This window comes from Helianthus annuus, chromosome 16 (assembly GCF_002127325.2).
Source record: "Helianthus annuus cultivar XRQ/B chromosome 16, HanXRQr2.0-SUNRISE, whole genome shotgun sequence".
NCBI classification, from domain to species: Eukaryota; Viridiplantae; Streptophyta; class Magnoliopsida; order Asterales; family Asteraceae; genus Helianthus; species Helianthus annuus.
The window spans coordinates 153690744-153834448 of NC_035448.2; the positions used below are offsets into that span (position 1 = coordinate 153690744).

At 37.5% G+C, this 143705-nt stretch overlaps 12 protein-coding genes and 1 long non-coding RNA gene across 15 annotated transcripts; 7 read left to right on the top strand and 6 right to left on the bottom strand.

Annotated features, from left to right (window-relative positions):
- The first annotated feature begins 36809 nt into the window (after window positions 1-36809).
- Window positions 36810-43110, top strand: LOC110916021 (RCC1 domain-containing protein RUG3, mitochondrial). Its single transcript, XM_022160777.2, has 6 exons — window positions 36810-37356; window positions 41029-41168; window positions 41285-41479; window positions 41858-41986; window positions 42080-42235; window positions 42623-43110. Exons 1-6 carry the CDS (start codon window positions 36872-36874, stop codon window positions 42817-42819), a joined length of 1302 nt encoding a protein of 433 aa, XP_022016469.1. The 5' UTR covers window positions 36810-36871; the 3' UTR covers window positions 42820-43110.
- Window positions 43111-45213: 2103 nt separating this feature from the next.
- Window positions 45214-49462, top strand: LOC110916733 (sister chromatid cohesion protein DCC1). The gene is made up of 4 exons (XM_022161413.2): window positions 45214-45411; window positions 47088-47279; window positions 47378-48238; window positions 49200-49462. Exons 2-4 carry the CDS (start codon window positions 47116-47118, stop codon window positions 49300-49302), a joined length of 1128 nt encoding a protein of 375 aa, XP_022017105.1. The 5' UTR covers window positions 45214-45411; window positions 47088-47115; the 3' UTR covers window positions 49303-49462.
- Window positions 49463-56146: 6684 nt separating this feature from the next.
- On the top strand, window positions 56147-56921 carry LOC110916556 (zinc finger A20 and AN1 domain-containing stress-associated protein 5). Its single transcript, XM_022161261.2, has one exon. It carries the CDS (start codon window positions 56276-56278, stop codon window positions 56690-56692), a length of 417 nt encoding a protein of 138 aa, XP_022016953.1. The 5' UTR covers window positions 56147-56275; the 3' UTR covers window positions 56693-56921.
- A 12117-nt stretch (window positions 56922-69038) lies between these two features.
- Window positions 69039-72487, bottom strand: LOC110916744 (sm-like protein LSM7). Its single transcript, XM_022161425.2, has 6 exons — window positions 72387-72487; window positions 71793-71844; window positions 70843-70924; window positions 70049-70120; window positions 69544-69596; window positions 69039-69317 (listed from the first exon to the last, which is right to left on the bottom strand). Exons 2-6 carry the CDS (start codon window positions 71793-71795, stop codon window positions 69228-69230), a joined length of 300 nt encoding a protein of 99 aa, XP_022017117.1. The 5' UTR covers window positions 71796-71844; window positions 72387-72487; the 3' UTR covers window positions 69039-69227.
- Window positions 72488-74977: 2490 nt separating this feature from the next.
- LOC110919821 (subtilisin-like protease SBT4.12) lies at window positions 74978-76195 on the bottom strand. The gene is made up of 3 exons (XM_035985542.1): window positions 76020-76195; window positions 75820-75852; window positions 74978-75488 (listed from the first exon to the last, which is right to left on the bottom strand). The coding sequence occupies exons 1-3, from the start codon at window positions 76193-76195 to the stop codon at window positions 74978-74980; spliced, it is 720 nt and encodes a 239-aa protein (XP_035841435.1).
- Window positions 76196-79117: 2922 nt separating this feature from the next.
- LOC118488267 lies at window positions 79118-80221 on the bottom strand. Its single transcript, XM_035985543.1, has 2 exons — window positions 79963-80221; window positions 79118-79767 (listed from the first exon to the last, which is right to left on the bottom strand). Exons 1-2 carry the CDS (start codon window positions 80219-80221, stop codon window positions 79118-79120), a joined length of 909 nt encoding a protein of 302 aa, XP_035841436.1.
- A 1900-nt stretch (window positions 80222-82121) lies between these two features.
- LOC110916558 (protein gamma response 1) lies at window positions 82122-86724 on the top strand. The gene is made up of 3 exons (XM_022161262.2): window positions 82122-82254; window positions 83407-84583; window positions 85960-86724. Exons 2-3 carry the CDS (start codon window positions 83407-83409, stop codon window positions 86619-86621), a joined length of 1839 nt encoding a protein of 612 aa, XP_022016954.1. The 5' UTR covers window positions 82122-82254; the 3' UTR covers window positions 86622-86724.
- A 1206-nt stretch (window positions 86725-87930) lies between these two features.
- On the top strand, window positions 87931-88362 carry LOC110919822 (S-protein homolog 29-like). The gene has a single exon (XM_022164075.1). It carries the CDS (start codon window positions 87931-87933, stop codon window positions 88360-88362), a length of 432 nt encoding a protein of 143 aa, XP_022019767.1.
- A 41-nt stretch (window positions 88363-88403) lies between these two features.
- LOC110915655 (FACT complex subunit SSRP1) lies at window positions 88404-94400 on the bottom strand. 2 transcript variants are annotated; one of them, XM_022160384.2, is made up of 17 exons: window positions 94248-94391; window positions 93595-93693; window positions 93165-93350; window positions 92837-92942; window positions 92544-92680; window positions 92335-92418; window positions 92166-92260; window positions 91331-91439; window positions 91148-91234; window positions 90967-91059; window positions 90541-90738; window positions 90328-90473; window positions 90099-90246; window positions 89222-89320; window positions 88964-89146; window positions 88810-88888; window positions 88404-88736 (listed from the first exon to the last, which is right to left on the bottom strand). In XM_022160384.2, the coding sequence occupies exons 2-17, from the start codon at window positions 93646-93648 to the stop codon at window positions 88618-88620; spliced, it is 1923 nt and encodes a 640-aa protein (XP_022016076.1). In that variant the 5' UTR covers window positions 93649-93693; window positions 94248-94391; the 3' UTR covers window positions 88404-88617. The 2 variants fall into 2 exon arrangements, with proteins under 2 accessions (XP_022016076.1, XP_022016075.1); XM_022160383.2 differs by having other exon boundaries at window positions 88422-88736; window positions 93595-93683; window positions 94248-94400.
- A 2654-nt stretch (window positions 94401-97054) lies between these two features.
- Window positions 97055-97593, bottom strand: LOC110915719. The gene is made up of 2 exons (XR_002579179.2): window positions 97451-97593; window positions 97055-97354 (listed from the first exon to the last, which is right to left on the bottom strand). It is a non-coding gene; the product is annotated as an uncharacterized LOC110915719 (long non-coding RNA).
- Window positions 97594-97717: 124 nt separating this feature from the next.
- On the top strand, window positions 97718-101901 carry LOC110915718 (stress-response A/B barrel domain-containing protein HS1). The gene is made up of 2 exons (XM_022160452.2): window positions 97718-97996; window positions 101536-101901. Exons 1-2 carry the CDS (start codon window positions 97869-97871, stop codon window positions 101723-101725), a joined length of 318 nt encoding a protein of 105 aa, XP_022016144.1. The 5' UTR covers window positions 97718-97868; the 3' UTR covers window positions 101726-101901.
- Window positions 101902-115727: 13826 nt separating this feature from the next.
- LOC110918653 (transcription factor bHLH130) lies at window positions 115728-119241 on the top strand. 2 transcript variants are annotated; one of them, XM_022162929.2, is made up of 7 exons: window positions 115728-116666; window positions 117002-117186; window positions 117287-117463; window positions 117543-117608; window positions 117943-118011; window positions 118090-118165; window positions 118528-118784. In XM_022162929.2, exons 1-6 carry the CDS (start codon window positions 116006-116008, stop codon window positions 118156-118158), a joined length of 1227 nt encoding a protein of 408 aa, XP_022018621.1. In that variant the 5' UTR covers window positions 115728-116005; the 3' UTR covers window positions 118159-118165; window positions 118528-118784. The 2 variants fall into 2 exon arrangements, with proteins under 2 accessions (XP_022018621.1, XP_035841240.1); XM_035985347.1 differs by having other exon boundaries at window positions 118090-119241.
- On the bottom strand, window positions 118808-119502 carry LOC110918654 (protein M7). Its single transcript, XM_022162930.2, has 2 exons — window positions 119147-119502; window positions 118808-119043 (listed from the first exon to the last, which is right to left on the bottom strand). The coding sequence occupies exons 1-2, from the start codon at window positions 119451-119453 to the stop codon at window positions 119018-119020; spliced, it is 333 nt and encodes a 110-aa protein (XP_022018622.1). The 5' UTR covers window positions 119454-119502; the 3' UTR covers window positions 118808-119017.
- Between the last annotated feature and the right edge of the window lie 24203 nt (window positions 119503-143705).

Consider the following 143705-nt stretch of genomic DNA (forward strand, 5'->3'; position numbering starts at 1 on the left):
AATGAAAAAGTTTCGTGTGAGAAATGAAACATACTGACTGTTAAATTTCTTAATGATAATGTTAGAATCTTTGATGTGATGAAACCAACAAAATTGGTGGAAGGATGCGTACGAGTGGAGGCACATTACATGGATGAATGGAATCTAGCCTGGTACGGCTAGTACTCGTGAAGAATGTGGACAGATCTGAATTACGGATCGTTGAAGTATGGAATGAAATCAAGGTAAGTAAAGTGTTTAATTTATGACGGATAAGTATGAAATAGTAAATTGAAATCGCCCAGCAAATTGAATGGTGAAAGGAGTATGGTATAGTATGGAATGGTTGATTCCTTATAGTTAACATAAGGAGAGAACCATGTCATTGAGAATTACGTTTTATAAGTTATGAGCGAAACTTTCGGGTATGAGTTAAACTCTCGTATGAAGAACCTATATCATGCGCTTGTGTAGGCAACTTTAGTGATGCATGAATTGAGAAGAATAGTAATGTAGGACAAATGAGGTAAGTTGAAGGTAAAGTATGAGAAATATGGACTTATTAGTAAAGAATGGTGTTGAGATTATGTCAAATTTCTAGTTTTTGAACATGATTGTCAACTATAATATTTTGTATATGTTAGTATGAGTGAATTGACGATACATGTACATATATGTAATTAGTTGATCATGTACTTATGTATATGTGTGTCTTTCACCATGATTATGAAACGAAAATGGAATCATTGGTATGGCCGACTAGGTTTAGATGAGTATATGATCATATGACGAAAGTATGTAGGTAAGATGGTTGACTTTCTGAAAGTCAACAATGTATGAATAGCACGACTAGGTCTTTGGATGCACTCTCAAGAGTAGAAACGACAGGTATCGTTAAGAAATACTAACCTTGATGCTCGACTTGTTGGCCATGTTCATTTGAACAGGACATTGTAGAAAAGATAAGCATGGCATAAATAACAATAGTAACCATGAAAATAATGCTTAGTCTTCGTGTAAGTATGGATAAGTGAGTTTAAGGGGGGTGATTTTGGTTGTAACAATAAGTCTTTGGATGATTATAATACGCACATAATAATATATCAACCCCTCTTAAGAGCTTAAAGGTAATCAGCAATAATGATAGCAATGGAAATGTTTAGGATGGCTCATATTGAACAAAATGAAAGATAACATATGGTGTATGAGTAGTATGAAATGAATCGAACTATCCCGGTTAGTAAATGTATGAATGTAATATGGTTAAGTAGGAAGCTAGAAACGAGTTGTGACCTTAGGTCTATACGAGTAATAATTGTATACATTTGGAAAAAGGTTCACTGAATGAAATGTTAGTGATAGTATGTACTAGAAACTGGCAATATAAAATGAAAGACACTAATAAGAGCTCTGGATCAGACCCTGACTCTCGTGTGATTATGAAAGTAAATTACTAATCTAAGAAGATCACAATGCATACGATCATAATTATTCATGGTTAAGACTTTTGCAAGGACCCCGAATGAATTATGTTGTAATATGCCCATTAAATGAGTACATTAGTAAGGTAAGAGAAGGAACGAGAAAGGTTTCGGGGACGAAACCTTCTTTAAGGGGGGTAGATTTGTAACATCCCAAAACCCGAATGTTTATAATTGCCATGTGTTCTTATATGACTTAGCACGAAATGAATAACTAGGTTATTTAACCTAGTTAAGTGTGTGTGTGGTTGGAAGTACTAAATGACTAAAGTTGTACCCATTTATGCTTTAGTGGCTAACACAAGGGACTAAAGGTGGGTTAATAAGAAAGTTGAGTTAATATATGTAAAATAAACACATAAATACACACACACGTACGTGTGTTCGAGAAGGAGCCAGGAACTCCTTGAAGGTTCATAAACCCTAATCATGAAGATCACCAAATTGAGGGGTTAATTGTAGCTCAAATTCAAGAAGGAACATGGACTAATGATCACCTAAGTATTTCCTACATCAAGTAAGTCGAATTTTGCAATTTGGTGATGTTTGATTTAGTGGGTTTAGTGTAATTCGTGAATGTAATGATGAATCTAGTATGAATGATGGTTGCCATAGTTGTGTAGACATCAAGATATGTTGAAGTTTGAATATGAACATGGATTTAAGCAAAACCCACTTGCATGTCAAGGAATGACTAGAAATTTTGAGGTTTCTACTTGTTAATTGGTTGTTGTTGATGATCTTGTTATGACTAATTGATGTCACAATCATATGTTCCTAGTTAGGACGAAATTTTGTTATGAACTTGATTGATTGTTAATAAGTTATGTGAAGAATTAGTAGGAATCACGCTTTAAAAGCTTATACATAATGTTTTGTTAGTAGTACACCCGCCAAGTGTTCGATGAAATGCCTAAGAGAGCAAAATTGTGAAATTGTATGAAGGTTGTGGGTAATTATGTATAGAAGGTGCTTATGGTGTAGCCGTTAGCAAAATAATAAGGTAAGTATGCTTAAGGTGGAGTCCATATGAGAATTCGGATTTGAATGTATGGTTTGGTAAAATTATGCATTAGGAACTTGTACCTTATGCTCCAATGATGTGATGCTCGCCATGTACTTTATGCGCTTGATTTATGGTGATTAAGAGCAAATGTGTACGAATGTGAGATGCGTAGTTTATTGATAAGTGATAATATTGGAGTTGTGTCGTGTACATATGTAAGATGATAATTTAATTGTGTGAATGTTGAACAATGCGGTTGTCGAATGTAGAGTTATGAAAGCATAAGTATGTGTAAATCCGTTGTGTATATTGTGTATGTGACTAGGTGATCATGTAGTTGTATGTGTTATACAACATTATGTATGAAATTACTATGATGTCATTAATATGGTCTAAGTGGTTGACAAATCATGTCGTATGCATGTTAGTGAAAGTCAATGTAGATAAGAGTTGGAAAAATGTATGTTAATATGAATGAGTATGAATACTAACATTATTATGGCATGACGGCATGAAAGAATAGGAACCACACTAGCATGGACCAAGCATGGAAGGCTAACGGGTCAAGATGAGGCAAGGAAGCGGTTATGAACACGGATGCACAAGGTAAGTGACTTTCGACTCACTTCTTAGTATACATAAGGACTTTCTTGTTTGTAAATGAAGAGAAGCTATGTACGGTATGAAATGATTGAAAGTATTAAGATAAGTATTGATATAGATAGTCGAAGGTAGTTTGTGGGACCAAACGGGTCGAGTAAATAAGAATAAGTAAGGTATCGGTAATAATACGGGTAATGATTAAGGACCCGGGGAAGGATTCTTAGTCTAATATGTAAGGAATTGTGTTTCGGATGTTTAGGAACAAGTTTCAAGTGAAACGGATGCAAAACGAGCAAGTTATGTAAATTTTAGTTTTGAAATGGAAGGCTGATCTGGGCGTCACCGTAGCTTACGGTGCCCACCGTAAGCTACGGTGGGAGCTGGGGCTTTATTTCTGCCGTAAGGCAGTATAAGGCTGTCGTATGACTTTTGGGGGCCACCGTAAGCTACGGTGGTCACCGTAGCTTACGGTGGAGGTCAGGTGCAAATGTAAAGTTTGTGGATTTCTTTGTTTTTCTTTCGAATTCGGACCCCGTGGAACCATTCCAAGCCTTGTTAAGTTTTTATAATGTTCCTTAACCCTACCAAATGGCTTGGTAAGTTACGGATGAGTATGAAACTCATTTTTAAGAACCGAAACATACCCGATAGATATTATGAAAGCGCTTAAGATGTGCGAATGAGATCGGGGTATGTAAGCGAGTTTGCGGGGTAATGAATTAAGTACGTGGGTATGTATGTATGTATGTAAGTATGTATGTATGTATTTATGTATAGATTTCACTAGTGAATGTATGTACGTGTATAGTTATGTTTCGTTTTAAGTATGGGTGTAAGTATGTAAATATGTACGTAGGTAGGTATGTATGTAGGTAACGGTGTAGGAGCATATGTAGGTAGACATACATGAGTGTAAGTATTATGTATTTAAGAGTGAAGGTGCATACGCGTGTAGGTGTGAACGTACATATGCGGATGCTAGTATGCATGTATAACCATATGCCAGAAGGTAAGTACGTATGCTCATATGATTTCAATATGATTGTGTATTGATGCAAATAATAGTGTACCTTGAGAATGAAAAATAATGCAGGTACAATGTTGAAGTCTCTCCGGAGAGTGAATAATCAGACAGAAATGCCTAAGTATAAAAGAATAACGGAATAGAAAGTAAAAGTGCATGAATCTTGTTACGTTCATATTGTGTACTAATGCTTGAAATTGTATGGTAAGTGTAGGTCGTACAAGTCACGAGGATCATTGAGGAGAGGAGATCGAAGACGAGTCACAAGTTAGATTGTACGGGAATACTTGATTATGTAAAATGATAGTTATAAGTTATGCTTTTATTTTGTAAATATGTACAAAAGATACTTATATTGTAAGAAGGTATTTTATAATGAACTTGCAAGTAGGTCAAAAACGTTTTTATCGAAAGAAATTTTATAGTACGAATTTCCGCTGCGTCTTTTCAGTTAAAGCGTGTTAGGGTGTTACAGAACAGCAGGTTCTATCGAACGGGCTGTTCGTTCGGCTAACAGTCATGTTCGATCGGCCGGTAGGCTCGATCGGCTGGGCCATTCGAGTGGATTGTTTCTTCCTCTGAGAAAGATGTGTTTGTGTATGATGGTTTGAACTTTTGAAGTTTTCGTTGTAGTATTTGAGAACACTGAAGTGTTCTTACCTTTCAGGTCGATCGATCGAACGGCCTGTTCGATTGGCCGGCTTAACCGATCGGTTAGGAACTTCAGAAGTAGTCCTCAGCAAGATGTCACTCGATCGAACAGCCTGTTCGATCGGCTGGCATTCCATACTACAAACGAGTTGCAAAATCGATTAAGTGTTGAAGCATAGTATCTCATGATCCGAAGAGTAATGTTTACTAATCGAGTAGCATATTCGATCGAACATCACTTCGTCAATAGCATACTTCATGAAGTTTGAAAAGTGTGGGACCATGTGCTAGCCGATCGGCTGGTCCGGTCGATCGGCTGGTATGTACTGCAAAGTACATATGTTTATAGTGTATATTTTGGTTAGTTTTCAGTCGTTTAGAGTCTAGTTTAGGTTAGAATTTTGATACTGCTGATGTTAAGCTTTGATTTCAGGTCTCGTAGCTTAAAGTGATGAAAAACGAGTAAAACGAGCAGTTTGGAAGAAAACCGGGATTCGTACGCGCGTCGGAGAAGCTGGAAATCGAAATGGAATAAAAAATAATAATAAAATCAAACAAGGAGGCGCCGCGTGATGCGACACCCCCTTGGCGTCACGCGAGGGGTCCAATTTCGGGGAAAAGTTGTTGCCTAGCTAGGGTTTTGAGTAGATTTCCAAGAAAAACTTAACACAACTCTAATTACGAATCAAGAAACCCTAGGGCGAATTTTAAAGGAGATTTTGAGTATTTAGGAGTTTTTTAGCTTGCGGGAATCATTCAGTTGAAGCTTGGAGCGTGAAAGTGAAGATTGTTCGGGTTTTATCTCCCGGTGTTCTTTAATTTCATGTTTTCAATATTTTCCGATGAATTCTTGTTTTGAACTTGCTTTGTTTATTTTAGACATCATGTTGCTTGGCTAAACCCTAAATACTACCTAGACAAGATGATAGTTTAATTAATGTTTGGATCTTTTAACGGTTTTTATTGATTGATTATGGAATGACTTCTGAAAGTAAAGTGTTCTAGATTTTCTGATTTGGTGCGTGTGCGTATTTACTTTTGATTATTGATTGTTTACTGTTTCACATAGATTTTGGTGAATGTCTTTCACATAATAAATTTGTGTTGATTATTTGCATCCTTGCGGGTTCGGGTGATCTTTGGGTAAATCGGCCGATAGCCTTAGAAACAGTAATTAAAATATAATTAGAAGTAAATATTCTGCTTAACTTGTCGTTGAGAGGCTCGAGTTAGTTATTAGGTCTCGGTGCAGTATATAGCTAAATTAGATTTTGAGAGAAGTCGACTTTAGTTCCCTAATTGCATTTGTGTCTAGTAAACCAAGTTAGAACCTAGAATTGCCTTAGATTGTCGCGCTGAGAGGTAGATAGTCGTATTAGGGCACTTTTAGAGTCGTTAGAGGACTGAGAGGAAGTCTAACAGTCGGTATACACAACAGCCTTGTAGGGTTTCCTAGGTTTCTTCCTGAGAAGGGTCGGGAAGTCTTAGCATTGAAATACCTTAAGGTTTAGTATTTTACGATCCCGGCTCCATACAGCAATAAAACCGTTAGAAGTCCATTCATAGTTAAACTGGATTCAAGTCTAGGTAGTCGTTAATCTCATCTGAATTAAAACCCTAGTCTTCGTTCGTGTTTTAGTTTAATTTCATTTTAATTGCAATTTTAGGATTTTAGTAAAAACCCCCCTTTAAAACACAACAATTATTTAGTCGTGTCAGTGTCTAGTCTAAATAGAGTCGTTAACGTAATTCATTAGAGTCCTTGTGGGTTCGACATCCGGACTTACTTTTCTGTGCTAGAGTCGACCGGTTCACTTGCTGGTGAGTAGTTTAGTCAAGTTAGAGAGTCTAGATTTTTATTACTTGAGTCTTAATTTAGGGTAATTTTAGTTTATTTAGTTGAACTACTTTTTCCACATCAAGTTTTTGGCGCTGCTGCCGGGGACTCTTGGCAATTGCGTTAACTGCTTTGTTTGGATTTCAACTGATATCGTTACGTGCTTTTTGTGTGTTTGTGAGTCGTAGGAGTCCAAATAATTTTAGTGTCTTTTTCATATTTCTTTGAGTCTTTTGTTGGAGTTGACTTACTTGTTTATTCTTGGTTTTGCAGTTCATGCCCCACACGCGTTCGCAGGGACCAGTGAAGCCGCCAATTGACAAGTCTTCCTTCTCCACACCAAACCCTCAGGTTCGAAAACCCCCAACTTCATCTTCAGCCCTTTCTGACTCTACACTACACTCTAAACCACCGAACTACGACTTCACCCCGAAGTCATCACCCCATAATTCCCCACCACCCTCCCGTCACCCTAGTCCACCACCAGTTCACCAAATGGCCGAAAACCAAACCGTCCACCAGCGTTCCACCGCGGGTTTTACCGCAAACTCACCCATCACCCTTCCTGAAATCACCAATGATAAGTCTTGGCAAATTCGTTCATACATCATGACTGCCATTAACAACTCTTGTCAGTTTCATGGTCGTGATGATGAGGACGCGCCAGCACATATCAACCGTCTCACCCGTCTGTGTAGCACCTTCGGCATCGAAGGTGTTAATCTTGATGCCCGCTATCTCCAAGTCTTCCCCTTTTCGCTTGCTGGCCGCGCAGCCACATGGCTCGACTCGCAGCCAGCAGGTACTTACACTACTTGGGCTGGACTTAGAGATGCATTCCTTGCTAAGTATTTTCCACCTGCGAAGGCCTCTCACCTTCGAGATCAGATCCATTCCTTCAGAATGGAGCCTGACGAACCTTATCACTTAGCATGGGAGAGGTTTCAAACATTGCTTTCGCGTTGCTCCCAACATGGACTGTCGAATTGGGCCTTAGTAGAAAAAATTTATAATGGTCTTACCCCTGAGTGCAAGGCCCGATTCGACACATCCGCGGGAGGCCACCTAATGGGAAAGAAAACTGTGGCTGACTGCAATGACCTCTTTGAGAGCTTCGCTCATGCTGATATAGATCATAGTGCGACCGGCAGGAATTCCAATCCTGTGATTACTTCCTCATCTTCTCGAGGAGTGAACCAAGTCGTTTCAGACTCAAAGGTAGTTTCTCAGCTTGATTATATCACCAAAGAGTTGTTAGAAATTAAGAAGAAGATAGATAGATGCGAAGTTTGTAGAGGTGGACATGACACCATAGAATGCCCAACACTTACCCTAGAACAGGTCGAGTATATAGCAGGTCAAAATAGGGGTCCAACTAACCCATTCAACAATAGTAACCCTAGTTGGCGTGCTAACACTTATCGCTCATCAGGAAACCCCCCTGGTTTTTCATCAGGTCAATATCAAAGCAGGGGGCCAGGTTTTTATTCTAGTGGGGGGTCGGGTCAAACAGGTCCATTTGCTAGTTCAGGTTCAGGTGGGCAGTTCAGAGGTGAGGGGTCAAACCAAGAGGTTCAACCTAAGAATGAGGGGTCAAATGGTAGTTTGTCTAGGATAGAGGACCTTCTTTCCCAATTATTGGTTAAGGATCAGGCTACCCAACGTACCTTAGAGGACCATGCTACGCTCCTAAAGAATAATCATTCAAGTTTCTTAGACCTTCAGAGGCAAGTTGGGGATATTGCACGCCAGTTGCAAGAACGACCTCCCGGTCAATTCTCGGGCAACACAAAGCCCAACCCATCTGGCTCTTTGAAGGCAATTTCGACCCATAGTGGTAGGACCTTAGGAGAGGTAGTGAGACCCGAGAGTGTTGAGATAGAAGATGAGGACCCCGTAGATGAGGAGATTGAAATGGAGACGCCCGGTAAAGTGCAACCTAGGTTAATCCCAGAAAGTACCGCACACACCGGGGGTACTTCAAGTGAGAAGAGTTTAGGAAAGAGACCCGTTCAAGTTGTCCCATCACCCAATGTTGATATTTCCCGTGCTCTGTTTCCTTCCCGACTTAAAAATCAAACTTATTCCAAAGAGTACGGGAAATTTTTAGAAATCTTAAAGCAGCTTAGAATCAACCTTCCTTTTATAGAAGCCCTTCAATCAATGCCGAAATATGCAAAATTTTGAAAAGATCTTCTAAAACAAAAGGATAGGTTAGGAGAGGTTTCTAACATCCCCCTTAGTGGAGGGTGTTCCGCTGTAGTGTTGAACAAGGTCCTGGAAAAAATGACGGATCCGGGCCTTTTTACCATCCCGTGCTTGTTTGGGAGTGATACCGAGTGTAGGGCCCTAGCCGATCTAGGAGCGAGTATAAACTTAATGCCATATTCCTTGTATAAGAGGTTAGGTTTAGGAGAGTTGTCCCCTACACGCATGTCTTTGTCTCTAGCCGATAGATCCGTTAAGTATCCACGTGGTATAATCGAAAACCTTCTAGTCAAAGTGGATAAATTTGTCTTTCCCCTAGACTTTGTCGTTCTTGATATCGAAGCCGACGAAAAGGTTCCTATCATTCTAGGACGCCCGTTCTTGTGTACCGCCAAGGCCATCATTGATGTCTTTGACGGGAAAATCACACTTCAAGTCGGTGAGGAGAGAGTTACTTTCGAGATAGCACGCTCCATGGAACACCCTAGTGGTTTCGATGACCTTAGTAGTCCTTGTCATTCGGTCTATTTCATAGAGTCTTTCTTATCTTGTGTTGACCATTGCTTTGACTATATTAGTGGAGCCGACCTAGTGGAGAGTAGGATAGATGAGGTAGTTGAGAAGGTAGAGGAAGTTGTGAGTGAGAGCAAGGGAGTAGAAGAGGACGAGTGGGTCCCCGAAGTGCTAGAATTGAGTGAGATCAAAAGTGAGAGTGAGAGTACACCTATAGAGAAACCCGCCCCATTAGAACTCAAAGTCCTCCCGTCCCACTTAGAGTACGCTTTCTTAGGTGAGGGTTCCGAGTTTCCCATCATTATTTCATCTAAGTTAGAGGAGGGAGAGAAGGGTAGGTTGTTAGAGGTGTTGAGAGAAAATAGGGAAGCCATTGCATGGCGTCTTTCGGATATCAAGGGCATAAGCCCCGCCTATTGTACCCACCGAATACTCATGGAAGATGACTATAAGCCGGTGGTGCAACCTCAACGGCGGCTCAATCCGAACATGCAAGAGGTCGTTAAGAAAGAAGTGCTTAAGCTGTTAGATGCCGGGATTTCCGATTCACCATGGGTTAGCCCGACCCAAGTTGTCCCAAAGAAGGGTGGGATGACGGTGATCATGAACGAAAAGAACAAGTTAATCCCTTCCCGTACCGTTACCGGTTGGCGTGTGTGCATAGACTATCGAAAGTTAAACGACGCCACCTGGAAAGACCACTTCCCCTTACCATTCATTGACCAAATGTTGGAGCGTCTAGCGGGTCAACAATTTTATTGTTTTCTCGATGGATTTTCGGGTTATTTTCAGATCCCCATCGCCCCGAGGGATCAAGATAAAACGACGTTCACATGCCCTTACGGCACTTATGCGTATCGCCGCATGCCGTTCGGGTTATGCAACGCTCCGGCTACTTTCCAAAGATGCATGGTTGCTATATTCCAAGACATGCTTGAGACTTCCATGGAGGTTTTCATGGATGACTTCTCGGTTTATGGCACCACTTTCGAACAATGTCTTTTAAATCTTGATAGGATGCTTAAGAGGTACATAGAGACAAATCTTATGTTGAATTGGGAGAAGTGTCACTTTATGGTGACGGAGGGGATAGTTTTAGGACACAAGGTGTCGAGAGAGGGTATAGAGGTGGATAGGGCCAAGATAGATACCATAAGTAGATTGCCTCCACCTACTAGTGTCAAGTCCGTTAGGAGCTTCCTAGGTCATGCGGGCTTTTATAGGCGTTTCATAAAGGATTTTTCCAAAATCACAGGCCCCATGACCCGACTTTTAGAGAAGGATGTACATTTCGTCTTCGACGAGGAGTGCATCAAGACGTTCGACTTCTTGAAAGAAAAACTCGTGAGTGCCCCGATACTTGTTTCGCCTAATTGGAGCTTGCCTTTTGAGCTCATGTGTGACGCAAGCGATTATGCCGTAGGTGCGGTCTTAGGTCAAAGAGTCGATAAACACTTTCATCCAATCTACTACGCGAGCAAAACTTTAAATGATGCTCAAGAGAACTATACCACCACGGAAAAGGAACTCTTAGCCGTAGTGTTTGCGTTTGATAAGTTTCGCTCATATCTCGTGCTTTCCAAAACCACCATGTTCACCGATCACGCCGCTTTACGATTTCTATTCCAAAAGAAAGACGCGAATCCGCGTCTCATTAGATGGATTCTTTTGCTCTCCGAGTTTGATATAGAAATTAAGGATAAAAAGGGAGCGGAAAACGTGGCCGCCGACCACTTGTCACGTTTAGAGGATCCAAAGAGAGAAGAGGTTCGTGAGGATTCCATAGGAGACACTTTTCCCCACGAAACCATAGATTTTGTTAGTGCCGAGGTAGAGGGTTTGCCATGGTTCTCGGATTTGGCAAACTATTTAGCGACCGAAGATCTTGTGAGGGGTATGTCTTTTCAACAAAAGAAAAAGCTTTTTAGGGAGGCTAGGAAGTATATTTGGGATGACCCGTACCTATTTAGGATAGGTTGAGATAGAGTGCTTAGGAGATGTGTTTCGAAGGAGGATGGTTTAGACATCCTTAGACATGTGCACGAGGGTTTAACGGGAGGCCATCACGGAGCGAATGTGACGGCACAAAAGGTATTTGATAGTGGGTTTTATTGGCCAACGGTAGTTAAGGATGCCGTAGAGTTTGTTAGGACATGTGACCGTTGCCAACGTACCGGCAACATCTCATCCAAGGATGAAATGCCCCAAAATCCCATCCAAGTCTTGGAAATCTTTGACGTGTGGGGCATTGACTTCATGGGACATTTTCCATCTTCAAGTGGAAATAGGTACATCCTCGTGGCCATTGATTACGTTTCAAAGTGGGTCGAAGCTCAAGCTTTGCCCACTAATGATGCCCCAGTGGTGGTGAGATTCCTTAAAAAGTTATTCACGCGTTTCGGAGTCCCTAAAACTATCATAAGTGACCGTGGTACGCATTTTTGCAAGTCCGCCATGGAAAAGGCACTTGCACGCTACGGTGTCACTCACCGTCTTTCCACCGCGTACCACCCGCAAACTAGTGGCCAGGTAGAGAATGCTAACCGAGGGGTGAAGAGAATCCTAGAGAAAACGGTAGGAAAAAGTAGAAAGGATTGGTCGGAAAAGCTCGACGACGCTTTGTGGGCTTTCCGCACCGCCTATAAGACACCGTTAGGAACGACACCCTTTATGATTGTGTATGGCAAAGCTTGCCATCTTCCGGTAGAGTTAGAACATAGAGCTTTGTGGGCATTAAAAACCGTTAATCTTGACCTTACCGAGGCCGCTAGAAGGAGGTTCTTCCAAATTCACGAGTTGGAAGCATTGAGGGATGCCGCCTATGAACGATCTTGGAGTATCAAGGAAAAAACTAAGGCGTTGCATGATAGGGGGTTGCGAGGCTTGAAAGAGTTTAAGGTAGGTGATAAAGTGCTTTTGTTCAATTCGAGGTTGAAATTGATAGCAGCGAAGCTAAAATCGAGATGGAGTGGACCGTATATGGTGAAAGAAGTGTTTCCATACGGCACGGTTGAATTATACGACGAAGTCGACAAAGGAGTATGGAAGGTAAATGGTCATAGATTGAAACATTACTTGGGAGGTCCCATTGATACCACCGAAGAGGAAGAAATTCCTCTAGAGGACCCACCCACCTTCACCGATCAGTGAGTGCGAAAAGCTTCGTGTGTAGAGTATGTACCGTTTGTAAATTTCTTAATTTATCGTATTTTTCGTAGTTTTTCGGTGTTTGTTTTGTGTCGTTGAGAATTTTGCAGGTTTCATCATCGCTACGGAACGGAAAAAGCATGAGAAAAGAGGTCCCAGGTATGTGTGTCACACCCCGATTTCCACGTGTTTCACCGGTGGGCCCGGTGGGGGATTATCGTGACGTAGTTGGCAACAATATAGTCAAACCACAATATATAAATGCACAGCGGAAGCATAAAGATAAATATAATTCAACCTTTTACTGTAATATCAAATGTATCACAAGTAGTTGAATAGTATCCACAGGAGGGATCAAAATAAATAAAAATGTTGTTCAACAGATAAGACATCAAGCTTGCGAGACTTCTTAAGATGCTAAGGAGTTATTGCCAGCCGATTTCGTGTAGTACCTGCACTTAATCTTTTTGGGAAAATACGTCAGTTTACACTGGTAAATAAATTCAACCGACACTTTTGAAAAATGTTTAATAAAATTGATTTGAATGCACGAGGCACAAATTCTTTTATAACTTGGGAGAATTATTTAAAATTATATCTTGTGAATGAATTACATGTTCCTTCTTTGCGTTCAGTAGCCCGGATCCTGTCCGGGTTAAAGATCAATAGACACACCACATTTGCGTAAAACCGAGGCGGGTAAACCATCGGCTACGTCTTTTAATAGTATAGACATCAACCGGGTGTACGCCTACACCCGGGTGTCGAGGTCGTGGCCATTTCGTAAAATGATGCCAAGGATATCCGGGACATGGTCATTAACCCCCCAAAGGCTTTTAAGTAACAAGACTGTTTAAATGAGCCGATCAAATTATTCAATTAACCACCTAAGCGATGGAAGATTTGATGCTCAATCAAGCGGTATTTTATATACCGTAACCCAAGCCCGTATAAGGGAAAATAAGTTAAAAGTATTTACCTTTGCAAGTATTGTCCTTAATCAGTTAAATCACATGTATCTTTTACTGGGGCTCCTATTCTGGAACGAAGGTTTTAAAATAACCTATTAGAATCTTAACGGGTCTTTATATTAGCCGTAGCCTAGACCGGTTAGTTTCGAGGGATAGATACGGTTTAATCGCGTGAAAGGCGAAAACCAAGAATGGAATGTGATTCTGACCCAACAAGTTCGGAGACTTGTTTTATATGGGTTTAATATTCACACTCTGGATTTTGGGGTCAAAATGATATGGTTTGACCCGTATCGGCTAATTTATGTAAACTAGTTACATAAGCCGAACCGTGCGCGCAATAGGCGCAACGGGTAACCGTAGGAGTCCTACACTGTTTTCCTAGGTCAATATACTTTAAAGAGGTTGTGGTATCAGTAGGATACCTTCCATAATGCCCGTAACGAGTTTTAGTTCATTATACGCCCCGTAGGGGTTTTCCGGTCATTTTAAAGACTTTTAAAAGGATTTCTGAGTTCTACAGGAAACCTGAGGTTCCCGATCAGTTTAATAAGTCTAAAATATCTTATTTATTATTTAAAATCCGTAGCAACTGGAATCGGGTCAAAAGACCTTGTAGAACTCAAGTTTTAGCCGAAAAGGGCATATTCGGTATTTACCGAACCGTAGCCATAACCGCAGGTTATGAGCAGGTTAAAATTAATTAAAAATCTTTAAAAATCCCAAAATATTATTTAACTACAGTGGGTAAAAGTTTTGGTGACGAAATCTTGGTTTAGGTAGGCGTTATGCTAATTGCGCCATTTATTACAAAAGTTTCTTATAAATGCGCTATTTAGCATAACTCCCATTCTAGACCTCGGATTGGCGTGAAACTTTAGGGACATGCTTAGAATTTAGTAAGCAAGGTTATGGTCCCTTCACGTGTCCGAAATACTCATTTTATTTTAAAAAGGGCGTTACGGTCAACTTTTAAGTAATTAACGGAAATGCGTAAAAGACTCGGACAAACAACGAACCGGTCACAGAGGGTGATACCATCACGTGACCTGGTCCTAAGAGAGTCCTAAGGCATATCTACATTGCACTAAAACGGGTCAGAACTGAAGTCAAAGCAAAAGTCAAACTTTTGCGACATTCGGTTCCGAACCGGGTCAATATAGCAAATGGCCGAATCAAACGAGCGTAGACAAGTTTATATACTTTATATCATGTTTTATGAGTTTCTAAATAGATTGCATATCATTTATATTACAGATTATGCAAGAATCGCAAAAATAGCTTTCTGTTGACTTTTTAAGTACGCGTTTGACTCGACATTTGCACTAGTTAGAGTGGTGATCATGGGGAACCCTTTCAGAGGTTTATTACCCACACAAATACCAACACATAGCTATTTTTGATTCGACATAAGACTGAGCCATTAAGGATTTATCTCGAAGTCAAACCGTAGTTACGACGGTTTGATTTTTAGCTATATTACTAAGTAAAACTAAACCACAAAGGATTTAAACGACTTACAGAAGCTTGAACACGAAATAGGATGCTAGAATAAAGCTTGGAAGCTCCAGAGATGATCAAGAGAATGTGTTTGAGGTGTGGTGAAACTTATGCATACAATGGGTCTATTTATAGTACAAGACTTGCCCTTAGATCATTACAACACACTCTACAAATGAGTATGGATGAATGGCAAGTGTCCTAAGGTGCTATGGGTCGAGTAGGGGGCGCCCATACCCCTGGAAAACCCATACATAAGTGTTTTGCCGCTTAAAACAGCCAACAGCCAATTTTTCGTCGCTGGGCATCGCTTACGGACCGTATGGCTTAGGCCTTGCGATCCGTAAGCCTGTGGCGGAATCTGATTTAATCATTCACCCCCTTACGGTCCGTAAGGCAGACCCTTTGCGGTCCGTAAGGGTTTGTTTTTAAATCTTTTTGAAATGATTACTAAATCTTAATAATTAATAACGAATCTTTGGTAATTAATAACCTGACCTTTCGGGTTTGAAGGGGTAACTTTGCGATTTGGCCCTTGATTATTTACAACTAAGGGCCTCGTTTTATTTACCCGTACTATTAAGTCCCCGGTTATCTCATTAATTATTCGTAAAGCCTTAACTTTCATTGTTGACGCTTTTGACCCTTCTCGTACGAATTTGATCATAACTTTCTCGTTTCAAAACGGAACTTCGTGGGATTTATACTGTATATTTTAGTGAGCGTATTTTACTGTTACCAAGCCTCGGGTACGTCAAAGGGTCACTCAGAGGTATAATTAAACATGTGACACAGTTAACCCCCGCAACTTGTAATCTCTCACTTTCTTCCGCGTTTCGCTTCCGTACGATCCATGATTTATTCGTTTGAAGGTACGAGCATCGTTTAGGGTTACTATACAGTATACTTACCCTTGTTTAACATTTATAACCCTCGAATTTACATACTTTCAAGGTTTGTCAACATTAGTCCTTTATTAAATATTAAATGCCACGTGTAAACTCAAGACACGTGTCAATACTTTATTGGACACAAAATTTCGAGGTGTTACATCCTCACCCCCTTAAAATAAATCTCGACCCGAGATTTACTCAAATAAATAGGGATATTTTTCCTTCATCGTGGATTCAACTTCCCACGTGAATTCGGGACCTCTCCGGGCATCCCATTTAACCTTTACTATCGGCACATGTCTTCTTCGGAGCTTTTTCACCTGTCGGTCCTCAATCAACAAGGGCTTCTCCACAAACTTCAAGCTCTCATCTATATGCACATCTGTGTGTGGGATCACCAATGATTCATCGGCGAAGCACTTCTTTAGATTGCAGATGTGGAACACGTTATGAATTCCATTGAGCTCTTCTGGTAAGTTCAACTTATAGGCAACTGACCCGACACGTTCGATAACCTCGAAAGGTCCTATGTATCGCGGGCTCAGTTTACCCTTCTTACTGAAACGCATCACCCCCTTCCAGGGTGATACCTTTAGTAACACTTTTTCACCTACCTCGAAGTGAAAATCTTTACGCTTCGGATCAGCGTAACTTTTCTGCCTATCACGGGCAGCCTTTAGACGTTCCCGAATCTGGACAATCTTGTCCGTTGTCTCGAAAACTATCTTCGGTCCTGATAATTGGACCTCTCCCACTTCCGCCCAACAAACAGGCGATCTACACTTCCTACCGTATAATGCCTCGAAAGGCGCAGCCTTTATGCTGGTATGGTAGCTATTGTTGTAGGAGAATTCGATTAGGGGTAGGTTCTTATCCCAACTACCACCTAAATCGATAGCACATGCCCGCAGCATGTCTTCTAACGTTTGAATAGTACGCTCACTCTGGCCGTCTGTCTGGGGATGGTAAGCCGTACTGAAGTTCAAACGTGTGCCCAAAGATTGTTGGAAACTTTTCCAGAAATGTGACGTGTATCTAGTATCTCGATCAGAGATAATAGACACAGGTATACCATGTAAGGCGACAATCTTATCAACATATAGCTGGGCCAAGGTATCGGAGCTATAAGTCTCCTTGATGGGTAAGAAATGAGCTGACTTAGTTAGTCGGTCGACTATAACCCATATTGTGTCGTTTCCTCTGCTCGTTTTTGGTAACTTGGTGATAAAATCCATAGTTACACACTCCCATTTCCATTCAGGAAGTTCAGGCTGTTGTAGCAAGCCAGATGGCTTTTGATGCTCAGCTTTGACTTGCGCACAAGTCAAACATTTGGCTACATAAGCGGCTACAGACTTTTTCAAGCCTATCCACCAATAGTTTGCCTTTAAATCCTGATACATTTTATCTGCTCCGGGATGACATAATATTTGGAACTATGGGCTTCCTGGAGGATAACATCTCGTAGTCCTCCATAAATAGGAACCCATATTCGCCCATTCAATCTCAAAAGTCCATCCTTGTGAAGAGTTAACTGCTCCTCAGTTACTCCTAATTTTTCCTTAGGATAATTAGCTTCCAACACAGCCCCTCGCTGTGCAGCTAATATCCTTTCAATCAAGTTATTCTTTACTTCCATCCTCCTAGCATTGATTCGGATGGGTTTCATCCTTTCTTTCCGGCTTAGGGCATCGGCGACTACATTCGCCTTGCCGGGATGGTACCTGATCTCACAATCATAATCATTCAAGGTTTCCATCCAACGGCGTTGCCTCATGTTTAGCTCCTTCTGATTGAATAAATGCTGAAGGCTTTTGTGATCTGAATAGATCACAAACTTGATTCCATATAAATAATGCCTCCACGGTTTTAGTGCGAATACAACGGCACCCAGCTCCAAGTCATGGGTGGTGTAATTCTTTTCGTGCACCTTTAACTGTCGTGAAGCATAGGCAATCACTTTGCCTTTCTGCATGAGCACACACCCCATGCCTATGTGTGACGCGTCGCAGTAAACTACGAACTCTTCGGTACCTTCCGGTAGCGTCAACACAGGAGCGTTGCTCAGCCTTTGTTTCAAAATATCAAAGGATTCTTGCTGCTTAGGGCCCCAAATAAACTTTTCTTTCTTCTTGGTTAGAGAAGTTAAGGGCGCAGCAATCCTTGAGAAATTCTCAATGAATCTCCTGTAGTATCCTGCCAATCCCAGGAAACTACGGATCTCTGTGGGCGTCTTTGGCTCTTGCCAATTCATGACCGCCTCTACCTTAGCGGGATCCACCTGGATACCACGCTGACTTATGACATGTCCAAGAAATTGGACTTCTCGTAGCCAGAATTCACATTTAGAGAATTTGGCATAGAGTTTCTCGCGATGCAGCAATTCGAGAATACATCGTAGGTGTTTCTCATGGTCGGCTTTATTCCTTGAATAGATAAGGATGTCGTCGATGAATACGATGACAAATTTGTCCAAGTACGGCTTACAGACGCGATTCATGAGATCCATGAACGCAGCCGGTGCATTTGTGAGCCCAAAAGGCATCACTAGGAACTCGTAGTGACCGTAGCGAGTCCTAAATGCTGTTTTGTGTACGTCTTCATCTCTGACCTTCAACTGATGGTAGCCCGACCTTAAGTCGATCTTCGAGAAATAGCTAGCCCCTTGCAACTGATCAAACAAATCGTCGATCCTTGGCAATGGGTATCTATTCTTTATCGTGACCTTATTAAGTTCACGATAATCGATGCACAGACGCATCGATCCATCCTTTTTCTTCACAAACAGGACAGGTGCTCCCCAGGGAGATGAACTAGGCTTGATGAAACCTTTTGCTAATAGTTCATCCAGCTGGGTCCTTAATTCCTTCATTTCAGTCGGTGCTAGCCTGTAGGGTGCTCTAGCAATGGGAGCTGCTCCAGGGATGATATCTATTCTGAATTCCACCTGCCTATCTGGTGGCAACCCAGGTAGATCTTCGGGGAAAACTTCTGGATACTCCGAAATGATAGGAATGTCTTCTATCCTTGATTTGGGCTCTTCAATAATCACTTGTGCCATGTAGATGACACAGCCTCTTTTTAAGCATCTTGAAGCTTTGAGCATTGATACGTTCTCGGGCAGTCCATACTGCGTATCTCCTCGAATGGTGAGCGATTCACCAGTCGGGTTCTTTAGCACAATTTGTTTTCTATTGCAGACTATCTGGGCCTGGTTGTGCGCTAACCAGTCCATGCCCAGAACGATGTCAAAACCAGCTAGATTAAAGGGAAGTAGAGATAGAGGAAAAGAATGGTTCTTAATGGATATCATACATCCCTCTAATATAGTGGAGACGGTTTCTACAGTGCCGTCTGCTAGCTCTACTTCGTATTTCACATTTAGGGTTTTGATAGGCATGTTCAACAGTTTGCAAAATTTTTGGTCTACGAAGGATTTGTCAGCGCCTGAATCGAAAAGTACTCTTGCAAATATATTATTCACGAGAAAAGTACCTGTTATTACGTTATCGTCCTGCAACGCTTCCTTCACATCCATTTTGAAGACTCTAGCGTTATTCTTTTTGGTTTCCTCGGTCTTCTTGGCGAGCTTGGGGCAGTTGCTCCTGATGTGCCCCTTCTCACTACAGTTGTAGCAGGTCGCGTCTTTAATCTTTTTACAGTCCACAGTCTTGTGATCTTTGGACTTGCACAGTCCACAAGTATGCGTCTTTGACTGGGACTGTGAGTTTGGCCCAAACCTGCATTTCCCAAAGTGGAATTTTTGGCAGTTTTTGCACTTGGGCTTCTCTCCGGTTTGTTGCCCTTCTTTTCTCGCCTCTGTTCCTCTCTTGCCATCACCGTTCCCACGGTGCTTCTTTCCCGACCTTCGCGAGGTATCATCCTCGCGCTTCCTCTTTTCGGCCTCCTTGTTCCTCTGCGATCTTAGTCGGACCGCGTCCATTGTGAGGGACAAAGAGAGGTCAGTCACAGACCTGAAGGTCGTTGGCCGAGAGGCCTTCACACTAGCCTTTATCGCGGGTTCTAACCCCCCGATAAAACGAGCAATCCTACTTGGTTCCGGGGTGACTAGATGTGGAACCAAGCGAGACATCGTATTGAAGCTCGTCAAGTAGGCCTGGCAGTCCAGATTTGTCATCACCAATGACACAAAATTGGACTCTATCTTCTCCACCTCATGCTGAGGGCAGTAATTTTCTTTGATGAGAGAAACGAATTCCTCCCACGTCATGCTGTAAAGCACAGCTTTTCCCGAGGCCTGAACCAGCGCCCTCCACCAAGCTAGGGCCTCGCCCTTAAACGACTGCGACACAAACTTCACTACATCCCTTTCAGCGCAGCCACTGATGTCCACCACTGTGTCCATCTCATCCAACCATGTCATACATTCGACGGCACCCTTCTCCCCCGTAAAGTCTCGGGGTTTACAAGATACGAAGTACTTGTATGTGCAGCCCCTGGCTCGGGAAGCATCCGTATACTCCCTTTTGCGACGAACACTATTTTCATTCGACGAGTGATTGTCGTCGTCCTTTTTGGGCTTGGACGAGTGGTTATCGTCGTCCTTCTTGGGTTTGGATAGTGGTTTGCTGTGGGTTTTTGAGTGTGTCTTTGGTTTTGATGGTGGTTTGGAAACTGTTCTGCTTCGAGATTCTGTATATTGTCGATCTAGAGCCGCTTGCACAGCGTTGTCGACAAGAGCCTTGAGTTGAGCGCCCGTTAGATTTATTTGGGCATGATCATAATCATCTTCATTTGTATGACTGTTTCCTCCATTTGGATTCGCCATAATAGCTTGTATCTGCTGCAGAAGATAATGAAAATTCTATTTAGGAGTTTATTATTGAATTGTCTTTTATGGCAATTCATTAACCATGGTGACGAAGACCATATCCGGTTAATTTGTTACTCACTTTATATTTAGGATTTGAACACACTTATCCTAATCACAATTAATATTGCTAGCGGCATAAAAGTCTAGTCACGAGGACGTTATTATAATATTAGCCGAGATTACAGAGAATCAAGGTATGAAGGTTTGAACCGTAGTCCTTTTACTCCTTCTGACAGGGAGTCCTAAACCACCACTGTCTTTTGCCTTATTATGACAATATGTATGGCCCGTAGGCACTACATCGCTTATGGATGTTTAACAAGTGATCATCTTTATTGATGATTTAACCCATGATTTATTATATCATTAATTTGGGCTTTGGAATCCTTTAAGGATCCTTGTATAAGAATGGCGTGTGTAATTTTAACGAATCACATCTGCCATGATTGTTAACGTGCTTACAGAGGTTAACAGGGGATTTGAATCTTTTAATCAGGTCTTACCATCTTGGCCGGATCTTAAAAGACACCTGGCTAGGTTTCACTCTGAAGATTCTTTATTTAGGCAGATCAAATTAAAAGGAATGATTTTGATTTATTTCATATATAGTAATAACAAAATGAAATTCATAATATAACATTCCATAATTTTAATACGATTTACACACCGCCCTAAACGGGACTTTTAAATAGTACATACCTACATAGAGGTTTAAAACAAGTGACAAGTCCACGCAGGGACTATGCAAGATAAGTGTCCACGCAGGGACTAAAAGATAAGTCCACGTAGGGACTGAAATACGGTAAACGTCCACGCAGGGACTTATTTAAAATAACCATTACATTAGAACATACATAAGGGCTAATGGTCACGTTTCTTCTTCTTGCCCTTCAGTAGGTTTGCTAAGCCCTTGAGGAATCCTCGGTGGCTCTTACGTTCTTCCTCGAATTCTCTCTCCACACGGCTCAAACGGTGGAGTATTTCTTCTTGTTCGGGAGGAGAGAAACGTGGTTGTGGCGCCTGTTGCGGAACTGGAGGTCTGGGAGGTGCTGGATACCCATGAGCTGAGTAGTCCGGTACTCCCATGTTCCCATGAGCTCCGTCGGGATAGCGTGCATTATACCTAGCCGATACCACATATGGGTCGCGCTCATAGTTGTAGTTGTAATGTGCTTGTGATGACGGTTCGAACGGGTTGTAAGCCGTTGGACCCGTGTACGTAGGTATTGGGTGGTCATACCCAAATGGTGGCGAAGTTGGTGCAGCTGGTGCGGAGTTCGCCTCCTGTACAGGACTTGAAGGTCCTTCTTCTTGTAGTGGCGGGTAGTGGCTACTACTAGAGTGTCGAGGGGTGCTGAAGTGGAATTCCCCTCCTCGTGTGGACATACGAGCATTTGTCCTCCTACGCCTTGGCGGATCAGGCATTACTGGCTGTACCGGTGGCGGAGGTGGTGGCGTAACTGCCACGAAATGTGGATCCTCGGAGGGATCTCGCGGATGTTGCGGCTGTTGTGATGTCTGTGGCGTGTGGTACCACTCGTGTTGATTAAACAACGCCATGAAGCTATCTGGTCCCTGATAGGGTGTACCATGGAAGGATGACCCATCAGAGATTTCTATTGGGTGCGTGGGCGTACCACGAGCAGTTTCTGTCGGATCAGTATCCTCGTCCATATGATCTTCGGAGAAGTGATCTTGTGGCCCTAACGGAACAAAGCCTGAAGGTTCCTGGATGTAGTCAGTTGGGTTGAATTGACCTCTGAAGTATGGAGTAGGGTCGTCAAAATTTCGGTGCGATACCGAACGCTGTAGAGGTATGAAGGAGGGTTGCGGGTTGTTGGGATCATTCTCGGAATTTGGCCCAAATGAGTGCCGGTATGATGGCGTCGAGCTATGCGAGGTGGAATGCCTCGCAGGTTCATAAAGGTCTCTTCGCCTTTGCGGTTCTTCACTCCTTGTGGTCGAAGGAGCTCGCGTATTTGAAGGTCCGGCTTCGTGATCGTGATGAGTGACGATCTCTCCTCTGCCTCTTCTTCCCCTTCCTCTTCCTCGGAATATCACTGGCGGCATATTTCCTGCTTTTTAAAAAACTTTAAATACCATAATAAAAGGAAAAGACAAATTTGGAATAACAATTCGAATTTGTCCTATGTTCTTGTCTAGACTCAAGTATGTGCAATTGTGTCACTGAGATTAAACACATTAGGATAGTGTTTAATTCACTCAATGTTGGCTCTGATACCAACCTGTCACACCCCGATTTCCACGTGTTTCACCGGTGGGCCCGGTGGGGGATTATCGTGACGTAGTTGGCAACAATATAGTCAAACCACAATATATAAATGCACAGCGGAAGCATAAAGATAAATATAATTCAACCTTTTACTGTAATATCAAATGTATCACAAGTAGTTGAATAGTATCCACAGGAGGGATCAAAATAAATAAAAATGTTGTTCAACAGATAAGACATCAAGCTTGCGAGACTTCTTAAGATGCTAAGGAGTTATTGCCAGCTGATTTCGTGTAGTACCTGCACTTAATCTTTTTGGGAAAATACGTCAGTTTACACTGGTAAATAAATTCAACCGACACTTTTGAAAAATGTTTAATAAAATTGATTTGAATGCACGAGGCACAAATTCTTTTATAACTTGGGAGAATTATTTAAAATTATATCTTGTGAATGAATTACATGTTCCTTCTTTGCGTTCAGTAGCCCGGATCCTGTCCGGGTTAAAGATCAATAGACACACCACATTTGCGTAAAACCGAGGCGGGTAAACCATCGGCTACATCTTTTAATAGTATAGACATCAACCGGGTGTACGCCTACACCCGGGTGTCGAGGTCGTGGCCATTTCGTAAAATGATGCCAAGGATATCCGGGACATGGTCATTAACCCCCCAAAGGCTTTTAAGTAACAAGACTGTTTAAATGAGCCGATCAAATTATTCAATTAACCACCTAAGCGATGGAAGATTTGATGCTCAATCAAGCGGTATTTTATATACCGTAACCCAAGCCCGTATAAGGGAAAATAAGTTAAAAGTATTTACCTTTGCAAGTATTGTCCTTAATCAGTTAAATCACAGGTATCTTTTACTGGGGCTCCTATTCTGGAATGAAGGTTTTAAAATAACCTATTAGAATCTTAACGGGTCTTTATATTAGCCGTAGCCTAGACCGGTTAGTTTCGAGGGATAGATACGGTTTAATCGCGTGAAAGGCGAAAACCGAGAATGGAATGTGATTCTGACCCAACAAGTTCGGAGACTTGTTTTATATGGGTTTAATATTCACACTCTGGATTTTGGGGTCAAAATGATATGGTTTGACCCGTATCGGCTAATTTATGTAAACTAGTTACATAAGCCGAACCGTGCGCGCAATAGGCGCAACGGGTAACCGTAGGAGTCCTACACTGTTTTCCTAATTCAATATACTTTAAAGAGGTTGTGGTATCAGTAGGATACCTTCCATAATGCCCGTAACGAGTTTTAGTTCATTATACGCCCCGTAGGGGTTTTCCGGTCATTTTAAAGACTTTTAAAAGGATTTCTGAGTTCTACAGGAAACCTGAGGTTCTCGCTCAGTTTAATAAGTCTAAAATATCTTATTTATTATTTAAAATCCGTAGCAACTGGAATCGGGTCAAAAGACCTTGTAGAACTCAAGTTTTGGCCGAAAAGGGCATATTCGGTATTTACCGAACCGTAGCCATAACCGCAGGTTATGAGCAGGTTAAAATTAATTAAAAATCTTTAAAAATCCCAAAATATTATTTAACTACAGTGGGTAAAAGTTTTGGTGACGAAATCTTGGTTTAGGTAGGCGTTATGCTAATTGCGTCGTTTATTACAAAAGTTTCTTATAAATGCGCTATTTAGCATAACTCCCATTCTAGACCTCGGATTGGCGTGAAACTTTAGGGACATGCTTAGAATTTAGTAAGCAAGGTTATGGTCCCTTCACGTGTCCGAAATACTCGTTTTATTTTAAAAAGGGCGTTACGGTCAACTTTTAAGTAATTAACGGAAATGCGTAAAAGACTCGGACAAACAACGAACCGGACACAGAGGGTGATACCATCACGTGACCTGGTCCTAAGAGAGTCCTAAGGCATATCTACATTGCACTAAAACGGGTCAGAACTGAAGTCAAAGCAAAAGTCAAACTTTTGCGACATTCGGTTCCGAACCGGGTCAATATAGCAAATGGCCGAATCAAACGAGCGTAGACAAGTTTATATACTTTATATCATGTTTTATGAGTGTCTAAACAGGTTGCATATCATTTATATTACAGATTATGCAAGAATCGCAAAAATAGCTTTCTGTTGACTTTTTAAGTACGCGTTTGACTCGACATTTGCACTAGTTAGAGTGGTGATCATGGGGAACCCTTTCAGAGGTTTATTACCCACACAAATACCAACACATAGCTATTTTTTATTCGATATAAGACTGAGCCATTAAGGATTTATCTCGAAGTCAAACCGTAGTTACGACGGTTTGATTTTTAGCTATATTACTAAGTAAAACTAAACCACAAAGGATTTAAACGACTTACAGAAGCTTGAACACGAAATAGGATGCTAGAATAAAGCTTGGAAGCTCCAGAGATGATCAAGAGAATGTGTTTGAGGTGTGGTGAAACTTATGCATACAATGGGTCTATTTATAGTACAAGACTTGCCCTTAGATCATTACAACACACTCTACAAATGAGTATGGATGAATGGCAAGTGTCCTAAGGTGCTATGGGTCGAGTAGGGGGCGCCCATACCCCTGGAAAACCCATACATAAGTGTTTTGCCGCTTAAAACAGCCAACAGCCAATTTTTCGTCGCTGGGCATCGCTTACGGACCGTATGGCTTAGGCCTTGCGGTCCGTAAGCCTGTGGCGGAATCTGATTTAACCATTCACCCCCTTACGGTCCGTAAGGCAGACCCTTTGCGGTCCGTAAGGGTTTGTTTTTAAATCTTTTTGAAATGATTACTAAATCTTAATAATTAATAACGAATCTTTGGTAATTAATAACCTGACCTTTCGGGTTTGAAGGGGTAACTTTGCGATTTGGCCCTTGATTATTTACAACTAAGGGCCTCGTTTTATTTACCCGTACTGTTAAGTCCCCGGTTATCTCATTAATTATTCGTAAAGCCTTAACTTTCATTGTTGACGCTTTTGACCCTTCTCGTACGAATTTGATCATAACTTTCTCGTTTCAAAACGGAACTTCGCGGGATTTATACTGTATATTTTAGTGAGCGTATTTTACTGTTACCAAGCCTCGGGTACGTCAAAGGGTCACTCAGAGGTATAATTAAACATGTTGACACAGTTAACCCCCGCAACTTGTAATCTCTCACTTTCTTCCGCGTTTCGCTTCCGTACGATCCATGATTTATTCGTTTGAAGGTACGAGCATCGTTTAGGGTTACTATACAGTATACTTACCCTTGTTTGACATTTATAACCCTCGAATTTACATACTTTCAAGGTTTGTCAACATTAGTCCTTTATTAAATATTAAATGCCACGTGTAAACTCAAGACACGTGTCAATACTTTATTGGACACAAAATTTCGAGGTGTTACAATGTGTCTTGGACACTTAGAAAAAATTTTGTGGGTTTTGGATGGTTTGGGGAAAAAAGTTAAAAAATTTTCTAAGGCATGAAACAACCAATTCCACGAAACCTTCTGTGAAAATCGACCCTTGGCGTGACGCCAAGGGCCTTAGCGTCACGCGTAGCCTAAAGGTTCAAAAAAACAATAAAAAAACACCCGCCGCGTAACGCGAGGCCCCTCACTTGACCCACCGCGTCACGCGATGCCCCTATGGACCTGTTTAAATCGTTTTAAGTGAACCTGTTTGCTGAAACATTTTCCTTTCCCCATTTCCAAACCCTAACTCGCGAATTTCACACAAATCACCATAACTCACTTGTTTTTCCACCAAATCTCTCCGTTCTTCTTCCTAAATCACCACAATCACATTCCCCACAATCTTAACCATCAATTTCACCCGAATTCACGCTCCATTCTCGTGTTTTTGGATAAATTTGTGCACTACAAGTTCAAGACTTCATTTTTCTTGCTAAATCCGAATCCAAGGTATGATTTATGTGATTTCTTGCTAGTAGGTAACTTTATTGCTTAGTTGTAGTGTCGGGTCAGTCATGTCTTAGATTTAGGGTTTTTATAGGTTCATAAAGCTGGGATTTTTGAGCCTTTAGTCATGTTAGTGGTATGCGGGTGGATATGTTTGGGATGTTTACATACAATGGGGCTTGCGGATGGTTAGGGTTGGTTTGCTTGAGGTTGTTTGAGACTTGTGGGGTATGTTTGGACAATTAGACAACATGTTTGAGCTTTACGGGTTTGTTTGGCTATAACTAACGAATTTTTGCTAGAAAAATAGGTTTTTGAACTGATTTTTACAAATGCAATTAGTTTTCTAAACGGATTTTGTTACCACAAACGTTGCATTAAGGTTTAAAAAGTCAAACTCTCACGTGTTTCGCCTCAAGTGTGGGGATATTTTGGCACTTACGCTTAATTGAGGACAATTAAAGTGCCGGGAGGAGATAGTGTATATTGAGTCGTAGGTCGTTCGAGTCATTGAGTCAAGTAGTCTTTAGAGTAGTAGTTTGAGTCGAGTGTCGGGTTTACTTATATGCATGTACAAGTTCACAACATTTTGCCCGTACTCAATCTCCATTCGGGTAGAATGATTTGTAACTTAAGCTTTTGTAAACGGTAACCCATGTTTTTGAAATTAGCCGCGAATGAAATGCTATACGGCTATTTTGCTTAAAAAAATTAAAAAAAATAAAAATACCAAAAATAGCTTGTGATTACTAACAGTCTGCATTATTTTTCTTGTCAAATCTTTCTTGTTTTGCAGAACATGTCGGGTGATAGGTTCGTCGTTAAACCCAAGAAAAAGGAAGATCAAGTATCGCGGGAATGATAGGAGAATGTATTCCCGAATTGAGAGGTTGGTCGATCACCCAGTTTTGGATTTTGAAGAGGATACCGAAGAGAGGGTAAAGCTCAAGAAGTATGTGGTAACTCAGACATTGGAGCATCGTGTAATTGATTGGGAGTGGTTACAAGGTATGGGAGCGAGTGAGCGTGTGGCAAAATTATTGGGGCCGAGGTCGAGAGCGGCAATGGATTATTGTGATGGGTCGCAGTATACTGAACTTACACTTGAGTTCCATTGTACCTTCCGTCATAAAGAGGGTGCTTTTGCTGAAAATAATGCGGTATCGTTCTCATTGGGTAGAAATCTTTATGAAATGAATATGGCTCAGTTTGGAGTAGCCCTGGGTTTTTACACACCGGAAGAAGTGGAGACGGATGAATTTGTGAATGGGTTAAGGGGTGTGTACAATCACCCTCGGCCGAAGTGTTTGAATTCGGCGGATTTGGAAAGATTTTGGGATACAATTGCGTCTCAGCCGTTCACTCAAACGAACCTCATCACATCGGTTCGTGATCCGATATATAGGTATATTTTGAAGGCATTGGCGACTACGGTTGTGGCAAGGAAGTCGGGCGAGAATAAAGCGAATTGGTTGGAGATCTTTGCGTTGATGTGTATGGTTGAAAAGCGAAATTGGAACTTGGCAAGCTTCTTTGCATGGTCGTGCAATAGGCCTGTCGGGGAGGAAAACGGGCCGCAATGGATCTCGGGCCTTACATAGCTCGGTTGGCAAGGAATATTCGGGCCCTTACAAAATACAAGCTTGAGCAGATGCATGAGGGTATGCCAACGGTTCGTTGGGATGTTGCGGATCTACAGTTGGCAGGTATTCTTACACATTCGGACCCGCCAGAGTGGAACTTCGAGGTTGGTGCTCCTCCGCAACGACAGCCGGCACCTCGACAGAGGCGTGCGATCCCAGCGCCACAGCAGCCCGTTAGACAGCCGAGACCCGACCCGTTTACTCCTGAGGCTACTTTTGACTACACGCAGCAGAGGTTTGCTCAGATTGAAGATAGGATGCTGGTTGACCACCAGTGGACGATGCAGAGCCACCACCGACAGGACGACATGCTCAGGTACATGATGTCGGGTTTGTCAGTAGATGCTCAGATACCTCCACCCTTTGCGGGATTATTACCTCCACCAGTTTATGGAGGCGAGCAGCAGACCCCATATGTTTATGGTCAGTATCCGGGGTATGACCAGTGGGGGGGTCAAAGTGGTTATGCGTACAGTGGTCAGTTCGGGTGGCAGCAGGTTGGAGGTTCGGGGACCCAGCAGATGGAGGAAGATTCAGAGGAGGAGTGATGTAGCAGACTGCAGCAGCATATATATCCTTTCATGTTTTATTTTATTTATGCTGTTTCAGTAGTTCGATGTGGTTGTATCCGTAGGACATATATTTTATTTTCTGTTTGAATTTTGGATGATGGTATGTTAGATACGTGGTATTCGTATGTTTGGTATGGTACTTATGTTTAAGGTTGATGATTTGGAGCCGCTTTCCGTTCGTGTGAGAGAGAGTTTTGTATTGTTTGCTGAGTACGTTCGGTATTGGAGGGCTTATGTGGAAATGACTGGCACTTTGACAGTCTCACATATCCGCTAAGTCGTTTCCCTTTTTGTTGTTGTTGTATTTTATTTATTTCGTCGTCTAGTTATTTAGTTAGTTCGTTTTTTATTTAGTAGTTGTTAGTTGCCGAGTCGTGTTTTCGTTCTTGCATTAGGGACAATGCAATCTCTAAGTGTGGGGATGGGAATACATGTAATAATCGAGTCTTTATTATTAAAAAATACAAAAAAAAATAAAAAATTGAAAAAATCCAAAAAAATTGAAAAATCAGAAATGTCTTTCGAATAAAAAAGAAGTTTGCATTTTTGAACGGAAAATGACAGAAAAGGCAAATTTTTGCTCGGGTTCGAATAATAATAATATGAGAGTTAAATAAATCGAGCTTGTGTCTAGTTAGGGATATGTGGATAGGCCCGGGTTTGGTTTTAAGTCCCTTTGAGCTAATATACATTAATTGTCGGTCTGCTAGTGGGTTTTCGCCTGGGAGATATGGGAAACTAAAACCGCCAATAATAGTATAAGGGGCACTGTTATAAGTTAAAACCGTTAGAGTTTGTGATCATGAAAAAAAATAGAATAAAAAAGTGAGCTAGAAACTAAATGAAAGTAATACATTTCTATGTAGTTTGGGTTGGGGATAGCGACTCTACAGCCGAATTACCTCTAGGGTGTGTGAAATCGACCGTGCTAAAAAGAAAAAAAATAAATAAGTACCGAAACCTAAGTAATCTGTGGTTGGGGATAGCGACTCTACAGCCGGATTGCCTCTTGGCTAGGGAAAGCACCGTCTAGACTCACGAAAGAAAGAAAAAAAAAAGAAAAGCGAGAAAAAAATGGAAAAAGAAAAAAAATTTGATTGTAAACTCTCTTGGTTTTGATATAAGACGGTTGGGAATTGGTCAAATGATCGTTCTTTTAGTCCTATAAGCTTGAGGCGGGAGTAGGTGGACTGTTGATTCTAGTGTGAGACCCTAGGTGGATTGACCGCACTTAAATTAAAATCACATGATAAGGGCTTAGGATTGGGTTCGGGTTTAAAGTGGACAAAGTATATTCGCAATCGCAGCTAACGCAAGCTTTGGTTTTAAGTAAGTATATCTATGTTTTCGACCCGAATGATTATTTGTCTATGATTCCGTTGCATAATTCTTTTTCGAGGACGAAAAAAGAGTAAGTGTGGGGATGTTTGATGTACTGCAAAGTACATATGTTTATAGTGTATATTTTGGTCAGTTTTCAGTCGTTTAGAGTCTAGTTTAGGTTAGAATTTTGATACTGCTGACGTTAAGCTTTGATTTCAGGTCCCGTAGCTTAAAGTGATGAAAAACGAGTAAAAACGAGCAGTTTGGAAGAAAACCAGGATTCGTACGCGCGTCGGAGAAGCTGGAAATCGAAACGGAATAAAAAATAATAATAAAATCAGACAAGGAGGCGCCGCGTGACGCGACACCCCCTTGGCGTCACGCGAGGGGTCCAATTTCGGGGAAAAGTTGTTGCCTAGCTAGGGTTTTGAGGAGATTTCCAAGAAAAACTTAACACAACTCTAATTACGAATCAAGAAACCCTAGGGCGAATTTTAAAGGAGATTTTGAGTACTTTGGAGTTTTTTAGCTTGCGGGAATCATTCGGTTGAAGCTTGGAGCGTGAAAGTGAAGATTGTTCGGGTTTTATCTCCCGGTGTTCTTTAATTTCGTGTTTTCAATATTTTCCGATGAATTCTTGTTTTGAACTTGCTTTGTTTATTTTAGACATCATGTTTCTTGGCTAAACCCTAAATACTACCTAGACAAGATGATAGTTTAATTAATGCTTGGATCTTTTAACGGTTTTTATTGATTGATTATGGATTGACTTCTAAAAGTAAAGTGTTCTAGATTTTCTGATTTGGTGCGTGTGCGTATTTACTTTTGATTGTTGATTGTTTACTGTTTCACAAAGATTTTGGTGAATGTCTTTCACATAATAAATTTGTGTTGATTATTTGCATCCTTGCGGGTTCGGGTGATCTTTGGGTAAATCGGCCGATAGCCTTAGAAACAGTAATTAAAATATAATTAGAAGTAAATATTCTGCTTAACTTGTCGCTGAGAGGCTCGAGTTAGTTATTAGGTCTCGGTGTAGTATATAGCTAAATTAGATTTTGAGAGAAGTCGACTTTAGTTCCCTAATTGCATTTGTGTCTAGTAAACCAAGTTAGAACCTAGAATTGCCTTAGATTGTCGCGCTGAGAGGTAGATAGTCGTATTAGGGCACTTTTAGAGTCGTTAGAGGACTGAGAGGAAGTCTAACAGTCGGTATACACAACAGCCTTGTAGGGTTTCCTAGGTTTCTTCCTGAGAAGGGTCGGGAAGTCTTAGCATTGAAATACCTTAAGGTTTAGTATTTTACGATCCCGGCTCCATACAGCAATAAAACCGTTAGAAGTCCATTCATAGTTAAACTGGATTCAAGTCTAGGTAGTCGTTAATCTCATCTGAATTAAAACCCTAGTCTTCGTTCGTGTTTTAGTTTAATTTCATTTTAATTGCAATTTTAGGATTTTAGTAAAAACCCCCTTTAAAACACAACAATTGTTTAGTCGTGTCAGTGTCTAGTCTAAATAGAGTCGTTAACGTAATTCATTAGAGTCCTTGTGGGTTCGACATCCGGACTTACTTTTCTGTGCTAGAGTCGACCGGTTCACTTGCCGGTGAGTAGTTTAGTCAGGTTAGAGAGTCTAGATTTTTATTACTTGAGTCTTAATTTAGGGTAATTTTAGTTTATTTAGTTGAACTACTTTTTCCACATCAGGCTGGTATGTTCGATCGGCTGGGCTGTTCGTTCGAATAGCCTTAGCCGTTCGGCCAGCAAAGTCTGACCTGGTCGGCCTTTCGTCTACCACTTGGCTGTTTTGGGTTGTTTGTTATGATTTTAAAGTATTTTGACAGCGAGTTAAACCGTAGGATGTGGGTTCTTACTTGCTTCACCGGTTCGGACAGGAATCACCCAAGTCCGGCCGGTGAACTGTTCGGAACGGTAGTTTGATGTTTAACCCGAAATCGGTGAACCTTGTAGATAGAATCCGAATCTTGAATCTCTTGACTGTTAGAATGATTAGTTAGTTGGTTCGAGCTCTGTTTTTATCGATTTTTAAGGTTTTGAGTGTAAAAGAGTTGAAAGAAAGTTGGAACTTCTTTCATGAAAATGTTAAGATTCTTACAAATCCTAGCTTGTTTATGTGGAAATCGGTCAGATCTAAGCTATTCACGGTTGAATGATGTCACAACCCCCGATCCCTAAATCCCGGGAACGGCGGCCGCGAGCCAGTTTTGGTGGTATCGCATTATTGTTTAATTTAGCAGCGGAAATTTTCATCAGGACCGTAGTTAGGAAATATTAAATCAGAGTAAACCACCACATTTTATTTTTTTATAATCACATGGGTAAAACCCAAGTTTTCATTACAAACTGATTTACAGGGATAAATCCCACTTTATTGAAATAAACACTTTCTTTTATTTAGGTAACTTTTATAGCCACTTTTCTAAGCCTTCAGTGCTCTCCAGCTGGCTTTTATGTGCTTCATACTAAGTTACCTGAAACACGTGTTTAAAACATTTTATCAGCAAGAAATACTGGTGAGTGAATCCCAGTTTAATTAAGAAACATTAATTCAATTTAAACAGTATTGAGGGTGATTACAATGTTTATATCTACACAATTACTCATTCAGTAGTGTCAAGTCTGACTGAGGGTCATATTACACATTGGCTAACTCTTCGTCCAATGGTAACGTTACTCATATTTTGTATACAAAACCCCAACATACCGGCAGTAATTGTAGAATTACAAAGACTCAATCACTGCTAAATTGCATTGTAAAAAGGTTAAGGTTTTGTAAAAACTGTTAACAAAAAGGAGATTACTCACAAAAAGGTTTACATAAAAAGAAGGATTACTCACATTGCTATTTTAGGTATTTCCTTTATGGCTTCCTGGTTATAATCTAGTTGAATAAACAATGCACACGCGTTAGTATAATAACCCATTTTAACATTAGTAATACCCTCCTCGAGACGGCATTCCAACGACTACGTCGGGCAGAACCACGACAGCCGTTACGGAACCCTAGATCAATCGGGCAGAGTATCTAATACGTATCCAGGGGTTATGATACTTACAACGAGGCAGAGCTTCGCTAATAAGGGGTATTAGATTCGAGTATAATGCCCACTATTTAATTTTGAGAGAGAAAGAAATGATTTTGAACGAAGCAGACTGAAGGCTCGACGATTCAATTTATAGGGCTGATATTGAACTCTCTCGCAGCCCGCGTCAAATAAGAACAGGTCTTACGCGGCCCGCGAGGGCTCAATGGCGGCGAATGAGTTGCTGAGTCATCGACACGTGTCAGCACCGGGTTTCTCCTTATCTCTTATCTGTCGCGGCCCGCGTAAGAGGTAGCCAAAGGCTACGCAGCCCGCGAGCGTTTTTGGAAAAATTGTTTTGATTTAATTTCTAACGTTTTAACATATTTTGGGCTCGGTTTTCGCATACGGGGTGTATTTTAGGTAGTGTAGGGTGTCAGAAAAATATTCAGGAGGGTTGTTATATTTTGGGTACAACTCCTGGATTATTTAATAAAATATATAGTGCACTCACATTAAGTATAGTGACCCAATTCTACTTTATCCCTACGTCACGAGACAGAACCCCAACGAATTTAGGCAGAGCCTTGACATACGTTACGGGGCCCTACGTCAGTCGGACAGGGTATCGGTGGTCAAGGGTTAAAACACTTAAAACGGGGCATGGCTTTATTATGATTATAAATAAAAGAATAATCAATATAGAATTATTTTAGAGACAAAGAAGTTGGCGAGGGACTGAGCACACAAATTGTTGACATGCAGTCTATATTTATACTTCTCCATAACTTGGAGTATACGATTCATCAATCCACGTAACTCTACATCATTAAATTCGAAGATACACGTTGCCTGCTATCTAAATTGATTTCTATTATTATTTTATTCATTTATTTTATTTTTCTTTTGATTTTATGTACACAGAGAAAAAAAACGTCTACTTAATCTCAATTACTTTGATTTATATTTATTATTATAATTAATTTAACTGCTTTACTCATTTGGCGTGTATAACTCTTAAAATATGACGTTTTATAAAATAATGAATATGCCATTAGGACGAGCATATTTTTATCTACATTTTGAACCAAGTTTCATTAAAAATAGAGTAGGTTCAAATATAAAGTATTTTTATAATTTAATTATTTAAACGGTTCCTAGCCCGTCTAGGTACTTCATATTTCTAACAATCAACTTGCCCATGATCTATCCGTTTAATAACATAAGTTTTTATATACTTTATTTATTTTAAATAGAAATTTTGGAACTGTTACAAATGAGGCCAAAGTATGATGTTCTTCAAGAACACCATGATGACATCACCCAAGAACACTTAGATCTTGGTGATTTCACGGTTAGAAGTCAAGTTTTGAAAGATAGAAAGGTGTAGAATCGTGTAATGATTAAAAACGTACAAGAATTAGAGTGAAAACTTACCGGAGTTTAGAGAAATCTGAGAAAAGGTGAAGAACAAGGGCTGGTTCGATCAGAGCTTTCCAAAAGTAGAAAGAGTGACAATGACAGGGCTATTTATAGGCTCCAAAAGAGGAAAGTGGTAGCCGATCGGCCAGGATCTCCGATCGACTGGGCTGCTCGATCGAACAGCATGTTCGATCGGCTAGCCTGTTCGATCAGTGATTCCTGTTCGATCAGGAACCCCTTTTCGAGTGTTTCGCGACGATTTTCGATATTTCGATTTCGATGGACGATGATACGAATACGATAGAGTTCCTAGTCAAATTACTTTCAGTCCCAACTAATATATCTAACATACAATCATCTATAAGTCACGTTTCGATGTCGGTTTCGATTGAGTTTGATTGCATTTCGAGTTTCGATTGATTCGATTGAATACCACACTAAACATAAAGTAAACATGCACAAGTAACACATAAGGCACACACACACATATAGCAATACCGAAATTCGCATAATTCGAGGTTCGAGTTCGATGATTGATTTGATTACTTGATTATCGATTGGTTAACTTTATCGCATTGTTACTTCCTACTATTCACAGTCGTAAATCAGTCGCATTGATTAAACATTTGATCATTTTATTTAGACAACACTTACTCCACATAATACAGAAGCAAAAGAAACATTAATAGTCAAAGAAGTCAAAGTTGACTTGGACTTTGACTTTGACATTTGAAAACACAGGGTGTTACACAAACATAGTAAGAGATGGAATTCAGATTTCAATTCCCTTAAATTCCATTGAATTCCTGCGAACCAACCGCCCCCTTAGTGCACAAGTATATCTTAACCCCTAATTCAAGTGGTCTACCAAACTATCTTGTGTCCGAACAATTCCCACATAAATCACTTTTGAGTCCATATGTTTTAGTGATTTTAACCACTTGAATCCAAAATCAAAAAGTTTAACATCCTGAGTCACCAAGCGCTCATTTTATAACGTTTTGAGTCCAATTTTCAACACTTGTACTTTTGATTTTGGACTCAAGTGGTTAAAACCAATAAAACACATGGGCTCAAAACATTATAAACTGAGCGGTTAGGGGCTCAAAGCGTTAACTTTTTGATTTTAACTCAAGTGGTTAAAACCATTAAAACACAGAGACTAAAAAAGTAATTTATTCCTTTAATATATTTACTAGCCAACATTTGATTGGACTATTGATTACAATATGTTTTATGGTTTATGTTTTATGTGTTATTTTCTATGGTCATAAAGGCTATCCGATTCAGTTATCCGATTATACCAGTTTATTATTTAATTGAATTTTATTCGATAATCCAACAATAATAAAAACTATACCTAGAAAATCTCATGTATAGTAAAGCTATTCTAGGGTCTAGAGAGGGTGGAATGTAAGCCCTGGGTATAGAGAGACTACTTTGAGACAGAACCCCGACTCAAAACAGATAACAAAAGAACGAAATAAACTAAATAAATAGACATTAGAAGAAAAACGGAAGATGAAAGAGTATTATAGTAAAAAGAGGAAAAAGTATAACATTATGCATAAGATGTAGACATGCACAATCACGTATAAAGTCCATCTAAAGTGTAAGACAAGTCTCTAATCCAAAGCTAAGATACAATTCTAACTCCCTTAAAAGTCCTTAACCTTACTCATACTCCTCTATGCCCTCCTATTATGGACCATATTTTCATAGAGGTGCAACTCAAGCAAATCATGTCTAATTCACTCATCCTAAATCAATTATGGTCTACCAGTAAGGGTTTCCATTACTCTAGCTGGCTTTGTCGTCCGTCTTCTCCTCACATATCCAAACCATCTCAATTTCCATCCTTTATCTTATCTGAAATATTGGTCACTTCTAACATTTTTTTCTAAAAACCTAATTTCTTATCTAGTCTAAACCGATAATCCAAATAAGCAAAATCAGTTAAACCGATAATTGATCCGAAATCCAAATTCGCAATCCAGTTAAAAAACCGAATTCACAATTCGAATCGGTTTCTCACAACCCTAAAATAAACCCTTTTAGAAACCCGGTCAAAACCCAAGGCTCAAACCAAACTGGATTCAATGTCGCTCCGTCAACTCCGCCGTACACTAACAACCACCGCCACCACCACCGACAAACTCCCAATCTTATACAACTCCACCACCACCACCTCCTCCACCGTCACGCTCCAGCTACTCGCGTGGGGGAGGGGCTCTTCCGGCCAACTCGGTAACGGCAACGAAGAATCCCAAATATACCCTTCTCCAGTTTCACAACTCCTTGTTCCTCCTCACTCCTTCAACATCTCTTCATCCTCCACTAAATCTCTCAACGAGAACAACGGCCAATTGAAAATTGGCATTGCTTGTGGACTGTTTCATTCTGCTGCGCTAGTTGATGGGAGATTGTGGATTTGGGGTAAAGGTGACGGTGGTCGGCTAGGATTTGGTCATGAGAATAGTGTTTTTCGTCCGACTGTGAACAATAATTTGGATTCAGTTCGGAGTATTGCGCTTGGTGGACTGCATTCGGTTGCGCTTGATTCGCGTGGTCAAGTGTTTTCATGGTCAGTAATTTATTTCATCCTGAAGTCTTTGTATTTGCATCCAATTCTTACTACTGAGCTTATTTATTGGATCTATGCTATGCATACAGTTGAAATATGAGTATATGAATTTTGCAATTGGATCATAGCATTTAACATTTGGCCTATAATCTGGATAGATCAGGTGCACTTAGTCAAAGAGAGGAAAAAATATTATCTGTAGTTGTAATTGAGTTGATAGCATTAGATCTTTCTATTTAAGTTGATACCTTTTCATCAAGCTCGTTATATGAGTAATAATCTGTGTTTATGGGTTATATGAAACATGATAGTTGTTGCTAGAGGGGCCTTATATCATAGTTACTAAAACTTAAAAGCCCTGGCTTCATGTACCTAGGCTCATTTTTCAGGCGAGGCCCGTTAATTGCGCTTCTAGGCACTTGCTTCAGCTCTTCAGACACCACTAAATACCAATTCATTCTTTTTCTTTTATTATTTAATTCAAAATTATTGATTTTCTCCGCAATATAAGCTTCCACAATACTGATTGAAGCAACTTTGATCCAGAACTTTAAAACTTTCAAGTTTTGGGATTACATTTAAATCTTCACTATATAGAACTTTTGGTACTAATTCGATGATATTAAATGTTGTATAATAGCTTTTGTTTATTTTATTTGAAGAATAGTATTATTCAATACATAATATGTTTCTTTTTTTATTTATTTTTTTTCGTGTAAATGCACTTTTTTTTCTCACACGCTCCCTTTTTTGCGCCTAGGCCCCAGGCAAGGCCTATGCATGCGCCTAGCGCCTTTAATAACTATGCCTTATATACCATTTCACAATCTGTTGGCACCATTTCACGTCCCAAATTGTATGTAGAGCGGTTGCCTGGTAACTGGTTGTATACTAATACTACTGACAACATAAAGATAATTCAGATCAATGTTCCATCAGACACATATAAGAAAGTGTTAGATACCGGAAATCAAAAGTTGTAAATTGATAGGATTGACGATTAAGTCGGCCCGATTCGAGAAGGGCAATTCTCTGATTACAAGATAAATTCAGATAAACAAATAACCAGGCAAGAATAAAGATGCAGGAAACTGATTATTTAAAGCTAAACTTTAGGTGGGAACAGTTATGATCTCTTCCTGATTTCTTGGAATGACTGAACTGTTCCCGCTTCCAGCACTAGGTTCATATCAATACTACCGGCCTGGAGAAACGACTTGTCCTCAAGTCGGTATAAGAGAATTTAGCTGTTAATAGCACCTGGCAGGGATATCTCAGAAGCTTCTCCCCTCTATCTTTTTAAAATGTCAAAGAATGATTCATGATCTAGCAGCCTTCTTTCCCAAAAGTGTATTACAAAGAGCCATTTCACTTCCTAGAAGGTCTAACACGTGGAGCCTCAGAGTCTTGCGAAGCTTATAAGAAATAATAAGATTTGGTTGAAACTCCAACACCTGTTCAATTCTGATTCTAAAATGTCCAGGCCCTCCACGTGTAGGAGCACTTATAACTTCCATCGATTCTTTGGCATCCAGTTTTCCATTTGTCTTCTTTAATTTCTTTTCAAACAGTACACTCTTTCCTACGTTCAGCGTTTTCAAAGCATCAAGAGATCTATTGGAATTAATTTCAAATTCCAGATGAAGATCCTTCTGATTATCAGCGTTAACAGACCCGGCTCTTTTGGCTGTCATTAAAGTACTCTCCGAGTCTCCACCACCGTAAAATTCAAATCCTCCTCTGCTTTTTCACAATTTCCACCACCTCCGATCACTTCATCACCCGACGAACTACCCCCACCTTCTTCCATGTTAAGATTGGATCCCCTTTGGTCCCCCTGGTGGAGATGATCACCGTGACCAGTAGTACGTGCTTCAGGTGTTATTGGCAAGATCATCCGATTCTTGATTGCTTCAACATCGTTCTTCAGGGGTACATACATCCGAGCCTTGATTTCTTTAACATCAGCCTTCAAGGGTGTAAGAATGGCATCCAAACGAGCCGAAATGCCAATGGCTTCTAATTGGGCAGTGATAGATCCGTCTACTTCTCCTTGATTACAGCTCCAGATAGAAGTGGCTATCGATTTCCCGGCGATGGAACCAATATTAGATACCGGAAATCGAAAGTTGTGAATTGATAGGATTGACAATTAAGTCGGCCTGATTCGAGAATATTGTTTTTCGTCCAACTGTGAACACTAGTTTGGATTCGGTTCAGAGTATTGCTCTTGGTGGTCTTCATTCTATTGCGCTTGATTCGCGTGGTTTCATGGTCATGAATTTTGTGTGTTTGTTTTTGGTTAGAAGGTTAAATATATATTAAACTCATTGAGATGTTAATATACCATGGAGAGGATCATGAGAAAACTCAAAACTCTTTTTTCGGGAGAAAACTCTATCAAACTCTTGATTTTTGTATTGAATTTTTTCTCGGGTTGATTTTACAGTTTAGGGTTTAGCTTTAGCATTTAGCTTTTATACATTAGCCTTTAGGGTTTAGCGTTTAAGGTTTAGAGTTCAGCTTTTAGGGTTTAGTTTTTTGGGATTTAAGGTTTATACTAATACATAACATTGAAATTTAAGTATATGATTATGAACTGTTCACTTGCTAATGAACAACATCAAATTGCATCCAATTTCCACTACTGAGTTTTTTTTTTTTTATAATTTAAGTTGAAATTTGAGTATATGAATTTACAATTGAATACTGGAGTGCACATTGATAGCATTATACATTTGCCTTATAATATGGGTAGATCAAGTGCACATAATTAACTATACTAAAATCACTGTCTGTGGTCAACTAAAACAGAACAATAGACAATTATTTTAGTCTCGTTGATCTATCCATATCATATGGCATAGTAATCTGTGTTTACAGGTTATATGAAATATGTCAGTTGTTGCTAGAATAGAAGTGCCTTATATAGCATTTCACATTCTATTGACAACGTTTCACATCCCCGTTTTTGTGTATTGTAAGTGTATACTGTTGAATGTTGATAACATAAAGAAAATTCAGATCAATGTTCTACCAAACAGACATCAGAAAGCTAATCCACCAAATGTTCATTCTAGAATAAGAAAAACATTTATCACTTCTCTAGCCTTTAGTCAATGTTATGTGCATTTGACTCATCCGGCATAGCAACATAGTTTTCAAATACTCACACAATCAAAGCACATGCATCGTATCTAATTCAGCCATAGTGATGGTTATAACACAATTTCATACAAATCCCACTTTGTACTCAATATATCCAAATTCTTGGTTAGCCTGTGTAATTAAAAAAAAAAAAAAAACTACCCAACAAGTTTCAATCATCATAGATGATGTTTCCAAGCCCTACAGGATGTCTTAAACATCATAAATTTCCAGAAATTAGCTGTCAGGTTCATATCTCCGCTTAAAACTCTATAAAATGGAGTTGAGCGACGGGCATTTTTATCGATTACTATACAAAATATAATTTTCTCATCACTATACGTCGAAAAGTGGGGTATTACAGAAATCTTAAACATGTTCATGTCGTTGGCGTAAAAGAGTATTAATCAATTGTATTCCGCTATTGATTATCAACTATCGCCTCTAGAATGGAGAAAAATATATGATATGTAAATGTTACCTTCAAATAATGTTATTTTTTGCGGTTTATAATGAAGTTTACAGGGGTTACGGTGGGTTTGGTGCTCTTGGCCATTCCGTTTATACTCGAGAACTCTCTCCTAAAAAAGTAGAAGGCGCATGGGAGGGGAAAATTAGTCAAATTGCAACTAGCGGCACGCATACCGCTGCCATCACTGAAGCAGGTGGGTCCCTCTTTCCAGCTTATTCTATCATCATACATTCTCATACATAAATTGTGGCATAATTTTCTCATTTTTCCCTCTTTCCATATGTATTGTTTTATGCATGGTCAATGAAGGTCAACTATATACTTGGGGAAGAGATGAAGGGGATGGCAGACTAGGGCTTGGGCCTAATCGTGGCCCAAATGAAGCTGGCGGACTTAGTATACCTTCCCAAGTGAAAGCGTTACCGGTTCCTGTTGTTTCTGTTGCTTGTGGTGGTTTTTTTACAACAGTTATTACCAACGACGGCCATTTGTGGAGCTGGGGTGGTAAGAAATTTCTTTTTTAGAGCAAAGTACATGGATGGTCTTTGTGGTTTTCACTTTGTAACGCATTTAGTCCTTAGCTTTCTTCAAAAGTACATGGATGGTCCCTGTGGTTTGCACTTTGTAACGCATTTAGTCCCTAACTTGGACATGCTAAAATCTTTAGATTTGTTGGCTGAGGACTAAATGCCTTAGAAAGTACAAACCACAGTGACCATCCGTGTACTTTTGAAAAACTAGGGACCAAATCCAAAATTTTGGTAAACCACAGGGACTATTCGTGTAGTTTACTCTTTTTTTTTTAATATGTTATCTGCAAGAAAGAACAAAGATGATAATTAAGTAAAATCGATAACCATTACCGTGTTTTTTTTGTGACAGCAAATGCAAACAATGAGCTCGGAAGAGGTAATCGAGTGGGTGGTTGGAAACCACAACTGATTCCTGGTTTGGAGGGTGTTTGTGTCGTTCAAATAGCAAGTGGTGGATATCATTCTCTTGCTCTAACGGGTATGACAAGTGCAAAAGTTATCAGATTTGAGCTAAGGGTAGAATGGTAATTTTGATTATGGAACACTGATTTTTTTATTTATAATTTTAAAGATGAAGGTCGTGTGTTATCTTGGGGTTATGGTGGACATGGACAGTTGGGACACTTTTCTACTCAAAACCAGCCCGTTCCCACAGTTATCGAGTCTATAGCTTCAGAGAAAGTTGTTTATATTGCTTGTGGAGGATCTTCATCAGCTGCTGTAACTGGTAAGATTTGAATTAAATGGTTTAGGCTGACAGGTTGACCTTTGCTTTATATCTATATATATTTTATAATTATGAATGGGTTGACGGGCCTAGCTGTTAGTTAAACAGGCTGGGTTGAAAGCCTAACCTATTTAATTAAGCGGGTTGATATTGTTTATGTAAGAGGCTTAAATAGGTCAACCCGAAAACGACAAGCTTATGAAACGGGTTTGATATGACAACTTACAGCGTCATTGTATTCGTTTAGTTTTTGGGGTAGTGTCAAGAATTGACAGCCCGTGTTGATGTCAACCGGATGCAACTTCCTAAGTTAACATCAAATGATTTAAAAAAAAGTGTTTTTAGCATGTGTAAGGTGACTAAATCCGATGTTGTTGGTATATGCAGACGATGGTAAGCTGTACATGTGGGGAAACGCAAAGGACGGTCAACTAGGTGTTCCGGGTTTGCAAGAGATACAAACATTTCCAATAGAAATAAAGTTTCTCAAGGATGATGACAGTTTGGGGTCCCACAACGTTGTTGCGGTTGCCATTGGTGCATCGCATGCTCTTTGCTTGGTATCAAGGTTAAATGATTCATGATGCAGTTCACAAAATAATCAGAGCTCAACAATGTTGTTTTATATCACCTCATATGTGTTCTGTTTTGTAATGTATGATGCCGCCTTCTATGAGGGACAAGTTCAGTAGAAAATAACCTCTTGTTAGGGGTGTTTATGGTACGGTAAATCTCTCTAATTTCAAGATATGTCGAGCCCAATAATATTCTTTTGTGGTTAACCTCGTTTCGGTTGAGGTTATATTCACGATCAACATTTTTTATGGTTAACTTTGTACACATATATTAAAGTTTTTGAATTCGTATTCAGCTCATGATAGGTGATACTGGGAAATGAATGTGCCGTCAATTAGGTGTGTAAACAAATCAAACCGACACTGATGGGGTTGTAATTTGTTTCAACACTTGAAAGGAAACAAGATACGCTATTTGATTTTTGTTTGTACATTTCATTAGAGGTGTCCATTTAGTACCTTTTTGCCAAACCGGTTCAGGTCATAAACCGGTTTGGGTTGGTCCTAATTGGTCCGAGGCCAAATCGGCTTGGGTCATAAATCGTTTTTAAAGGAAAACTATCCAAATCGATTGGGCTGGGTTGAAACTGGTTTGGGATCAAGCCAGTACCCAAACCTGCGGGTTAGGTCATGTTGGTACTGGTTTTGGGCAAATCAGTTTGGGTCCCAGCCGGTTTAGTTGATGAAACATTGAACCGGAATATAAGCATGTGGGTTGGGTTGACATTGATATGGGTCAAACATGTTTTATGTGGTACCGGGCCGGGTTAGGAACCGATTTGGATGGGGTCTTTTGTACACATCTACCTGCCGTTGATAGGGCCGTTCAAATCGCTCGCCGCTCGTCGCTCGCTCGCCGCTCGTTCGGAAATTGCTCGGAAAATGCTCGTTTGATTTGACGCTCGGTTGTAAACGAGCCGCTCTGCTCGGTTCGGTTTGTAAACGAGCCAAGCATGAGCAAAGGTCCGCTCGGCTCGGTTCGGCTCGGATTATTATTTTAATTAGTATATATATACATATACATATACATATACATATACACATACATCTATAAACATGTATATACACAAATATAAATTATACATATATATACACACACACACACTTACACATACATATATACTTAAATATAAATTAAATTTATAGTTTTATATCTATTATATTTTGGTCAACTATATACAAACTTACAACTATATCTATACGTACTAGCCCAACCACGCCAATAAAAATTAAAATCAAAGCTAAAAGTTAAACGCTAAACTGATAAACGACAGTTTGTTCATCGCCTCAATGTTTCATGTCGTTACCCTAAGTCGATCGTCTCATGCTCTCAGCGTAATTGTTCGTGCAATTTGATCATCGCCTCGTCAACCACAACATTGTTATTCATAAGAAAAATATTATGCCATGAAATGTGCATGTTTTTAAAGACATATAAACTTGAGACCCAACATTGTCACTATCTCTCTCAGCAAATTTAAATTGGGTGACACGGTTGTCCAAATCGCTCGAACTTTGCTCGACGCTCGCTCGGAATTTTTACTGCTCGAAAAATGCTCGCTTGATTTGATGCTCGGTTTTAAATGAGCCGCTCCGCTCGGTTCGGTTTGTAAACGAGCCAAGCACGAGCAAAGGTCCGCTCGGTTCGGCTCGGCTCATGAACAGCCCTAGCCGTTGAAGTGGAGTCACCCTCCACAAGCGCCTTTTGGAGGAGCTAGCCCTTTGGTTGCTTGTCCGTCTACAAAGGCAAAAAAGCTTGTGCTGTTGGTGTAGGACCTATTAGTAAAAGAAAATATTTCCTAACCTCTTTTTATCATTTCCAATGCATTAGTGACTTGTATACCATACACTTTAACGACTTCTACATTACATCAATATTAATTTTAAATTTCAATGTAGCAAGTGTAGTGTTGTAAAAATCGTGACTAGGCCGCGATTAGTCGGTGATTAATCGCTAGTCGGCCAGTGACTGTGTAATTTTTCGTTAATCAGTTCATTAATCGCTAGTTGGGCCTAGTCGGACCTAGTCGGCCAGCCAAAAATCGGCGATTCCGACCAGATTCCGGCAAAAAACCTGTATGTTTCGGCCAGTTTCCAACCAAACCATGTGAATTCCAACAATTAATCTTGTATACTTGAAAAAATGAGTTGAGTAAAAGGTAAAACCTAGCTACTTAAAATATATACCTATAAAAATGTGTATATGTATACCTAAAACTGAAAATTACATATAAAAAAACCCGATCCGATTAATCCCGATTAATCTCAAGTAATTTCCAGTAGTCGTTAGTCTCACCTCACGGGCCGACTAGCGAGTTCTCCAACTTCTGTAAGTGAGTAAAATAAAAATTAAAATGTATGTGACGTAAACCAATTTCAATTTAAAGAAAACTCCAGCCAGACTGTGTTTCCCTCCACTGCGACACTTTCCCGCCTTTTTACTTGCCCTAAACAACCCTAGCTAGCTAGCAACCATCCCTTTCCCCATTCCATTCAGTTCTCATGCCTCTCTTCTCTTTTCGTTGATTTGGCGCTCTCTCTCTCTCCTCCACTTTGGATCTGTTATTTCAGATTCGATTTTAGCACAATCAAGAACACCAGGTAGCTCTAAATTCAGTTTTATGATTATTATTATTGTCTGATTAGTCCTTGTAATGATTATGATTGCATGCCCTAATTTTTAATCCCTGAATTACAAACCCTAAGATATTCATTTCGCATTACTTATGGTGTTCTTATTCAAAAGATTTTTAGTGTAAACTGGAAACTACAACTTGTTGCTTTGAAACTTTTAAACAAGTGTCGTTCAATAGAACAATGAGCTTTGGCTTTGTGGCGACTCACTGTCCAAGATACGAAGAAGGAATCATACCATGTCCATAGTTGTTAATGACGAATAGCGACAAATAGCGATAAGGTACTTGTATGCTACATAGCGAATAGCAATAAATAAAAAAAAAATGGTAATTGCGGGGTACCATTAGCCCCGGGAGGGTTCTCCCTCCCCAGACAGCACTACCGCATAGCCGTCTGGCGGTGAGTCCCCAACACCGAGATCGCAGAGCCTGTGGAGTGGTGTGCTGGCCACAGGATTCGAACCCGGAACCTCAAGGATGAAGTTGGGTGCGGTGGCCACTGGGCTGACACCCAGTGGTTGCGAATAGCAATAAATAGCGGGTGCTATTTTATAAATAGCGATACACCAGGATTTTTTTTAAATTGTATATGTATCTTATATCAAAATACCCTGGTAAATACGCTATTGTACATGTATATTTAACAAAAAACTATTGTACATGTATATTTAACAATTTTTTTATTTTATATGTATATTATATCAAAATTCCCTTGTATATATGCTATTGTACATGTATATTTAATAAAAACCCAAAATATTTTATAGCTATATTTAATAGCTATTTGTATTATAAAAAATAAAATTAAAAAAAAAAAAAACTGAAAATCCCAATATTTATAGCGACCTTCGACCTATTCGCTATAGCGACCGCTATTGACAACTATGGGAATGACTAGTATACCTTATTAATGCTACACGGGTGGAGATGTTATGATTTCAAGTTTCATTGTATAAACGGATCTTTTCTGAAGTTTGGTTGTTATATATGTATGAGAGAGAGAGAGAGGTGATCTTTGTGATACAAATATTATGTCGATAACTGCATGATACAGTTGTACACATCGGTTCATAAGCACTTTATGAAGAGTCACAATGGTTCATTGGTAACCGGCAAGCAAAAGATCATGATCTTGTGAACCATTGTCTTTTGAGTATCACAATCCTCAATAGACTAAGCTGAACTGGTGTGTTCCAAGTAACCAATTAAACTCTTGCGAATCAATTTAATGTCTCTTTTCTATTAGCAAAAACATATTTGTTATAAAGATTCCAAAGATGTTTATGGTGCTATTTGATCAGGCAGGGTATTATATCATCTGGTTTTCCAAACTCTTTGTTTAGCTTTTCTTAGAAAATGTAAAGCATACATTTAACCGAAAATCTTTATTTGATGGGGGACTACATGTCTTTACGATTAGTACTCAATACAGCTCAAGGGATTTTTAGCATCATATGCTGTATAGTTTATGACTAATTGTTAAGTTATCTGATCACAAAAGTATGCCATTGTAGTCTATCCCTAACCACAATTTATAACATTCATTAACTTATATTCTACCTGTCATGCCTGTGTTGTCATATAGTGCAGTTATTTTAGTTTTCTGATTGTTATTGGCCATCTGTGTTTTCTTTGATTCAGGTTTTTTAAATTGAAAATTAAGTCAAAGATGGAAAAGACTGAATTTAGCTGCACAAAAGGAGCCGAAGCAGTCTTAAACGTTCCCCCCAACTCGTCAATCCCGATTCTATATCACCCTCTTTTTGGTCCTCATGATAACCTACTTCTTCTTGAGCTTGATGAAAAGCTTCTTCCTGATGTCATTAACGAAAGGTGATAATTATCTTCAACTTTCTTTGTTATTATTTATTATCATCTTAACTTAACGCTGAATTATTATTAACTATACTTCCCTACCCTACCCTACTCAGAGTAAGCTTAAGAGGAGAGCCAAATGAAGACGCAGTTCTCTGCACAAAATCAAAAACATACGCCGTAAAATTCGTTGGAACCTCAAATTCCGTGTTCCTAGTACCTCCATCTGAACAATTCGTAGTCGACGAGAATCCACCAGTCGCAGCTGTCATTAAGGTGGCTCCGGGAATCATGGAGCTAGTCGAGGTGTCCCCCAAAATCGACAAACTTAAAACACTTCTTTTAGAAAATCCATACAGATACGATGAAGACGATGAGATGCGTGATTCTAATTTGTATCAATGGGATGACCTTGTTAACAAGGTTCAAGCCAGTGATGATGAATTGAAATCCGCTCTTAGGGTTCTTTCAGCCGTAGAGATTAACGGGTATTGGAGAATTGTTGATGATAAATACATGGGTCGAGTATTAAAGACACTTATAAATAACTCAATTTTAAACGACCGGTCTTTGAACTCACTCGATGAAAATGAGGTTGTGGAATCTTTAGTGAACGATGGAATCTCTCGGGTTATTGCACGCCATTGTTTGGAAGTTTACAGTAGCAAAACGAATGGGGGTGTTTGGGAACTGGATAAGAAACGGGTTTGTGTGCATTTTGCACGAGAGATACTATTAGCTAAAGGAAAGATGAATATGGAAAGTTTTATGGAGGAATGGATAAGTAAAGTGCCTGGAGGAATGGTGGCGAGTTTGGATATGTTGGAAGGGGAAATTTTGGTAGAAAAACTTGGAATTCAGTCTTGGGTTTATGCGTTTAGCGTTTCGTCTTTGCCCTCGGATCCTGCGGGTCGGTTTTCGAGGCTGTTTCAAGAACGGGCCAAATGGGAGTGGAAGGATTTACACTCTTACATCAGGTTTAATTTATGTTTATTTGTGTGTTTCTGTTGTTTTTTTTTCTTTATAGATCTTGCTTCCTTACGTTTTGATATTTGAATTAATATTAAAAGTGGCAAATGGGCGGGTTGGATAACCGATCAAAATGGGCTTGTGTGTTTTTTCTTTACTAGATGTTGCTTCCTATCATTTTGATGTAGGGTTGTAAGCTAACCAAACGTTAAGCGAACAGTTGTGAACCATTCGTTTATGTTCGTTCGTTTAATAAATGAACAAACATGAACAAGAAATTTCGTTCGATAGGTTAAACAAACGAACATGAACAGAGGCTTTGTTCGTTCGTTTATGTTTGTAACGTTTGGATTAGGGTTCACTTATGTTCTCGCTCGTTTATGTTCATTTGTGATCATTCATTTAAAGGTTTTTTATTTTGTATTTTTATTTTTCTGCTTTTATTTTTTAAAAATTTGAAACCATAGTAATACTATACGCAACTTCTTTTTTTTTTGTGTTAGTTATGTCAACTATGTTTGGACATATTACGTTCTTTTGTGTTCATTTAGGTCATGAACATTTGTTTGTGTTCGTTTGCGTTCGCTAAGTGTTCATGAACATGTCCATTTCCTTGATGAGTTTGTTAAGCGTTCGTGAACCATTATGAACATGTTCACTCCTTAATGAACGAACACGAACAAGGGCTTGTTCGTGTTTGTTTGGTTCGTTTACAGCCCTATTTTGATGTATATATTTGTATAAAAGGTGGCAAATGAACGGATTGGATAATGGGTCAAAATGAGCTCGTGTTGTTTTTTCTTTCCTAGATCTTGCTTCCAAACATTTTTTTAAATTTGAATTCAAATTAAAGAGGGCAACTGGGTGGGTTGGATAACAGGTCAAAATGGGTTCATGTGCATTTTTTTAAATAATTAATAATATGTCAATTATTATTATAAACATATTGGTGTTTTGTATTTGCTGTAGGGATCTTAGTGTTCCAGGACTGACTTCAGATGGTTTACTTCTTAAATACACTAGAAGAACTCAGCCTACTGCCGATGCTGAGCCTGTTTTTACTGCAAGATGATTTTGTGAGTTTTTGTATCAAGTAACTAGGCTTCTTAATCTCAAGCTACTTGCTTTAATTTCTGTTTTCTTTGTAGTTTAAATTTTTGTTAATATAACTGTTTATACGGTTGGATTGATTAAACATGTAATGATAATTAATGGACGTTAATCCAAAGGAACCTGGCATGGGATTGGACTAAAACCTCGCTTCACGTGGTTGTACTATGGCTAAGAATGACAAAACGGTCAGGTTAGGTAATGGGTTGTAGCATGTTTGAATTAAAAGATTGTCATTTTGGCTCGGGTCAAAACATGTTTGAATTAAAAGGTTGTCATTTTGGCTTAGGTTAAAACTGGTTCCAATCTAAATAGTTAGAATTTAATTTTGATGTGTTATTAATTGTGTTGATATGGTCACATAGAACCCCAACATTGACATCTTAATGGCTACCAATGTGCCATAAATGTATAGCAGAACTTTCTAACCATTGTGCCACAACTAATAGGGTTCTCGCAATATGACTTCAATATACTTTTAAAATACTAATTTCCCTTTATGATTTATTAGCACGAGGTTTAGCTAAATAATCTAGCATATGATGTAAACAATCATGCAATGTGGGTAGAGATGAACATGTTGCTTTTTTAGGGACCAAAACCGGTTCCAAACTAGTTTTTATTTTTGGCCGGTTCTTGGCCAAACCAGTTTCGGTTTAGTTTCGCCCCGGTTTGGCCAGTCTTTAACACCGGTTTCAGTTCGGTTTTGTCTCGGTTTTTAACACCGGTTTTGTTTCGGTTCCAAATCATTTTTTGCACGCACTTTTTTAACCATTATACCCAAAAAAAAAAAAACATAAACTACGAATTTTATTATATTTTTTGAACTATTTTAAGATAAAAATAACCAGTTTGATTCGGTTCAGATTTTAAAAACCGGTTCGGTGTAACTGGTTTGGTGTTAATCATGCGGGTGTCAAATCATACTTTGTGTTTGTGTTACCGAAATGCATATAGCATTGGGCCATTGGCCTTGACCTCTTAAAAACTAATGAATATGGGCCATAGCTCACTCTTCAGGGTCCTATTATCTCCAGAATAAGACATTTTACAAAACAAAATTATTCTTAATAATTGGCTAATCATTTTAGCAGAGGCGGATCCAGGGTTGTTTTAGGTGTTCCCAGGAACCCCATTGGTTTGGAAAAAATAGATTAGAATTATTGAGAATCTACCAGTATGGTTTGGAAAAAAAATATATAGAATTAGTGAGAATCTATCAAAAGGAACCGTGTGGAAAGCATTCCTGAATCCGCCACTGCATTTTAGTAGAACAGTTTGAAGTAGATGGTAATTACATTCACGATTTTTTTCTCGCCCGTACCCTAAGTCATGTCATAAAGAGTTTAACTCAGGAAAAACTCTATTGTAGGAATCGAACTCTAGATCTATTGGTTCCAAAGTCTTATCTCACCTTCAAAATGTCATTAAGCTATAAAACCATGAAGAATTTAACTCTATACTAATAGAAAGTTTTAACACGTCATTAAAAAATATGCTACATAAGTGATTTATTTAACATGACTAGAAAGTACTTTTTATTTTGATTTTTTATATTATTATTATACTAGCTTATACAACCCCGTGTATTACACAGGTTAAATGACAAAAAAATGTAAATTATAAACTTGTATATAATCCTTATTAATAAAATGACTTATTTAGATAAAATAGTAAAACAAAAGAACAGTTATATTTTCGCTATTCAAAATAATTTTCTAAGTTTTCACTTCTCTTTTGAGATACTACAATCCATTTTATTATGTCTTCAAAAGAAGTAACACTAAAAAATAAAAAAATAATGATCATAAAATTGTAAATATTTTTAAAAAGGAAAATTGGTTTTTAATAAACCAGCCTTTGTCCCATTGGTAAATAATAATCTTACCTACGTAATTGGTATAGAATAATTCTACCTATCAACATGTTGGTACTCAATGAACTTTCGTTAAATTTTTTTAACTAAATTTAGTTTTTAAGTTTTATTTATTACACAAACAGTCCATGTAGTTGTAATTTACCAGTTTTAACTATTTTATAAAACAAAAAACTAACTTCGTTACATGGCCCTTGACGTTTTTTTGTTTTACAAAATAGTTAAAACTAGTAAATTATAACTACAGGGACTGTTTGTGTAATAAATAAAACTTAAAAACTAACTTCAGTTAAAAATAATTAACGGAAGTTTATGAAGAACCAACATGTTGATAGGTAAGATTATTGTATACCAATTACGTAGGTAGGATTATAATTTACCAACGGGATAAAGATTGGTTTATTAAAAACCAATTTTCCTTTTAAAAATAATTATAAATTATGTGGTTATGGTAAATGAATTGTAATTAAATTCTACTATGTATATTACACGGCTTAAGTAAATATTGAACACGTGTATTACACGGCTTAAGTAAATATAATGTTATATACTTAATAGCAAAAAAAAAATATGTCTTTTAAAAACCATTTAGTGTTCGCTTTAAAGATAATTTGGTACTTTATTTAGATAATCCGCTTGTAATTTTAGTCTTCTAAGTTATATACTATAAGTACTTGTACATGTGATTTGATACTTTATTAGTAATTATTGTTTATATCCAATATCCAAATAATATATTTTATCTTAACAAATATATATGGTTAGGGTAAAATGAAAATTTCGACAAGTTGTGAGAACTTAGAGAACTTGGGCTTACAAAGGTTTTTTGAATTTTTTTACAGGGGGTGTGAATGAGCAGTTAGAGACTCATGACGTCAAACTTTTTGATTTTGGATTCAAATGGTTAAAACCACTAAAACATAGGGACTCAAAAAGTAATTTACTATTAATTAAATTTGAAATTATATGTTTGATCTCTAAATATATTAAATAATATTATACTTATTATATTATTTGATACATTTATATTTGTTATAGATAATTATTAATTAAATTTGAATTTATACGTTTATCTCTAACTATATTAATTAATATTATATTATATTTTGTATATAAAAATTAATATTTAATATTATTATTAAAAGGGAGGAGGCACCAGAGAGTGACACGTGTACAAAAAGATTTTTGTTTATTAATATAGGAAGATATTCAAACACATGAAGAAATGAAGAGTCGTATATAATATTGTTTCTAGGGTGGCGATACAATAGGAAGTTTATTTGGCTAGGAAGGCTAGGAAGTGATCTTGACCATCCATTTAGTTAATCAAGGGCTAAGATTAAATCAGGAAAATTGAAGGGAAGAAAAGAGGCGCGTGAGTTTGTTTAGGGGCATTCTAGTCAATCCAGGCCAATAGTTTATCTCTCCTCCAATTCTCCCCCCCCCCCCATTTTTTAAACGTTAATAACTCTTTCATACGACATTATTTTTTTTTATAAAAATTGCACCAAAAAAACGAGCGTTTTTTTATCTTTAAAACGAGTATACTATTGCTATATTTAAAAAAAAAATTAAACCCACTTGCGTAAAACACAATAGAAAAACCCCCAGTTACGTAAAACGCAATGAAAAAAAAACCTAAAAAATGACATTTTTCTAAAACGCAATGCACCAAAAACACAAAAAAAAAATGACTTATTTGTAAAACGCAATGGCCAGAAAACACAAAGAAATGTCTTATTTGTAAAACGCAATAGCCTAAAAACACAAAAGAAAGTGTGCTTTCTAAAACGCAATGGACTGAAAACACATAAAAATGTGTTTTGCCTAAAACGCAATGCACCAAAAACACAAAGAAATGTCTTATTTCTAAAACGCAATGGCCAGAAAACACTTAAAATGACTGTTTTCTAAAACGCAATAGACTGAAAAAGCATAAAAATGTGTTTTACCTAAAACGTAATAACTAAAAACACTTCAAAAATGTGTTTATCTAAAACGCAATAGCCAAAAAACACATAAAAATGTCTTATTTCTAAAACGCAATGACCTAAAAACACAAAAGAAAGTGTATTTTTTAAAACGCAATGGACTGAAAACAAATAAAAGTGTGTTTACCTAAAACGCAATGAACTAAAAACACTTCAAAAATGTTTTTTTCTAAAACGCAATGGCCAGAAAACACATAAAACTCTCTTGTTTCTAAAACGCAAAGCTGACCTGTCTGTGAATCTGTCTGAACCAGAGAGTAGCAAATCAAAAAACTGTCTACGAATTACTGTCTTCGAAATGAGGCAATTTCTGGAAAATTAAATTTCTGATGCATTTTTATTAAAGCAATTTAATCAAAAAAAAAATTTCCGACCTGTCTGTGAATCTGTCTGAACCAGAGGGCAGTTCAACCCCAGCCAGGGGCTCTGCCCCTTGGACCCCGCCAGGGGCTGCCGCCCCCAGACCCTCGCCAAGATCGTAAAACGCAATGACTAAATCAAAAACCCAGATAATAAAAATGAAATTAAAGAATTTCTTACATGGATCGAAGTCGGCTTCTTCAACGATTGACGAAATTTGAATGATTGAAACACTTATCAGAGATCGAATCGAACAAATCGAGTGATTATCTTCAAAATCACCAGAAAAAACGAGATTTTGTATGAAATTAAACTGGGTTTTCTTCAAAAAAACTGAAGAACACGTTGATCGAGTGTTTGAATCATTGATTGGTGACGAAAATCGCACTATAATGTAGTAATTATTGAGATAGAAAGTGAAGAAATGGTTGAAGATGGTGGGTTTTGAAAATGGTGAGTTTTGATGTTACTGGAAAGAAGAAGGAAGAAGAAAAGGATATGATTGACTAAAATACCCTTCCTCTTTATTTTAAATTTTGCCACATGTCATAATCCTATTGCTTCCTACACTTCCTAGCCAAAATAAACTTCAAACTTTCAGTTTCACCTTATTTATGTTAAATAAAATAAGCTTTTAACTCATTATTTAATTTAATTTTTCTAATAACTTGTTTTCGTTTATTTTTAAAAATATGTACACGTAGGTGTGTTTATTTTTACTTTTCTAGACGCTCCGGCATAAATTTAAAAAAATGTTTTAATACCATAAGCTTTAACGATTTCCGATATCATGACGAACGGATACTGATATTCAACTTGTGGTCTTCGTAACAACTGTCAGTACTCTATCAATATCGTAATAAATCAAACTTATACCGACCGAAATAAAATTCCCACCACATCGAAAGTTTATTAATTTACATTCATTGGGTGGGGTTATTGTAAAAAAGAGTTTTTTTGCGAGAAAGGTAAGAAGTGATCTAAACCCATAGATCTTTTAGTTAATGATTGAGATAAAAAAATCGCTTAAAATGTAAATTATGTTTTAATGTTTTGACTAATTTGGCTAGATTATGGGTAATAGTGTCTTTTTGTTAAATAAAGTAACTTCCGCCAACCTCAATGCACGTGCAACCCCCCCCCCCCCCACCAACCCACCATATTTTTTAAACGTCAATAAGTAACTTAAAAAAAATACACCACAATAACGAGCATATTACTATACTTATAGAGAGAGGAAATTTATGTTTCAATCGGATGTTTTTGTCTATGTTCATACAATGACATTTTAATTGTATTTTGATTCCGGGCGTGATGTTTTAAACATCTGGAAACATTGTATTGTGATTCAAGTCATGGTATTTTAACATCTGAAATGATGTATTGTTATTCAAGTCATGGTGTTTTAATATCTGGAATAGCAATACAATCATCTCCATATGGTGTTAGAACATCATGAGTTGAATAAAAGTACAATCATTACAGATGTTAATACACCGTGATTGTATTACGATTCAAGTCGTTGTGTATATGAAATATGTATAGTGTTTTATTCATATACAATAACCAAAAAAACATTCTAGATATTAATTAAATTGGTTACAATCTATTTTATATTTAAATTAATTTTTAAAGTTAATTACCTTATTATCTTTAACCCATAAAATTATATAATATCATGTGTAATCTTCATAATATTTCTCAAACCTTCACAAAGTCCACCCTTTCTACACCAAGATGAACCTAGATTCATTTAATATTTAGGGGTTGTTTGTTTACCTCTTAATGAGGCTCTTAATGATTCAGACGCTTGCTTTACTGGTTCAGCATTTACCTCTGAACGGTTAAGCATTATACTGACTCTTAATGGTTCAGACCTCTTACTAGTTCAGCGCTTAATGATTCAGACCTCCTAGTCGTTCAGCACTTGACCATTCAGAAGTTGCCGAATAGCCCCTAAGGGTGATACAACCAATGATCTCTAGATTAAGTGATGGAAGGTTTGCATTTCTCTTGAGAGATGCAAGTTCAATTCCCATTTGGTGCAGAGTGAGGCACTGGTAGGCAATGATAGGAGAACCATGAAAACCTGGGTTGGATCCTTTAGCTAAACGGATTTTTCCCGGTAATTTCACTGTTGTGCCTACAAACGGGTGGGTTACTGGGTTTTTCCAGAATTGGTGGTGGACTCGGGTTATTATTGGAGTACTCCGTTTGTCCAATGAGTGTCCCAAGAATACTTGAGATTGATTCTGTTGGCCGCTAAAAAAAATTAGTTTGTACATAGATATATATGAGTAAAAACACGTGCACCATGATAATCAATGAGGTGATGTTCCATTGACAAAGGCAAAACCTTCACTCACAAGATGGGCACAAACAACAAAAATAAAAAAGAAAACTGCCGAAAAAAAAGTAAAAACACGTCATACTTGTTCCCAAAACCCCATGCTCCTTTCTAGATGATTAAACACCCCCTCGTGGGCACTTCCGTAAATTCCAATGCCATCAACGCACACGCACCATGATAACGCGCTACATAGACCGACCTCCTCCCCCTTTAAAAAACCTCCCCACCCAACAAAAAACAATTCAATCAAATCCCAATTATTCATTTCTTGCACGCCAATATCTTCTTGATTATTCTCTATAATTCCTATAGCGATTGAATTTGTTATTACAGTTTTAATTCAGTCACAATAATAAAAATGGCTCAGAGAACCGAAAAAGAAGAAACCGAATTCAAAACAGTACCGGAAACCCTAACGCTCTGCGTCAACAACAACAACGCCACCACGCATCACACACGTACCAGATCTACCTCGCTGACGTCACCGTCTCGAGGTAACGTAAGGGTAGATCCTACGCTTGTGGTGACAGATGAAGAATTGAAGGATGTTAAGAGGAACGAACCTGTGTTGGTGAAGAAGGAGGTGAACCGGTGCTCTGGATGCCGGAAAAGAGTCGGTTTGAGCGGATTTCGGTGCCGGTGTGGTGATTTGTTTTGCTCCGAACATCGGTACTCTGATCGGCATGATTGCGGTTATGATTATAAGGCGGTTGGACGTGAGGCGATTGCGAGGGAGAATCCGGTGGTTAAAGCGGCGAAAATTCTGAGGATATGAATTGTGGATACGTGTTTGTTTGAATTGAATCAGATGTGTGTTGATTGTCGAAATTAATTTAGCTGAGAAGAATATCTTATTGGCTGATTGAGATTGAGATTACTGAATTGAGTTAATGAATTGAGATTGAAATTAATTTACTGAATTAATTAGAGATTGAATGTTAGTTGTTGTATCATCTGCCTCTTGGAATTGTTTTTGAAATTGAATAAACCTCAAGACTCACAGATATGGTTGTTCGGGTCGGATCAGCTGTTGTGCTAGACGACGGGTTGGACCGAGTTTTTAAGTTGACCAGGTTGGGACTGGGAGGAGGATTACGAGGAGTTTGGTGTTGACCGTATTATTGAGTTTTTTACTCTTTGCTTCTACAATATCATTTAAACACGTTTTTTTATCTTTTATATCTGGAATAATCATATCATTGCTTCATTTAAACACGTTTTTTTATCTTTTATTTCTGAGATAATCATATCATTGCTATTTCTTTCATGCTACAAACTACAAAACATGAATACATAAGTATAGGTGTGCTAGTTATTATATTACCTATACCCATGGAGGGCAGGAGGAGAGGAGGTGGAGACAACGTAACCAAGTTGGGAGATTATAAGCTTTGAGAGGTAATGTGGCAAAGTTCACAGGGGAGATGGGTGAACAGACAGACTTACGAGAGGAGATCCGAAAGAAGCAGCAGACTACCAGATTGTTTGTTCAAGAGAGACCGACGAAAAATAACATCTTCTATCCGGGGGGGGGGGGGGGGGGGGGGGGGGGCAATGTGGAGAGATACTCTTATGAACACCAGAGAACAACAGACGAAGGAAAAAAACATCGAAGTTGCGGGGTAAGTCAAAGCCTTCAAAGATGTTTATGAGAGGGCTCTCATTGGTAGGACGGTAGATTTGGTCACACTAAGGAAGATCGACAGTCTAGCAGGGTAAGTAGGGGTTGTCGGCATGGAAGTGCAGTATCTGGGAGGTTTCTATATCTTGCTCTCCTTTACGTCTGAGGATGAAGCTTTAGAGTTCGAGAATGTCACAACAGCGGGCCAAGGGTGGTTCTCTACATTGGATGTGTGGCAACTGGCAAGGGCAAGCTCTGCCACATGAAAGAATAGCATGGCTAAAAATTTTTGGAGTCCTATTACACCTTGCTGAAAATGAGGTGTTCGATTCCATAGGTAGAAGACTTGGTAAGGTCATCCATGCTTCCCAACTTCAGCAGGAAGTGGTGATCTATCGCAAGATTGTGTGGGTATTCTTATTGGGGATGGAAAGTGGATAAACAAAGAAGTCACTTTAGTATGGGAAAGCAAAACGTACAAGGTGTGGGTTATGGAGGAAGGGGGAGATTGGGTTCCAGATTGCATCAATACGAAATTAAGAATTATGACGGTGGAAGTCCAAAGTACAAGAATAGTAAGGAAGACTTTATCCAGTCATCGGAGATGGAAGTGGACGATGATAATTCCTACCGGAGCTTCTCTCCGACAGCAGATAACAAAAAGTCTAGGGCGGGAATCGAGACGCGACGAGAGAGTTTTCTAAAAAAAGGGAAACGCTTGGTATTACTAGGTCGGCTGAGGAGGTGTCCTTGTAAAAAAGGAATTCGGATATTAGTGATTTGAATCAGACCCACTCCCCTCAACGGATTCCAAATGTAACGATCAGAAAATAATAATAAAGAAAAGGCACATGGGTTTTAGAAGGAAAAATAACCCAACCACCAGGCCCATAACAACAACACGGAGGACTCGGACCAGTCCATTTCTAAAAAGAAGCCCATAATGGATAACTCCTATGATCCTTTTAATCTAAATAATATATTGGGCTTGGAGAAAGAGAACCAAAACAACTGGGATCTCAATATCAGATGCGAAGGGTCGTCCTCAATTTCAATAAGGTCCAGGAATACCAACAATGATATTACCAATCATGAAGGGCAATCAGGGCAACTAGGCACTCAGTCGAATGACGAGGTTGAAGATACGGTTATCTTGGGTTCGGTAGTCGGAGAAGATTAAACAATTTCAGGAACTTGGTGGAGGAGACTATTAGGGAGGAAGGCATCTAAAAGGTAATCAATGAATATTTTGTCGGTTAACAGCAGGGGTTTGGGGAGGGATGACAAGGTGGAATGGATAAGGGAGATAAAGAGGTCTCAAGGGGTGTCATTTATCGCATTACAAGAGACCCAATTTCGGGATCTCTCAGATTTTAACATCGGTAAATATTGGGGGCCAACGGCGTTTAGGGCTAAGTGTGTGGAGGCGAATGGTAGATCGAGAGGCACGTTATGTGTCACACCCCAACCGATGGCGGAAACATCGGGTTGAGGCACTGAGCGATACAGATTGTCCATGAGAAATCCATAACAACTAAATTACCAGATATTTAATATTATGTCCCATACCATAACATACCAAAGTAAACAGTTATTACAGACCAAATATCTCAAAGACAAATAAAAGGTTGTTCCGACAACTCATAAAATTTAATTGTTTTTTTTTTTTGTTTCTAGACTCTCCTACTTGATTCCCACATAGCATGCATTCTAGCATCTCAAACACCTATCACATACGTTAAAATAGAGGTCAATACACATAGTGTACAGGTGAGCATACAAGTTTATTAGAATAATAGATAGCGAAATCGTTTTACGCATAACCAACATGTAACATGTAGCAAAGTGAAGCTAGTAGGTTATCGACAATGAAATATGCACAGACGTGACTGCGAGTTGTAGAATGCGCAACACATATCCCCATTGGGACAAATGAAGTAAAGCCCTTAACAACCCCTGTCCATGACAGGTACTGAGTCCAAACTATAGTACTATCGTTGCTAAGGTGTCAGGCAACCAATCACTGTGTAAACATAACATACAAGCATTCATCGAGTAACACGTATAACATGTAGTAACGGTCAGCGTATAAAAGTGTTTGCCTTGTGTGTCGATTGTGATTTAAATAAGTAACGTATGTAACACCCAAAAGTGCGTAAAGCAAAAAGGATTCGAGTATACTCACAGATAACGTTTAATAAATAAACACCGTCTTGGATTGAAGGGAGCGCTGGAAAGATAGCCTGATTACAGAACGATAGCATAAGCGATGAATGGCGCGTTAAACGGTGAATAGTGACTGAGTGACGAATGGTCATCCGATCGGATGACAATCCGAACGGATGGTCATTCGATCGGATGGCCATTCGGTCGGATTGCCACTCGTTGTGGAGGCGAATGGTAGATCGGGAGGCACGTTATGTGTCACACCCCAACCGATGGCGGAAACATCGGGGTGAGGTACTGAGCGAAACAGATTGTCCATGAGAAACCCATAACAACTAAATTACCAGATATTTAATATTATGTCTCATACCATAACATACCAAAGTAAACAGTTATTACAGACCAAATATCTCAAAGACAAATAAAAGGTTGTTCTGACAACTCATAAAATTTAATTGTTTTTTTTTTTTTTGTTTCTAGACTCTCCTACTTGATTCCCACATAGCATGCATTCTAGCATCTCAAACACCTGTCACATACGTTAAAATAGAGGTCAATACACATAGTGTAAAGGTGAGCATACAAGTTTATTAGAATAATAGATAGCGAAATCGTTTTACGCATAACCAACATGTAACATGTAGCAAAGTGAAGCAAGTAGGTTATCAACAATGAAATATGCACAGACGTGACTGTGAGTTGTAGAATGCGCAACACATATCCCCATTGGGACACGTGAAGTAAAGCCCTTAACAACCCCTGTCCACGACAGGTGCTGAGTCCAAACTATAGTATTATCGTTGCTAAGGTGTCAGGCAACCAATCACTGTGTAAACATAACATACAAGCATTCATCGAGTAACACGTATAACATGCAGTAACGGTCAGCGTATAAAAGTGTTTGCGTTGTGTGTCGATTGTGATTTAAATAAATAACGTATGTAACACCCAAAAGTGCGTAAAGCAAAAAGGGTTCGAGTATACTCACAGATAACGTTTAATAAATAAACACCGTCTTGGATTGAAGGGAGCGCTGGAAAGATAGCCTGATTACAGAACGATAGCATAAGCGATGAACGACGCGTTAAACGGTGAATAGTGACTGAGTGACGAATGGTCATCCGATCGGATGACAATCCGGTCGGATGGTCATCCGGTCGGATGGCCATTCGGTTGGATTGCCACTAGTTTGGGATGGATGTGTTTGTGTATGATGGCTTTGAAGTTTTCGTTGTAGCATTTTAAAATCAGAGAAGTATCTCTACCTTTTAGGTCGTTCGATCGAACGGTCATCCGATCGGATGGTTGTTCGATCGGATGGCGATCCGTCCAGCGAGACATTTCTCAGAAGAACAAGTTCACAGCAGGATGGTCATTCGATCGGATGGTCATCCGATCGGATGACAATCCGGTAGAAACTGATGGTCTTTAAAAATTATGAAAATGGTAAGTGTTGAGGATCTTGGGTCATCCGATCGGATTATCGTTTGATCAGATGGCAATCCGATCGGACGGCAGTCCGTTGGGTGACTTGATCGTTTTGAAACCTGGAAAAATTTGTTAAGTTTGAAAGGTTTGCGGTTTTGATCGAGACGATATGACAACGTGCTAAACAACGGAAACCCCGCCAAGTCCAAGTTATCTGATCAGATGGGAATCACCCCGTTTGACCAGTTAACTGTTCTTGACGGTCTTTCATGTTCAACATGTTAAGTCGGTTATCTCGTTGATAAGAATCAGATCTCAGACCGACACTTCACTAGAAACGAGAAGAAGGCCTGAATGAGTTCCGATTCTATCGGTTTTGAGTGCATTGAGTGTAAAAGAGTTGAAAGAAAGTTATGAAAACATCTTTCAATCTTTTTAATCTTTGAAAACGTTTAGATCTAGATGAAACCAGTGTTAAAACATGTTGAAATCCTTTAGATCTGAGTTGTTCTTGGTGGAATGAAACCAAATCTTGAAGTTCATGAGAACCCCATGATGACATCACCCTAGAACACCTCAAATCGGGCAGATTTCATGGTTAAAAGTGAAGATTCAAAGGTGAAAATGATGAAGAAGTGTGTGTAGATGATAGTTGTACAAGATTTGAGGAAGAAACTTACAAGAATCGCGAGAAATCGAAGGAGAAAGGCCTGAGAAGTTGAAGAGTCGCACCAGAGCTGTCACATCACTATTTGTGATGTGACAGGTGCTATTTATAGATGTCCAAAAGAGGAAAGGTGATGCAGTGCAACGGATCGGATGGCCATCCGATCGAATGGTCATTCGATCGAAGGGTTGTTGCGAGTTGGGTTTTGGTGTTTCGTTTCGCGTGTTGAGCGTTGCGATGCGTTTAATCGAGTGTCGATTAAGCGATGCGATAGATTTAATAATAGTCACATAAATATCATAACTAACATACAACAACATAGTGAAACTTGCGTTTAGCGTTTGCGATTAGATTGCGTTGCGATAGAGTTACGATTTGCATTTCGATTAAACACCACTAACATAAAGTAAACATGCACAAGTAACACATAAACACCACACACACGTAAAACAATATACATAACCTATAATCAAAGCTGCGAATGCGATTGTGATGCGATTAGCGATAAAGCGATAAATAGATTAGCGATTAACATGCGACTAAGCCTCGATTGCTATAGATACTCCACATAATACAACTAAAGCAAACGAATAATAGAATTCGATTACAAGTCAAGGTGTACAATCAATAGTTAAGCAAGGAGTGACAGATTGCAATTAGCAATCTTTTCTTCCTTTGACTTTGACTTTGACTCGTACTTTGACTTTCAGAACGCGAGTTGTTACATTATGTATGTGGGATGAAGAAGTTCTTGACTGTTTGGATATTGTGAAACATCAGCATTTTCTGCTTATTAAAGGTGTTCTGAAAGGGAGCAACAAGGCTATTAATTTGTTGAATGTGTATGATCCCCCAAAAGTGGTGGCCAAGCGCAATTTATGGGGAACAATCGCTGACATAAAAAACGGCACTCCATGTTTATGGGTTATCATGGGCGACTTCAACGCGGTTCGTTTCATGGAAGAAAGGAAGAACTCGAACTTTAATGTCACGAGCGCCATCGATTTGAACGAATTTATCTTTTCGACGGGCCTTAGGGAGTTCCCTATGAAAGGTAGAAAATTCACTTTTTTCGTTAAAAAAGGTAATAAGCTCAGCAAGATAGACAGAACTATAGTTTACCATGAATTTTTTGCTACTTGGTCGGAGACGTGCCTATGGGCACTTCCTCGGCTCCACTCTGATCATTCGCTGCTGCTCCTATCGGTTGAAAACTTCTTTGGTGGAAGAGGTGATTAATAACTTCGGTGGCAGTGGGCTACTAGATGTGGTTTTCTGTTTAAAATTAAAGCACATCAGAAACAGGATAAAGGCTTGGAGAGATAAGGTGATAGCTAAAGAAAAGGAGAATATGGCAATGTTTAAGGATAAGTTAGATATCCTAGCGGAATCAAGGGATCTTACAGAAGAGGAAGTTTGAGTGCACACGGAATGTAAAAAGGGTATAGAGGAAATCGTTTGGCTTAATAATAAAGATCTAAGGCAAAGAGCAAGGATTAAATGGGCAATAAAGGCCGATGAAAATAACGCCTTCTTCCATGGTATGATCAACAACAAAAAGCGAAGAACGCGATTCCTAGGGTTACGATTAAGGAGGAGTGGGTGACTAAACAAAAAATTATTAAAAGAGAGACATTGAGATTCTTCAGAGAAAACTTCAAAGAAAATGTAAAGATCAGACCGATTCTTAGATGCCCAAATATTAAGAAGATCACGGATGAGGCTGCCAGTTTCCTTACTACTCATTTTTCTGGTGAAGAGATCAAAGAAGCCGTGTTCGGGTGCGGCTCGGAACGAGCACCGGGTCCGGATGGAGTCAACTTTGGCTTTATTAAACGGTTCTTGGATTACTTCTGGGAGGATTTCTCAGCAATTATTGATCATTTTTATGAGCACGGATATAAATATTACCAACCAATCAACCTCATCGGTGTCATTAGCAAGGTCATTTCCAAAACTCTTGCTAACAGACTTAAAAAGGTGATTGGCTCGGTTGTCACGGAAACCCAAACGGCTTTCCTTAGTGATAGATGTATCCTCAATAGTCTTTTAATCCTAAACGAGGTGTTATCTTGGTTGAAAAAAGAGAAGAAGAAAGCTTTCTTGTTGAAGATCGATTTCGAGAAAGCATATGATAATGTCAATTGGGATTTTTTTAATTGACATTCTTTCTGAAATTGGGATTCTTTTCCGACGTTATGGTGCAAATGGATTAGGGGGATCCTTATGTCGGCTAGATCCTCCATTCTTGTAAACGGTAGCCCGATGTACAAGTTCCAATGTCAAAAAGGGGATGAGGCAAGGTGACCCATTTTCTCCTTTTCTTTTCTCTTAATGGATTAGGGGGATCCTTATGTCGGCTAGATCCTCCATTCATAGCGGGCCGAATAAGATCAGGTCGGGTCCATTTCAATTCTCAAACAATCAAACCCTAGTTCCTAACTTCCTATCACATTAACAAACAAAAAAATCAAAGTTCAAACCATCCCTACTTTTATTTCTCTTAATCATTCAATAAAAGAACAAAAAAACTTATCTATAACATACCTTGGTATTTAATTAGAATAATCCGGCGAAAAAAAGTGGTTCAACCCCTTTCCTCTTGAGAAATCGCGGCATAACTTCCCTACTCATTGTTCATTCCTAATCCTATCACATACAAAATAAACAAGGATCTTCAAGTGTTCAACTATAGCCCATGTTCCTTAATTTTCAATTTAAAATTTTGAATTTCAAGCCCTAGTAATTATTATTTGCCAATCAACAATCATATAATCAACAAACATGTTTGCCAATCAAAATTTGAATTTCAAGCCCTAGTAATTATTATAAGCCCTAGTAAAAAACATGTACCTGTTAGGGGCAGCCTGAATTAACCAGTTTGCAGCCGAAATTTTACAATCGCCAGCCGGAATTATGCTGTCGCCGGGCGCTGAAGTGAGGCAGAGGGAGGACGGGAGTCGCTGGCAAGTGGCAGCGATTTGGGTTTTTTTATTATGTGGACTGGTTTGTTTAACAAAACTAGTAGTTGGGTTGAGCTTGAATGAGTATTAAGTTATTGGGCTTGATGGATTGAATTTAAGTTTTATTAAAGGGGGTGTAGGCTAACTTGTTTGCATAATTTGATTAGGTTTCAATCCGTGTTCACAATTTTTTACATAAATTCCTAACATATTTTGAGGGGTGCGGACGAAAATTTCCAATGGGTGCGGTCGGAATTTTTCAAGGGGTGCGGACGAAAATTTCCAAGGGGTGCGGTCTGGATTTTTCGCGAAAAATACCACTAAATTTTTTTTTTCAAGGGGTGCGGCCGCCCACCCACCCCATAACTTGGGTCCGCCCCTGCTCCTCTATGCGGATGGCGCTCTTGTTATAGGGGAGTGGTCGGATCGAAACATCAAAAATGTTGCTAGGCTTCTAAGGGTTTTCCACATATGATCGGGTTTAAAAATAAACCTTGTGAAGTCTAGCTTGGTGGGAGTGGGGATTGAGTCGTAGGAAGTGGTGGAGATGGCTCACGTTTTGGGATGTCAAGTGGGAGTGTATCCTTTCAACTATCTTGGAATTACTGTGGGCGCGAATATGAACTAGATCAACAATTGGAGACCAGTTTTTTATATCTTCGAATCTCGTTTGGTTGCAGGAAGGCTTGTAAACTCTCTCCCTATTTATTATCTTTTGCGCTATAAAGCGTCGTGCGGTGTCATTAAAGGGTTGGAAGCAATTATGAGAAGATTCCTTTGGGTCGGGGCTAGCAATATTAAGAAGATTCATTGGGTAGCATGGGAGACGGTGACCACTCCTAAATAATCGGGTGGCTTGGGTATTAGTAAGCTCAAGGAGGTGAATGATGCTTTCCTTGCAAAATGGGTATGGAGATATACGGTGGACGACAATAATCTTGGAAAAGGGTAGTCGACGATAAAAGTAACAAGGGGTGGTCCTTTCTACCCTCGAAAAAGGCTATTGCTGGTTGTTGGAACGCTCTAGCTAGATCTGAAGATAAGAGAAAGATTAGCGGTGTGAGGGTTCATAATTTTATTAAGGGTAAAGTAGGTAATGGGGAGGATATTCGTTTCTGGATTGACCCGTGGTTGTAGGACTTCCCTCTCAAGGACTGTTGGCCAAACATTTTCAGAATTGAGGATGATAAATGTTGCAGAGTTGCTGCCAGTGATGTTTTGATATGGGTTTCGAGGTGGAAAAGACCTCCTGAATCAAGCAAAGAAAGGGATGAATTTTCTGAATGCACGGATGCTCTGGCTTCGGTCACCATATCAGACGCTAAGGATTCTTGGAGTTGGTTGGGCGATTTCGGTTAGCTCTGTTAAGCGTCTTATGATGTCGGATAAAGAGTATAGTCAAAATTTCGTGATGGATTGGTGTAAATGGACGCCGGCTAAATGCAACATTTTTGTTTGGAGAGCGGAGCTTAATCGAAATCCAACCCGTGATGCGCTGAGGAAAAAGAATATTTTTTTAGATACTGAGGTTTGTGCTTTGTGCGAATACGGGATCGAAATGGCTGAGCACCTGCTTACGGCATGTGAGTTCTCCTATACCATCTGGATGGGCATAAGTAGATGGCTTAACTTAGCGCCGGTCATGTGCTTCTCGGTCAGGGATATTTTGGATCTTCAAAAGTATACAAACCTAAGAAAAAGGGAGGCTGAGGTAGTTCGTTGTATCTTCATAACTACATGTTGGTGCATATGGAATGCGAGAAATGAGAAGGTATTTAAAAATGTCGTCGATCGAGTACATTATGGGCGATATAAAAACTCTTGGTTTTCTTTGGCTAAAAAATAGATCTAGATACAAGTTGATCCTTTGGGACGACTAGTGTAATTTCCCCATGTATATGTTGGACTATTAGTTTTGTTTTGTTTTTTTTTTTTTCTTTTAGTTTGTAGTTCTAGTTTATTTGCAGTCTTTTCCTGCTGGTTTGGGCAGGGTTGCTTGCTGTTTGAATGAAATTTTAGTTTCAAAAAAAGGTTATTATATTACCTAATAGAAGTGTTAGTAATTTTTCTTTCGAATCTAAGTTGACAACTTGACGCCCAACACGAACTCTGATAATCACATTGAATACTAGTTTAGTTGTCAACGATCTTCCCAAGTCGTTGAACTACAAGCCTCTTAGACCATGCTTACTCGCTCGTGACCAAGCACCATAACCGGGCATAACGCCCTAGAGCGCCGGGGTACACCACCTCCAGGCGCTATGGGTTTGAAAAATTGAACCTCGTAATGGCTATAACGGCTTGATTTTGTAGGCGGGGGTTGAAATATTACCATTTACGGTAAGAAAATTAAATATTTATGTTTTTTTTTTTTACTTTTTAAACCTTATATAAACCATCTCATCTCTAAAATTTTTATATCATTCTCTCATATCTCATTCTCTTCACTCTATATTTTATAAGAACTCATGATTTCACTCTAAAAAAATATGCATCCCTACAACCCGCATTTCCTCCTCGATTAAGCGACGACCCAAACCAAACGAACGCTCCTAACCAACCGTTTGTTATGGTTCCTAGCTGAACCACCGCCTATGGAACCGGTTTATCAATTATCGAGTATAATCACAACCAAATCGGTTTCATGAACCAACCCCTCTCATAGGATCCAAATCAATGCGGTTGGAATCCGAACTTCAACATGGGTGGCTACGGCTCGTCACAAGGTTACGGGCTGTCACAAGGCGAGCCCAACTTTGTCCCGGAAACACAACCAGAGACCACACCGGAGGAGGAGCCGGAGACACCACCGAACCAGACCAAACCAAATCGACTACACTCGAGTTTACTTTATTCAAGTTGAGAGAAGTTAAAGTTTAAGCTCGATTTTAAGGTCAAAAAACTTGCAAGTAATCTTAGAAGCTCACTTTACTAGTTTATTGTTAATTAGTTTAACGTTTATATACAAAACCATTGTTATGTGTATTTATAACTGTATGTATAACATAAAAAAAAACTTCATTTGTTTTTATTATAATTATATAGTATTTATATTAATAACTTTGACCGTGATCAATCTATTATATAAAGTTGAGGCTCAAATTTGTCTATTAAGCAGGCAAAAAATAAGTTTGGATGCAGATCAGTTCAAACTTCTAGAAGCCAACCTCAACTAGTTAAAAAAATAACTCATATTCGAGTTAAAAAAGAAAAAAACATAAAAAAACCTCATATTCGTTCATTCCATAAGCATATGAAGTGATCTAGTAACGTGAATAAAAATCTGATCAATTAGGGTCAAAAAGGGATAAGCGTATAACTAATTATACTTTTGATAATGGGTTTGACTACATCACTAACCCAGAAGTAGAATCCACTTGTTCCCATCAAATCTGATTTGAAAATCTTTACAATTTTTTAAATACTACAAGATTCATAGACATTTGATGAATCAACTAAATAATAGTATGATATGATGTAGACATCGCAAAAAGTAAATAAGTGTAAATGAGTCGAGTCATTAGACCATTCGTAATGGTCAAGTGAATGTGAAAAAAGGCACTCACACTCAACACGCTTGAAGGGGTGTGGCGGTCATGTGGGTGTGATTCATGTGAAAAGGTTAGGTGAAGATAAATGATTGATTTATTTATAATATTAATCATAAAAAAATACCCACAACTTTGAGGGTGGTGTGCAACAACCCATGGAAGGCGGTGTGCACGCCACCATACTCATGTTGCCCCTCCAACGCCCTATGAAGGGCGGTGTACAACACCCTTGGGATTACTTGGCACTCCCCCAAGCCCACACCCTCTCCCACTACACATGGTCTTAGTGAGCTACTCAAGATTAATTTGATGAAAGCTCAAATTACGTTAAAAGTTCGAACCTAATCTAAGCTTTATATGTTGAGTTTACTGGACTCGTGACCTATATAAAGACTATTATGAACATAAATATAATTGTTTTTCAATAATATATAATTACAAAAATTTATGCATATAATCATGATAAAACAACTAAATAATATATATACACACACATACTTACATATATACATACTTATATCTAAAAATAAACCTAAAAATAATCACATATGTATATATGAAAAAATATAAAAATTAGATAACTAATAAATAATAATAATAATAATAATAATAATAATAATAATAATAATAATAATAATAATAATAATAATAATAATAATAAACTAACCAAGCTTAGAGCATAAATTAAATAATCACATGCTTGGCTAAGTTTACACAGCTAAGAGTTAAGAAAAAAGACATTTTTTTTTGCAAATAGAATGCAGAATACAGAAAAGATTAAATGTCCAAAAGCTTAATAGAGATCGTAATAGTTTCAAATTTCACACACTGAATTTAACTGTATGACTCGAGACATGCAACGGTTTGTTTTTACTTGCTAACAGAGGCTAGAAATTAAGGGCTTAACCGTAGAATTAAGCTCCATCTGGCTGGATAAACGGATTCGCAATCTCCTCTGTACCATCAGTGGGTGAAACAAGCATGACCGCAGTCCCCCTACAAACCTGCAATGTACATATATTTGTATTAATTTGACTTTATTTTTTCAAGTTTTGAGCTGATTCATTAACATATAAATCGTCATCAAAACTGTTCTTGAAAAATTTAAGGGATAAAAAATATGATAATATCCAGCATTTACTTCATCAGACCATTGACAATATTAAATATGATCAATATTTTTATACTTCAATTATATAAATAAATGTAGCTGAGAATAGAAATTCATACTATTAAGCCAAGACGACGACATTGATCGGTGGTCTTCAATGGATCATCGACATCTGTAGCAATTCATACATCAACCTTGTCATACTTGTAATTTCAATATACAAGAATACATCAATGAATACGTATTAAACAACTAAATTAGAAGCAACCTAATGTTCTAAACATACTTCCTTCCATCCCAAAGAGAGCCATGTTTAACCATTAAGAGGCATATTTCTAGTTTGTAACTGATGAGACTTGTCTTAGGTTATAAAAAGAACATAAAACATCATAACTGACAAGACTTGTTTCAGACTTTAGTTATAAAGAAAATTATACATCTTTTATAACAGAAAAGGTTGAATTAAAAATAAGATACAAAAAAACTTTAAAAACATCTTTATTGACTATGAATTTGGCAAGTACTGGATCTGAACATGAATACCAAAGTTGACACTAAATGTGGGGATACATAAACAAGAGTAAGTAATAAGTAGTAATACTTATAACAAGAAGAACTTGTTACCTCTAAGGAACTCCATAGCTTCATCCAAGACAAGGTTTAGCAACTGATCATATCCTTTAAGTGTCCCCGCCACTAAGTAAGAAAAGAATGTTAGTTCATTATAAATTATTGATTACAACCTAAACATTACCCTATCCAAGGTATATGAGACAACGAAGATAGGCATGAGGATCTATACGTGTATTAAGAAGGGAAAAAGGAAACCATAACACAATTTCATTACCACAAGGTAATTCATAAGGATCTAACTGTGGGATCAATGGTAGAGCTAAGCTATGTTCTTTATGTAATATTGTTCTGCTCGGTTGTCACATAACTTCAAGGTAAATATAATTTATGATTGTGCATAAGTTACAAAAGAATATAAAAGAAGGAGAAGATTCTTCAGTTATTATACTGTTGGTTTTCTTATGTAAACAATGCTGCTGTGTTGATGTAGATTCACATCCTTCCTAATCAAGTGTGAAATCCTTCATACATGTACCAGTTGATTTACATATGCCCAGATATGTAGTGACAGTATATTAGTTCTTAACCTAGAAAGCATGTATGCATGGTATTGACATGCCAACTTATCTTTTGAAAAATAAAGAAAATTTTTATACCTGATAGATTGAGATTTCATAAAGCAGTTAAAGTTCATACTCTGTAAGAACAGATGGAACACCTAACGGCTGATACTTAATAACTAATAATCATTTTCAAGCAGTTTCATCCGTTCATCCTACTTCAGTTGCATTCATTTGTAAGTAATATAAAACAAAATAGTAAAAGACAGATATGTATTTGCTAACCTTGTCTTCCCCCAGTGAGCTTGACCTGGACACCCTTGTCAACAAACTTGGCTAAATCCAAAACTGTTTCCTTCCTGCCTGACTGAAAAAAATGTGCATGACAACACGTAAGATAAAAATAACTGATAATTAAGAACGTCTTTTTGCACTAAAAATTGAAAATAAATGCTCAGTGTTTGCATCTAATGAAATGACTTTTAGGATTATAGACGTGAAACTAACTGGATATCTGAATAAGGTACTAGAAGAGCTGAGAAACTAAACATCTTGTCAAAATTCAAGCTTGGTTTAAAAAAACGGGAAGCGCACAAAAGCGATGAGGTCTAAAATTGATTTTTAAAAAGCGAAGCGCAAAAGCGGTGAGCTTTTCGTACGCAAAGCGCAAAGTGATTATATTATTTATTTTATATATCCCATAAGTGTTTAGCATCCAATACCTATGATTTAGCTATAATTAAGCTTTATATATGTTTTAAAATGAAAAAAAAAACATAAATGTACAGCATAAAAAGCCTGTTGTACAACACTCAGAAGCATAGAAACACCCCATGTACAAAAAGCATGCGCCTCAGCTGCGCCTTAGGTCGATTTTCACCCTAAAAAGTGCGCCTCGGCTGCGCTTCTTGTACATCGTGCGCCTTATGTCACACAAGGCGATGGGATTTGCGCCTATATGCACTTTGCGCTTAAGGCGCGCTTTTTTAAACCAAGGATTCAAGAATAAGAGATACGAGTGATCTGATCACAGGCTCGTTCATCCTATAAATAATGTTGACCTTACCACCATAAAGTAATGCACCTAATCATGCTTTTTAAAGACTTTAAGATGATATAAAAATAAATTTACCAATAGTGTTACCCTCTACTGGGACGGAGATGATTTCAAATTATGTTCTAAATCTCATATATAATTGAAAAGGAAGGAAATTGAAAATAAAAAAAAATTGTACCATTGTAAATGCTGCTAGCAACTAATTCCAACTGAAGTGATCCTTGCTGAACCTGAATTTCATCATCAAGAAAATCAAGTCATAAAATTAATCAACATATAAAACATAAATCACCACAAATTGACATCAAATACATAAATCAAACCATATAAACTAATATTACTCATCATTATAAGCCAAAAAAACACCAAACCCTAGCAGTATACAGTAATTATCCAATTTCATGTTCTGAACCTATGATCACCCCTATCCTACTTATCAGGCCATTTAATCTCACAAATCATGTTAAAATAAGAAGCAAACAACATACTCCAATGTCTATATTCCAATTAAACTTCTAATTAGACGAAACATGAAGCCCTAAATTCAAAAATCACTTCAAATTAAGTCCAAATTTTCGTTAGAAACTATGAAATTAGTGATTTATATACTTGAAACAACGTGCCTATAGTTGTATATACAGTAGTAAACATAAAACCTAAACAAAGTGCGGCTCGCATGGTACGAATGAGCATGTGTGTGCGTGTTAACGTTTGCGTTTGCGGTATAAGGAGTTGAAAGTGAGAGTTAGTTTAGGGCACAGAAAGTACTTACGGTTGATCGGAGAAGGAAGGATCTCCGGCGGCCGGAATATGCTTCAAAATGAAGAGCAAAGTGGGAACAGAGAAAGTGGTTCGACTAAAAGAAAGTAATATAGGCACCAAATGTTTCATATATAGTCCCTCAAGTTGATGTTTTTAACTTTTAATTCCTAATGTATCGTTCGTTTCAAATAATAAATTTCTTATGTTGTTCGTTACAACAAAATAAAAAGAGTTAGAATTGAATACAAATTGTCGGTTCATCTCCTTTTCGAATACAAGGTACTAATGTTAGAATATAGGGTGTGCAGGGGCTTGGGTTGGGGACATTGCTCGACACGTGACGAGAGTGGGATCCATAAGCTAATGGTAAAAAATTAGGGGTGTGGTGGAGCGTCCCTTAGCTGGTCGTGGCCGGTTATGTGGATTTTTTTTGTTTAAACTATTTAAAATTTCATTTAATAAAAATAACACACTAATTAAGTTAAAAGATTACATAGAATATTTTAAAAAAACACAAAGAAAATTAAAAAAAAACTACATAAAATTAAAAACTACATAAGAGTTACTCCATGTTATATTTTTTCATTATTTCTTCTTTCATTTCCAACGTCATCGCCAATTGTGGGCCGGTAAAGTGATCGACGGACATGGCAAGAAATTTCATATATTCGCGTTTTTCTTTTAGAGATATCTTTTTATCGAACGACGCTTGGATATTTTTCTTGATCTCGATTCTTTGTTAGAGGAAATTAAATGTATCAATTTTGGTATTAAGATTCTCCAACTGGTCAGAGTACAACCCTTTACCCGAGACCGAACCCGATCTCGATCTTTGAAGCCACTTTTTTGACGTGTCTATATTGGGTGGGCGGGAAGGAGAATCATCCAAATCATCCAAATTAAGATCAAACTCTTGATCACGAGCATCGGACTGACCTTGGGACGAGGGTGTTCTTGCCCTTTTTTATGAGGTTGACTCGCTAGCAGGAGGGACTCTCGCTCATTTCGAAGCGTACCTACATACATCCCAACAATGCATGTACTTGAAGTCGTTCCTCTTGTTCTCTTTATACGCTAGCAAGGCATTGTTGACAAAGTCAACCTCGGTTTCACAGCTTCTTGACGCGTTCTTCACCTTATGGAAACAAGTGTTGAACGCGGTGACGTGTGTATTTATATCCCCCCACTTCGACGAGAAGCTATCATTTTCACGATACACCTCCCTCCCTTTGCATTTGCGCATGAAATGTTTTCGTGATCGAATCCCAAAAATCTTTTTTTGTGTCGTGAATTCCCTATTTCAAAAACACAAATAATATTATTATAAAAAATTATAATAAAACTCAAAACAATAATATTGTAAACATTAAATATGTTATATTAAAAAATACCATGAATCGGATTTTGCAATTCGTCGATCCAACATAATGTCAAAGTAACTTCTTCTTGACCCGTCCATTTTATTTGTGTTTGTTGAGCAGCCGCTAATGCTTTCTCTTCATCGGTTTTTTCTTGTGGCTTTTTTTTGGCCGTTTTTGATGACGAACCACCGTCTTGCGGTTGAGTTTCGGGCACCGATTCGGGTTGGGATAGGGTAACTGGAATAGACGAGTCGTCGTATGAAAAGTTTGTGTATACACGGTTTCCTATATACGATGCGATTATAGCTAGATTAGGATATGGTGAGTATACTAAATTGTGTGGCGGTTGTTGTGGATGGCTGTGTGTATTGAGTATTTGTTAATGAGGCGGTGGGCGGTTTTAGTGGTCGGCTAGTGTTCGCGTTTTCTTGGTATCCAAAGGGGTTGTTTGGGTCGTAGTCGCAATTAAAAGGATGCATTGTAGGATGTTGTGGGTTGATTTTTATAAAAAAAAAAATAGATATGGTAGAAGAAATAGAGAAGTGGTAAAAATTATAAAAAATCAGTGGGTATTTGTATTGGTTTAATATGTAAATAACTTTTTTTAAATAGCCATTTGGCAACAGCTACTTTGAACCAACCAAAGTCAGCCATCTCACCCTGCGCCCCCCCCCCCCTCCCCTCCCGCCCCACACCAGGCTCAATCCACACGCCAAGCGGACAACACCAAGCCCAACGCTTAGCCGGTGTGGTGTAGCCAACGTTAAACCCAACCCACGCCCCACACCTAGGGGTGTTCAAAATTATTCGTATCTGAAAATCCGATACGAAATATCTGATATCCGAATCCGAAATTCGGATATCCGAATTTTTTCAGATTCGGATTCGGATAGTGATTTTCAAAATTTTCGGATATTTCCGTTATCCGAAATATCCGAAAATTTAATTTTCATTTTTTTCGGATATCCGAATATCCGAAAATATCCGAAGTATCCGAAAATATCCGAAAAATATCCGAAAACTTGTATTCGGATATCCGAAACTATCCAAACTATCTGTTTTCGAATATGAAAAAAATAATAAAAAAATAAAATTAAATAAAAATTTGGATTTTCGGATATCCGATTCACTATCCGAATCCGTATCCGAAATTTCAGATACGGATTCGGATAGTGAAATCTGGTATCCGAATTTCGGATATCCGGTTTTGAACACCCCTACTAGAAAGTACGTAGTTATACTAGCTACTCGCCACTAGAGTTGCATCTTTTCCGAGACGGAGCTTGTTGACAATTTTTCTATCAATATCACTTGCTGCCACAGTAAAGATCCATGGAGCATATGAATTGATAGAAGCTCTAAAAGGACCCTTATTTCCTGCAGAATTTACCGTCAGAATGCCCCTCTCGATTGCATGAAATGCTCCAATCGCAATTGGGTCAAAAGTAAGTTCGAGTGGATCGTCAGTTCCAAGTGAGATCGATATGATATCAACCCCGTCAGCAATGGCCTGATCGAAGGCCCTCAGAATGCCTGTATAATCACAACCTGTTGGACCGCATACTTTATAAATAGCTACCCGTGCCGAGGGAACTCCTCCTCTAGCAATTCCATGTGCTAGACCATAATAGCTTGAGTGTCGCACTTGGTTACCGACTAATACTGATGCGACATGAGTCCCATGCCCAACTGTATCCCTAGCAGAAAGTTCCTTACTATCAACGATATACGAGCGAGCGCCAATTATCTTTCTACATGTAAGATGGACAACAATTAAAACTATAATAAGGCTTTATGTTTTTAAAAGTCAAGATAGCAATTGACACACTTAACACTTTTTTAAATGCCAATTAATCCACGAAGAGAGGTTATAATGCCAACAGAGACAAGATAATGCATAAGACAGTTCAAGAAGATTTCCCAAAATAATTTGTTAACCAACTTGACTCTTGAAATAACATAAATGATGCAAAGATTAATCTTGTCTAGATCATGTTGTTTTCCCACTAAATATGCACATTTTCAATCATCATGCTATTAGTTGATTTACAGATTCCGTGCTCTATATTACCTTAATTTTACCTGGATCTTTTCTCTGTTTTTTCTGGATTATATCTACATAACAAAATTCCTCACTATATGTAAGTTATAGTTATCTTTCTAGAACATAACAACTATATATTAACTTTGTACTACCATAGTTTTAGTTGTTAGTTGAAGAAACTAGATGTAAAAAAAAATGAACCACCAAACTAAGTTGATCAAACATTTAACAAACTTACCTGTTACAAACAAAATCTTTGCCGCCGTCACATTCTCCTTTCCATTTTGTGGGAATAGGACCATAGCCTTCATCGTTGAAGCTCTCTGACTCTGGCCAAATTTCGGTATCAATGACACCGATTATTATGTCACTCTCGATGGCAACGCGTTGTTCAATACTTCTTGATAGTCCCATAAAGTCCTAAGACCTTGTCATTTGTAGTAGGGGTGTTCAAAACTATCCGTATCTGAAAATCCGATCCGAAATATCCGATATCCGAATCCGAAATTCGGATATCCGAATTTTTCGGATTCGGATTCGGATAGTGATTTTCAAAATTTTCGGATATTTCGGGTATCCGAAATATCAGAAAATTTAATTTTCATTTTTTTCGGTATCCAAATATCCGAAAATATATGAAGTATCCGAAAATATCCGAAAATATATCCGAAAATATCCAAAAATATATCCGAAAATATCCGAAAACTTATATTCGGATAGCCGAAACTATCCAAAATATCCGTTTCCGAATATGAAAAAAATAATAAAAAATAAAAATTAACTAAAAAGTTGGATTTTCGGATATCCGATTCACTATCCGAATCCGTATGATATCCGAATTCCGGATATCCGAAATTCCGGATACGGATTCGGATAGTGAAATCTGGTATCCGAAAATTTCGGATATCCGGAATTCGGATATCCGAATTTTCGGATATCCGGTTTTGAACACCCCCATCCACACCTCATAATCTTATATTATGTATTGTACATTCTAAACAAAAGTGTTGTTTTAATTAATAAAATACATAGCTGATTAACCACTATAAGGGTTTTTCTATAAAAAGTGTTGCTTTATTTAAAATCTATTTTTCTTGTTAATTAATTAGTTTTATTTAAGCTTTATTTCCTTGTTAATTATTCAGTGAAAATTACTTAACATGTACATGGTTCATGGTTGGTGAAAAAATAAACCCAAAACGAAGGTTAGCAGGAAGTAATCATTAATGAACCAAGATCGAAACTAGTCAACAATGATCATCAATGGCAAGTGAGCTCAATAAGACTAGTGGGTATGGTGAGGTTCATCCCCACGAGTATGGGCCGCAACTTAGACGCCACATCACCGGCTTGTGGGGATGAGCCTCCTTCACTTTTGAGGGGGGTGGAGATGAGGCCCCACCTTAATATTTTATAATTTCCTATGTTTTTTTTGTTAATTTAATAAAAACTTTAAAAACATTAAAAATCTATACTATATAATAAAAGAAACATGTTTGGGGACACTTGTCATTCTCTCATTTAATTGATTAAAATTATTAATAATACTAATAATAATAATATTTAATCTAATTTAATACATATAATAATAATATTTAATCTAATCTAATACAAATTCTTATTATTAATTCAATAACCTATTGTTAAACTAAAAGTTCAATAGAATCTTAAATCCTAGCTAAACAAGTTTCGAAATTCACAATAATATTAATATGTTAGACTAAATATATTATTGATATATCTATACTATATAATAAAAGAAACCAATAAAGAGACACATGCCATTCATTGAAACATCAATTAATAGATAATTATAAAATTAAATTTAATATAAATTTAAACAATTCGTATAAAAGATAATCTAATATTTTAAAATATTTATCAGATTTAATAATAATAATAATAATAATAATAATAATAATAATAATAATAATTTCTCTAAAGGAGTGTGTAATATTATAAAATAATTTAGTAAAATTAAAGATGGTATTTTGGAGATTAAAACGGAGCTATAGACAGAAAAAAGATGGATAAGTTGTTAGGGAAATATCATTAAGAATATAGAGATTAGAAATAACTTAGGTAAAATTAATTAATGTTAACGAGTCAAAAAAATCGTAGGAGGCAAATCATGTGAAAAATGATTACGTACACCAAGAAAGGTAGTCGCCAGATATATTTTTTTATTAAATTCATTTAACCTGTGTAATGAACGTGGTTTTTTAAAGATATAACATTTTTATTTTTTAACATACAAAATTACATTTATGCAACTCGTGTAATACACAGGGTTTTTAAAAATATAACTTTTTTATTATGTAGTATATAAAATTAGATTTATTCAATCCATATAATACATAGAGTTTATAGAGATATAACTTTCTATTATTCGATATATAAAATTACATGTGCTCAACACGTATAACACATGAGATTCTTAAAAATGTAAGTTTTTTCATTATTTAATATATAAAATTAAATTTATTCAACCCGTACAATACACGGGGTTTCTAAAAATACAACATTTTTTTATTATTTAATATATAAAATTACATTTATTCAACCCATATAATAAACGGGATTTTTAATTATATATTGTTTTATTATTTGATAAATAAAATTATATTTATTCAACCCGTATAATAAACAAGATTTTTAAAGATATATATATTTTTATATTATTTATTATATAAAAATACATTTATTCAACCCGTGTAATACACGGGGTTCTAACCTAGTATATATATAAAATATATTATTGATATATATAACTAAAATTATTATCAATAATATTAATAATAGGTTTAGAATCAAATACAAAGATTCAAAAAATAAGAAGTCGTACAAAGGGTATCAAATAGACTCTGATTGACCTCATTCAACCGACATTAGAGCCCTCTTATCGAACTCCACGACATTAATTAATATGTACGAGTTGATGGGTTATATTTATATTAACTCATTTATGTCAATATGGTATGTAAATGTCTCTGTCTTTGTTTTGCATTTACAGAAAATATCTATACTATATAGTTTAAATTGTTCAACCCGTGTAACACACGGGGAACTAACCTAGTTACAACATAAAACAACCTAAATAAATTCATTTCATAACATTAAAAAAATTACATTTCCTAAAAATAAAAATTAGTAATCCTAAAAACGAAAAACATAAAAAACGAAAAAAAAAATTACGATACGATACGATACGATTAAAAAACTAGACAACCTACGACGTCCATTTTTTTTCACCTCTTCTTTCATCCTCCGATAAACCTCGCGTTCATCCTCCGGAACCGACTCGAGATCCAACCTCATAATCCTAAAATCCTCCGCTCAAGCATAGTCGGCCGACACGGTTTTCTTGTGAGTATATTTTTCGGCCGCGAACTCTTTGAACGAACGGAATTCGTTTATCAAGTCGTCCATTTTCGACGATGCCTTCGAGCCCCCACCTCCACTCGAGCCGTCACCTCCACTCGAGCCGGCCCCTTTTCGCTTTCCGACCGCTTCTTTTTTTGCTTTGTCCCTCCCGGTGGGACGTTCCGACTCGTGAACGGGCAACACATCCTCTTCATCTTCCGGGTCGTCGTTTATGTCGATTTGACAACGAGCGGTGGAGCCTCCCGCACTATAACTTCCGGACTCGGAAGTTTTAGTCCGTTTGGCCGTTGCGACCTCATTTGGAACCGGCTTCCATTTTTGTTCTTTCCTTACAACGTTCCATGCTCGGAAGTGCGGGAAAGGCGTTGAATTTTGAGAGTCCCACTTGGCGATAGCAAGGTTAAGAATGTCCTCGTCGTTACTCCCGCTAGGAGGAGAAAGGTAAATTTGGTTATAAATCTGGTTAAAGGCGTTGATGACCTTGATCATTTTACGCCACTTACCCGAGACGGATTCGATATCACGAGCCGGACCATGCTCCATAATCGTGTTAAATCTATCCGTTGTCTTCTTCCAAAAACTACTACCCGTTTGGTTGTTTCCTAAATTTTAAAAAATATTGCATTAGTAAAAAAAAATGTTTTAAAATTTAAATTAAAAGTTTGGTTCATACCGACTATCGGGCAAGTAGAGGACTTAACAAACGCCATTGCTAGCGCCTCCTCCTCTACTTTCGTCCAAGGTCTCCCCTTTGCTCTCGAACCGCTTTTTGGCGCGGTTTCGGGTACGTTTTCAACCTTCTTTCCCTTCCCCTTGTTTTTTTTTGCGCGTGAGCTCTTGCGGTGGCGATTCGGGGACGACTTCTTCATCATCATCGTCAAGTTGAACCGGGGATTGCGGTTGCGATTGGAGTTGTTCAAACGTGTTGCGTTGCATGATTTGTTGGAGTGCTTGGTATTGTTGCATTTGTTGAAGTTGAGACATTTGCGAGAAGGCGTTGGGTGTTTGTTGGAAACCCGAAAACGGAAATTGCGAAGCCCCCCACGAAGGATCCATAGTCGGAGTGTAAGCAGGACTCGAAAAAAAATTAGCTTGGTTCGGATTGGGGTTATTCGGGTTGGGGTTGTTTGGGTTGGAGTTGTTTGGGTTGAATGGATTCATGATTAGAGCAAATTGTATAAAAAATATGGAGTGTTTTTTATAAAAAAGGAAGAGAATTGGAGAAGAATGAGAGAGAATTATATAAAAATGGATGAGATTGTGGTATTTATTTAAATTGAAAAGAATTTTTTTTTTAAAATAATAAAGCCGTTACCAACGGCTATTTTTCAAAAGATGGGACCGGCTACCCCGGCTGTGGGGTGCCGGTTGTGCCGAGCCGCAGGGGCGGACCTACCTCTTTGGTAGGGGTAACCCCCGCTACCCCTTGGTCGGAAAAAATTTGGAAAAATTAGTGTAAATTTTGGAAAATTTTGACGTTTTTTTGATTTCGTTACGGCTTATTTATAACACGTTACCCCTTGGTCGGAATCCTAGATCCGCCACTGCCGAGCCGAGCCCCAGGGGGCGGTGTGGGGGACCGGCGTCCGTCCTAGCCGGGCCTCAGCCGGCCCCCATACCCTTTATTCTAATAGATTACTACTAAGCAATGACAACTTAAATTAGTAGTGAGCTAATAATACTAAAGAACAGAAACTTAATGAATAGTACTAGGTGTTTATATAGTTCGTACACATCTGTGTATGTTAATTTCACTGCGCCAGCTAATACCTAATTATCAATAACACTTGTTATTATTTAATTACTCCATAATATTGTGGCTTGCTGTTAAAAACAAGCTCCAAACTCATGATATCATAGGGCAGTAGTTTGCAACCAATGAACTAAAATGCGTATTCTGTAAAATGTTCCTGACTCTCACGCCCACGTCTTCTTCGAATGTCCGTATCCTAGATCAGTGTGGAATAGCCTCGTGCTGCTGACTAAGCGGGGAAATGCCTCGTGTAGTTGGCCCCAACTGATAGCCCATCTCTGTTCCCTTCCGGTTACTAGTTCTATTTGGAGTATCATAAAACGCCTCATGTTGGAAGCTAGCGTTTATTATGTGTGGCAAGAACGAAATTTACAAACTCATGAATCGAGGGCAAGACCAGAATCTGAAGTGGTTAGCGTTATCAAAGATGTGGTTTGACTTCGGCTTCTTAGGCTGCCTCTGATGAAATCTGCAGCCACTGTGAAGGCTGCACGTGTCTGGGATCTTAGAGAAATTCAGTGGGTGCAACCAAGAAGCGCCATAACATCTGTCATATATGTGAAAAGAAAAAACGTTTTGACGTCACAACAAATGTGACACGAACAAACATTTGGCCCACTCTGTATTAAGAAAAATGTAAGAAGAAAAAGATGATATCATGGCATAATCTTGCATTTACGACAAATCAGCAAAAAAGGGTAAGCATACACAATGTGTCTTTAAGATTGTTTTGCGTCACTAAAATGGAAGTATGAGTAAAGAGTGTTTTAATTCTATAATGGATTATAGCCTAAACAATAACTTATACCTAAATAAATATCTTTGATAGAGAAACACAACTACCTAGTAACAAACTCAAGTTGATTACAAAGTTGTATAAACGTCAATCTTCTTCTAATAGATCATGGGACATGATATTTCTTGCTTCTCAACGAGTTCGGTACCAAGTGAAACCGATAGTAACTCTCTAATCGAACTTTTACTTATGGTTATCCACTAATGTAACTGTCCAATTGTACGTTATTGTAAATACCAATTTTCACGTCGCATTGTGTCGATTCTCCCACATGTACTTAGTCTAGTTTATGTACCTTCTCAAAATATACATACTCGTTCTTGGTTTCTTTTGAACTATTCAATATAATATAATATTTTTTTAAAAAATGTTATAATTTAAAAGAAAGAAATTGTTTTATACAATTCATTCATAAAAAAATAAAGTTTCTTTGACCTTAAGAATAAAATCTTTCCCTCCTCTTCCTCTTCCTTTTCCTTTTCGGATACGCCTGCTCGCCGGAGATCTTGTTTATGCTGCTCCTCCGTCACCGATCAAACCGTAAGTACCAACTGTTTTCATTATCACGCCCAAATGCACACACATATCCACGAGTCAATGGGATGACTTTGAATCCGTCAGTCAGTCGGAGATGCCACATTTCTAATTAACGGAGATTTAATTTTAGCGAAATTGCTTTTGCTGATGATACGTAAAATATTAGTTTAGGTTTTGATGTCTTGATTTATTTAGGGTTCATTTGAAGAAGTTATGGATTTAGGTCAAATTTGATTAATTGTTTGCCTCTTCTTCTGATGCTTATTAGTATTTAATTGCCCGGTGGATGTATATGACTGACTATGTGCTAATTTGATTATATGTATGTGTAGATAGATAGATGTGTTTGCAATAGAGTAAGAAAAAGGTTATAACAACAGTTTAAGCAAGATGCATTTTTGTCGTGATAGTTGTTATTGAAATTCAGATTCAGCAAGGAAGGATAGTTTAGTGAGATTGTGAGGATGAAGATATAATATGAGTCTAGAAATGACGCCTTTTGTTTTAGGATGATACCAACAATTTACTACATTCTAGTTCATCTTAGTAGAATCAAAGTTGTCAATAGCGATCCTAGTGATCTCTATAGCGCGCTACACAGCATATAGGTCCAGTGTCGTTATTTGGGTTGTAGTGATGGATGGCGAGAATAGCGACACTTTATTTATTTATTTATTTATTTTTAAATATAAATAGCAATTAAATATAGCTATAAAATAGTTGGATTTTAGGTTTTTGTTAAATATACATGTAAAATAGCATATATACCATACCAGGGTATTCTTGTGATATAATATACATATAAAATTAAAAAAAAAAATCTAGTGTATCGCTATTCGCCATTAACAACTATGCTTAGAATATTAAGAAGAGGAGAAAGACTGGAGAAGATACTTTATATGCTAGTAGAGTGGATGAGTATCTGATCAAACCCTTTTATGTGTTCTTCAATCTTGACAATTACTGTGACTGTTGGATCCATTCTGTTCGGTTAATTAAACAAACAAACAAACAAGCTTACTCAATATAATCCCACCCATATTAGAGCTATTGGTAAAGTTTACGCCTTTTAGTTTAAACCGTTCATGAGAAAAGTTGTACAAAGTAAGAAAGTGAATGGACTATTTTTATACATTATTTTTATACAATCCACAGATGGAAGGCGATCAAGAACAAACTTACCATGTTGACGGTACTGATACAGAGTATATCTCAGGACTTAGTACTCTATTGGCTGCTACAATTCAAGAAACAAAAGAAAGCGTTTCTCAGATCGAATATCTATTCTGCAAACAGTTATTCCCCGACTTTCAATCGAAACTGAAAAAAATCTATACGGAAGCAAAGAAAGCAGCAGAAGACGAATGGAAAAAGAAGGAATTCGATCTGACGGTTCGAATACAAACACTCGAATCCGAAAAACAAAAGATTTTCGAAGAAAACCAGTTTTTAAAAACCGAGAGCAGCAAGATGAAGAAAATTCCTAACGATCTTGAAGAAGAGCTGAAACGAAAGACGAAAGAGATAGCGGAGAAACGAGAATTACAAAAAAGTTTACGTGAACTTCTAGATTCAAAAGCGAAAACGGTGAACGGAAACGAAACAAAAATGAAGGAGCTCGAAGAGGAAAACAACAATTTAAAGTTGAATCTAGAAAGCAAGTGTCGGATAATCATAGAGAAAGAAGAGTCAAACTGTGAGTTACTCCAGTTGGTTAAGTCAAAGAACTCGCTCATAGAACAAAAAGAACGACAAATACAATATAAAGACGATAAACTGACGGAGCTTTCCGAAAAACTTGAGCTATCTGAGAGAAAATTTGAAGAAAAAAAGGCGTTTCAAGAAACACTGCTTATAAAAATGAGAACGCAAGCTGCCGAAGTTTTGAAAACGAAACAGCTTCTCGATGACTGCGAAACGAAAAACAAAGTATTAACGGATCAGCTACGACAACAACAACAACTGATCGAACAAAATGGGCGTGAGTTAGAAGAGGTTGAAAAGGAGAAACGATTATTTGTTGCGAAAGTAAAAAGTTTGGAGGACGAAGTGGAAAAACTTCAAGTGGAAGTCAAAGAACGGAGTAAAGACTCGACTGAAGGAATGGAATTGCATGGGAAATTGCTTCAGCAAATTGAAGGCAAAAATAACGAGATAATGATCGAAAAGAATAAAAGACGGGAAGTTATTGATGCGTATAAAAAGCTTAAATCTCAGTACAATTATTTGTGCTCGAAATCGGGATTAACTTCAGAGAATATGCATGGCAGTAGCAGCACAAAAGTTAATAAAGACCAGTTAATTCCTGATCAGAATATGTTGAATTCACCGGGTAATCTTTCTTTATTTTTTCTGTTGGTTTTATCATTTATGGTAATCTTTTTATATATATATTGCCCAATCTTGGCCCATGGAACCATTGTCTGACTAGAAAACTTTACTAGGTCAACTCTAAATGTTATCCGTAATGTTCTTATACCCTTTGTTTTTATATTAATATTTTTGATACTTTTTTTGTTATACATTTAGCTTGTGTTAGGGGTGCGAACAAGCCGAGCCGAGCCCGAGCTCGACCAAGCTCGAGCTCGATTAACTTATGAGAGCTCGGGCTTGATAAATAAACGATCTTTATTTTAGGCTCAAGCTCGGCCGGGCTCATTAAGGCTCGACTCATTTCGAGCAGCTCGCGAGCCGCTCGACTCGTTTGCATTTCTAGGTTGTGTTATACTGTTATGAACTGTTTGGGGTTTGGTTGCTTGTCATATGTATGTTAGTCACTTAGTCTTTAAATGCTTTAGATATACTTGCTATGGTGAGATTATAATTCTTTTTTCTTTTCTTTTTTTTTTGTTAATTTTTTTTTCAGTTTTAGACTTTCACCATAGTGTAATTTTGTATTAGCATCTATGTTTGACCTAATTTTATGTCAGAATTATTATGTTACATGGGTCAGTACTGTTTGAGTAGCAGGTTTCAATAAGCTTGGGTTGAAATATGTGGTTTTTTGTACAGGGTTGACACGAAACACTTGTCCAAAATATTTTTTTTTATATATTGTGGAGTAAAATGCCATTTTCGTCCCTGAGGTTTGGTTACTTTTGCGACTTTCATCCAAAGGTTTGTTTTTTCGCATCTGGATCCAAAAGGTTTGAAATCTTGCCATTTTCATCCAACTCGTTAACTCCATCCATTTTTCTCCGTTAAATGAGGGGCACTTCTGTCTTTTTATACATTTTTTATTAAAATAAAAAACACTATAAGAAATAAAGATTCACCTCTATTGACTTTCTCCCCACCCAAACTCTTTAATCATCACAAAATGCCTAAAAAGACGAAAATACCCCTGACTTAACGTTAAAAATGGATGGAGTTAACGAGTTGGATGAAAATGGCAAGATTTCAAACCTTTTGGATCCAAATGCAGAAAAACAAACCTTTGGAAGAAAGTCGCAAAAGTAACCAAACCTCAGGGACGAAAATGGCATTTTACTCTATATTGTGTTTTAATTCAATTATAAATTTTATTATGTAAACAGTAATCTTTTATTATGCATCAAAAATGTAATTTGGGCGACTTCAGACCCTTTTCAATCTATTTTTTTTCCCTTTGACCCGTTAGAGATTAGACAATATCTGAATCGATCTATTCACAAGTAAATGAGTTTAAATTGTCACCTAAAGCTAACATCTTCTCATCTATCGTTACAGTTATGGACGGAAAGTCTCCAAGTAGTCCAATGCCCGCTTCTGAAGCAACTAGCCCTAACGTAAACCAACAAAACCCTAACGACAAAACAGAAACCAAAACGATACACGGGTCAAGCTCGAGCTCCCCATTTGTAGCTCAACCTGACAGCAGCAAAAAGGCAAACTTATTATCCGGAACAAAACGGCCCATTTCTCATTGGCGAGACACAAGGCCCACAAAAAACAGAAACGGGCCTGACCCACATGATGATTTTCTCGATACTCCATTGGAAAACATCAAAGAAGACTTGAAAAAAGGAGTAAAAGAAGAGGCGATTCATCAACTTCCGGGTCCGGTTCCCAAAGACATGAATATCGACAGCTCTGATGATGAAACACAAGACTTAAACGCTGACATGGGCCCACAAAGGCCCGAGAAGAAAAGTTTCAAGTATGTCGAACCCGTGAGAAAGAAAGCCGAGAGGGCTAATCTTAAAGGAGTTGAATGTAAGCAGTGTAGAAAGTTCTATGATGCTGTTCTTCCTGCGGATGGTAATGATAATAATAATAAGCGGGATCTTAGATGTGAGCATCATGAAGGCGTTTCTAGGCATCGATATAGGTTTGCACCTCCTTCGACTCCTGAAGGGTTTTGGAATATTGGATTTGAATCCGAAATGTGAGTTGTGTATTGAATTTTAGACTCATTAGATTCAATTTAATGTTGGTGATTCATACAAAATAATGAACCTCTTTGAATTAAAGATGGTGTGATTTGGATTTTAAGAAAATTGTTGCATCTTGCTAATCATATTTACTAGCATGACTAAGGTCAAGAGTATATATGATGTAAATATCTATGAAATGGTATTCTTTTTTCTGCAATTTTCTGAGAAATGGGAGGTTGACCAACATTTGCTAAACATATAATATAGGATAAAACACATATAATGTATACAAAGTGCTTTGACAAAGAATATGATGCTATTAAATGATCTCTCAGGGTTTCAGTAAGTTGTTTTATAGTGTAGCAATTTGTGTACAACTAAGAATGTAAATAAGTATTATATCTATACTTATTGAAATAACTTTTAACGGTAAAAACGCGTGTTACTGAGTGAAGAGGTGGAGGAACCTCATTCGTGGATGCCATATCAATATCCACTAATTCCCTTTTTTTACGGTTTGTATTTTAGTATATGTATATAAAGTGAAACAGATACAAAGCATAAATGCGCTTTTGGTGTGGTGGTTGCAACATTTTTTCTTTAATAGTAACGTCCAAGTTTGAACCAAGGGACACTCGGTTGTTCTCCATTTTTTTTCTATCGATTCTGTTATATGGGGTCCACAACAAGCACCTTTGCCAGTTTTCTATTCGGGAAAAGTACAAAAGTAGATATTTGACCAATTATATTACCGAAATAGACAAACGGCTTAAGCAAAAACACTAGCAAAGTCTTCAAATTTACCAGCTTAGCCAACATCGTCTATTTTGGTAATTTTGATTGATCAAATGATTATTTTGATAACTTTTTTTTTCTCTATGGTTATGTTATATGGGGTCTACAACAAGCATTTTATCAACCTTTTAAATATAAAACTGCTAAGTAATTATTAACGTCTATATCATTGAAATAAATTATGATGTTTATTTTTAATATCCATGGTAACAACAAATACTGATACTCACTGAATTCCCGTTGCGTTCCCGCAACAACGCACATATTGAATCAAGCTAGTTATTACTATTGAAAACTTAGCTATATCCAGATTCAATATAACATATATTATCGCCTTCCACACTCTCAAATAATTAAATACTTTTGGACTGTCCAAATTCCCTGTATCCAAACATTAAAAGTATTTAATGGTAAATATTAATGAAAACTAATGACGAGATTAATTTCTTAAATTTTCATTAGTGAGATATGATGACATATAATGCTAGAGATGATGATGGTTATTAAAACGAATCCACTTTTACCCAAAATGAAGTGGAACAAGGCGATCAGCGGTGGTTCAATGGCGGTGGCAGGTATGCTACAACTACTTCTAACGGCCACATTGATTCATGTAGCGAGTGGCAAAGTTACAGTTCAAATCACCAACTTGATCGGATACAATAACGTCATGACGATTGAGTGTCGATCATTAGACGATGATTTGGGGCAACACATATTATCGTATGGTCAATCGATAGGGTGGAAGTTTAAGCCTAACTTTTCAAAAACGACATTGTTTTATTGTAACGCGAGGTGGAAGGCAGACGTGATGCTACATGTCGATTTCCATGCATACGAGTACATGAGAGATCACTATGGTTGTGGCTCGGATTGTCGATGGCTGTTTACTATCAACGGTGTTTATGCGTATGACTCGAAACAAGACTCTTGGGATTTTAGGTTTTCTTGGTACTCTTAGCATGTTCTAGTTTATTAGTTATAACTTATAACACTCACATGTTTATAGACTCAAATATCATACTTCTTTCAAAATTGGTTGTTGAGTCAACTCACAACCGAGTTGTCCAGTCAACTTAGACCCGATTGTCGAGTTTTGATTGATGGAATTTTGTTGCCTAGATTTTGGGCTGTGGTTTTCTTTTCTTAAGATGTTTTTTTATTACAAAATGGAAAAAAAATAAAAAACGGAAACAGTTAAAGAGACGTTACGCATCTAGGGAGAGTCAGATGCGTGGCCAGAATTTGAGGGTTTCGGTTTGTAGCCACTGATTTCGTCTTGGTATCGCTTCTTGTCAACCTTAGCCTTGGCTTCATATGGTTCCTTCTCTTCAGCTACAAATCACAAAATAATATATCAGATTAAGGTTTTAGCACACTATAAAAATAAAATGGAGCGTTACGAAACCTGATAGCTTGTTCCATCGTTCACCAAGAACCCTCCCGATTTCTTGAAATGCAATACCAGGGTTGTCCTTCTTCACATTCTGAAGATGAAATCACAATTTATGAGAAATCATGATACATATACATATATATATTATTATAATATATATACTAACCTCTCTTTCAAGTTGTGAGAAAAACATAAAACCACTCATAGCTCTCTTGGGTGCATTCGGATCTTTTTTCTTCTTGGGCTTTCTCTTCTTCGACGCGTCATCTTCACCGCTTTTGGTTCTCTTCTTACTTGAAGCAGGCTTAGAAGTAGTAGGTTCTTTCTTTGGTTCCTTCTTCACAGGTTTCTGATATATAAAATATTAAAAACCAAAAAAAAATATATATATAATATGAAGTGAAAAGAAAACCCGACTACTAACCTCCTTGTCGCCTTCACTCAAACTACCATCAGAATCATCTCCCCCTGAATCATCAGTAGGTGACCCTCCATCATCCTTGTCAGCAACAAAATCCTCGTCCTACATAATTCAAACAAGTTGAAGATAATAAACCGAGGTGGCCATTTGACCCGTTACTTATAAATGGGTCGGTTTCATTTGTCTCAGATGGGTCAAAAAAGGGGAACGGATCAAACACGTTGAAAGTTGCCCAAAGTCTAATTTTAATGCATACAATCTCCCAAAACACCTTTGTTAAAAGATTTAGATAACAATATTTGTTTTGTAATCATAAGTAAAGCTTTTGTTATGCATAAAAATAAGAGTAAAATGTCATTTTCTTCCCTAAGGTTTGGCCAGTTTTGCGACTTTCGTCCAAAGGTTTGTTTTTCCGGGATCCAAAAGGTTTGAAAGCTTGCCATTTTCATCCGGCTCATTAACTCCATCCATTTTTCTCCGTTAAGTATTTCTGTCTTTTTTGTTAACTTAAAGGGCAATTCGGTCGTTTTCAAGGGTATTCGGTCTTTTTACATAAAGTGAAAAAGACCGAATTGCCCTTTAAGTTAGCAAAAAAGACGGATATACCTCTGACTTAACAGAGAAAAATGGATGGAGTTAACGAGCCGGATGAAAATGGCAAGATTTTAAACCTTTTGGATCCAGATGTGGAAAAACAAACCTTTGGACGAAATTCGCAAAACTGGCCAAATCTCAGGGACAAAAATGGCATTTTACTCTAGAAATAATTATAAACAACCTCACCCATTTTGACCGGTTACCTAACCCACCCGGCCATGTTACCATCTTTAACAAAAAAAAGTTTCAAAAAAGGCAACAAAGTTAGGATCGATAATTTAACCTCTTCGTCACTATCATCACCACCAGCTTCATTCTTTATTCGTTCAAGATGCGGGTCAACATTATCATCATCTTCATCTTGTAGCACCGCTGCAACACCGTCTGTTGTTTTAGCTCCACCCAGATTCATAATTTTAAGACCCTTTGAACTGCATCATTAAAACAACAAACTCAGTGACGACTTTCTCAATCCAATCACTTCCAAAAAACGTAAATCATATTATACTGACTTGACAAACTCAAAGAGATTATGATATTCGTTTCTCTGAATGTTCCGGAAAAGATGTTCTTGCTCTGTCTTCAGTCTAATAAGAAGATCAAAGTAATGCATGTTTGATCCTCCCGCAGCATGTCTTTCAAATTCCACGTAATCAATCTACATACAGCTTATGAATCAGTTCACTGTAAAGAAACTGAAAACTAGAGTAATTGTAATGTAATACCTCATCGTATAGAATAAGAGTAGGTGGTTTTGGTAAGAAGAAAAAGCTCTTTTCAAGTGGATAAAGAACGCCATCTTCGGCTTTTAAGGATGACTTCACAGCGTAACCATCTTGACAACTACGGAATTTTCCGGGTCTTGTGAGTTTTGTGCCTGATAAGCCTCTCAATACCATCGTAAATACTTCATGAATCAGTCCCTGCTCATGTTAAATATTAAACCATCTAAGAATGAACGAAAGTTGGTGTAAAAGCTGAAATAAGGTGGCAAGATGGGCAAGACAAACGGGTTTGGTAAAAAGTCAAAAGGGGTTTGGTAAGCAAGTCAAAGCGGGTTGGGTCGTAGGTAAAAGCAGGTCAGTTTGGACTGGCCTGCAAACACCTTGTTATCCGATTTTTTACTGCATTAACTGCTTAGAAAAAACTACCTTATAAGTTGGTTCTAACTTGTCCTTGTATTTAGTAGCGAAAAGATCTTCATTCATCGTCAAGGTGCTTTCCACCACATAATCTGTTTCAAACTATCACACGCCAAAAGCAGATAATAAATTAAATACACTTTTTCTCACAATGAAGCTAGCTAATCATCAGGAGCAATAAGCAACATACCTGCAACACTATATGCGGATACATTGTTTGACCTTTACGGATAGGTGGATCGAGGGTAACAACAACAAATGTATGTGGTTGATTTGACTGCATTACAACACAAAATATATGAATATGAAATAGAATATTCAGAAAACGTTTGTTTGTTTTGAACATTTGATGAAAGGAGAGCAAAAGATAAACCTTGGGTAGTACAAACACGCGAACTACACTGCTGAACTGGATTTTGAAGTCGTTGGCTTGCCCTTGCAGCCTCAAAAAGGATAGATGAAGTTCAACATTGTAACGACCCCTGCAGAAAAAGAGGCATTGCATGAATTTCAAATTTTTAAACGACCAGAAATGATAACAATTAGAAAATGAGATTGCGATGAATTTACTTATGATTTATGTATCTCTATCGAGTCAAACAGGTAAAAAACATATATAAGTAAACAAAAGCGAACTTCATGGGCTGAATATTGCCCAAAGTGCCTTTTAACACCTATCCTTTGAAGTTTCAATTTTGAGTAAAGTACAGAGCTGTGTTTTACCAAAATTTTGGATTTGGTCCCTAGGTTTCCAAAAGTACACAGATGGTCCCTGTGGTTTGCACTTTGTAACGCATTTAGTCCCTAGACAACAAATCTAAAGGTTTTAGCATGTACAAGTTAGGGACTAAATGCGTTACAAAGTGCAAACCACAGGAACCATCCATGTACTTTTGGAAAAAGTTGGAGACTAAATGCGTTACAAAGTGCAAACCACGAAGACCATCTGTGTACTTTTGAAAAGCTAGGGACCAAATCCAAAATTTTGGTAAACCACAGGGACCATCCGTGTACTTTACTCTTCCATTTTTTAGCCTAACAAGATTAATTATTGTTATCATGTTTGACACACTAACTGTTCATATAAATACACATAATTTGGACAAAAAACGTTTAACCCAACCCGTAAAGAAATACCCATTTTGGACTGTGACTCAACCGCTCTGGCCATTTTGTCACCTCTAAGAACAATCATGCCAAGAACCCACCTTGGAGTGAGAATAGCAATGCCCTCAAACGTGACAACGGCCTCTTCACCTCCAGCGCCAACATCTGCCATTGACATTATTTTCTCACGGAAGACCTGAAAACGAGTATAAGATGCCACATGTCAAACAAAGCAATGAATAACAAATCTAGGCACGCTAAGTCTCTAACCTGTGCAGGTGGACGGTTTTCATCACCAACAAACTGTGTGTTGTTAGTGGGTATGTGGAAGCTTATCTCCATCAATGAATCTTTCTACATTAATATACAAAAAAAAACTATAATTAATATAGACTTCAAGTCTAGCATTGTAAAAGTGCACATACTAAATACCATGTGACATGAATCATCGAAAATAAAATTAGTTAACAAATAACAACCTCATTTGCACCGGTTGTGTCATCCACGTGGAATTCCAGTATGACATCAGTCTTTCCTTGAAGCTGTGTTTGCGACACATCAGCTAACGAGATTTCAAACGCTTGTTTCTGACCAACGTTAAAAGACAGCATATTGCCTGAAAATTTTCAGAAAGTAAAATACTCTATTATTCTAACAATTTTTAGATAAAATTTTTGTTGCTATACACCTCAATATTACTATTAAAAGACAAGTTTTTTTGGAGATTTTACATAAGCAGCCAATAGAAAACAAATAGGTTAAGAAGCTCAACCGTTTAAATCCACTTCTCCCCAGTTTTTCCCACTAACAGAAAGCTGTTTTTCTTCTGTTGTTAACCCACAAGTGTTTTGGAAAAAGTTGGTCAGGCTAATGACATCCTGCAATAGAGTCACTCAACTTAGTTAACAAGTGTAATAAATATAGGAGATATAAAAAGGCAAACAAATTACAATGATATTTCCATAGGCAATAAATTCTTGATCATGAAAAGAAACATCATGGATGCAGGATTACTGTTATCAACCAACTGAACAAGTAACTAACATACACCGTATCACATACAATAAATAATAAAGACGTAAACAGCCATTGAAAGCTACCTGGTCACGGAAACCGGTGAACTTATACTTAAGACCATCCTTAGTTCTGACAGCAAGTTGATTACTTCTAGGAACTTTCATCCATGTAAGTCCCGAAATATCCGACTTATCCAGTTCAACCGCCTTACCACCACCTTGTTTCTTCCACAACACACCGCCTGAATGAACTTTTAGCTGACCTGGATTCTGCATTGCACAAAATTCTGGTCACATTCCACAAAGTAGTAAAGAGACACAACTTTGCACTTCAGATTCATCTTATCATTAAACCGAAGCTGAGTTCCTTTAAAAATAACAATATGAGCTGATAGATGAACTATAACTTTTACAACACGGTCTGCATCAGCTTGCAACAATCGATTACAGCCTAAAGTGGAATAAAATTTAACTAGATAAACAGATAAAAGATTGAGGAGATGAGAAAACTCACCGTACCACCGCGACCTCCAAGCGATATATTATTGAACGAGTGACCGTCTGCCATTACTCCGAATTAAAGATACAGAACAACTGTCACACCTGCAAATTACTTTAACAGTTAACCATCATCAATCACTGCTTCAAGTCATATATATGCTATCTAATCACAGTTACAAGTAACCACTCAATCAACCAATTAATGTTGATCCAAAATCTAGCAAATCTGCAGCTTATTACATTGAATTAACAATCAACATAATAACTCATTATAAAAAAATCCTTAAAACTTATACAAACACACACTCAAACTCCATTCTCATGTACCTACCAGATGAGCACATCAGAATTCAAATCCTGAAACAATCACAACTCGATTCATACGAAAACAAAAACGATGAGCATCGGTAATCTAATCAACAACTAATGTAATCATTAATGCTGTAAAAACATCATCATATCTTCATTGAGCAATCATCGATTGAAAAATTACGAACAGATTACAACATTTTAGATGAATTTGATCAAATCTAATTCCTGTGACAGATCAAATTGCGAAACAGGACGAATATACCAGATATTTTGTTTAGTAAACAACAGATATTCACAGAATCTATGAAGAAAAGTGATAAAGAGATTCAGATTGAGACTACGTGAGTGACTTACTGAGATTCAGATTGGTGGGATTAAGTGCTGCTATTGATTGAGGAGATGAGCATGGCAGATGAATATGAATATGAATGATGTGGTTTGATTTGAGTTTGTGGGCGTGTGAGAGAAAGTAGGAGGCGGGTATGGTCAATTTGTTTTGTTAGGTTACGGATTTTAAGATTAACCAAAACTCAAACTTATTATTATGAAATCAAATTTATAAATTGTCATGTAATAATAATAATAAGTATTTAATTTCAAAAATAAAGGGAAAAAATACTCTTTTTTGAATGGCAATTTTTTTTATTCGATGGAGAAAGGTCTGGTGGCAAGAAAAGCTGCTTCTAGGAGGTTGTCAAATGTTTTCGCTAGACGATTTCTGCCTATCCGTTTGAGGATGGTAAGCCGTACTGAAATTTAAGCGCGTGCCGTGAGACTTGAACTCAAGACCCCCTCTCCTAAGGTGTTTAAAGGTTTTATCTTTGCCAATTAACCACCATCCCATTGGTTAGGAAAAATAATACTTAACAATAGATTAAATTTTAACTCATTTAATTAATATATTTATGAATTTTAAGACTCTTAAAAGTTAATATTTTTTTTACAATTTAATGCATCAGGTACAAAAGAAGGTACAAAAGTTAATATTTTTTTTACTTAATGCATAAGGTACAATTTTAAAATGAGGTAAACTAGTCTTTCAAACATTATATATAATTTAATCATGGCATCTTAATTACACTTTAATCTCACATTTTAACCAAATTCTCTTAATTAGTTAAAAACTAGCTATCTTCATTATTTTTAAAGAGTCATAACTTTTCCATACGATATTTTTTTTATAAAAAAAACATAAAAATGAGTATTTTATTTTCTTTAATTTGAGTATTTGTTAGAACTTGTGAAACTTTATATATATATATATATATATATATATATAGTTAGACTTTATCCCCTTATTAAAAAACTAACTACCCCACGATTTTTAAACGGGTGTATTTTTTTTGTACGTAAATAATAAAAAATACAGCATAAAAACGAGAATTTTATTCTCTTTAATTTGAGTATTTTTTGGAACTTGTGAGACCATTGTATACCATAACATTAAAGTGTAGGGACTAAAAGTGTCAAGATTGGAAGATTGTTGAGCAATCAGGCGACAACCACAGTGTCGCCATCTGATTACTTAGTGCTCCAGAATCGAAGACGACTTAACTCGGTGACATCTCAGTGTCGATGTGGACAACCCGATAACATCTCAATGTCGGTGGTGCATACTCCAGTAATTTTTCGGTGTCGTAGGTGCATCCAAAATCAAAGAAGGATCATATCTGACAAATCCTCAAAGTCATTATAGTGATCAGTGACTCTCAAAGAAGAAAAGTGTCGCCAGCCCCCATTACTATTCAACAGTCGCCTAGTCAAAGTCGAACGCAATGAAATGTATGTGCTAGTCAAGATGAGAAGATAAGAAGAAGGATTGACGATTGGAGATCAAAGATTAATAGAGAACGTTGTTTCGATTATATAAATATATTTTGTTTATACATAATATATTTATTGTTTTTGTCATTTTTAGACTAAGTTTTGTGAGTTATTATCTTAGAGGGTTAAAGTTTAATTAGCCTAAACATAATTAGACTATAAACAAAAAGAGTTTTTTAGGGTTTAGCAAGGGTTTTAGGGCATTGATTGTAAACAATATTTGAAAATCATCTTTTGGGTTTTTATTGATTAGTAATGTGTGTTCATCTTAATATTAATCAAGTTCTTTATAGTTCTTACATATTTTGGTTCAAACATCATATAGATTGATGTTTTGGAACTAAATATTTGTAGAAATCAATCATTTGCATAGTTGATCCATGTTAAGGACTTAAACTATAGTATTGTCATAGTATTTTTAATTAAAAATTGATATGTTACGTGACTACCAGCGTACATGGGTGAACAATGTCTGGATCATTAACCAAAACCGAATAAAAAACAAATGAAACCGACCTGAAATCAACCAAAAACTGAATTAACTGAAAACGGATTAACCGAAACCCGAATTAACCAAAACCGGTTATTGATTGTTTGTACCCTCGTTTAACCAAAATTAACCGAACCAAACAAAATAAAACAATTCATATTATTTATATATTTCTAGCTTTTATACTTTCTCTTAATGTATTTCATATTTTATGCCTCTATTTTATGTATTTATACTTTCATTTCTTGTATTTATACTTCGCTTTCATGTATTTATAATCAAAAGTTTAGCCCAAGTTTGGTTTTGGCTATTAACCAAAATTAAACGAATCAAACAAGAAATCGTCAATCTAACTTAATAAACCGAATTGATTAACCGAAAATCGATTGGTTAATAAAATAAACTAACTGATGACTTCAATTTTGGTTGATGATGATAACTTAACAACAACAAGAGATTAACACATGTAACCAAAATTGAAATGCAATTTATAATTTGAACTGGGTTTGACTTTTTGAAGTTGGGTTGGGTTTGACTTTTAACCCTTGAACGATGTTTGACCTTTAGAAGTTGAAATTTCTTTGACTTTAAGAACTTGAATTGAGATTCACCTTCACAACTTCAACGGATTTTTACTTTCAAAACTTGAACTGGCTTCACTATCACATGTTTGACATGTTTATCTGATTAAATGCTACAATTGATTTAGAATGCTATTTGACACCCAAACACAGTTATTCAAATGCTACAATCGATCCTAAGCACATCAAAGTCATTTCCATCCACTTTATAAGTCAAACCCTGTTTAATAACTTCAAACACAATTTAATAAGCATCATTAAGAGTGTACTAAGAATCCTAATGACCATGCATACATAACACTTACATAACAAAACAAGGGTAAATCCTGATCATTAACTTCAAAAATCCAAAAAAATGACCAGGATCAGCCAAAAAATAACCCTTTTAAAGGGTTATACTTAACCTAATTGTTAGATATAATATGTACACCCAACCAAGCACCCCCCCCCCCCGTCTTCATGCTCGACGACTAAAACAGAACTCGATCCTAACGCCCTTCCCGTCCTCAACAAGACCCGACACTAGATCCGGATAAGACGTCGGGTCACCTGCACCCGAATTCCAACTAGATTTCCATGAAAACCAAACCACATTCCAGATTATATACATGGCACGCATAACGAAACTAACAATTTTAGATAAAATTAACACAATGTCGTACCAATAACGTGTAATGTTATCAAAATTATCGCGTATTGCCGCATCTTTTAGACGATCAAACATGTTGTTGAAGGGATTGCCGGGGTTGTGGGATGACCAGATGTGTTCTTGAATGCAAGGAAGGTTTTGGGGAGAAAGGGATCGAAATGGTGCTTCTCATGGAAGCTTGAGGATTATAAAGTTGTGAAAGGGTTAGCTTTGGGTGAAATGACCAAACTGTCCTTCACACCTTTAAATAATGGAACGCCCAACTAATGAGACTTTGCCAGTGGGACACGATTGATTTCAATCGAAAACCATATGTACTCGAATGATATAAACGTGTGTAATCCACTATACTATCATCCATCTTTGTATACTCATTCGGTAGTATCTCATAATTTGTGAGTAGAGAGAGAGAGAGAGAGAGAGAGGGTGAGATGGGAGAGGTGAAGCACATACTTCTAGCGAAATTCAAGGATGGAATCTCGCAACAACAGATCGACGATCTCATCAAGGGTTATGCAAATCTCGTCAATCACATTGAACCCATGAAGTCCTTTCGATGGTAACATTCATTTCTCAATCTCAACTTTTACTTACATCCATCTTTCATCTCTTTCGTTCAAATTGCTTTCCGATTATATGTTCATATTCTTCATTATTAAAGCGATTTGACTTTGATTTGGTACTAAAACATCATCACAGGGGGGTGTTAGGTTTTGTTTGCTGTTTTTAAAAAATGGATGAGTTTCGATAAGATTTATACTTTGACTTTCAAGCAGATTTGTTTGACATTGACAATAATAGATCATGAATTTATTTACATTTTTATTCATCGCAGATTAGGTTTACTTGTTCTAATTTTCATATGCCTTGTTTAGCTTCAACAAGAAATTTATTTATTTGTTATTTTTTCCAAAAACAAAAAAGTTCTGTTTCAAAGATTTCACTCTTATGAAGAAGACCTAGATCTCAGTGTTTTCATAACCTTACCAGTTATCGAACCGGATGATTTAATAAGGGCTGTTTCGCTAAGCTTTTTAAAATTTATTGGCTTTTAAAAAAGCCAAATAAGTCAAAACTAGAATTAGGACCCGCCGCAATACGGCAGGGATTCTTTAGTTATAACTAAGTCGATTTAGGACTCGCTAGTTATGTTGAACCTGTGAAACGGGAAAAAAAAATAGACGGTGTAAAAACGTTCACCCACACACGCACGTTGCGTCGCGTTAGCTCGCAAAATTTAGAACGAAACGTAAAAACGTTAAACCAAAGACGCACGTTGCGATGTGTTAAGTCACAAAATTTAGAACGAAGCATAAAGCCAAAAATGAAAACTATAAAGGACCAAAGTTGAAAGTAAAAAAAAGTTGTGAGTATAGATTGCAAAAGATAAATAGTTTTGGGTTAAAAGTACAAAACAAATAGTTTTAGGTTAAAATTAATTTATTAAATACTTTTGGGTGAAAAGTAAAAAATCAATTTTTTTTGAAAAATCCCAAAGCCAAGGTTACAACAACCATATGCATAACCATTTTTTCTTTGAACCCCCCCCCCCCCGGGGCGTAAAACTGTGCCAAATAGCATCAATGCCACATTACCGCAGCGACCGCCAACACTGAAGTTGCGGCGTGTTTGCGGCGTGTTTATGTGAAGAAATTAGACCGAAACGCTAACCATGGAAATTAGTAACTAAGTCGATCTAGGACCCGCACGTTATGTCGAACTTGTCAAACGGGGAAATAATAGACGATGTAAAAACGTTGAACCACACACGCACGTTGCGTCGTGTTAACTCACAAAGTTTAGAACGAAACGTAAAAACGTTACACCACGCACGTTGCAATGTGTTAACCCACAAAATTTAGAACAAAGCATAAAGCGAAAAATTTGCGGAAAGTGAAAACTATAAAGGACTAAAGTTGAAAGTGAAAAAAGTTGTGAGGATAGATAGTAAAAGATAAAAAGTTTTGGGTTAAAAGTAAAGAAAACAAATAGTTTTGGGTTAAAATTAATTTAACAAATACCTTTGGGTGAAAAGTAAAAATATCAATTTTTTTTGAAAAACTCACAAAGCATTGGGTACAAGACATATATGCACAAAAAGGTTGCTAATTTATAGTGTTTTAATTTAATTTAATGTTTTAATTTAATTTAATTAATTTAATAATGTTTGGATAAAGGAAAATGAATTTTTAAAATAACTTTTTGTCTAAGATGGAAAAGTCATTTTAAAAAGCTAGAATATCCTGACTTTTCAAAACTTTTTCTCTTATTGGCTTTTCCCACCCAAGGTTTAAAAGAACGGAAACGAGTTTCGAGGCGTTTTCCCTTCGCCTCACGAGGCGTAAGCCTCGAGGCGAAACGAGGCGTAAGGCCGAGGCGGTATTAATAAATAAATATAAAAATTATATATATATTATAAAAATAATAATACTAACTAATTTCATCATCAGATTCACCAAAATCATCAAAAACATACTTAAAAAAGACATGAAATGCTTGAAATTGACACAAAAAGTCAAAAACATAAAAAAAGCTATCAAAATCCCCTGAGTCGCAACTTTCTTCGCGCCTCAGCCCCTCTGAGGCACATATACATTAAAAATACCATGAGGCGCGCCTCAGCCTCGTTTTTTGGCCGTTTCGCCTTGAGGTGCGCCTTGAGGCGCACGCCTCAAACGTTTTTTAAAACCATGTTCCCACCACATAAGCTAATCCAAACACTTTTTTAAAACTACTTTTCAAAAAGTCATAAGTCAATAAGTCGTTTTAACAAAAAGTCATTTTTGACATCTTTGGCTAAGCTTATTTACTCAAGGCATGTTTGGCTAAGCTTTTTGAAACAACTTGTTGACTTATTAGTTTTTTCAAAAAAGCCAATAAGTCAAAATAATGTTTCGGTAATTAAAAATGACTTTTAAAAACAACTTTCTGTATAGAAGGAAAAGTCAGTTTTGAAAAGTTAGTATTTTGTGACTTTTTGTAACTTCTTACAACTTTTCAAAACACAATTACAGAATTACCCTCTGCCCTAAGCTAATCCACTTATAAGCTAATTAAAACACTTTTTTAAGAAAACAACTTATGAACTTATTGGCTTTTCCCACCCCATAAGCTAATCCAAACACTTTTTTAAAAAGTCATAAGTCAATAAATCCTTTTAACAAAAAGTTGTTTTTGAGTTAAATAAGCTTAGCCAAAATAACTAAAAATTAATGTGTATATGTATATGGAAGCTGGGATGTATTCTTTTCAGAACCTAGTTTATGTTAAAAACTACGAGCATCACATAAAGCACTAATACGTAGTGCCTTGATGATTTAATGAGATGGCTATGTAAACGCCTTTTGTATTACATTTAAATTAAAAGGTACAGGTACAGTTCTTGAAATTCTCAACATATTCTTGATTATGAAATGAACGCCCTGTACTAAATATGCCGAAATAAACAAAATTTTGGGGCGTAAATGAATCACTAAATGAGATTTTGGAAATAGAATAAAACGAAAAAATTTAACATATTCCTGATTATGTTAAATGCCATTTTAGGTCCTGTGGTTTGGGCCATTTTGCCAGTTTAGTCCAAAGTTTTCATTTTTCTCCCGTGGGTCCAAAAAGGTTTCACCGTTGCCATTTTAGTCCACTTGGTTAACTTCATCCATTTTTTCTGTTAACCAGAAGGGCGATTCGGGCATTTTATATGTAATTCTGTTAACTAGAAAGACAATTTGGCCATATAAAATGACCGAATCGCCCTTCTGGTTAACAAAAATAATGGATGAAGTTAACCCAGTGGACTAAAATGGCAACAGTGAAACCTTTTTGGACCTACATGTGAAAAATGAAACCTTTGGATTAACCTGGCAAAATGGTCCAAACCACAAGGACTAAAATGGCATTTAACTCATGTAAAATTTGTAAATTATGTCCAACCATGGATCTAACCAGCTCAAATGAAGGTGGTTCAAGATTCCTCAACCGGACCGATTGGTTTGGTTTGGTTATGTGAACACTGTTTGATACTCCTTTGTTTGATCTTTGGTTTTATAAATCAGCAGAAGTTTCTGAATTTGGTCAACATTTTGAAAACTTTGGTACCAGGGGAACAGATGTGAGCATTGAGAATCTGCATCAAGGCTTCACTCATGTGTTTGAGTCAACCTTTGAAACTGTTGAAGGCATTGCAACATATATATCTCATCCTGTCCATGTTGAGTTTGCAACCCTTTTTCTCGGTCATCTGGATAAAGTTCTCGTCGTTGACTTTAAACCTACTGCAGTTGACCCATGAACAACTTCTTCAAAACTCTACCATTTGCTATGCCTAGACTTATGATCCATGAGTTTGTTTGTTTCTTTTTGAAAGATCTGTTGTTGTTCAAACCCAAAGACTTTTGTTGACTCCGGTCAAAATAAATAAATAATGTAACAGCTTATATGCTTATAGTCAGGGGCTGTTTGGCAACTTATGAATGGTTAAGTGTTGAACCAATAAGAGGTCTGAACCATTAAGAGCTAGTATAATGTTTAACCGTTCAGAGACAAATGTCTGACCAATTCAGATTAGAGGTCTTAACCATTCAGACTCAGTATAATGCTTACCCATTTAGAGGCAAATATCTGAACCATTCAGATATCAGCTCGCGAAACAAACAGTCTGAACAATTAAGTGCTGAACCAGTAAGAGGTCTGAACCATTAAGAGACTCATTAAGAGGTAAACAAACAGCCCCTGACGGACCTAAGATTTTTATTACGGGGGCGATCAAGGTGCTTAACCAAAATTTTACGGGAGAGATGGGATTCTAGTGTATATAATAGTAATTTTTTTCATTGAGGACGTTTGATTGCATGCTTATACCATGGGTCGGTCAATGCTTATAGTGATCGTTACAAAATCGAAAATAAGGATTTTATTTTATATTTAAAGCCGGGAATTGTGAGTTTATGTGAAATTGGTTAGATCGAGAATCTATAAATCCCTTTGCTTATATTGTGGTTGACTTCACGGTGCATTTCCTAGATCTTGGTTTGATAGATTAACTTACTCAAGAATGAATAATAATATAGTATTTGTTAAAAAAGATGATGACATGAATGTTAGGTAAAGTATACGTAGGTGACCTCATATTTGATCCAACAAAGCAAGAATTATGTGATGGATTTTCAAACGTAAAAATCAAGATTTATGTTATGGATTTTCTAATCGTAAGATGATACTTATATCAATATATAAATATTATGTGTAGTACGGGCTGTAAACGAACCGAATGAAAAGTAAATGTGTTCACGAACGGTTCATGAACACTTACCGAACAGGATTTTATGTTCGTATTTGTTCATTAAGGAAATGAGCATGTTCGCGAACGGTTCACGAACACAAACGAATACAAATAAATTTGGCGAACGCGGCAAAAGATAAAGATAGATGGCCCAGAGATTAGCACTCGAACTTGAATCCCTTATTGTGGAACGGATGTCGATCGTATTCGCCGATGTAAATAATGAAAAATGAAAGGGAAATGATGCATAAACAAGGTGAAAATGAGTTTCCTAGCATTGTTAGGGTAATAAAATAAATAAAAATTTTGATAGTATAAAAAGTACAAATAAAATATAAGAAAGTACAAATATCTTCAATTAAACTTAAATATACGAACATAAACGAACGCAAATCAACGAATGTTCACGAACACGTTCACGAACACCTTACCGAACGTTCACGAACACAATCGAACGAACGAGACCTCTGTTCATGTTCGTTCATTTAACTAATCGAACGAAATTTCTTGTTCATGTTTGTTCGTTTATTAAACGAACGAACATAAACAAACTTCCCGCCGAACGATTCACGAACTGTTCGCTGAACGTTCGGTTCGTTTACTGCCCTAATAGTACATATCTTTGTGAACTTTTTTTCTAAAAAAATCATAAGTAATCACACCATGAGAAATCATTGCCTATAACCTATTAACCGATTTTCAAATAATCAAAATCAGTCGGTTCATAAAATCACACAACAAAAACGGTTTTTATTCGTTTAAGGTCAACACCGACCGATACACACCCATTTAAACACACATTTCATTTTATTTGTTTATTATTTATATGATTGATAGTAGTACATAAGTAGTGGAGGATTCAAATGAGAAGAAATTCTTTGTAAAAAGAAAAAAGAAGAAATTTCAACCAATAAAAATGCTTCATTAGACTTCATTTAATATTTATACTTAATGTAACTATAAGGGTATATTAGTAAACTTACATACATCATTAATTGGTAGTTTCATCTTTAATAACTAACTATATTAAATTTGTAACTTATTTTTAAGATATATATTTTTCACAAAAAAATAAAAATAAAACTTCATTTATAGTGTAGGATAAATACGAGGCGTGTAGGATAAATTACGAGTTGTGTAGGATAAATTTCAATATGTGTAGGATAATTTTCGAAATGTGTAGAATAACTTTTGATATGTGTAGGCAAAAATATTTAGTGTGGAGGATTATAGTCTTAATGACTAATTAAAACATAATAATTAATGAGATGAGAAAAAAACTATTTAATGTTTTACAATTATACCCTTTTATTCTTTTTCTTCTCAATAAAATTTTCTTCTCAAATGAACCTTCCCCTACATAAGTATGTGTTAACTCAGTAAAAAGGATGTTTATGTTGTCCGTCATCTATAACCGATTTGATCACCTCAAGACCTGCATGAGGCTCACCTCGATGCGCTATAGGATGGTCCCACATGTGCTCCTTTTCTACCATATGAGGCTGGTGAGAAGGTCCGGGAAGCATCTAATGCGTGAGAGAGGGGCTTGCATTCTTAGTGACGAGTGCTCGAAAAGCTTTGCCAATCACAAAGGCCAGAGCGGTGGAGCAACCCACAACTCCAACTTGCTTATATATTAAACTTTTTCAGCTGAGCATACATTCGCTGATAACACACAAGTGACAAGTGCATACACAAATGGTGCTTAACACACGACATGGTTTATAGTTTGAACCGGTAGGATTTAAGCCTGACATAGTGACATACACAACTAGGGGCGGACCCACATAGAGCGGATCGGGTGTCACACCCCAACCGATGGCGGAATCATCGGGGCGCGGCACTAGGCGAATCAGATTGCTCAAGAGAATCCATAACAACTATATTGCGATAATATTTATTACATTTGTCATCCCATACTAACAAACAATACAATCACGTAAGTCATCACAGATTTCTTGTCCTCTCGAACAATTCAAATCCGACAACCTAGATTTTAGATGAGTTTCTAGACTTCCTAGCTTGATTTGATGTAAACTTCGGCTAAACCTGCAACATACGTTAAAACTTTGTCAATACAAAAGTATTGGCGAGTATACAGGTTTGATGTGTGATAGTGTGATAGAAAAAGTGCTGCGAATTTCCACATGCATAAACGTAATACACAACATATATACTCACAAAACTGATACTACCAGCTAAGTCCTCGATGCTCGACTCTTGATGGCATAACTAGACCCCGTCGGGCGAAATAGTACTATACTAGTCTTGGTGGGACGTCACGAGTATAAGTCCTAGCATACATGTACTAGCATCACGTATATCTATGCAAACAGTTATTCGCAAGTGATAAATAGTCCAATTAAATCATTCGTTTGATAAGTTTGGTCTTTATGGAACGTATGTTACACCCAAAATTCGATAAAAGGGGTCAAGTATACTCACAGCGCGTATTCGGTTAGGTTTGCGGAAACGGTGCCGGAGAATGTCCTGATTTCAGACAATTTACGTGAGTGATAGATTACTATGCGTTAAACGGTATCGATTTGCGTGAAATCGGGCGAAATTGGGTTAAAATTGGACGAAATGATGAAATTGGGCTGGCCCAGTCGAACAGGCCACTCGATCGAGTGGGCCTGGTCGATCGGTTGGACTTGGTCCTGATCGATCGGACAGCCTGATCGATCGAATGGCTGTTCGATCGACTAGCTGTTCGATCGACCAGCTGTTCGATCGACCAGCTGTTCGATCGACCAGCTGTTCGATCGACCAGCTGTTCGATCGACCAGCTGTTCGATCGACCAGCTGTTCGATCGACCAGCTGTTCGATCGACCAGCTGTTCGATCGACCAGCTGTTCGATCGACCAGCTGTTCGATCGACCAGCTGTTCGATCGACCAGCTGTTCGATCGACCAGCTGTTCGATCGACTAGCTGTTCGATCGACTAGCTGCTCGATTGGCCATCCTGTTCGGCTGTTTTCGATGATTTTTCGAGCGTTTTTCGGCGTTTTGGGTCGAGACGTTACGATGAGGTGTTAAGCAACTGAAATCCCGTCAATTCCAACCTGTTTCACCGGCCGGGAATCACCCCGTTCGTCGGAACTGGTCGTTTTTGTCGGTTTTTCAGTGTTTAACTCGAAATCGATCATTTTATCACTAGAAATGTGTAGGAGATTGGTCTAAGTTCTGGTTTTACCATTTTTATGTATAGATCTGATGTAAAAACCTTGATTTTACTTAGGAAATGCCCTGGATCTGAGTTGTTCTTGATGATATGAAGTCAACACTTGAAGTTCATAAGAACTTTGTGATGAAATCTATCCGAACACCCCAAATCCGTGGCCTTTTGATTAGAAAAACATTGATTTGGTTGAGATTCATGAAGAATCGTATGTAAATCATCCGAATCTGAGTTGTTCTTCATGGGATGACATCACCTTTGAAGAACTTTATGGTGACATCACCTTAGAACACCCCAAATCCGTTGATTTCACGGTTAAAAATTGAGATTTGAAAGGTAGAAAGATGAAGGATTGCATTTGGATCAAGAAAGTACAAGATTTGAGCCGAAAACTTACAAGAATCGGAAGAAATCGAGAGATTTGAGGGCTGGAACGTCTTGGTCGGTTAGGAGCAGCAACACAAGTGTTTGGGAGGGAATGGAGGGGTATTTATAGGCAAGGAAGGAGAAAGGAAGGCAAAACAGCAGTTGGATCGGCTGGCCCAGTCGATCGGCTGGCCCAGTCGATCGGTTGGCCCAGTCGATCGGCTGGCCCAGTCGATCGGCTGGCCCAGTCGATCGGCTGGCCCAGTCGATCGGCTGGCCCAGTCGATCGGCTGGCCCAGTCGATCGGCTGGCCCAGTCGATCGGCTGGCCCAGTCGATCGGCTGGCCCATTCGATCGGACTGGCGCATCCGATCGGCTGGTCCATCCGATCGGACTGGCCTATCTGATTGGGCCGGTCTGACCAATTGGACTAGCCTGATCGAATTGATCCGTTCGGAAGCCTTTTGATCCCGTTTTTGGTGCGATTTCGACGGTTTAAGCCATATTTTTATATATTTATATAATTATTAATTTATTTATTATAATTAATCACAAAAGGGCCGTATATACGTATTTATGTATCCAATTCTCAGTGTGGTGATCGAGTTACGCGTGCCTTCGAGTGCGTTCTTCGATGTGATGTGCCACAATGGTTATCGGGGCACCACTTACTCATATTGCCATCATCGTCATGACGGTTAGAGTCATAGTACTCACCCGATAACCCTCGTTAGCGTTGATTACTCACATTTTGACACCTCACGCTCATCGAGAAGGGTAGTTTAGGCCTTTACTCGACATCATCGTGAGTGTTATGCAAAATAGGTTTGTAATAGCGATAGAATATGCGTAATTATTCGATTGTACTTCGATTTAGCGATAAAATTGGTATGATTTCATTATGATCCGAATCTCCGGTGCTAGGCGTAACGAGTGTGTCGAGTAGTAACAACGCACGAAAGTGCGGGTTGTTACAGTATCCCCTCCTTTAGGAAATTTCGTCCCGAAATTAATCCAATAGTAGGGTCATAAGGGTTGATGCGATTGAGAGTAGAGTTTATTAGCGTCTAGATAACGAGCGATCGATTACGATTTGGCGAGTGAAAATAGAGAGAGCATACGATTCGATTACTTAGAAGTGATAACACATACAAAAAGCAATTTTATAGCGTTTTAAACTTACCAATACTCGATTAATTTCCGAAGTTAATTAAGAAAAATCTCCTCATGGCGCGGTGTCGACCGTTTTGATGTCCACACCAGCGCTATGTGGAGGGTTTTGTTATTTGATAACAGGTTTTGAGTTTTACATTTTAAAAGAATCAGGTGGTAAAATAAGTTTTAAGAAAACTTTCCTACAACGTGGGTTCGAGCGGAACTTGACTGCCGAACCCTCGTTCTCGGGAAGATTCCTGTCGGTCATTGCAAAGGTTTTTAAGAAAAGAATTGGACTTATGAAATTTTCATTGGGCACGGAGCCAAACTGATTCAATGTTTTCTCCATGTTGTAAGGAATTTCATTTGTCCAACGGTTTTAGTAAAAAAAAATTTTAGAAAAATAGGTTTTCCTTAATACTATGGAAAAATAACTTACATCGGGCCCCACGTGGCACCTTCCCACAAAAGTTCGTTAATATGGTTAAAACACTTATATATAGGAAGTACCAGCGGCGTATCCACCATGCTTTACCCATATTAACTCTGTTTCATGAGGCAGTGTCATGCGTGCCGATAAGACACAGATAGAATTTCGATTCCCTTGATCCTAGCGATGAGGTGCTAGACCGAGTTTTGAATAGAAATAAGTTGGATGCAAACCAAGCGTAGGCAGCGGGTGCGAGTAGTCCGGTCGCACAACGCTGATATGGTATGCTTGGTTGGGCAACGAATGACACGATTTTGATTCGGGTAAATGAGATTTCGATTTGATTCCACACGAAGTTCGCATGGCACGTTTCCACAAGACTTGCTAATATGACAAACACCATGTTTCCATATTAGTTTTATCTTGTGAAGCAATGTCATGCACCCTAACATTACACCACCTGCGATGACTTCCAAGTAACATTCGAACATCGATAGACAATAGATTTCAACAGATTGATAAGCGACGATTGTTGCGTTGCGAGTGATAGGCGACTGATTGACTGATTACACCATGAATAGTACTAAGGCTAGCCCACACGGCCTTTTTCCACAAAGTCAACTAATATGGTCAAAACATCACCATGTTTCAACCTTGTTAGTTTCGTCTCGTGAAGCGAGGTCTTGTGCGCTAACATGACACGTAGAATGCGTGCATTGATAAGTAATAGCGAAACACGATAATAGTATCGAGTTGATGGAGTAGGTGCGAGGCGCGTTAATAGTGGACGGCGGCGAGTGATTCTCGATACTCGTCTAGTGAATCCACAATAGGCGATCCACACCAGCTGATAGAAGTTCACACAATTGACAACAACTAGCGTTAGAGATTTCTAGACAAACACATGATGCGATTGCGATTTCGAGCCACTTATCGAATGATTTGATTGCGAGATTGATCCGGCAAAACTGCGATTAAGTTGCGTTCTAGACTTTACGACCAGTCTCGCGTTGCTCCAATTGCTCTTCGGGGTGAACTTACCTAAGTTCATCGGTGTGGCAATTTGTGTACGCGGACTTACGAGAAGCCTCGCAGTGATGCGGTTTAGTTTTGTTACGCCTTGTGATTGATGGTAGAGTGCCAAATTAACCATAATAGTATAATAGGTCTAATAACGTCCAACTCCACATGGCACTTTCTTCACGAAGTTTCGGTAGTATGGTAAAGCGTACCCCCGCGTCACCCCTACTACTTATGCCCCGTGCTTTGGTGTCACACTTTGTTGACACGGCCTTGACCGTGCTTTTAAACGTTATGGCACCATTAGAACTTCACTACGATCTCCGTGCACTGACCAAGATAATCCCGTGTGCACCCGTGATTAGTTGTCCCTTGCACGTATACCGTACCTCGTTCTAAGAGTGTTATAGGGATAAAATACATAATATAGTACATAGTGCTAACGTCTAGATAGTGCTCGATTGTAAGAGAAATAGAATCCACACACGATGATATATGAAATAAGTTCCAGAAATGATAGCGTTAAGTCGCATTATTACAACAACATTAGGATCAAAATAACGTTGTTGTGGATACTTGCGGAGACGGCGGTTGCTGATGACTTCCTTCCGGGTCACGGTCCTGTACGGCACTGCGACGTATAATGCCCATACCAGTTGCAATTTGCGCAATAGCGACATTTTGCTTCTAGTGGGTGATGATACGTGCATGTGAAACACAGAGGATGTGATCCATTGTAAGCTCGCTTTGACTGAACTGGAACTGATCGGAGAGGTTCGGGTTGCGGCAGTCCAGTTGTTGAAGAGTCTGGGCTCACGGTCTTTCGTTTGCGGCTCGGTTGGGCTTCCTGAGTTGATGCGGCGTCGTCTTCGGATTCGCCTGACGATTTAGCGGAGGCATTGTCGGAGTAATTCTTAGAAGAATCCTCCGAGGAGCTGTCAGATGATCCATCGACCGATTCTCCAGAGGAATCGTCGGACGAGTTGATGATGATTGCTTGATGAGCTCGTGTGACAGGCTTCTTGGAGAAGAATCCGTTTACGACTCGTTTGCTGTTGAGCTCTGCGGCTAGACGGTAGGCTTCTTCGATGGTAGTAGGTTTTGCAGCTTCGACAAAATCACCCACACACCCTGGTAAGCCACGAATATACTTCGCGATAGCTTTCTTCGGAGTGTCGACTTGACTTGGGCAGATTATGCTGAGCTGTTTGAACCTTGCTGTATAGCTCGCATTGTCACCTTCGGTTTGCTTGATTTCCCAGAATTCGTTCTCTAGCTTCTAGACTTCGTGAGGGGGACAATATTCTTCCTTCATGAGTTCCTTCAGCTCACCCCATGAGAGGGCGTAAGCTGCGGAGATCCCACGTTTGTTGCGTTCGGCGGTCCACCAATCGAGTGCTCGGGATTGGAATACTCCGGTGGCGCAAGTAGTTTGAAGGTCCTCGGGGCACCCACTCTGACGAAGGGTAACCTCGATGGCATCGAACCACTGGAGTAATTGAGAAACATCTCCTTCACCTGTAAAAGGCATCGGATCACAGGCTTTGAAGTGTTTGTAGAGGAATGCAGATTCCGTCTTGACGTCTTCCGGGGCTCGAGAGTGGCTTTGAGAGTGCACTTGCGCGACAATTTGAGGAATGAGCTTGACCACTTCCTTGGTCACAATTGAGGCAATCCTCTTATCGGCGCGTCGTTGGGCTCTTCTCCTAGCTACTTGTCTCGAGATCGAGTTGTTGGAAGGCATCTAGACAGAAGGATTCGGAATGAGATTCGATCATAATGATTTCTGAACTTTTGATGCGATTTGATTCGATCAAAACTTGATATTTAATTTAAACACATAGGAGCCACATAGGAAAATTCTAGGTTCCTAAACTCTCACATAATTGATTCGTTTTGTATATAGTACGTATAGGTATAGCTGTAGGTTACACATAGATATTGGTTCAGAATTCGCGAGGACGCGATGAGAGAAATAGCGTAAGCGAATTCGAGTACTTAGACGTTGGTTTTGTTGCGATCATTCGGTCTTTGTTTTAGATTGCGATGGCTGTGCAGGTTGTGCGCTTTGTAAATCGAGGTTCGTAAATTCGAGAAATCGGTAAATCGTAGAGCTTAAATTTGAAAACTCATAGACGTAAACCATACACGTAAAATTTAGATGGAATGCCTTGGGTGTTTAGGCGTTGACTACCCAAGTAACCCGACTATAACCAACAAGTTCGGGCATACGCGTTGACCTAGGGGACTCATGCTTCCACTGGGATGCAGCTCCTGACATTCGTCTCTCTAGTCTTTGCGTAGCCTGAGTCGTTGTTATGGTCGTGACCTTGGTGAGAGCTTTTGTAAACCATTTTATGGAGTGGAACAGTTGATTAAGGTATGGGTTTCACCCCTGGCTTAACAACTTCGTTCCCATTTGTGGTTGTGCTCATCGAATAAATCCGAGAGTTCCACCAGAATTTCGAAATGGAGACCTTTTGTCGAGATGTGGATGTCACTCCTAGCTCAACAAAGAGTTCTCGTGCTAGAAAAATACGCTGAGTGAGTGATCCTATCGAGAGTTATTGGTTTTCACACCTGGTCTCGACTAGATCACTCGGTTTTGTTATGCGAGTAGTTTTGAAAACATGTGTATTGTGTCAGCCTTAGGAAAGGCTAAGTAACCTTCTAGCCTTAGGAAAGGCTCTTTGTGTGAAGCTGTAGTATGCGGTGTTCACACAATAGTTGTAACTTTTCAACAATTTCGATCGAGAGTAGCAAGTTGGCCCAAACAAACCCTAACGAGTTCGTAAGAGTCGGCCTGTGGGTACTTAGACTATAGACTAGGTCAATTTTCTAAGACATCGACCCGGACTAGGTCGAGTCTCAAACTTTGCCTAATTCCCTATAGTTATGGCTCTGATACCAATCTGTCACACCCCAACCGATGGCGGAATCATCGGGGCGCGGCACTAGGCGAATCAGATTGCTCAAGAGAATCCATAACAACTATATTGCGATAATATTTATTACATTTGTCATCCCATACTAACAAACAATACAATCACGTAAGTCATCACAGATTTCTTGTCCTCTCGAACAATTCAAATCCGACAACCTAGATTTTAGATGAGTTTCTAGACTTCCTAGCTTGATTTGATGTAAACTTCGGCTAAACCTGCAACATACGTTAAAACTTTGTCAATACAAAAGTATTGGCGAGTATACAGGTTTGATGTGTGATAGTGTGATAGAAAAAGTGCTGCGAATTTCCACATGCATAAACGTAATACACAACATATATACTCACAAAACTGATACTACCAGCTAAGTCCTCGATGCTCGACTCTTGATGGCATAACTAGACCCCGTCGGGCGAAATAGTACTATACTAGTCTTGGTGGGACGTCACGAGTATAAGTCCTAGCATACATGTACTAGCATCACGTATATCTATGCAAACAGTTATTCGCAAGTGATAAATAGTCCAATTAAATCATTCGTTTGATAAGTTTGGTCTTTATGGAACGTATGTTACACCCAAAATTCGATAAAAGGGGTCAAGTATACTCACAGCGCGTATTCGGTTAGGTTTGCGGAAACGGTGCCGGAGAATGTCCTGATTTCAGACAATTTACGTGAGTGATAGATTACTATGCGTTAAACGGTATCGATTTGCGTGAAATCGGGCGAAATTGGGTTAAAATTGGACGAAATGATGAAATTGGGCTGGCCCAGTCGAACAGGCCACTCGATCGAGTGGGCCTGGTCGATCGGTTGGACTTGGTCCTGATCGATCGGACAGCCTGATCGATCGAATGGCTGTTCGATCGACTAGCTGTTCGATCGACCAGCTGTTCGATCGACCAGCTGTTCGATCGACCAGCTGTTCGATCGACCAGCTGTTCGATCGACCAGCTGTTCGATCGACCAGCTGTTCGATCGACCAGCTGTTCGATCGACCAGCTGTTCGATCGACCAGCTGTTCGATCGACCAGCTGTTCGATCGACCAGCTGTTCGATCGACTAGCTGTTCGATCGACTAGCTGTTCGATCGACTAGCTGCTCGATTGGCCATCCTGTTCGGCTGTTTTCGATGATTTTTCGAGCGTTTTTCGGCGTTTTGGGTCGAGACGTTACGATGAGGTGTTAAGCAACTGAAATCCCGTCAATTCCAACCTGTTTCACCGGCCGGGAATCACCCCGTTCGTCGGAACTGGTCGTTTTTGTCGGTTTTTCAGTGTTTAACTCGAAATCGATCATTTTATCACTAGAAATGTGTAGGAGATTGGTCTAAGTTCTGGTTTTACCATTTTTATGTATAGATCTGATGTAAAAACCTTGATTTTACTTAGGAAATGCCCTGGATCTGAGTTGTTCTTGATGATATGAAGTCAACACTTGAAGTTCATAAGAACTTTGTGATGAAATCTATCCGAACACCCCAAATCCGTGGCCTTTTGATTAGAAAAACATTGATTTGGTTGAGATTCATGAAGAATCGTATGTAAATCATCCGAATCTGAGTTGTTCTTCATGGGATGACATCACCTTTGAAGAACTTTATGGTGACATCACCTTAGAACACCCCAAATCCGTTGATTTCACGGTTAAAAATTGAGATTTGAAAGGTAGAAAGATGAAGGATTGCATTTGGATCAAGAAAGTACAAGATTTGAGCCGAAAACTTACAAGAATCGGAAGAAATCGAGAGATTTGAGGGCTGGAACGTCTTGGTCGGTTAGGAGCAGCAACACAAGTGTTTGGGAGGGAATGGAGGGGTATTTATAGGCAAGGAAGGAGAAAGGAAGGCAAAACAGCAGTTGGATCGGCTGGCCCAGTCGATCGGCTGGCCCAGTCGATCGGCTGGCCCAGTCGATCGGCTGGCCCAGTCGATCGGCTGGCCCATTCGATCGGACTGGCCCATCCGATCGGCTGGTCCATCCGATCGGACTGGCCTATCTGATTGGGCCGGTCTGACCAATTGGACTAGCCTGATCGAATTGATCCGTTCGGAAGCCTTTTGATCCCGTTTTTGGTGCGATTTCGACGGTTTAAGCCATATTTTTATATATTTATATAATTATTAATTTATTTATTATAATTAATCACAAAAGGGCCGTATATACGTATTTATGTATCCAATTCTCAGTGCGGTGATCGAGTTACGCGTGCCTTCGAGTGCGTTCTTCGATGTGATGTGCCACAATGGTTATCGGGGCACCACTTACTCATATTGCCATCATCGTCATGACGGTTAGAGTCATAGTACTCACCCGATAACCCTCGTTAGCGTTGATTACTCACATTTTGACACCTCACGCTCATCGAGAAGGGTAGTTTAGGCCTTTACTCGACATCATCGTGAGTGTTATGCAAAATAGGTTTGTAATAGCGATAGAATATGCGTAATTATTCGATTGTACTTCGATTTAGCGATAAAATTGGTATGATTTCATTATGATCCGAATCTCCGGTGCTAGGCGTAACGAGTGTGTCGAGTAGTAACAACGCACGAAAGTGCGGGTTGTTACATCGGGGTCCCCGGAACCCAATGTTTTTAAAAAACTTAGTAGATTCGGTATATTAAATTGTAAAAGTACCCAATTAATATAATTAGGTGGAAACCCTGGGCTTATTGCTCAGTGGTTATGGAAATGAGGGAAGACTTTTGACCGAAAGGTCTCAAGTTCGATTCCTGATCCACCCGGGTTTTACCGGCTTTGCATTGTCGTGCCCTCGGGCGGGTGCAGGGTCGGGTTTTCCCCGGAACTGGTGGCATGGTGGGCTAGGGGCTCCGTGCGTGCAGGTTGGGCTGCCGCGGGCTACCTTTCGGCCAATGGGTGCCGCGTACGGAGTACCCGGCGATTCTTATGTTGGACGTTCAAAAAAAAAATATAATTAGGTGGACACCATAGAATGAGAAGGAAAGCTGGTTTAGTGGTAAATCCCCCTCTTTACCAACAAAAGATCATGGGTCATGGGTCCACCACTGTACACAATCCAACCCAATATATAGTTATCTAATTACATGTAATTAATATATAATATTACTATTGACTCATAACACATTAGGAAAAAAAATACGTCTTAATTTGTATAATATAATGCCACTTTAATGTAAAAATATTAAATAATTATCCAAATCATACTCTTATCAATACAATTAGGTTGTTTAAAACGCTCGCCGCTTATCGCCGATTGATAAGAAAACGCTCGCTTGGTTTGGTTCGGTTTGCAAACGAGCTAAGCATGAGCAAAGGTTCGCTCGGCTACGTTCGGCTCGAATTAATTTTTATTAATTTATTACATATATAATTATATATGCACACACAAATTACATGTATATTCATATTTTATACATACTACTCTATTAGATTTGTACCACTATACTCAAATATACAATTATATTTATACATACTAGCGTAATCAAACCAATAAAAAATTTTGACATCTCTCTCATCAATCGTCAGTCGTCAGTCGTCAATCGTCTCTCGCTCTCACCATACGCCACAATGCAACAATTGTTCTTTGTTGTATATTCATCGCCTCACCTGCCTCAATCAGAGCCTCATCCTCGGACGATCCGATCTCAATCTTAATGTCATCCTCGGACAGTTGGACCTTAGTCGTGACTCGATATAGGAGACATCGAAGGAAACATGCTAAATCCATGGTTGTCCAAATTACTCGTCGCTCGCTCGGAAAATTACATGCTCGAATATGGTCGTTCGGATTTTGCTCGGTTGTAAACGAGCCAAATACAAGCAAAGGTTCGCTCGATTCGGATCGACTTGTGAACAAACCTAAATACAATTGACAAAAAAGCAAGTACAAAATTTTGGTATATCCCTTAGACCAGAAAAAGGGGGTTACCAAAAGAGGCATTTAAAAAGAAAACCAGCCAATTGTTTCACTTGTTTCACTAAAAAAAGGAAGAAAAAAGAAAAGCCGCAACTTTCTATTTACGTCTGCGCTCTGGTCAGCTTCTGATTTCCACCGTTGAGATTCATCTATATCTCTATTTTATCATTTGATTCCATCCTCCTTTCTTTCATTGGCCCAAACTCAAACCCCCTCAAATTAACTACTCATATACATATTTTTATCCAAATTGTTGCAGTTCATAGGTCTGTTTCCTCTAGATTTTCGAGCATGTATGATGCTAACGGCTCCTCCGATGCGATTTCTCGAGATATGAACTCGTTGTTGTATTCTTCTACGTTCAAGCATCCTGCAGATGGTGAGTTTGCGAAGATTAAACAGCTGATTTCGTTAGATCCTTATCCGAACTTCAATCAGAATCAAAATCAGCCTCAAAATCATGAAAATCAAGCTCAGAATCATCAGGATGAGCTTCGTAACGAGAATCGAAGCTCCTTGTTGCGTTATCGGTCTACTCCGAGCTCGTTCTTCTCGAATCTTCTTACTGATAACGGAAACGATGAGTTTTCAGATCCAGTAACCGCTGTAACTGATGTAACCGACTCCTCGAAATACGAGCCGGAGGAGCGGTTTTTCATGAGAAATCAACATCAACACCAGCAGCATCAACAGCAGCAGCAAAAGGAATCTGAATCTGATGTGAGAGAGTTTCTACAGTATACACCGGATTTGAAGCAGGAGCGGAAGGAAACGGCGGTTCAGAAGCAGGATCTAGCGCCGCCGTCGACGGCGGCGATGAACGGTGTACGGCGAGTGCCGAATTTGCCGCCGTTGAACGGTGCCGGTGGTTATGGTTATGCGAATCAAAGTAATCTCGTTAGGCAGAATAGCACTCCGGCTGGATTTCTATCGGCGTTGACTGTTGACAATGGTGAATAGTTTTGACTTTTGTTTATTTCAACTTGTGCTTTGATTTATTATCTTTCAACTTCATATTGCATAACGTTATTATTATTAACTGACATTGACTTTTTTGCTTTTGCCTTTTGGAAATTAGAAGTAGTTACCTATCTTAAATTAGCAGCAAGTAATTTTCTGTATTTAATGGTTACGAAAAGTCAAACTGAAGATGAAGTTTGTGTAGAGAGTTGAGCATCCATAGTTACTAATGATTGACAGACCAGAAATGTTATATGATAAGGTTTAATTTGTGTCTTCTTTGAATGAAATGATTTGAGACTGGATTGTTTGGATATTGAAACTCAGGTTTTGCCGGCATGAAAAAAGGCGCTTCATCGAGTACCTCGAATAACCATATCAGTTTCTCGTTAGGGCCGTCTTCTTCTTCATCGAGATTCTTGCCCCAAATAGCTGAAAACGAGAATGAATTGCAAGAGTCGCCATTCGGTAGCATGAAAAGAAGCAGAGATGGTGGTTTGAAGATGCCACAGGTACATCTTGTTCAAGAATGCTTCTTTCTAATCTGCATTGTACTCATATTTCTAATCATGTAATTATGTTGTTTTATGATTCATGTGAACTTGTTTGTAGAATGGAGAGACTGGAAACAATGCTCCTAGTTTGGTTCATCATATGAGCTTGCCAAAAACGTCTTCTGAGATGGCTAATGTTGAAAATTTCTTTCACTTTCAACAAGAATCCACGGTTCCATGGAAAACACGTGCAAAAAGAGGATTCGCCACACACCCACGAAGCATTGCAGAGAGGGTACGGAAATGTTAATTTGTAATCTTGATCTTATGATCAGTTTCATCTAATTTTGATACTATTTTGTTATCAATTTCAGGAGAGAAGAACTCGAATCAGTGAAAGAATCAAAAGGCTGCAAGAGCTTTTCCCTGATATCGACAAGGTAAAATTTCCCACTCTCAAATGTAATTATGTAAATCTTGTTTTGAATTTACTAAAAGCAAGATAATCAAACATTCAATCTAGCTAAATTTGTTTCATAAGTTGTAAAAACTTAGTTGATTTGGATTTTTGAAGAAATTAAGGATGGCTGACATAGAAATCTCATTATTTATTAAAACCATACACATCAAAATGGAACTAATGACATCTATGACCTCTCGATTTATGAGGGGATAGTTGACCCAGTGGCATAAAACGAGTTGACTTAGTGATTGTTGATAATTTGACCCGAGCCAGAGAAGTAAAACTTACAATTTTGTGAAATAAATTTGCAGCAAACTAATACAGCAGATATGTTAGATATGGCTGTTGAGTACATCAAAAACCTTCAAAATGAACTGCAGGTATATATCTAAGCTCACATGAATCTTTAACATAGTTATATTTTGTTCCTCATGAATTTTCTTGTTTTGGGATTTTAGAGTTTGAACGATGCTCGAGCAAGGTGCAGGTGTTCAAGAGAGCAATTACAATCAGGTTCAAATACATGATCGCCAGGTACTAACAGAAAACCGTCAAATACTTGATTGTTGTATGCTAGTTATCTTCTTGTAAAATGTAAATTATTTAGTTTATGTTAATTAGATAAGACTCTGTCCTTTGAATTTAGATCCAATATTTGGTTAACCCAATGTGGATCAAGAACTTTGTAAGGAAGTTTTTGTGATATATTTTCTAGTGGGATCTTGCTTGGGTGCCGGGTTGGACGGGTTGTTGCTTTCCCGGGCTTGGATCTAAGCTGCAACATGTTGAGAACCCATTATAACTTATAAGGTGACCTGAGGCCGGGTCCCACAAACATACGCTAACGGTCAAGTCATTAATGTTATGCCTTATGTAATTATTTGCATGTATATAAGAATGAGAGGGTAGAAGTATAACAGAGGAAGAAGATCCTTCAAGAAGGATGGGAAGGAGGGTTGCCGCCTATTCTTTATAAAGGAGGTGGCGTAGGATTCCGATTGGAGCAGGCCCAATGGGCTAAGCCTGCTCAGGCATAATGGGCCTAGGTCTAGACGTTGAGCCCAACCGGGAGATACATCAACATGTTAGTTTCATTTATCTCTTCCATTTTTGTAAATGAGACAACCAAATGAGAATTACGAAAATTGATGGATGGTGGTTGGTAACACGCAACACTCGAAAACTTCATTAGAGTCCATGATAATATAACATTAACCCATGAAATGTTCTATTGCAAGAACATTAACTAATATCAAATGACAAAACATGAAAACCTAGGATCTATGTAAGACTAAACGCCTTAAATTTCAACACACTTAACAAACTTGTTTATTCTCTTGGATATTCATGAATCAACAGTCGAGAGACTCAGAGGTCACTCGATCGTCACTCTTTCTTCTTCACAAGTTCACCTGCAACCACATCCACAACGTCAAACAAGCGTTTTGACTAGCAAAATAATCATATATGCATATATATGTGTGTTTGTATGCATGTGATGTATTAATTTGTTACATGGTTCGAAATTGACACTGCATTTCTCGGGTAGTTGCATGGCCATGCTACGATCGACACCAGAAATTGGAGGGCCATTGACCAAAACACACAAACAAGGTTGACCAAGAACCTTGATCGCGTTACAACAAGCCTCATTTGGCGGAATTGGGCTAAATGGTGCAACTGATGCACGGCAGGGTATCAGTTGCACCAAAGCTGAGAAAAATGTGCTACCACATGGGTGTGCCACAGTTACTTGAACCAATAGTCCCATCACAATTGCCGCCGCCAAAAGTTCCACCGTTGTCTTTGCTTTATTTTCCATGGTTTTAAAGAGATTTTTCAACACTTGTAATATTATATGATATAATTTGTGTTAAAAGTAACTAGTTGATGGTATTTTGATGGATATATATAGATATAGATTAGTGTAGGAAAGGATGCGAGCCATTGTGTAGTTGATATGCGGTTGATTCATGCCATTCTTGAGCCTTTAACTCAGCACCATTGGCATGTTTAAGGATACAGTTGTTGAATTCATATTTCATGACTAACTAGTTTCCTATTGGTTTAGTTAAACATATTGTTTACCAATAACTATATGACCAAAGTTGAAAGTTTCTTAGTTCAATTTATAAATAAACAGGTAATTTACATCGAGAAAGTTTGTATCATGTATAAACATCAGCTTATCAGCTTATTAAAGACTTCTGTTTTCTGTGAACAAATTTTTACAATGCATTTGTCCATAAGTGTATGCAAACAACTTACTAAAACAAATCATATATGATTTTGTTTTTATTTTTGGGGGTGGAACCACTCTTGCCCATCCTTGGACGTCCTTGTAGACTAACTTTTGATCAATGATTAAAAAGTCGGACCATACATTAAATGGTCTAAAACTGAAAGAAACATGAATATAATTTTATTTTATTTTTGACCTGATTAACTTACACACCCTTTAATCCTTCTCCTAGATATACACTTCTGTTCACCTTTACTACATGAATACAATTGGTTACCATTTTGTTATGTAATGTAAAGGATCATTAAATGTTCTGAAAATGAAAGAAAATTTTGTTTTCATATTTTTTTTCTTCTTCAAGTTGGATTCATAATTGAGTGGTTATAAAGTGGTTTAAATAAAATAAGGACTAAAACAACTAGATACGCTCCTGATATATTATCCTTTCTGTTATTGATGATGTCACTCATAAAATAATATATTATATAGTTTAATGTGTAATCATAAAACAGTTAAAATATTATTAAAACTAGGTTATAACCCCGTGTATTACACGGGGTTGAATAAATAAATTTTATGTACTAAATAATAAAACAATATATCTTTAAAAATCTCATTTATTGTACCGGTTGAATAAATATAATTTTCTATATTAAATAATAAAAAGTTATATCTAAAAGAACCATATTGTACGGGTTGAATAAATGTAATTTTATATACCAAATAAAAAAGTTATATCTTTAAAACCACTTGTATTACACGGGTTAAATAAATGTAATATTGTTTACCAAATAATAGAATAATACATCTTTAAAAAACCTATTTTATAAAACGGATTGAATAAATGTAATTTTATATATCAATAATAAAAAATTACATCTTTAAAAATATGCTACTAAATAATAAAAAATATATATCCTTAAGAAACCCTGTGTATTGTACAAATTGAATAAATCTAATTTTATATATCAAATAATAAAAAGTTAAATCTTAAAAAACCTCATGTATTACATGGGTTGAGTAAATGTAATTTTGCATAGTGAAAATAAAAATATTTAATATATTAAAACAAAATTTGGTTTTCGTGATAAAAATAGATTATTCTTCTGTAAAATTTTTTAGCGAAGTCTCAATAAATTTAACCCTTTTATTTAAAACTCCGTAAATGTATAAATGATATATAATATTAGTTAATTTTATTTTAAGTTTTGTAAAGTCTATTTGATACCAAACTAAACAAAACTTTCAAATATAATTAATTCAAATAAATTAAACTAAATAATAATTATCCATAAGATGTTAAACTAATAATATTTAATAGGAGGATTATCTATAATATAAGATATTAAACTAAATAATATTTAGTAGCAGAGTTATTTATAATTAATTAAAAGAGATTAAACTAAAATTATAATTATCTATTAGAGATGACTTAATACGATGAAAAGTGTCCCTAAATTGGTTTATTTTATTATAGTAGATAGATAGATATGTACTTATATAAAGTATAACGATTTTTTTTTAATTTATATATTTTTTGTGGGGTTGGGGATTTTAAGAATAACATTTAACAAGATTCTTTAAATAATTCTTTTGACTTATTATTAAGTGCTCCAATAATAAAACCAAAAACTTACATATTTTGTAAAAGTCACAAAAATCACACGTTAGGCATATGAATTAGCCAAATGTTTTATCTTTCGTAAAAGACAAAAATGCATGTATTGAGGGAACAAGTATCGATTTTTATTAGCTCTACAATCATGTCATGACAGTAAAAATGAAATTATGTAATTTACGCAATATTACTAGCATCAGTGTCTCGTAACCTATTTTAAAACTGCCGTTCAAAAAAAGGGTACCTTTAAAACCAACCTGATTTAAGTTAAGGAATTTATTTGGTGTACGCCAGCTGATGTTCAACTTTGTCGGTTCATTGAACATTTGAACCTGGCGGCTTTGATGATACAACCCTATTGGTCAAGTTTTTTAAACAATTTTAACTCTTTTAACTGTCAACGAATCCTTTAATGGGTTACTGGACGAAATTAACAGCATCGGGATCGCCTCCGAACCGGGGAAAACTCTCACCTAGGGCTGAAGCATGTGAACACTCGCCCGAAGGCACGACAGTGCGGTGAGGTAAAACCCGCTCAGTTCAAGGATCGAACTAGCGATATCCGCCTACACACTCACCAGGTGACACAGAAAATAATGGGGAGAATAGGAATCGAACTTGGGTCCTTTAGAACACCAAGTCTCTCTCATTCAACTCCATCACCACCTCATTAGCCAGTTTTAACTTATTTAACTACTTTAGTTTCTTTTTCTTTTTTTTTTTTTTTGAGGGGGGGGGGAGGAGAGTTTGATGGGTTAAAGCCATTCGTGCCTTGTTAAAGACAGATTTTATGTAATTTTAGCCATTAAAAAACTAATTTAGTTTAGGGTGTTAAATATTTAATTACAGATCCAGTAAAACTAAATCAAACCAAAACAACTAAAATTGAACCAGATTACATATTCGGTTTTCATTTTGGTTGAATTAGTTATTAGGTTTTCTGTTTTAGAAAACTCAACTACGGTTAAACTGAGGAAATGGAATACACATACCCTGGACTAAAGATTTTTCTTTTCTACAACACATTATACACTAGCTCATTACAATATTACATCTTTAATAATTTTTTTTCTACAACACATTATACACTAGCTCATTACAGTAGTACATCTTTAATAATTTTTTTTTCTACAACAACTTGAACATTAGCTCATTACAATATTAGAATTTTAATCAATTTTGAACTATAATTTTCCGAATTAATCTTGTCAACCCATTCTAACTTCGAGATTGGTTTGTGATATTATAACTGATTAATTTTGTTAAAACTTGTTTTTCTGGTCGGAAATTGAAACCTGAAGTGATTCAAATTCGGTCTTTGATTCGGTTTTAACCATTTTGAATCCGTTTGGTAGACGGAAATTTAAATAAGCCCCATAAACCTGAAACCCAAACAGACAAGTAGGGGTGTGCATGGGTCGGTTTTGAGCTAAAACCATAACCATATATCGGTTAATGAATAACCATAACCATAACCGATCGGTTATGGTGGTTATGGTTATTCAGTTTTGATGGTTTTAGCGGGTCGGTTATGGGTGGTTAACCGTGTATTTAGCTTAGCTAAAATAGCTTAATTTTTTTAACACGGAATAAATTGTTATTGCATATTTGTATATATTAGTATATTACATAGTATAAAAAATACATATAATCTATAATATTAATACCAATTATTATCGAATATTGAAATAAAGTGATAGGAGTATGATACATTCTATAAATTCAAATAAACATCCAACCAAACCACAAAACGATATGAAAAACCTATAAATACTAAAAATCTTCAATAAATAACATCAAATATTAAAAATGTGGTGAAATGTCCTAAATCCTACAAAAATATATTACATGTCGGTTCGGTTCGGTTATGGTGGGTATGGAAAAAATAATAATCATAACCGACCCGCTACTTTCGGTTTTCAAAAAAAACCATTAACCGACCCACCGGTTTTTTATTTGGTTCGGTTTTTTCGGTTCGGTTTTGTCGGTTAATTCGATTATGGTTCGGTTAATTCGGTTTTTTGCACACCCCTGAGACAAGTACTCTTTACTATGGTAGTAATTAACATGCCATATAATGCTTCAGTTTATTAATATAATAATCAATGATTAGGGAGGTGGGGGCGCTACGTGATGGTCCATGGTGGTGGAACCAAGTTCGATGACGTGGCGGAACATGATTGGGTGTGGTGAATGATGGAAACTAGAGCACACCCACCCCCTTAGGCCATGTGATAAAGCCCTTTGTGGGGCATTATGCGACAAGTGGCGAAACATGTAAGAGAGGGGCTTTATTTAACTTGAGTGTGTAGTGGGGATATATGTATGGGGTTTTATATATGTATGTATATATATGTGTGAGAGTGGGGAAGAATGGGTCATGTCGTGATGGTGTTCGCAAGGATTGAAATTTTCTCATCCATAACTTCCCCCATAATGGTGTTCATGGGCGCTATGAGACATTATAAAAGGATATGACATGAAATAAAACCCCATTACGAATACTCTTAAAAAAACACAAAACAAAACCTCTTGATTTAGAAACAAAATGAAGGCGGCTCAAAAGTTAATCCTCATAAACAAATTTAAATGTTATATAGCATAACAGAAAATCTTAAAAACGACCCTTAAGCTATAAAATACTTCCAGTGCCTACCCTTGCCATAAAATAACTTTTTTTTAGTTTTAATAAAGTCAAATGCCCCAACCAATAAAACTCATCAACCAATCCCAAGATCAACACTTTCCTCAAACAACAATAATGTTTCACGGGTGCTCCTTAAGGCTCCAGCCCGCCAACCCTACTCTTGTAAGTGGTTACGGACATGCGGTGTTGTGGCACCACAACGAACCCAGGAAAGATACCCGCATGAGTGCCACGTCCCCTCTAATTGAATCATTGGTAGAAGACGATAAATAAAAGATTGACAGCTTTTCAAGCAGTGGTGGATCCAGTCCTGTTTTGTGGGTTCATATGAACCCACTCAGTATGGAAAACATAGAAATTTTTTTTGGAGTTAATTGCCCGGATGGTCCCTGTGGTTTCTCGTTTTTTCACCTTTAGTCCCCAACTTTTTAAAATTACACGTATGCTCCCTGTGGTTTGATCTTTTGTTACTCGGATAGTTCCCTTAGTAAAAGTCTGTTAGTTTGTTCAGTTAAGTTGGTGTAAAATGACTTAACTACCCTTATCATTTAAAATACTAAATAAATTAAAACACTAAAAAGTGAGACCTACCCACCACTTACCCCTAACTTCATCTTCAACCTCTATCACCCAACCCCTCTACCACCATTTTCTCCATCAACCACCACCCAAACCTGAAACCCCACCTCCACAACACCCTACCGCACCCGTCTTCGGTATTCACACCAAACCGGAAATCTTGATTTTCTCCTTAACAGTCACCGTGGATAATGAGCACGTGAAGCCATTGAACGGGTGAGTCATATTTTTTCTCGGTATTCACCACCACAAACCACCGTGGATAATGAGTACGGTGACGTTATCACCAGCATCCACCACCACACCAGGAAACCCCTCGGTTTTCTACCGGAACTAATCAACCACCGCCGGTTCTAAATGTTGGACCAGATTCAGATCAAAACCTATATTTGCTGCTCTGGTTGAGGAAGCTAGACCTAGGTCTCCGGTTAGAGGTAATATTTGCTACTCAAAATTATGAAATTATTGGTGGAAATTGACGATACACGCCAGTAATTTGACCAATTTTATTATCATTTAACCTGACTATAACTCGAAATTGTGCAATTACTGGTGAAATCTGAAGATACACACTGGTAATTTGACTGGTTTTATTTTATTGAAGAAACACACTGGTAATTTGACTAATTTCAATTCGTTCATACGAACTTTTTTACAAATTTGTAAATCGAATTCAGGTGTTACGGAGGAGTCTGCAGATCCTAGTGGGATTAGGTTCGTTTGGAGTGAAACTATGGGTTGACCAATTGCAAGGTCAACTGGGACAGAACAGAAGAACTAGAGCCGTTGAATACGGATCTAATGGCGCCGTGAATACTAAATACCCTTATCAAGGTTTTCGGTTTGGTGTGAATACCGAAGACGGGAACGGTAGGGTGTCGTGGATGTGGGGTTTCAACCAGGTTTGGGTAAATGGTGATGGTGGAGGGGTTGGGTGATAGGTTGAAGATGAAGTTGGGGGTGAGTGGTGGGTAGGTCCCATTTGATATTTTTTAATATTTTATTTTAATTAGTACTAGGTTAGAACCCCGTGTATTACACGGGTTGAATAAATGTAATTCTATATATTAAATAATAAAAAGTTATATCTTTATGAACCTTGTACATTGTACGGGTTAAATAAATGTAATTTTATATATCCAATAATAAAAAAGCTTTAAAAACCATGTGTATTACACAGATTAAATAAATGTAATTTGTATACTAAATACTAAAAACGTCGTATCTTTAAAAAACCCGTGTATAATCGGGTTGAATAAATCTACCAAATAATAAAAACTTACATTCTTAAAAACCCTTTATATTACACGTATTGAATAGATCTAAAAAAATGTTGAATAGATCTATAAAAAAAACCACGTGTATTACACGTGTTTAATAAATCTAATTTTATATACCAATAATAAAAAAGTCATATCTTTCAATATACTAATAGATAATACTCGATACGCGATAGATATGGTGATTGTGAAGATGGTTCTTGAAAAGAAGATATGTAAGAAAATCAACATCTATTTGAGTGATAAAATGTTGGTATCAATTCTGACAAATTGATTTATAAATTATGTAATAAAATTGATAAAATAATCTTTTTAGTAATGAAAATAAAAATATTTCATATATTAATACAAAGTTTGGTTTTCGTGATAAATAATTTGTTTTATTTAAAAATATCTTAAATTAAGAATTTAAATTTTAGAATAATATTTTATTATAAAAATAGAAGAATGGTATGCAAAATTTAAAGTAAGATGAAATTTAATATTAACTCATTATTCATTTATTTATTTAATTAATATAAGATAAGTTTGGAAGTGAAGCAAAAAAAAAATCATAAAATAAATGCTTACAATGAATGATAGGTGTTACACATTAATCTTTTATTATATAGTATAGTATATATATATATATATTTATATTGATATAAATAGATTATTATATTGTAGTAAATTTTTTTTTTTTGAAAGGAGTAGTAAAATTTATTAACAGAGTCTCAATAAATTTAACCCTTTATTTAAAACTTGTAAATGTGAAAATGATAAATAATATTAGTTAATTCTATTTTAAGTTTCGTAAAATCTATTTGATACCAAACTAAACAAAACGTTCAAATATATAGTTAATATCAAGAGTAAATTACAATTTTGGGCCCTGTGGTGAAACCACTTTTACCCTTTTAGCCAAAAAACGAATCTTTTAACATCTGAGCCCACAACGTCTTTTTTTTTTCTAACCCTTAGGGTTAGAAAAAAAAGACGTTGGGGTCCAAAAGGGTTAGAAAAAAAGACGTTGAAGGCTCAGATGTTAAAGAAAAGACGTTGGGGTCCAAAAGGGTTAGAAAAAAAAGACGTTGAGGGCTCAGATGTTAAAAAATTCATTTTTGGGCTAAAAGGGTAAAAGTGATATAATCACAGAGGCCAAAATCGTAATTTACTCTAATATCAAATTAGATAACTAAGTTTGAATTTGAAGTAAATAGATAAATATAAAAGTAATAATTAAATTATATAAATATTTAGTAGGAGGATTATCTATAATTAATTAGAAGAGATTAAACTAAAATTATAAAAATATCTTAAATTAACAATTTAAATTTTAGAATAATATTTTATTATAAAAATAGAAGAATGGTATGCAAAATTTAAAGTAAGATGAAATTTAATATTAACTCATTATTCATTTATTTAATTAATATAAGATAAGTTTGGAAGTGAAGCGAAAAAAAATCATAAAATAAATGCTTAATTGAATGATAGGTGTTACACATTAATGTTTTATTATATAGTATAGTATAAATATATATATTTATATTGATATAAATAGATTATTATATTGTAGTAAAATTTATTTTTTTTGAAAGGAGTAGTAAAATTTATTAACAGAGTCTCAATAAATTTAACCCTTTATTTAAAACTTGTAAATGTGAAAATGATAAATAATATTATTTAATTCTATTTTAAGTTTCGTAAAATCTATTTGATACCAAACTAAACAAAACGTTCAAATATATAGTTAATATCAAGAGTAAATTACAATTTTGGCCCCTATGGTGAAATCACTTTTACTCTTTTAGCCAAAAAACGAATCTTCTAACATCTGAGCCCACAACGTCTTTTTTTCTAACCCTTAGGGTTAGAAAAAAAAAGACGTTGGGGTCCAAAAGGGTTAGAAAAAAAAGACGTTGAAGGCCCAGATGTTAAAAAAAAGACGTTGGGTCCAAAAGGGTTAGAAAAAAAGACGTTGAGGGTTCAGATGTTAAAAAATTCCTTTATGGGCTAAAAGTAATATAATCACAGTGGCCAAAATCGTAATTTACTCTAATATCAAATTAAATAACTAAGTTTGAATTTGAAGTAAATAGATAAATATAAAAGTCATAATTAAACTAAATAAATATTTAGTAGAAAGATTATCTATAATTAATTAGAAGAGATTAAACTAAAATTATAATTATCCATAAGACATGGCCTAATATGATGACACGTGTCCTTAAAGTGATTTCTTTTATTATATGTATAGATTTTAAATGATAAGGGTAGTTAAGTCATTTTACACTAACTTCACTGAACAAACTAACAGACTTTCACTAAAGGGACTATCCGAGTAACAAAAGATCAAACCATAGGGAGCATACGTGTAATTTTAAAAAGTTGGGGACTAAAGGTGAAAAAACAAGAAACCACAGGGACCATCCGGGTAATTAACTCATTTTTTTTAGAATCTTATATGATATGAAAAAATTTAGTGAGAGTCTACCAAAACGAATTCACTGAAAAAAGTTTCTGAATCCGTCACTGTTTGCAAGCTATTGTGACGACTTTCATGATAAATATATATGAATGGATGATTTCCAAAAAAAAAAAAAAAAAATCAAAATGCACAAACCAAAATCTAATGTGTTACTAGTTAGTTTTTTTTAGATTCCCTTATCTAAAATTATTACATAAACTATATGTTAACAGAAATAAAAGAAAGTCTCTTTGTTTGTTTGGATGAATAAAATATGGAGCTCCTAAACGCATCTCTTTTTGCTTTTTTTTAACTAAACATACCCCTTTATTTAAGTTTTATATTAATACAATTTAAACCTTTTTATTTTCTTTTTTATTATTTTTGTGATTTTCTTATCTTTTATTAGTAGTTTTTTTAAATAAATGTTTTTTTTTTCAGTTTTCTATTAAACATTTTGAACTTTTTTAAATAACGTTTTTTTCTTCCTATTATGAGAAAAGAGTTTTTTTTTCTTTTTTCTAAATATAGTTTTAATTTTTTTTCTATGAAAGTGTTTCCTTTAAATATTTTTATAGAAAGATTTTTTAACATCCGTACAACTACCGTAACGAACCGAAGCGAACCGACACGGTCGAAAAAAAATCGCCACCGGTACTCATAAAAATGTTTTCAGTTTCGCCAATAACATATCAAACCCAACCGATAGCATAAAAATCGGTAACGCTTTTAACTTTCCTAATGTTTAAGTTGATATTGAGCACCATGTTATTCACTGTATAAGAGATGATTTTCTTCATTCAATATGACTTCATTAGTAGGACCATTCATTATTTGAATACACAAATATCATACATACACGGTTTTTCTTTCTAATTTTGTTCTACGATGATTATTGTCATACATAGTCTTTGTCCCAATCACTCCCAAGTTGTTTAGGCTACCGGGGGCGGACCTACTATGTAATAAGGGGTAGCCTCTGCTACCCCTTAACGCTCTGACGGTAGTGTAAATTTTGGAAAATTTTGACGTTTTTTCGATTTCGTTACCCTTTTTCTTTGAAATGTTGTCCCTATACGAACTTTATATATTCGCAACTGTAGGCTACAAACTAAGTTTGTATTGTGGTAAAAAAATACATATTGTTCTAAGATACACCCGAATCTTACATGTGTACTGTTAAACCCTCGAGAAAGATGACCCCAAAAAACCCTAAACCCGTAAGCTTTTCAAATTACCTATTAAGGTGCATTACATATATATATTTAACTTAAATTAAGTGTTAAAGTTAGTTATTTTCGATGGTGAAAAATAAGGGGTGAAATTTGATAAATTTTAAACTATTTTTTAGAGAGACAATATGAAGAGTAAAAGAGAGAGGGGGGGGGGGGGGGGTGCATTTAGTCCACCCATAAAAAATTGTATATTTATCATGGAATTATATTTTGCTCATTGTTACTTCTAAAAATGTCAATAAAATAAATATCTGCTTATTAGAATTATGCTAATTTAATTCAAATAATAATGTTTGACTAAGTTTATACAAGGTAATACTTTAAACATAGTTACGTTGTGACACATTAACCAAACAGTTAATATAACATTTGGACTGTAATAACCATAAGAATTCAATTTTAACGGTTTATTAATGAAAACATCTAATTCTTCTTTATAAGTTATAACAGACTATTGATTTATTTGCGGTTTATTATTGAAAACATTTAATTCTTCCTTATAAGTTATAATAGACAGTTGATTTATTTGGAACCATAAAATTATTAAATTTGATTTCTAAAACCGAAAATTTATTTATTTACGTGTGAATATAAATAGGTGAGTTTGTTAACTGTTTTCATCATCAATTAAGCATCAAACACAACACAACAACCTATGGAATCAATCATCAAACACATTTATTTACTTGCCTTCATTTCCTTTATGTGCATAGGTATACTTAGAATTATACTAACATTGTTTTCAATTCTTAATTTCTTATATTTTGATCATGTGTGTTCATTAACATATTGTGTGCAATACTATAGATGTTTACGGTCAAGATTTCAACCTCACCATCCGTCAAGTGCCGACAAGTGCATCAGGAGAATGGGATGTGACACTTGAAAACACCGGCCCTTGTGTCATTCTAGAAGCATACTTAGATTGTAAAGGGTTCCAATCCCACATAGAAATTGCTCCTAAAGTCATCGTAAAACAGGGTGATGTGTGCATCGTGCAACGGATATATCCTAGAAATAGCCTTCACTTCATCTACGCATGGGAAACTCAATTTCCTTTCAAATTGTTGAACCAATCTATAGCTTGTTCATAAATAACTTGTCTTTGTTTAATCCAGTTCATTGAGTTGCAAAATTAATAAATAAGAGAAAAGAGGAAATTAGTTTGATATCGTTGAATATATGATATTCTATTTAGTTAAAATTTATATATCATGAGTTAAGTACAAAATGTTTATCTAAAAGATGTTTGAGTTGATGATAAGTAAATGAACTTCATAAAAATAAGAACAGAGAACTATACTGCAATTGAGATAGAATCATATAATGATAGAACAAACAATTGACCAAAAATGACTTGGTATTTCAATACACATAAATGTATAGGGTAATAAATTGGTATAAATCAGACTCTTGTTTTAACTTTTTATTTGAAGTTTTGTTAATTTTAATGACCCTTTCTCAAACTTAGACTGTGGGGTGTGGGGCGTGAGTTGGGGCGGCGGTTTGGGTTCAACGCCAGCTGCTCCACAACAGGTGTCTACCCATTGTTGGTTATTTTTTGTTATACTGTCATCATTTATATGTATTTATAAGTCATTTAATACAGATGTGTTCAATGAAAAATGTGTTGGTGTCACGGCCCCCGACCCGGTTTGACCCGTTTCAGGAGCCGCGGGACAGAAATCCTGCGGTATTTAATTTAGGCGACAGCGGAAGTTTTTAGAACATGATCTTTTAATATTTAAAACTGCCCGTTTTATATAATATAGGGATAAAACCCAATAATTTACAATAAAATGATTTCACTGGGAAATCTTTATTTTACAAAACATGTTTCTTTATTTATTTACATTGAGCCACTTTTCTAAGCTTGTAGTGCTTCATGGCACTTTTCTTTGCTCACAACAGATTACCTGAAACATGTTTGAAAAAGGTTTTGTCAGCGGGGAAATACTGAGTGAATCATTCTATTTACATAAAATGATGCGTAGTTATTAATTACAGCATAAGAGCGATTACAATGGTTTATATCTTTTATTTATCTGGCTCTATGTCACAATGGTGACATGTCACAATGGTGACGATGGTCATACCACTATTAGATCAATGAACCTAAATAGTGATGATTATCCCTGTAGGTCAATGAACCTAACAGTGATTATCCCAAGTAGGTCAATGAACCTAACTGAGAGAAAATTAGTAATGTGCACAATACCCCACTAACCAATAAATCAAGATATCCATGACTTAGTCCCTGTAATTATAACTTTGGAAAATAATTTGGAGTATTGTAAAACAGTTGATAAAAAGAGAATGACTCACTTGCAGATTTAACGAGCAGAGTATAAGCCTACTGATTAGCCTTGATTAACCTAATTTAATTCACAATACACGCGAACGGGATTAATAACTAATTCAGCATTTACGATAACTCACGAGATCAAATTCTCACAACGAACGACAAAGTGCGATACTTAAACATCCATCGAATTAACGACGAACGACAAAGTATAGCCCTAATGTGGGCGGCACTTAAACATCCATCGGATATATTGATCGGTCGGAAAATGAATCGGAATAGCGATCGAGTTATTACCCTGATTGCGGCAGCACTTCGTGAACTGTGTGTGTTATTGAACTGATTCTACTATAACTCGACGTCAATTAGAAGTTTGAGCGTCGTTTCAACTTCCCAGATCAAGTTCCAATGTCCTCTATTTATACTAATTTTTGGGACATGCTTACGGACCGTAAGCCTGACCCTTTACGGTCCGTAAGGGGACACCTGGGGTCATAGGGTGGCCACGCATGGGACTAGCCTGGCTGAGTCAAAATTTGGTCCAATCATAATTTAACAATGAATTTCTGTTGATAATCATCAACTAGGGTTTACCCCCCTTGAGTTTTAGGGGCCCTGATCCTGATTTTGATTGTTCTGGAAATTTTAGGGTTAATGCAGAATTACTTGGGTGTCTTAATTAGGGTTTTCTTATTGACTTATTATCATCCTAAGTATTGATTTTAGTGAGAGTTGTTACAGTTGGTCCAGTGGATGAGTCGACAATTAAATAGCTTTGAAAGTTGGGTTCGAGTCTAATACATACTAAAGATTTGGTTATTAACCCTAACTAATTATTTGCAGGAGTTCTCTGTTTCTTTATTATGCTTTTAGAACAAATCTCTTCTTATTAAATTTGTGATTCTGTTATTCTTTTTTTAAAGGTGGGGCAGGGGTTTTAGGGACTTTTGGGCTTTGATGTGGGTGGCCTTTGACAACAGTGATGATTTTTGGGGATTGTCTATTAAAAAAAACCTTTAAAAAGAGATATTTTTAAGAAGAAGCTAAATTTATTGTGTTATGTCTATTGACTTTTTTGTTCTGCATTCTTATGCTGTGTTTTTTTAAATCGTGCATTCTTATATATTTTGGGTGATGAGGGTTTGAAATATGAAACTGTTATTTTGTATATGCGCGTGGGATTGAATGAGCTTGCTTCTGTTGTTATACAATACGCGAAACCCTAAGATTTTTGGGTGTTGAGGGCTATGATGATGAGCCATTTAAATTTAAGCCTCACTTAAATAAGTGGTGACGGTGGTGTGCCCGTATGGTGAACCATCTCAAACACCCCACTCCCCGTACGCACCCCTTCCACCCTAAGGTTAAAATACAAAAACCAAGTTAAAACTGTTTACATGGTTTTCTTAGGAACAATTTGCTCATTTGCTATTGTTGTGCTCTTCAAATGGGTTGTTTAGTTGAAGTTTGTACTTTTTAGAATTTGTGACTTATCTATGTAATGGGTCTAATTTTTAAGTTTATGATCTGAGTTTTTTGTACTTTAGAACTACAATAAAGGTGTTTTTTTTTGCAAGATATAAAGGCTTTTTGATCAAAAAATCAAAGTTAATCTGTCAGTTATGTAATTAATTGATATTTCAAATGTGTTTTTATCAGTTCCTCGACCATGACCATCAGACAAAGCCATCGTGCTATGCAGCGTCTTATCCAAAACCACATCAAGAGAGGTAATTACAGCTCTGCCCAAAATAAATATATTCAAGTGGAGGTGATTACGAATCGAAATATTAATAGCCAATGAAGTAGACTATATATCATCATGACTTTTATGCATTTTATCATGTTGAAGTTTGGAACAAGTTGATCCTAATGATTAACTACAAGTGGCTCTACAGAGCTCAGAAGGATGCCAATGAAGTAGACTAAACGCAATTAGATTACATCTTAAAATAACTAACAAAATTGATTGAAAGTTTTGTTTTCTATTAACATGCAATCAACTATCTTACAAATTTGTGATTTGAAGCATAGATCGGCATGTGATTTGGGATTTGAAGCACGAAGGACTTCATAGAATTCCTTTAGTCTTTTGATTTAACTTTTGATTTGAGGCTGAAAGCGTAATATAAATGTTTGCTATTGATCATCTTTTAGCTACAATCTAACTCAAACTTCCTTTGATTGTTTTGCAGTCATTGTGGGAGTTTGTTTGGCATACTTTGGACGAGAGGCTAGCAGGACTTCATGGCAGAGGGAAATCACAGGGTTCAATTAATGATTTAACAATAATCAGACGTTACTTGTGGTCCAAAAATAGTAGGTGGGCTAATCTCCCTACGGAGCTTCTTTTTGATGTGATTAAGAGGTTAGAAGAAAGGGAAAGCACATAGCTAGCAAGTAAACATGTTTTTGGTTGTGCTGTGGTTTGTAATTCATCTAGGAGTATGTGTAAGGAAATTGTTAGAACTATGGGTAGCTTACTTTCCAGTTATTTTAAAGCAGTTTTTTTATCCTTTTTCTACATTGATATGCGACAATCTTGGTTAAAAGGCGCCCGAGGCATGCACATCTGGGTCAAAATTAGTGAAAATTAGTGTCCGTTGTAGGCTTATTTTGTTGTACGTAGTGCAAAGCCTCACCCAAGTGATTTTTTTCGAATTAATATATGTGCAACGCGCGATATTGAAAAACACTAGTTTAATTGAAAACTTTTAATTCTTCTTTATAAGTTATAACAGACTATTGATTTATTTGCGGTTTATTATTGAAAACATTTAATTCTTCTTTATAAGTTATAACATGAAACCAAAAAATTATTAAATTTGATTTCAAAAACCGAAAATTTATTTATTTACGTGTGAATATAAATAGGTGAGTTTGTTAACTGTTTTCATCATCAATTAAGCATCAAACACAACACAACAACCGTATGGAATCCATCATCAAACACATTTGTTTACTTGCCTTCATTTCCCTTATGTGCATAGGTATACTTAGAATTAGACTAACATTGTTTTCAATTCTTATTTTTGATCATGTATGTTCATTAATATATTGTGTGCAATCCTATAGATGTTTACGGTCAAGATTTGAACCTCGCCATCCGTCAACTGCCAACACGTGCATCAGGAGAGTGGGACGTGACACTTGAAAACACCAGCCCTTGTGTCATTCTAGAAGCATACTTAGATTGTAAAGGGTTCCAATCCCACATAGAAATTGATCCTAAAGTCATCGTAAAACAAGGTGATGTGTGCGTCGTGCAGCGGATAAATCCTAGAAATAGCCTTCACTTCATCTACGCATGGGAAACTCAATTTCCTTTCAAATTATTGAACCAATCTATAGCTTGTTCATGAATAACTTGTCTTTGTTTAATCCAGTTCATTGAGCTGCAAAATTAATAAATAAGAGAAGAGAGGAAATTAGGTTCATATCGTTCAATATATGATATTTTGTTTAGTTAAAGTTTTTTTTTTATCATGAGTCAAGTACAAAATGTTTGTCTAAAATATGTTTGAGTTGATGATAAACAAATGAACTTCATAAAAATAAGAACACAGAACTATACTGCAATTGAGATAGAATCATATAATGATAGAACAAACTTGGTATTTAAATACACATAAATGTATAGAGTAATAAATTGGTATAAATCACACTCTTATTTTAACTTTTTATTTGAAGTTTTATTAATTTTAATGACCCTTTCTCAAACCTAACAAGATCCATTCTTTAAATGTAAATTTTTAATCAAAGCTAGACGGAAGACCGTCCGTACCTATGTTTTAGTCCTTCTCTTATATTTTTGGTTTATAAGCGGAGAATCACTCTATGCATAAAAGCATACATAGTGGTGGATCTAAAAAATCTTTATAGTGGTAACGTTTCAAAGAAAAGGAGTAACGAAATCGGAAAAATGTCAAACTTTTCCAAAATTCATACAAAATTTACACTACCGTCGGAGCGTCAAGGGACAGCGTGTGTTACCCCTTGTCAAATGGGTTGTTTAATTGAAGTTTGTACTTTTCAGAATTTGTGACTTATCTATGTAATGGGTCTAATTTTTAAGTTTATGATCTGAGTTTTTTGTACTTTAGAACTACAATAAAGATTTTTTTTTTATTTTTTTTGCAAGATATAAAGGCTTTTTGATCAAAAAATCAAAGTTAATCTGTTGGTTATGTAATTAATTGATATTTCAAATGTGTTTTTATCAGTTCCTCTAGACCATGACCAACAGTCAAAGCCATCGTGTTATGCAGCGTCTTATCCAAAACCACATCAAGAGAGGTAATTACAGATCTGCCTGAAATAAATATATTCAAGTGAGGTGATTACGAATCGAAATATTAATAGCCAATGAAGTAGACTATATATCATCATGACTTTTATGCATTTTATCATGTCGAAGTTTGGAACAAGTTGATCGTAATGATTAACTACAAGTGGCTCTACAGAGCTCAGAAGTATGGCAATTATCAACTCATAATTTCATTCATGATTCAATATTGATTACAAGGAGGTTTATATATATTCTACTAGTTACAATAATAACCCTCTGACTTATGACAATTAAATATTTGGCTTAACATTCCCCCGCAAGTTGAGGGCGGGTAACGACCTGCAACATGGATCTTAAAAATTCAAATCTTTGAGTTGATAACGGCTTCGTGAAGATGTCAACAATTTGATCATCTGTTTTAATAAATTGAACCTTCAAATTTCCTTGGCTGACTTGCTCACGAACAAAATGGAAATCTATATCCACATGTTTAGTTCTAGCATGAAACACCGGGTTTGCTGAAAGATACGTAGCTCTAAGATTATCACACCAAAGAGTGGGTTTATTCAACTTAACTCCTAGTTCTTGTAGAAGAGACTTTAACCAGATTAGTTCAGCAACCGTATCAGCAATAGCCTTGTATTCGGATTCAGTAGACGACCTAGAGACAATTTTCTGCTTACGAGCTGACCATGATACTAAGTTCAAACCCAAGAAGATAGCATAGCCCCTCGTGGATCGACGGTCGACCGGGCAACCAGCCCAATCGGAATTCGAATATGTTGTAATAGGAACCAACCGCTCACCCCAATGTGAATAAGCAAAGGCATGTTATGTAGATGTTGAGTTCGATGTAAAACAAAGGCCTAGTTGAGACGTTCCCTTGAGATAGCGAATTATACGTTTGACTGCCGTCCAATGGGATTTGTGAGGTTCATGCATGAACTGACATACCCTGTTGAGAGCGTAGGCAATGTCGGGCCTAGATAAAGTGGCATACTGAAGTGCTCCAACACAATTGCGATATCTTGTGGGATCGGACATAAGTGGGCCGTCCTTGGTTATCGTATCTGTTTTGGCATTTGTAGGTGTTGCAAGAGGTTTCGATTCTTTTAACCCAGCTCGATCAATAAGTTCCTGAATATACTTCCGTTGAGATATGATAAGACCCGAAGAGGTGTGGAGAACTTCAATACCAACAAAGTAAGTAAGACGACCCATGTCAGTGAGAGATACCTGCTGACCAAGTGAGGCAATAATGCGATTAATTGTGTTGGGATCGTTGCCTGTAATAATGATATCGTCCAGGTAAACTAGTAGGTAAACCTGTGTACCTGAGTGGTTAAGGATAAATAATGATGGATCAGTTTTGGAACCATGAAAACCAAGATGCTGTAAGACGTTTGAGAGTTTGGTGATCCATGCCCTGGGCGACTATTTTAAGCCATAAAGGGATTTGTGCAACTTGCAAACATGATTAAGATGTTTAGGATCCTCGAAGCCCGGTGGTTGACGCATGTAGACCATTTCATGTAGATCACCGTGTAAAAACGCATTTTGCACATCAAGTTGTTTGAGAGACTAATTGTTAGAGACGGCAAGAGAAAGAAACGTGCGGATGGTGGCTGGTTTGACCACAGGGCTGAACGTCTCATGATAATCAATGCCAGACTGCTGTAAAAAACCCTTTGCTACCAATCTAGCCTTGTGTAGTCAGGTTCCCATGCTGATCAGTTTTCAACCTGTAAACCCACTTGCAATCAATAACATTAGAATTTGGAACCGGAGGAACTAACGACCATGTTCCGTTTCTGTGTAATGCGTGCAACTCGGCTGCCATGGCTTGACGCCACTCCGCGGATTCGTTGGCAACAGTAAAGGAAGTCGGTTCAGAAGGAACGGTAGCGGTGGTGGCGATATTGGCTGAGGGGTCAAAAAATTTTCAGGGTTTAGGATGTGGCCGAAGGTGAGGAGGTCGGTAACGGGGCGTGGTTGTTTGCAAAGGAGAGGAAGTAGGTTGGGTGGTGTTGGTCTGAGGAATAGGGGCGGTTTGGACAGGTTCGGAAATAGGAGGGATGGGTGGCGGTGGTTCGGTTGTAGGAATGGATGGGTTATCGAAAATGGTTAATGGCGGATCAGGAATTGTAGAAAAGGAAGTAGCAGCTATGGAGGATGAAGGAGGGTCGATGGAGGGTTCAGTAAGTGTCACGGCCCCCGACCCGTTTAATCCGGTTCAGAAGCCACGGCACAGAAATCCGTGGTATTGGTGAGTAATTTGGCAGCGAAAATTTTAACAGGATCATTTAAACTGAAAATACTGAATTATTTTATTTCAAGTTTTGGGACAAACCCCGTAATTTACAATAAAAGAATTTTACTGAAAATCCCTTGTTTACATAAAACATGTTTATTTATTTACTGAGCCACTTCATTCAAGCTGGACTGCTACGCGACACTTTTTCTTGTTCACAGTAAATCACCTGAAACATGTTTTAAAAAGATTTGATCAGCGGGAAATACTGGCGAGTCATTCAATTTGTACAAAATGACACATTGTCATAATTTACAGTATTAAGAGCGATTACAATGTTTATATATCAACCAATTACCCCAAATCGGTATTTGTCACTTGACCAAATCTGTGACTATGGTCATATCACCCATTGGCTAACCCGTTGTTCAATGGTGAAGGTTATCAAGTAGTGTATACAAAACCCCACATACCGGCAGTAATTGAAGATTACAAAGACTTAATCCCTGTAATTATAACTTTGAAAAACAAGTAGGGTTTTGAAAATAATTTGGTAAAAAAAAAGAGAATGACTCACATTGCAAGTTTAAACGGACAGAGTCTGCCTACTGATTAAGCCTGGTAACCTAGCTAAATAATGTAAACGAAACTAGGTTAGTAACTGAATACAACATTTATGATAATTTCACGAGATCGAAACCCTCACGACGAATGACAAAGTATAGCCCGAATTCAGGCAGCATTTAAACATCCATTGGATCCGTTTTAATCGATCGGACATTGTATCGTAGCAGTGATCGAGTTATTACCTTGTTATCGTAGCAGCGTTTGGGTGTTTTGGACGACGTTTTAGAGCAGAATTATAATGATTTTGCTGAAAATTTCGAACAGACGGGACTGGGCATGCAACGTCCTATTTATAGCTGAAATTTGACTTTCTCGCAGCCCACGACAGCCTGAAGGAAGATCTAGCTACGACTACGGCTGCCGTGTCACACCCTAGATCTGCCACGTGTGTGACATGTGGCCTTGATCGTTATCCGGAGACTTCAGAGCTGTCGCGCCCCGCGAAGACCCCTCTTAACTTCTTCGCGACCCGCGACCGTGTAATAAAACTTGTTTTTCTTGATTTTTCATAAAATTAGGGTTTTAGGGGTTCGGGTTTTCACTTACGGAGCGTTTTACGACATTTTTGTGTAGGTCCTTACATCCTCCCCACCTTATTTAAAATCTTGTCCTCGAGATTTATTGGAACAAGTAAGGATACTTTTGCTTCATTTCCGATTCCAGTTCCCATGTGTACTCAGGTCCTCTTTTCGAATCCCACTTTACTTTGACCAGTACCAATCTCTTGTATTTGAGGTGCTTAACCTTTCTGTCTTCTATTTGGAGAGGTTTCTTAACAAATTTCAACTTTTCATTCACCTCTATATCTTGAAGAGGTACTACCAGTGATTCATCAGATAAACACTTCTTAAGATTAGATACATGAAATACATTATGTACCCCGGCTAATTCTTCTGGTAGTTGTAATTGATATGCAACGGGTCCTATTCGTTGGTAACTGTGAATAGTCCTATGTACCTAGGACTTAGCTTTCCTTTCTTACCGAATCGAACTACCCCTTTCCAAGGAGAAACTTTCAATAGTACCCTTTCTCCAACTTGAAACTCTAACAGCTTACGTTGACTGTCTGTATAACTCTTCTGACGATCTCGAGCCATTTTTAGTCTTTCTTTGATTTGAGTTATGTTATCGGTGGTTTCCTGTACAATCTCGGGACCTGATAGTTGACTTTCTCCTATTTCAGCCCAGCATACTGGAGTTCAACACTTTCATCCATAAAGCGCTTCGAATGGGGCAGCTTTGATGCTTGTGTGATAACTGTTGTTATAGGAGAATTCTATTAAGGGTAGGTGGTCATCCCAGTTTCCACCGAAGTCTATGACACATGCCCTAAGCATGTCTTCTAGGGTTTGGATTGTCCTTTCACTTTGTCCATCTGTTTGGGGATGGTATGCAGTACTTAAATTTAATCGTGTCCCCATTGCTTCCTGGAAACTGGTCCAGAAATGCAAAGTGAAATGACTATCCCTATCTGATACAATGGAGAGTGGAACTCCATGTAGTGACACTACCTCGTCTACATACAACTTAGCCAATCTTTCCATGCTAATGGTTTCCTTCATTGGTAGGAAATGAGCTGATTTGGTTAATCGATCTACAATCACCCAGATTGCATCGTTACCTTTCCTGGATTTGGGTAGCTTAGTAACAAAATCCATTGTTATTAGTTCCCATTTCCATACAGGCATTTCTAATTGTTGAAGTAACCATGAAGGTTTCTGGTGTTCTGCCTTAACTTGCGAACAAGTTAGACACTTAGAAACGTATCTAGCTATGTCCTTTTTCATTCCTATCCACCAGAAGTTATTCCTTAAATCTTGATACATCTTGTTATTACCAGGATGCATCGTATATCTAGATTTGTGGGCTTATTCTAATATCTTGTTTCTTAGATTTCCTTGTCTAGGTACCCAAATCCTTTTCTTATGGAATCTCCAAATTCCATCGGCCCCTTGTTCTAATTCCTTTATCCGTCCTTTCATTCCTTCAGCATTATCCTGAATTGCTGCCTCTTGAACATTTTTTAATTGTTCCATTAAATCCAATTGTAGATTTAATCTAAGAGCACGAACTCGTCTTTGCTTCTCCTGGTATTTACGACTTAAGGCATCTGCTACTACATTTGCTTTTCCTTCGTGATATCGAATATCACAGTCGTAATCACTTCAAATTTCCATCCATCTTCTTTGCCTCATGTTTAATTCTTTTTGCCCAAATATGTACCTTATGCTCTTATGGTCTGTATAGACAGTAAACTTACTTCCATACAGATAATGTCTCCAAATCTTAAGGGCAAAAATTATTGCTCCTAATTCTAGGTCATGAGTTGTATAATTCTCCTCGTGCTTTTTCAACTGCCTTGATGCATACGCAATTACCTTTTTACGTTGCATTAGCACAGATCCTAATCCTAGTTTAGAAGCATCGCAGTAGACTTCAAAATCTTCTGTTCCTTCGGGTAAGGCCAAAATTGGGGCGTTTGTTAATCTTTGCTTTAGGATTCTAAAGGTTTCCTCTTGCTTGGGTCCCCATTCAAACTTAACAGTTTTACAGGTTAGCTTAGTTAATGGCACAACTATCTTAGAGAAGTCTCTAATGAAGCGCCTGTAGTATCCAACTAATCCTAGAAAACTTCTAACTTCGGTAGCAGATTGCGGGACCTTCCAACTTGTGATTGCTTCTATCTTGGAGGGATCTATGTGAATGCCTTCGTGATTCACCATGTGTCCTTAAAATTGCACCTCTTGTAGCCAAAATTCACACTTCGAAAATTTGGCGTACAACTTTTCCTTTCTTAACAGGGTTAAGAGTGCATGCAGGTGCTCACAATGTTCGTCCTGGCTTTTGGAATAAATAAGTGTATCGTCGATGAAGACAATTACAAATTTATCCAGATACGGCTTACAGATCCTATTCATCATGTCCATAAATGCTGCAGGAGCATTTGTTAATCCAAAGGGCATGACTGTAAACTTGTAATGACCATACCTAGTCCTGAAAGCAGTTTTAGGTATGTCTTCTTCCTGTACCTTCAACTGATGGTATCCGGAGCGCAAATCTATCTTAGAGAAGTACCTAGCCCCTTGAAGTTGATCAAAAAGATCATCAATCCTAGGTAATGGGTATCGATTCTTAATGGTAACCTTATTCAATTCCCTATAATCGATACACATCCGCATCGACCCTTCTTTCTTTTTCATGAATAACACAGGTGCTCCCCAAGGGGACGAACTAGGTTGTATGAATCCTTTGCTTAACAATTCATCTAACTGCTTTTTCAGTTCTAACATTTCTTTGGGTGCTAACCGATAAGGTGCCTTAGCTATTGGAGCAGTTCCAGGAATTAGATGAATTCTGAACTCTACTTCCCTATCTGGTGGTAATCCAGGTAGCTCTTCTGGGAATACATCAGGGTATTCCGATACTACTGGAATTTCCTTAAGTTCTTTGCTTTTAGTGTTGATGATTACCGAAATCATATACACTATTCCTTGTTTGCGTTCATAACTAGCAACTTTCATTACTGAAATGAACTTCATTGATTTACGTGGCTTATCTCCTGTAACCAAAATTACCTCTCCTGCTGGCGTGTGTATTTCTATGGAATTTTGATCACATAGGATTCGTGCATGGTTGGCTACTAACCAATCTATTCCTAACACGACATCGAATCCTGCTAAATTCATAGGTAGAAGGTTTGCAGAAAATTTATGGCCTGAAAGTTCTATTTTTCCTTCTTGGAGTACCTTATCTATATTAACAGAATTTCCTTCTGCAGTTTCTACCGTATAGATTTTCCTAAGCTTGGTTAAAGGTTGCTTAAGAGCTTGGCAGAATGCAGTATTTATAAAACTTTGGTTTGCACCAGAGTTAAATAATACTTTTGTGTAAACGTCATGTACAAGAAACGTACCAGCTATCACATCCGGAATCAGATCTGCTTCTTGTGTTGTTAGCTGGAAGGCTCTTGCATTCTTCTTATTAGTTCCTTCAGCAGTTTTGGCCTTGTTCTCAGCTGGCTTGACCAATTTTGGGTAATCTGGTTTCAAATGCCCAGCTTCTCTGCAATTGTAGCAGACCTTTAACTTCTTCCTGTACTCCTCCTCTGGGTGCCCCGGTGCTTTGCAGAAATTGCAATTTTCCTGACATTTTCCAAAATGTTTCTTTTTACAGTTTCTGCAGAATGGCGGTGTCGAAGATTGCCCAGTTCCCTTTTTCTTGAAGTTACTATTATTACCCCCACAGAAACCTTGGGTAATCTTTTGGGCCAGTTCCTTTTTCCTGTTTCATTCTCTCGTACGCACTAATCTGTCGGTCAAGGTGTTGGCCAATTCGACCGCATCGTCAATTGTTCGGGGCCTCGTAGCTTTGACTATGTCGCGAATTTCTCTAATTAGTCCCCAAATATAGCGAGAGATAAGCATCGGTTCTGGCGAGGCCAGAGTTAGTACAATTCTAGCATAGTCGAAGAATTTCGAAGTATACCCCCGACAATCAACGTCCACCATCCGGTGGTTCAGGAATTTATTTGTCATCTGTTCTTTTTCGTAGGAGGG

What these genes read in the sequence shown, in the direction of transcription:
- LOC110916744 (XM_022161425.2), bottom strand. An exon ending in GCTCACTGGGGGAAGACAAG is followed by an intron (nt 70,121 to 70,842) that starts GTTAGCAAATAC and finishes TTTCTTACTTAG; the next exon opens with TGGCGGGGACACTTAAAGGA. An exon ending in GTCGTCGTCTTGGCTTAATA is followed by an intron (nt 69,318 to 69,543) that starts GTATGAATTTCT and finishes TGTACATTGCAG; the next exon opens with GTTTGTAGGGGGACTGCGGT.
- LOC110915655 (XM_022160384.2), bottom strand. Translation starts at nt 93,648, where the DNA reads ATGGCAGACGGTCACTCGTTCAATAATATATCGCTTGGAGGTCGCGGT. An exon ending in TTGGAGGTCGCGGTGGTACG is followed by an intron (nt 93,351 to 93,594) that starts GTGAGTTTTCTC and finishes TGTGCAATGCAG; the next exon opens with AATCCAGGTCAGCTAAAAGT. An exon ending in ATCCGCATATAGTGTTGCAG is followed by an intron (nt 91,060 to 91,147) that starts GTATGTTGCTTA and finishes GGCGTGTGATAG; the next exon opens with TTTGAAACAGATTATGTGGT.
- LOC110918654 (XM_022162930.2), bottom strand. Translation starts at nt 119,453, where the DNA reads ATGGAAAATAAAGCAAAGACAACGGTGGAACTTTTGGCGGCGGCAATT. An exon ending in CAGTGTCAATTTCGAACCAT is followed by an intron (nt 119,044 to 119,146) that starts GTAACAAATTAA and finishes ATGTGGTTGCAG; the next exon opens with GTGAACTTGTGAAGAAGAAA.
- LOC110919822 (XM_022164075.1), top strand. Translation starts at nt 87,931, where the DNA reads ATGAAGTGGAACAAGGCGATCAGCGGTGGTTCAATGGCGGTGGCAGGT.
- LOC110918653 (XM_035985347.1), top strand. Translation starts at nt 116,006, where the DNA reads ATGTATGATGCTAACGGCTCCTCCGATGCGATTTCTCGAGATATGAAC. An exon ending in TTTTCCCTGATATCGACAAG is followed by an intron (nt 117,609 to 117,942) that starts GTAAAATTTCCC and finishes ATAAATTTGCAG; the next exon opens with CAAACTAATACAGCAGATAT. An exon ending in ACCTTCAAAATGAACTGCAG is followed by an intron (nt 118,012 to 118,089) that starts GTATATATCTAA and finishes TTGGGATTTTAG; the next exon opens with AGTTTGAACGATGCTCGAGC.
- LOC110919821 (XM_035985542.1), bottom strand. Translation starts at nt 76,195, where the DNA reads ATGGGACTATCAAGAAGTATTGAACAACGCGTTGCCATCGAGAGTGAC. An exon ending in AAAGATTTTGTTTGTAACAG is followed by an intron (nt 75,853 to 76,019) that starts GTAAGTTTGTTA and finishes TTTGTTATGTAG; the next exon opens with ATATAATCCAGAAAAAACAG. An exon ending in AAAACAGAGAAAAGATCCAG is followed by an intron (nt 75,489 to 75,819) that starts GTAAAATTAAGG and finishes TCTTACATGTAG; the next exon opens with AAAGATAATTGGCGCTCGCT.
- LOC110916021 (XM_022160777.2), top strand. Translation starts at nt 36,872, where the DNA reads ATGTCGCTCCGTCAACTCCGCCGTACACTAACAACCACCGCCACCACC. An exon ending in CGCTGCCATCACTGAAGCAG is followed by an intron (nt 41,169 to 41,284) that starts GTGGGTCCCTCT and finishes TGGTCAATGAAG; the next exon opens with GTCAACTATATACTTGGGGA. An exon ending in TCATTCTCTTGCTCTAACGG is followed by an intron (nt 41,987 to 42,079) that starts GTATGACAAGTG and finishes ATAATTTTAAAG; the next exon opens with ATGAAGGTCGTGTGTTATCT.
- LOC118488267 (XM_035985543.1), bottom strand. Translation starts at nt 80,221, where the DNA reads ATGGATCCTTCGTGGGGGGCTTCGCAATTTCCGTTTTCGGGTTTCCAA. An exon ending in ACAAGGGGAAGGGAAAGAAG is followed by an intron (nt 79,768 to 79,962) that starts GTTGAAAACGTA and finishes TTTAAAATTTAG; the next exon opens with GAAACAACCAAACGGGTAGT.
- LOC110915718 (XM_022160452.2), top strand. Translation starts at nt 97,869, where the DNA reads ATGGGAGAGGTGAAGCACATACTTCTAGCGAAATTCAAGGATGGAATC. An exon ending in CCCATGAAGTCCTTTCGATG is followed by an intron (nt 97,997 to 101,535) that starts GTAACATTCATT and finishes CTTTGGTACCAG; the next exon opens with GGGAACAGATGTGAGCATTG.
- LOC110916558 (XM_022161262.2), top strand. Translation starts at nt 83,407, where the DNA reads ATGGAAGGCGATCAAGAACAAACTTACCATGTTGACGGTACTGATACA. An exon ending in GAATATGTTGAATTCACCGG is followed by an intron (nt 84,584 to 85,959) that starts GTAATCTTTCTT and finishes CTATCGTTACAG; the next exon opens with TTATGGACGGAAAGTCTCCA.
- LOC110916733 (XM_022161413.2), top strand. Translation starts at nt 47,116, where the DNA reads ATGGAAAAGACTGAATTTAGCTGCACAAAAGGAGCCGAAGCAGTCTTA. An exon ending in CCTGATGTCATTAACGAAAG is followed by an intron (nt 47,280 to 47,377) that starts GTGATAATTATC and finishes TACCCTACTCAG; the next exon opens with AGTAAGCTTAAGAGGAGAGC. An exon ending in GATTTACACTCTTACATCAG is followed by an intron (nt 48,239 to 49,199) that starts GTTTAATTTATG and finishes TATTTGCTGTAG; the next exon opens with GGATCTTAGTGTTCCAGGAC.
- LOC110916556 (XM_022161261.2), top strand. Translation starts at nt 56,276, where the DNA reads ATGGCTCAGAGAACCGAAAAAGAAGAAACCGAATTCAAAACAGTACCG.